General features: G+C 54.7%; 3 protein-coding genes and 2 long non-coding RNA genes across 8 annotated transcripts in view; 1 reads left to right on the top strand and 4 right to left on the bottom strand.

Moving 5' to 3' along the window:
• The window catches only part of PCK1 (phosphoenolpyruvate carboxykinase 1), a 5,459-nt gene extending 3,517 nt beyond the window's left edge, over positions 1 to 1,942 (bottom strand). Inside the window, exons 1-4 of the mRNA XM_014831923.3 lie at positions 1,720 to 1,942; positions 1,279 to 1,543; positions 614 to 795; positions 1 to 175 (exon numbers count right to left, since the gene is read on the bottom strand). The exon at positions 1 to 175 is cut by the window's left edge and continues 29 nt beyond it. Coding sequence (XP_014687409.2) covers positions 1 to 175; positions 614 to 795; positions 1,279 to 1,502 — 581 coding nt within the window. The 5' untranslated portion in view covers positions 1,503 to 1,543; positions 1,720 to 1,942. The remainder of the gene's footprint in view (positions 176 to 613; positions 796 to 1,278; positions 1,544 to 1,719) is intronic.
• Positions 1,943 to 30,788: 28,846 nt separating this feature from the next.
• Positions 30,789 to 55,220, top strand: CTCFL (CCCTC-binding factor like). Of its 3 annotated transcripts, none has more exons than XM_070486168.1 (10): positions 30,789 to 32,266; positions 32,702 to 32,921; positions 36,625 to 36,795; positions 37,073 to 37,206; positions 39,419 to 39,539; positions 40,220 to 40,369; positions 42,392 to 42,552; positions 44,194 to 44,376; positions 51,012 to 51,135; positions 53,198 to 55,220. In XM_070486168.1, exons 1-10 carry the CDS (start codon positions 31,715 to 31,717, stop codon positions 53,347 to 53,349), a joined length of 1,968 nt encoding a protein of 655 aa, XP_070342269.1. In that variant the 5' UTR covers positions 30,789 to 31,714; the 3' UTR covers positions 53,350 to 55,220. The 3 variants fall into 3 exon arrangements, with proteins under 3 accessions (XP_070342269.1, XP_070342268.1, XP_070342271.1); XM_070486167.1 differs by having other exon boundaries at positions 32,696 to 32,921; XM_070486170.1 differs by lacking the exons at positions 51,012 to 51,135; positions 53,198 to 55,220 and adding an exon at positions 44,887 to 45,211 and having other exon boundaries at positions 32,696 to 32,921; positions 44,194 to 44,377.
• Positions 55,221 to 78,317: 23,097 nt separating this feature from the next.
• Positions 78,318 to 106,229, bottom strand: LOC139040345 (uncharacterized). The gene is made up of 4 exons (XR_011494699.1): positions 100,339 to 106,229; positions 99,078 to 100,140; positions 80,024 to 80,153; positions 78,318 to 79,835 (listed from the first exon to the last, which is right to left on the bottom strand). It is a non-coding gene; the product is annotated as an uncharacterized lncRNA (long non-coding RNA).
• LOC106825251 (uncharacterized) lies at positions 88,109 to 99,062 on the bottom strand. 2 transcript variants are annotated; one of them, XR_006514221.2, is made up of 3 exons: positions 94,363 to 99,062; positions 92,514 to 92,601; positions 88,109 to 88,837 (listed from the first exon to the last, which is right to left on the bottom strand). It is a non-coding gene; the product is annotated as an uncharacterized lncRNA (long non-coding RNA). The 2 variants fall into 2 exon arrangements; XR_011494700.1 differs by lacking the exon at positions 94,363 to 99,062 and having other exon boundaries at positions 92,514 to 94,347.
• A 16,338-nt stretch (positions 106,230 to 122,567) lies between the features above and the next one.
• Positions 122,568 to 138,565, bottom strand: RBM38 (RNA binding motif protein 38). The gene is made up of 4 exons (XM_014831950.3): positions 138,133 to 138,565; positions 137,209 to 137,332; positions 136,724 to 136,778; positions 122,568 to 124,161 (listed from the first exon to the last, which is right to left on the bottom strand). The coding sequence occupies exons 1-4, from the start codon at positions 138,367 to 138,369 to the stop codon at positions 123,858 to 123,860; spliced, it is 720 nt and encodes a 239-aa protein (XP_014687436.3). The 5' UTR covers positions 138,370 to 138,565; the 3' UTR covers positions 122,568 to 123,857.
• Positions 138,566 to 139,401: the final 836 nt, after the last annotated feature.

Here is a 139,401-nt window from a genome sequence, read left to right as displayed (position 1 = left end):
TGGAGACACTTGACAAACTCCCCATCGCCCAGTGCCTCCAGCACGGGCGTGCCCATCCGCGTCATGATGCGCATGCTGGCCACCACGTAGGGCGAGTCCGTCAGCTGGATGCCGATCTTTGAGAGAGGGGAGCCGAGGGGCCCCATGCTGAATGGGATGACATACATGGTGCGACCTGTGGGGCCAGTCAGAGGGAACTGCTGAGAAATGACTCTGGACTCACAAACAACTAACGTCATTTTCCTAGGTGGACTCGTTCTAACGGTCTCCCACTAACAACGTCGCGCTCTGTTTGCCCCAGCCCCCTGATTTAGAAGAGTCCACTGGAAAGTGAGCGAATGGTGAAATGGGTTTCCTTAAATATGCAGTTGGGTTCCACCAAGCCATCTCAAATCTGCATGCACAGAAATCGTTTTCATGTTCGTATAAGACAATCTGTAAAACCAGAACTGAGATGTACATTTTTAATACATTGCCAATTTCACGTATGGAATTTAAAGGTCCTGAGGCCATATGAGTTTCCTTTACTCTTACTATTAGGATGGACATAATAAGCAAAGGCTTGCTCTTGCTTTTATTTGGTTTTGCCCAATCAAATAAGTGTTTTATTCACCTTTCATGCACCCTGGGAACCGGGCGTTGAACGCTTTCTCAAAGTCCTCCTCGGACATCCAGCGCCCCAGCTGGCTGAGGCCGGTTTTGGGGATAGGCACTGCGTCTCTCTGCTCCTGGGTGATAATGACCGTCTTGCTCTCAATTCTGGCCACATCTCTGGGGTCAGTGAGAGCCAACCAGCTGCAAAAATAAAAAATACACATATGAGGAATGGAGAAGGAGCGCTTCTGTTCTGCATGGCACCTGCGGGCCGGCTTGCCCCGGCCCGGCCCCATGTAGGATTGGCCCACTTTCCTCACTATCACCTTCTTCCTACACCCGGGGGTGCTGAGCACACTGAGTTGTTCCCTGAATGTGGACACCCACACCCACTGGGACCCCGTCAGACAGGGTCCCCCACCAGGAGCTGGTCTCTAGGACAGGGCCTCTCTGACTTTCATTTTTCTCAGAGACCCGGTTTGCAGAGAGCGTTTGTCTGTGCCATCTCAGGGGAGACTTGGGCTGCTCTATGGATGTCACTAAATTAAAGTCTGTACGGTTCTGGCTGTTATTAAGTTGTCCGAGAGTTTGCAACCCTCCCGAGGGCTCTTCGTCCCCGTCTTTCCAGCAGCGCTAAGCGGGTGGAGGGGAAGGCATGGGCGCCGGGCCAGAGGCTGCGCTTACCAGTTGTCATACTTCTTCAGCCTCTTGATCACCCCCTGCTCCTCCATGTGTTCCAGCAGCTGCCGGTTCTCCTCCTCAGAGCCATCGCAGATGTGGATCTGGTCAGGCTGGCACAACTTGGCGCTGCTCTCCACAAACTCCCTCGCTGCCTGGGGCAGGCTGTCCAGGGTGCCCTGGACAACTTTGGCTGAAAAGTTGAGGCCCTTTTGGTGCTGGGGAGGCATTTCTGCAGGGTTGTGTTAAGGGGCACAGACGTCAAGGTTCCCTGAAATGGAAAGCACAGGCATCCTGAACAAAAGCGACAATAGATGCCCTCAAACCAACTCCACGTGCTTTGTTTGGGTTGCACCCCTCCAGACAGTCACAGCTCCAGGGAAAAAAGAAACTGAGATTGTGTTATCGCTGTAATTTGTACAAATGTAGGTGAAAGGCTGTACCTACCTCTCCTCTTGTTGGATGATCTCAATGAGAGATCCGAGGGTTTCTTTCGGGATTCTTCCCGCTGGCGAGCGCGCATTCCCAGGAGGATGGCCTTGCTTGTGTTGGTGGCCAGCCGAGCCTCCTGGCCTTAAATCCTGAGGAGGAGAAAGGCCCTGCCCTCGGCTGCGCCCAGGGAGGCTTGTCTCTGACGTCAGGGGCTGGTCTTTGGCTCACAGCCACTGCCAGTTGTGCTTTGGACGGGTCCACCGCCATAAATCCCCGGGAGATAATCATTGAACACGTCGTTGTTAATGAACGCCGGGAGGCCTCTGACCCCGAGGCCAGCCATAGCAAGTCCTTATGCAACCGTTGATTGGCTAAACTTTGACCCAGCTCCCTGCTGATGCAAAACACATCGCCCTTCCATTGACAGGCCGGTGGGATCAAGCCCAGGCCGGTGGGACAACTCCTGGACGTCAAGGGTTGCTGGCAGCACGTACTGATGGCTGCTGGTCATCAAAACACTATAGTGGTGAGGTGTCACCGCACAGTCAAAGGTCAGGGGGAATGCACCTGAATGGGGGCCAACGCATGGCTTCTTAGCAGAGCCCTGACCTACTTGGGGGCTAATAACCTTACTGAGTGTCCACTGCATGCCCCCACCCCCACCCCAAATGTAAACTCCGTGAGGGCAGAGATTGCAGTGTGTTTCGTTCATCTTTGTGTGTACAGGGCCTGGCAGAGAGCAGGCGCCGAACGAGTGGATGCTGACAACAGTTCTAAGCACTTTGCATCATGGCCGCCCTCTGAGGGGGAGCCCACGAACAACCCTGTATGCAGACAAGGAGACTGAGGCACAGAGAGGGCGGGTGGCTACTCCCAGCTACCTGGCTGGTGGGCAGCAGAGGGAGCGTTGGCACAGGAGCACCACACCAGACTGTCCCTTGTGAGGAGTCTTTTCTGGAACCTTCTGTGGGTTCTCCAAGTAGTTTGGGCCTGCTGCAGTTACTCCCGGAGTCTAATACCACTTTCTGTTGCCCTTGCAAGTCTGAGCGTATGCGGAGGGGAGGGGACCTGGCGGTTTTCTAGATTCCACTTGAGCAATGAGACCTTTCTAACAGCTGTAAAGAATGTGCTTTGCAAGCTGCTTGCTGGCATTTCGAGATCACTGGGTGAGAAGTCAGGAGAATGGGGTCAGTCCCAGGCTCCCCACAGCCAGCCCAACGGCTCAGGGGGAGCCCTCTCCTTCCGATGAGGATGCGTGGGGGCTTGCCTGCTGCTGAGATGCTTCCGTGACTGTGTCTGTAAGGAGCTGTGGCAAATACAAGGCACTGGGAATGGCAGTCTCAGACCACGGGTATTTAGAGGGGTACCTTTGTCCCCACCGTGTGAGGTGTGCACATGTCACCAACTGCCACCAAGATGCTCGGCCCACTGCTGTGTCTCATTCATTCAGATTCCTCTTCAACCAATTCAATGTTTTGGTGCAAACATGATGGGAGGTTTTTGTTTAGTTTTAAATTATTTCCTTTTTAGGTCCCTGGAATTCATGTCATGGTGCGGTCAGCCACATCCCAGTTTGTGTGGTGTCTAAATTCAACCACGACGGAACACTCATTGCTGAGGGACACTTTCTCAGCATCTGATATCAGTGAAATGAGCCATTCAAATGCACAACGACAAACGCGTAACCCACACACTGACGCCAGAGCAGTTCACCTCACCAGAGGGGTAGAGATGCCCACTTTGCTGATAAAACTGCGATGGTTTGATGCCCTCAAAGAACACACAGATTGGAAACAAAAATGAGAAACCAGAACTTATTTGCAGTTCTAAATGCTACCTATAAATTCAAGGTGTTTATGTTCGGAGTCTTCCGGGAGAGAAACAAACAGCTGTTAAAATGTAGGCACAGTGAGTCAGCATTGCCCTGCACCCAGCCATTTAATTACCCGCACCTACCCGGGCAAGGACGGAATTAGGCCTTTGCAACTGCGCCTGTTAAAATGTTAGAAAGCAAACATGGGGCTGCAGATTTACCTTAAAGTGCCGAATTCTCTAGAAGAAACGCGTGATACAGAGAGAAGCTAGTGTTTTGATAACGCAGACTAGGATGGACAAAGTTCCCTTATCCCTCTGTTGAGCACACCCTAGGGCCCCGGTCTGGCCCTGTCCTAAGAGACTTCCTGCCCCAGAGGGGACTCATTGAGCAACTCTTTCAAGCGGTTGGCCAGAGACGTTGGCGTCTTCCCCATCTACCCACGGGCTTGGTTGCAAGGAAGCCTCAAAACTAAGTACGAACCCACCACTTACCCACCCACCGTTGGTTTCCCCGGGGAGCTGAAGGGAAAGCCAAACTGCCACCTGCCGGTGAAAGCCCCGAAGACCCACAGTCAAACCCCCCATGGGTTTTCAACACGGTCCAAGGGTGGCTGGAGAGGTTGGGTGGCTCCCTCCGGCCGGCCCACACTGCGAGTTGCATTTGTCACTTCTGGGACCCCCCCCCTCACTTCTCAGGGGCTACTTAAGCACATAGGTCCTAAGGTGCAAGGCTGCTCCTCTTAGAAAACATAAAAAGTTGAGCCCAGAGACAAAGCTGCTCTGTTGAAAGAAGGAGAAAAAAAGACCAGACACTGAAAAAACAGTTTCAAACCCAAAAGTAACTTCCTTGCTACACCTCCCTGAGGTCCCACACATCTTATTGTTGCTAAGCTGCGGGCTGGCTGTCCTCGGGGCTCCAAGGAGTGAGCGAACAGCTCTAAAAGCCTTCAGATGCCTGTGCAGGATGGAGCCGTCAAGAAGGTGGGTGGGGCAGGAACACAGGCAGAGCCTGCTAAGACTCCGAAGGTGTGAGCAGGGGTGGGGAGGGGTGGGGAACGGCTGTGTCCCAGGGAGCCGTGAAAACAAAGCCATGAAGCTGGGCGGGGTCTCACAGTGGATCCTGAGGACAGGCTGATTGTGACAAACATGGGTGTTTCCTGTTTATTGGAGGCCAATAAAACAGCAGAAGTTCCAAAGACCATCAACACCAGGGGTCCGAGTTCCTGTAGAGCCCAGACCAGTGGTTTCCCACGCGCTGCGAGGGATTTGCGAGGAGTCCTCTGAGCCTCGCCCTACGGGAGGGGGAAGGCCAGGCGAGGTGTGCTCAGAGCCTGCCCACGCACAGCGCCTCTGACTTCACCTGTGCTGCCCATTAGGCTTCCATGTTGGATCTTTGTTTGAACAAGGAATTCCACAGCCAGGACGATGGGGACCCCCAGTCACAACCAGCTCTTTCATTGGAGAGGTGAAACGGCTGAGACCCAGGGAGGGCAGACAGGACGTTTTCCCAAGCTGAGGCTCTTATCTGCAACATCACGACCTCCCTACCTTCCCCCATCACTGAGAGGGGTGACGGGACAGGCTCATTCCACCCAGAGGGTGACCCCAAACATGCCCCTCCATTCAGAATCTGCATTCATAGGAAAGTATGACCCTTACCTGGTAAAGAAAAAAAGGACAGTAGTTTCTAGAAGGTGATAAGAAACTAACAGTGTAAATTCCATGTCTTGTCCTGGAGCCAAAGGCGTGTGTGCACACCTCCTCTGGGGCTCCATTGCCAGGATGCTGCTCTGCGGGCACCTGGCCTGTGCAGCTGTGGAAGTTTCCAATGGCAGGAAAACACTGTTCACGTGTGCAATGATCTGGTACGGGGTCATTTGCCCAGGGCAACCCTGGTTGTCCACCCTAATTGTGTTTGCGAGGGACAAATATTTAGATGTTCTACATTCATGGGGCGAACTCAGTGTTTCTGCAGTCTGGAGAGTTCTCGCACTTTCACAGAGCTGGATGAGTCGAGCTCCTGTTAGGGAGCCATAGAATCATATAATTGAAAGGGTCCTTAAAAGATGATGTTAATCCAGCTTAATGGGTAGGGGTTCTCCTCTGGGGGTGATGAGAATGTTCCGGAACAGGACAGAGGCAGTGGTTGCATAACGTCGTGACTGCACTAAATGCCTCTGAATTGCGCACTTTACAATGGCTAATTTTATGTTATGGGAATTTTACCTCAATTAAAAAACTAAGAAGATTATGCAGTCCAGTCTTTTATTTGGAAGATGTGGGAACAATGGCCAGGTGGGGGGCAGGTATATTGGGGGCTTATCTAAAGCCCCACAGGACGCAGGCAGATCTCTAGCACGCTCCGCCTGCCCACCTAATCCTTCCACTTTTCTCAGCAGCCTCGTAACGTCTTAATGTCCTAAGACCATAATCTCGGGTGGAAGGGACACTCCCCCGGCCGAGACGACAATTTGTACCATTACGGAATCTTCCCCGGGGAGAGTCATGATTTTGTTTGCCTGCATATTCTTTCCACAATGAGGAAATAAAAATGAATCTAGAGGTAAACCCCTTCGCCGCGTGCGCATTAACAAAGCGTGATTTCAGCTGCAAAGATGTGCACGTAAGACATGTTAGCCAAATGCTGGTGACCAGTGTCTGAGGCTTTTTAGGGAGCTGGTTATCCCCCGTCTCTACCGTTAGTGACCTGTGGAAATAGCGAATCTGCACACTCTTGTTTATCTTCTTTGGCTGCTCCTCCGTCAGGTTCGTGGAGAGGCACAAAGCAACTCGGGCTGTGCAGAAGTGATGCAGGAGTTGGAATTCGACACGGCACGCCGCCTCTGTCCTGTGAATGAGCTCACCCTTCACAGAGCGGTGTCACCTCTGTGGGGGCTGACAGTTAGTTTGTATGGAGCCCGTGGCACAGGGTGAGGACGAGAGAATCACCCTCAGAGTCACAACAAGCGGGTTCCAGAACCGCCCGCCGCATTCCATGCCTAGCATTGCTCCCCTCCGGGCGATGTGAGACCACAGCTCCCGTTGTCCAGCTGTTTGGAGTTAGGTGGACTGTCGTTTGCAGACAAAAACATCCTCATGGACACAAGATCCCATACCCCGCCTACACAGAACCCAGTCTCAGGAGACCTGGCTCGACTCTGGTCCCAACTGCCCCAGAAACCTGACCGGGTCTCACTCTTTTCCCTGGACAGCAAGGAAGCGAGTGAGATATGCTCCAAGGCCGTCTCCGCCCGGGCAGGCCCGCTGGCTTATCGCTGCACACATTCCCTGCCATGGATTCTGCGATCCCCGGTGGGCTTGGGTTTGGTCTTTTTTTCCTCTCATCTGCTTTGGAAGACTGGCAACCGTGTGTTTGCTAAGCATCTGTTCTTGTTGGAGGCTGGGGAGGTCTTTGTTTCTGCTGTGCATACTAAAGTGCGAGGTCAAAGTGACACGGCAGCTAACGCAGGTGTGCGACTACGTTGGACGGAAAGGGACAGTGAGTCAGGAGAAGACAAAACAAAATTTAAAAATCACGTTTATTCTTATTTTTCACAACCCTGCCTCAGTTCTATCAGTTTGCTTGCTGTAGACAGAGCGTACCCAGATTTTGGCCCAAATCACTAATTTTCATATGACCATTCATATGACTTCTTTCCATGCATGATATGACTTTTGATGTTGAGGGCACTGGCTGCGCGGTACAGCTCCACTGTGGTCTTTGAAAATGCTCGTGCCTTTTGTATTCTCATTCTCTAGACCAACCAACATAAGAAAGGGCAGAGGAACAGGTGGCCCTGTGCTGGCGTTGCTCAGCACCATGTCCCTGGGTGGGTCACTTATCCCCTATGGTCTCGGTTTCCTCATCTCTAAACTGAGACGGCCCTTGTGACTCAGGTGCCTTGGACTCCAGACGCTGCAGAGGAAGCAGGTCCATTTTCTGGAAGAGCTCACAGCAGAGTGAGAACAGATCTGCCGCTGCGTACCCTTCCAAGCACACTCGCAGAGAAAAGACAGCGCCAGGCGAAGCACGGGGCAAAAAGAACTAATTGCCTAGTTACCACAAAAACAATCCAATGCGCTTATTTTGCAGCGAGAAAATGGATCCACTTTGCAGTGCGGTTAACTCTACTGGAAATGACGATAATTGCTCGGGAACCGAGCGCTGCCAGGTAACCATGCAAGTTCTTCCACTCGTCTGAATACTGCGGCTCCGAACAAACACGTCTTTCCTGATCCAGGCTGAGGACAAGTCCTGAGACTCAGTAAATCTAACTCACACTTCTCAGCTCCTCTCCCAAGGGGGGAAGAATTCACGCCAAGACTTGGGGACACATCGCCCAGGGTGGGGGCCCAGCTGGCACATCTCTTCAGGGGCTTCTAACTTAGCTGTGGAATCCTGAAACACGTGCAAGTTAAACCAGAGTGTAAGTGGAGCCCCTCAGGACCCTCATACCCAGGGACAGAAGAAAAGCTCGTCTTCACGCACACAGAAAACCTTGTTTGCCTGAACAACAACACAGAGTCTGATGACAAAAGATGCCAGCCCACAAGCCGCCTCCCCCAAACCAGCCTGCATTGCCTTGAAGAGGCAACCAAGTAAGATAAATGGTAAAGGGGGAAAGAAACTTTCATTTGGGCCTTTTGGACATTTGAAGAAACGGTAAAATTGTTGAAGGGGAGAAAGCTGCTAAGGATGCTAGCATGAACAGGGAGCGGGCATCTTGTTGGCAAGTTGGCATTTCAGACGGGCAGGTGGGAAGCAGGGATCGGAGCCTCTGTGCTCCAACAGGTGGTCAACTCCATGATTCTTTCATTTTCAAGCAGGTTGATCTCCATCCGATGGCTTTTCTGCTGAAAGCCAGCTGAGATTATGCAAGTTTTCCTTCCCTGGCTTGGTGCCAGGAAGTGGTGATGCCAGAGGCCTCTTTCTGACTCCTTCTCTGCCGCGCCTGGAGTTGCCCCAGCCAGGACCTGCAGGATCCAGGGCACGGACGCCTGTCTTGGGGGCCGGCCTCAGCTCGCAGGCCCCGTTGGCGCTCTCTCTCTGAGTAGCAGCACCAGCTGCCCCAGGGCTGGAGAGTGGGGAACGGTCCGGGCATTCAGATGTCAACTCTGCACACAGGCTGATCAGCCTCACGGAGCCATTGTCCTATGTGGACATTAAGGCCATCAGAAACAGGGATGGGCTCAACGTTTCCATCTGCAGGCAGGGCCCACAGTGTTCTCTGGGGAGACAGTGCAGTAGCCAGCGGCACAGATGCCGGAGGCCGACGCTTCCATTCATTTCTTGACCACGTGGCCTTCCTCAGTTTCCTCATCTGTTGATTGAGGATAATTACAGCACTTGCTTCATAGGGTGGTGGTTCTGAGGATCAGATTTGGCAACCCAAATGTATACACTCAAAATAGCGCCTGGAACAGTTGAGCAAACGCTCATATAGCTAGAAGGAAAAAGAGCACATTCTTTATGGTGCAAATTCTTGTATTCATTTAACAGTTGGCTCATCTGAGGAGCTGGGCACAGGAGGGAGGGGATGAAATCGCAAAGGCGAAGTTCCCGACTTGTCAGAGTCTGCATTCTCATCCTCTCAGCATCCTGGTGCCTCGACGCAGGCCTGGCACAGAAGAGGCACGCAGAAAAGGTCCCTGAACAGCTCAGCTGGGAAGACAGGCTCCAGGAACAGAGGAGCGGAACCGCACAAGGGCACGTGTGACTAAGCACCATGGCATGGCACGGGCCGTCCACACGCCCGATAAACACGCCAGCTCCCTACAGATCCCTGCCCACGGCAAGGGGTGGGAGCGCCTCGGGCTTCTGTTAGCCTTTTTCCATGTGCTCTCCTGTCTCCTCGTCCTCTCTCTCGTTTCCTTGAATCTGATTGAGGTTATTATGTGTGTGCAATGAGTGGCTCATTTTTCATCCTGACGCCTCCGGCCCCTCGCTCCACCAGGCCCCTAGAGCATGCACTGCCCCGGCTTTCTGGAAGCCGGGCAGGCATCTTTCTGAGCCACGTGGTTTTCTTTTCCAGAAGTCCCACCGTGCATTCTCATAATTGTGAGCATCAGGGGCCGAGAGACGTATGCACATTCAATGAAACAGGGGCACTAAATTACCCAAGTCACTTTAAAGTCCTGTAGTACGGCCGAACGGGCCCTATTAGCACAACGTGGAGCTCCTTGTGAATACTGGTCAACACTTGGGGGAGAGGCTCGTCTCAACAGCTCTGACAAATGGCTGGATTCATCCCACCTGGCTCCACCTGCTCCGGCTGCAAGGGGTTGAAATACCCTTTCTTCGCTTACCCTTTGCTGAGGACTGAGGCACGAATGGATGTCCATTCCCGAGGTGGTACATAATTTTTATTAATAATATCTTCACTCTATCAACCACTGCTAACTAACAGGGACATTTGAAGAAGTTAATTTAGACCTGGAGAGAAGAAACACGGCAGCCCACCTCAGCCCCCTGAGTCCCGGGGCACGAATGTGCAGTGACTCAGGCTGGCCGGACCCCATTTTCCCCCACAGAGGACGGCCTCTCCCTCAGAGACGCCATTTCCTGTGCCGGGGGCTGTGCCAGCAAAGGTTTCTTAATTGCTCCCCGACACCCCACCTCATTCCCCAGAAGCACTGGGGGCGCCATAGCCCGTTAGGTGCAGGGGCCAGGGCTGGGCCAGGGGCGAGAGCGAGCTGCCCAGGAATCTGGCTCACCCCGAGGAGAGGGCCTCTACATTTGCGACGAGGATGGAGAGCGAAGGAGGAGGAAGCTGCAGTGGCGGGAAAGGCCGAGTTCCAGGCACAGGAGCAGGCTCTTCTCTCCCTCGTGTCCCTGGGAAGCCTCCCCGTAGACTCGCTACACCAGCCCAACTGAACATCACAGTGCAAAAACCCAGCAGCCTCCTCCCCGGGGCCCGTAGCCTCTTGGGAACAACACGGCTGGCCACGGACTGGCCCTCGGGGGCTCACGTTCACTTCAACTCAGCAAACTGCAGCTTCCAGGGTAGAAGTTTAAAAAGCTGCACAGGCCTTCTGAACGTTGAGCGCTTCTTAAGAAAACGTGATGAGCCGCAGAACAGGCAAGATCGGAGTCTCAGTGAGCCGGCCCATGGAGGTAAATGAAGTTCATTTGCTTTGGGTCAAAACCTGTTTTTAAAATACGTGTATTCGGAGATTTATGTGAAGTCCTTCTGCGTTCAGACATTTCTGCACGCACTGGGAGCGTGTGAAACCCACATGAGTTAAGGCTGCGTCTTTTCCCCTTCAGGTGGGAATCCCAGGGGTCCTCTCTGTTAGAGGGGGTCTGCACAGCCTCCATTTGCAGAGAGAGGGAGAGAAATTAAATAATTGCATTCAGTAGGCAACCACGTATAAAGTAGCTCATGTGAATTATTAACGGGAAACTCTTTTGGAAAAAAACTTGGACTTTCTTTGTTGTACTTTTAAGAACTGAATGGGATGCTCGTCAGACATCTGCTTGCGAGGTGCAGTATTATTTAAATGAGAGCATATCTGACATTTCCAGATGAGCGTGCTCGCTGAGTTCCGAGAAGGGAATGTTCTCCGAGCCGCTTTGATGGGCCCCACTCGGGCTTTTCAAAACAACGGTTTCGAGCACTTTCCTCTTGGAACGACTCGCCATAGTTCAACACAGAGATTTAAAATACTCTCGACTACTTTGTAGGAGAAGAGTGGAAAAGTTCTGTGCTTCGCTACAAACAGACGAACGCTCCACAAGTGACATTTGAAAGGCACTGATGGTGGATAATAACCGCTCAAAATACACTTAGAAACCCTCAGCTCTTCCCTGTGCTTTATGTATCTAATTATTCCAGGGGTTGTCATCTCAAAAAAAGTTCCATGCAACATATGCTGTTCCTTTAAAAAGAGAGTCCAAGGGAGAGAGGAAATCTCACTCTCCAGGGAAAATTGAGGCCTGGACGGGTCCTCTCCCGCAAGCACAGAGACTTCATTACCCCCAGCTGCCGGCGCCCGCATTTTAACACCAAGGCATTTGTTTGTGGCAAGTCTGCCCACTGCTGCTCCATGCCACTCTCTGCAGCCCCTGGGACCCTTATTGACATGGGTCTGAGTCAATCTGCAAGCCAGACACTGTGCTGACTGCTGCGAGGGGTGAGGGGCGCGTGGGAAGGCACACGCCGCAGCCAGACGGTTGTCTTTATAACTTGTTCCATCTGCTAACACCACCTTCCATATCCGATTGCGGTCGGTCCTGGGGAGCTACAAGGGTCCCCCCAGCACTTCAAACTCAGCTTCCCTTTTGTGAGTTGAACTTGGAGACATCCGGGTTGCTCACATCGTTGGGTTAAGGGTGGAAGCTTGGCGTCATAGCCCTGGGCTATGGAGCAAACGGGCCCCCTCCATGCATCGGGGGACGGCCCTGGGGCCTCACCCAGGCCTAACTCCTGCCACTGTTGTATCTCGTTTGGACTTCTAAGCAGATCGTCGAGAAGGTTCCGGGTTTTATTTGTATGAGATGCTTTACCTCTCTTCTCTCCTGAGACCCCAGAGCCTATTGTATAAAAATTCTTCATTTAGAAAACAAAACACAAAAGCAGCAAACAAATGTCTGGCCAGGAATAAACAAGAGCACTCCATTAGACAGTGCGAGTCAGCCAAGTGGCCAACCAAGAGGCACGGTGGGCCTCCAGCTCCCTCCACACGTGGCATCTGGGAGAGCCTGGCAGGATCTGACTTTCCAGAACACGTTCTCCACCAGGGCAGAGCCGCCCCCCGCCTGCCATCCGGCTGCCTTCGGAAATATGTGCAGCTTCTGGGGTTGTCACAAAAACAGGGAAGCACAAGTGGCCTTCAGTAGGCGGGAGCCAGGGACACTCTGCAGCCGCAAAGTGCGGATGGGGCCCCGCGCCTGTCCTGCCAGGACGCCAGAGCGCCCTGTTGGGAATCTCCGCCTGGAGGGGACACGAGGGTGGACTCCGCCCGCCCGGGAGGCATCCTGCATCCGGGGAGAACACAGTGACCTCCACAGGTGCGCAAACCTCTCCCCAGCTCCATCTCTCTGAGAACGAGGTACCGTGTCCCGAGTCCCCTGGGACGTAAAGTGTGAAGCGAAAGTACACCTTATACTGGTGATTCCTTTATGGTTTTGAAAGTAAACAATAATTTGCCTCATGCTCTGCTTGTTTACATAACTGTGCCAGTGAAAACTCTCATGAGTCAGGAAGGAGAGAGCTGGGGCTGGAGGTGCGACCTTAAGTTCATCTTGTAACATAAGAGAGTCGCCTTTCCCCGGGGGCCTGCTGAGCACCCCAAGCCCAGACTGCTTTGCTGGGACCTTCTTTGGTCAGTAGTAATTAATTCATTCATTTAGTCATTAAACCTTTCAGGGCAATTGACCATCTGAAAAGAGAGATGATGGCAGAAATCTAGATTTGTTGCAGAAATTCAACAAATAAGACGAAGCCACTTTGGAAAATATTCAAACTTTTTCAATAGTGAAAGTATAAAAATTAAGGGAAAAAAAAGCAACGTTTGTGCTGGTAAATTATAATACATTAATATGTAAGAAATGCAATTACATATTCATCCCTTGCAGTAAAATGGTTATTGTAACCGTATGGTGTCATAAAAATGATAGAGTTATTGTAAAATAATAGAAATCCCTCTTACCTTTTTTTGCATTAAGATGTGATAAAATTACACTCTGAAAACAAATTCTACCTTCTGTTATCCTCAGGAAACATGAGCTGGGAACGTTTTTGGTTCTACTGCATGTTTCTTTTAGTGAGAATCTGCCCAGAAACTGCCCCTCCACGGGCATTGCCCGAGGTCTGGCTTCAGGACAGACAGGAAGGCAAGCGCTGGGATCTGAGCCTGTTCTGACGTGAGGAAGCACAGAGGCCCACGCTCTGAGTACACTGGCTCAGAAGCTGGTATCACTTTCAAAGTCAGCATTTATTTTTTTCATTTGGTCACGACATTTGAGAACTGGAGAGAACCTTCTAGAAGGAGATTGGATTCTTCCTCAGTCTGCAGAAGCAAGTGTGGCTGAGCGTGGCCGCGTGGCTTGGCGTGGGGCTCAAGAGCACGTGGGAGGGAGGAGCTCCACCTCCCTAGACCCCATGCTTTCCGGGAGCCAGAGCTGAGCTGCTCCATGACCCTGAAGCTCTCTGAGCTCCAAGTCTTTGCCAGACCGGCCAGCTGGCCAGGCACGGCCGGTGTCCAAGTGTGGCGGGGTTCTTTGTGCAGCTTGTCCCCACCACACATTGAGGGGCACTCTTTGCAAGGCCTGATTTTGACTGAGAGCGTGATGGTGCCATTGCCAACAGACAGAAGGAAAGGCAACCAAACGCCAGAGAAGGCGGCGCGTTCAGAGTGACCCCACCCATTTCCTTTTTGGTGACATGAAAAATGAGATCAAGGTTGTCCAAGTCTAGGGGGTCCATGAAGACCCCTCCGTGGGGCTGCAAACCGCCGTCTGGCCCTCACCGGGAGAAGCAGGGCAAGCCACTTACACAGTGGCTTCAGAAGATGCCTGGGGAGGGACGCAGCGGGGGGTTAGAAGCACAGGGTCCTCGCTGTGTGCCATCAAGCAAGCCATCTGGTGTCCTCGTCTGAAATAGAGGGAGAGAAACACTGCCTCCTGCAGAGGACCCCAAAGAGAACCAGTCAGAGGAGCCATGCAGCCCAAGGCCGGGCGCACAGAGCCCCTCCATCAAGTCAGCTGTCTTTATCTCTGCCTGTGCCTCTCTTTCCGGACGAAGCATCAGGGAGCTCCAGCAGAACCCCAAACGTGGCCTCGGCCCTGCGCTTCGTTGACACCTGCAAACTTTGGCGAGTGAGTCAGAGCGGGCAGCCCCCAGGACCTGACAGCACGCCGCGCCACCCCCAGGAGTGCCGACCTCAGTCTGATCATGTTTCCCAAGGAAAGTACACTTATAATTTGTCTGGCTTCTTAATTTCTCCTAAGACAAAGTGACAGACTCCTCTGCTCTCCCTCTGTGTTGGCTTTTATTATTTCTTCCTTTATTTCTCCATCTCGCCCACTCTTCTCCGTCGCTCAGTCCCCCACTGTATTCAATTGTCACTTCAGGATGAGCCCACCGTCTGCCTGGCAACCCACTATTATGTACTTATTTTATTACTTGGTTTCCTACCCTGCTCTGTGACTCATCTCTAACCTTTGCTGTCTGTAACATACCTCCTTTGTCGTTCTTTCTCTCCTCCGTATCAGCCTCCTCAACCTGCAGCTTTCAGATGCCACTTTCAGTTAGAGCCGGTGTCGTCACCGCCCTGGGACAGAGTCTTATCTGCAGTTCCAAGCTGACAGTCTTGTCTTCCACTCAGAGCAATCAGTTTAATCAAGTGAAGGACTGTCTTAATGTTTTCAAGTCCCTCTGAACGAGATCAAGAGAGATAAACAGGAATCAAGAATGAAAATAAGGTGATAAATTGTTCCCACCAGCAGGTATTGGGCCCAAGACACTCCTCTTTTTAACATGAACCTGCCTGATGGTGTAACCTGAAGGTCACAGAAACAAAGGGCGACGGTCACTATCCCAACGATCCCAGCACAGGGTTTCTGAGTATTCAAGAATCACGTGGGATAGTTTAAGAAAAATATGAACTTCTTCTTCTGAGGATGCTCTGCTCAAAGGAAACCTGCTATATAAACCATCCAAAGTTATGTAACACAGTTCTCTCTGTGTCAGTACTGGCACGGTGATACCAGGGTAGAATTTTCTGGGGTGATGCTTCGGAAGAAAGAAGATGGAAGAGAATCTTGGAAATTGTAGGGAATTTGGAGCTGGAAAGGAACACATGACTCATTTTCTCTAATTCCCTAATGTTTAGATGAGGAAGCTGAGGCCCCGGGAGGTTAAGACTCCTGCCGACAGCAAGAGCCAGGTCTCTTGACTCGGAAACCCAAACTCTTTCCAGCAACTCAGGATCGGGAAGCAGAGTTTTTATCAACAGAAATAATGATTTTTTAAAATCTTATCTTAAGTTTTTATGATCATAACCTCCTAACATACTCACTCTCTTCTCTTTCTTTCATTTCTTTGTCTGTGGGGTACCTCTCTCTCTCTCTCAGATATAATTCACACCCCCTAAAACTCATCCTTTAAAAGTATACAATTCACTGTTTTTTAATATATTCACTGAATTGTGCAACCATCATCCCCATCACTTTTAGAACATTTCATCACCCCAAAAAGAAACCGCTTACCATTAGCAGTCACTTCCCATTCCCATCACTCCCCGCCCCTTGGCAACCACCACTCTACTTTTCATCTCTATGGATCTGCCTATTCTGGACATTTCATATAAATGGAATCATACAAATATTTGGTCTTTTGTGACTAGGTTCTTTCACTTAGCGTAATGCTTTCCAGGTTCATCTGTGTCATAGCGTGTGTCAGTGCTTTATTCCTTTTTATGGCTGAATAGTATTCCACTGTATGTATGTGTCACATTTTCGTTATCCATTCCTCTGTTGCTGGACGCTTGGGTTTTTTCCATTTGGGGCTACTGTGAATAATGCTGCTGGCCCCTCTGTTTTACCTTTTAACAATAAAAATATAAACTTACTTGTAACGGAGGCTGGTCCATCCTTCTCCTAATCTTGCCTGTCTTGCTAAGTCAGGGCATAACCAGAGACCAAATATGCTGGGCCAGCCCCCCATCCTCCGTAACAGGGCTTGGATCCCCTGCCTTAAACTTGACATTATCTTCAAATGGCAACATGTTTTGTGAAAAGTCCCTCATGACCTTTCTGCTTTTCTCTACATCTCCCTTTCTCTACACTCTCTTAAAGATCTTTCTAGAATTCTGATATACCAACCCATCGTTTTTCATTTTGCAGATCTGAGAGAACCTGTTGACAGGTTTTTGTATGAAACGTGTCTGCTTCTCGTCTTAAGACCCCCTTGCTTCCCAAATTCAATCTTCACAACTCTGAGAGCTAGGAAAATTGAAGATTATTCAAAAATAATGAAACTGAATACTGAAGAAATTAACATAGCTTGTTAGAGACAAAACCAGAATGTGGCTCAGATCTTCCGATGCCTCGTCCTGCGAGCTTTCCAGACCTCACGGCAATGACCCAACTTGCTAAAGAAAGGGAGCTACTTCGTGTGAACAGGAATTAAAATTTCCTTTTAAAATGAGTTCACTTCCAATGAAAAATAAACAGGCAAAACAGGACACACTTAAAATTAGGTGCTCAACTTGAATGATGTGAGGCCTCTGTAAAAAGAGTGTCATGGTATGAACATGACATGTCTCAGAAATGTAGAGTGAGAATCCTAGAAAGTAAGGCAAAGCGGAAGCAAGCTACGTAAACCTCATCCATTCTATACCTCTAACAGGAATTCTGACAGAGGCCAGGTTAAAGTTTACCTTTTAAGATTTTTTAAGAAAGGTTTTGCTAAGCAAATTAACAGTGTCAACAAGATTTCCAGGACTGTAGAGATTAAATGCACCAGCTATCATCTAACCCGTTAAGCAGAGCAAGGATTGTATCTGCCCTTATCTCTCAGGGTGACTGTATTTGGACATAAAATGAATGATCGACGTAGAGTTTACAAGGTGAAGTTCTGAGTCATTCTTATTTGTTTACTTAATATTTCCCTAAAGAATTTTATGAAGTCATAGCTTCCTCTCCCACTTCTTGCTTGGTTTGGAAGTAATAAAATATCTCTTCTTAATTGGAAAATAATTTGAATGTTTACTCATTCAGCCGGGCTTTCTCAGACATTAGTCCAAATTACAATGGGACCAACTATTCTGGTCGTGATGTACAGACTCACGAAACACTGAGTTCTGCCAGTGAGGAACATTTTAAATTGGACAGTAATGCAGACAAATATAGGCACTGGGATAATGAACAAAAATCTGAAGCTTAGACACATTAAGTTAAGCTCTGTCCTTAAAAACCACTTTGTGGTAAATGTCGAGGTCAGTTGAGGCGCCTCTGCCGTTGAGGAGAAGGTTATCATTGGAAAGGAGAGAAAAGAGCTAAGACCCCTCAGAAGCTCAGTTAAGCCCCTTGCCAGCACCACTTGGGGAATAGATCATTGTCCCCATTTTGCACAAGAATCTGCGATCTGGCTTGGTTAATGCACGTCCCCAAGGTTATAACGTCGTGGGCACCTGCACAAGGAAAATGAGCTCTCACAGGAGGTCCTTCCATGCAGAGAAGGTTCGTCCCTGCAGGACCGAGAGGTGTCCCGTTCCAGGCTGCCCTGAGGTCCAGAGGGCTGTGATTCAGTCACCGTGTTGTGACCCAGGTGAGCAAGGAGCGCTGACAGAAGGGTATGAAGGTAGAAGGCCTGTGGGAGACTGAGGACACTGAGCCTTGTTCCCCAATAGATTATCCGCAGGTATTGGTTCATAACAGCCACTCGGTATGCGTCATCGAATGAATAACAGCAAAGATCAAGTCTAACGAGGGAGAATCAAGGCAAGACTCTGGGCTGGTCGGAGTTTGTTCGGGGCGGGCAGTGGAGCATGCCGCGAGGACCGCAGTTCTTCGTGCTCTGGGTGAAGAGGCCCCTTCGACCAGTGCTTCACGACCAGGGGATCCTGCCCTCTCCCTGGGGACGTTCGGCCATGTCCAGAGACATCTTTGGCTGTCGCAGCTGGGCGGTGCTACTGGCACCTGGTGGATGGAGGTGAGGGACGCTGCTAAGCACAGGACAGCCCCACAGAAGGCCTTCCAGCCCGACATGTCAGCTGTGCTGGCTTTGAGAAGCTCTTCCCTAGACAGGCCACCCCTTCATCGGGTTTTGTGCTCGCTGAGCGACCTCACCTGCTGGTTGCTCTGCTTTTGTTGCCCCAACAGCTGCTACTGCTTCTACCGCCACCACCCCTAATCCTCCCAACGACGTCGACGGCTCCCGTGCCTTTGAGCCCGTACAGTGGCAGGCATCCTGACCACCCCGCGGCACGCTGCCCTGTGGTGCCTCACTCAGTGAACGAGTCTGTGCGTCAGCTAACGTTCTGATCCCAATTAGTAGATGAGGAAATGGAATCTCGGAAATAGGAAGTAACCTATTTCAGGTGACCACAGCTGTGATAGGCGTCCACACACTGACCCCAAAGTCTATACTCTTAAGCACTGCATCAGTCTCATTAAAATCATTCAGGGCTTCTTCTTGGACCCAGCAATCTGCTCCTTGAATCTTCCCAACTATGCTGGGATCAGGAGTCAGGATGGCTGTCTGACAAATGAGGAAACTGAGGCTCAGAAAGGTCCAGGCTTGTCCCAGGTCGTCAGTGGAGCAGGGACTCTTTCCACCAGCTCTGTGCTCCCACCCTATCACAGTCGTCTCTAACCACAGCAGCTGCAAGGAATGGGGCACACTGGATGGCAGGCCTGGGTAGTGTTTTGGTTGTAAATTAAGAAATTGTCACTCTAGTTGATACAACAGTGCCTTCCGAGCCTGGTTAGTTTCACCGTGGAGTCTGGACACAATCAAATCTCTGCGCCTTCAAGGCTGCAAAGCAGGCCCTGAGCCCAAGTGACTCCCAGGCCTTCTGTGACATGGGTCACCCTGTGACATCAACCCATGACAAAATGCAACAATTAACAAAGCAGAATGTCACATAAAGAATTGCAGAAAAAAATACACAAGGCACCTTATAAATATTAGTGTGTATAAGTTAGACATTTTTGCAGACAGCAATTGTACAGAAAAACTTCCACTTGCAGATGAAAGTTCCCGTGGGAAATGCCCCAGCGATATCTTTAGGAGTTATTATCTAGCATAGGCATCAATAGCTATTACATCCTTAACGTTTGTACTGACAATTCAGACTCAGAAGTGCTCCATCAAATGAAGATGAACATTGCGATACTGCTAAGAACACAGACGTCCTTGAAGCGTGTGCCTTTCCTCGGTTCTGCTAGCTTAACTTCCACGGCTGGCCTTGTTTGAACTCCATTCTCAAGCAGCCAAACTACCCAGCACTGTCCCCACATTAGCAAAAGCAGCAGAAAGCTAATTGGTTTTTAAGCTGCTGATTCCCTGCATCCATCACCGAGACACAACCACCAGCTCCTGCCGGAGCGGGGCCCGTTCGTGCCAAGGCAAAGACTCAGCAGTCTTTTGTCTCAGTTTATTTGATGACTGCTGGTAATTGGAAAATTACCTCTAAATTCATCTTTCAAAAACAACTAAGGTCCACGCTAATTGCTGAAGGATAGCTCACTCTGTAACTTCGCGACAGATTGCTGGAAAGAGGCCAGAGAATATTCTCAGGAAGAAAGCATGATATGATGTTAAGGCAAAGAGAAGGATAGAAGGCACGTTGACACACATGAATGACAGGGCCCTGAGCCCTCCACTCAGCGTCTGTGCCATGGAGGTTCTGGAATACTCCACACCACAGAGAGTCCATTTGCAAAAGCTAAATGCTTGCTCCCGGGCAACGACTGAGAAGGTTGAGCTTGGTGAGTTATATGTGCTGTGTCTGCTGTTGTCAGGTCAAGAGCATCAGCAGTGCCTTTGCTCCAGTTCACTGCAGGAGCTTGAGACTTAAAAGGACACTGACATTTGTACCCTTCAGGCTCATTCAGCAGATAAATGCCAGGCATTGTTCAGGGCTCTGTGAGAAGGAGGAGAGCAAGGCAGCCCCGCTCTCCGGGAGCTACAGCCGGAGAGAAGAGAAACAATGAACACATATAAACAAGAATTTGGATAAAAGAGATAATAAAACATGGAACTGTGATGGGAAGCGTGTGTGTGGGGGGGGAGCATTCCAGATACCAGTTACATGCGAGAAAGTACGGAGTTGGTGAGAAGGAGCAGGCCATGTTTACACCTGCGGGAGGAGCCCCCAAAGTGGCCATGAGTTCGGCGTTTATGAGGAAGGATGAGGCTGGAGGTTGGCCCGTGGGGACGGTGCGCATGGAGACGGAGGTGGTGTGAAATCAGAGAAGCCCCTGGCAGGAGCTGGATCGGCTAGACACTGCCAGGCAGGTAAAGCATTGCAATCTGAAAAGAAGGAGCCAACATCTTGGCCTCCTTCTAGATCAAATTTTCAAAGTCAACAGACTAAGTTCCTTATGCTTCAGCCAGGCTGTTTAAAACAATAAAGACAAACAGGCCCTGAATGAGCACCTCCACGGAGGGTAACCTGGTAAGAAAAACGTTTCGGCTGTAATGATATCCGTGTCATAAAGGGAGAGAGATGAGCATAAGCTGGGTCATGTTTGTGACCTTTGTAGCATAGGAAAATAATTACGGCTTTCTCAGAATTCTGCATGGAGCTGGTGGCTTCTCTCCCCCCATTTAGTCATTCCAGCCATTGCCTCAACAGATGACACCTTTATCACCCAGCTCTCCTCCATGTGATCCACCACATCAACAAGATGAAGAATAAAAACCACAGGATCATCTCAATAGATGCAGAGAAAGCATTTGGCAAGATCCAGCATCCATTTATGATAAAAATGCTGAATAAAATGTGTGTAGAAGGAAAGTACCGCAACACAATAAAGGCCATATATCACAAACCCACAGCTAACATCATTCCCAATGGAGAAAACCGGAAGCTATCCCTTTAAGAACAGAACCAGACAAGGATGCCCATTTTCACCACTCTTATTTAACATAGTATTGGAAGTCCTAGCCAGAGCAATCAGGCAAGAAAAAGGAATGAAAGTGTTCCAAACTGGCAAGGAAGAAGTGAAACTATCGCTGTTTGCAGAGGACATGATTTTACAGGGAGAGAACGCTAAAGAATCCAGCAAAAAACTGTTGGAAATAATAAATGAATATAATCAAGTCACAGGATACAAAACCAACATAGAAAAATCAGCTGTGTTTCTATATACTAATAATGAAATAACAGAAAGAGAAATTAAGAATACAATCCCATTTACAATCACAACAAGAAGAATAAAATATCCAGGAATAAATTTAACCAAAGAAGTGAAAGACTTGTACACTGAAGACTACGCACAACACCCATGCACACCACACACACACAAGTGCACACACACCACACAGACACACTACACACATACCACACTCACATATACACACACACGCCCCCGCACCACGCCTCCAAGGCCTTTGTGCACAGCAGAGCTCGCTGAGGGTTAGCAGGAGATACACACAACTCGTAGTTTAATAAGATATACTGATAAGCAATATTTTAGCCACTTTGCAGTATTGTTTGGCCATTCCTTTTTCTCCCTTTCCTGTCTGCTCTTTTCCTTCCATGGCCCCTCCTTCAAAAACAAACAAATAAGCAAACAAAAGTAAAAGCAAGAAAGGCATGAATTCTCCATTTCCAATGCCGAGCAGTTCCATTATCCCGTCCGGTGTCTTGATCAGGGTCTCCCCTCCCCGCCACAGGGAACTTATCGAGGTGATTTCCCAAATCAGGACAATCCTGCTCTTAAGCGAAATGCAGAGGCAAGCTGCTCTACATAAAGCGCTCTCCCCTGGGGTGGCCCCAGGTTCGGAGAGCGCACATCTGGCCTGAACAGCAGCCTCCGAGAGGCCTGGTTTGTCTGCCCAGCCCCCCACTCACTCATCCAGGCCTTCTAGTCTGCTTTTTAAACTGCTCCCTTCCTTCCACAATTATCTGGTTGCCCCCTCCCTAGCACAACCCTGAGGACCCAAAATTGAAGAGAAGACGGTTCGCCCTGCAGAGCAGCATCTGGGCAGGTAGCCCATAAAAGCAGAGGGCACAGCAAGCTCTCCCGAGTCTGCTGTCGTCCTGAATGAAGCCCTTGTTCGGAATGAAAACTCTCCCTTCCCCTTCCCAGGGTAGCGACTCTGAATTTCAATTCTGTAGAAAAGATACTTTAGAACACGTGTCAATAAAAAGCCAGACGCACCTTAGGCAGTAGAGGTAAACTATGAATACACTTTCAGGGTTCTATTTTGTCTTGCTTTGTCATGGTGTACAGCCTTTATAATTTCTACCAACAGAGAAGTTAAAGAAAAGTGAGATGCGTACCACATTTAATATAGACAGCTAAGCTTAAAGGTAAACCGAACCACTACGCATTTGTTTTGAACACTCAGATCATAGAAGCAGGTGAAATTATTGCATAAAATGATTACACAACCATTCGTTCGGGTTCATCCATTCAAGAGACTTTGTGGAGTGCCTCACACGTGGCAGGTATTGATCTAACACCAGGGAGGGAACAAGGAGCAGAAGGAAACATGGGAAGCACCTCGCCCTAGAGGAGCATGCATTGTTGTTACATTTCCTGCTGGCAGAGCACGAGTATTCAGCTTTTGGAAGGGATGCCAGCAACTTTTAAACGCTGTGGAAAATTAAGCTGACGAGGAATTTGGGTTTCAGTTTTTTGTTTTTTGTTTTTTTGAGGAAGATTAGCCCTGAGCTAACTACTGCCAATCCTCCTCTTTTTGCCGAGGAAGACTGGCCCTGAGCTAACATCCGTGCCCATCTTCCTCTACTTCATATGTGGCACGCCTACCACAACATGGCGTGCCAAGCAGTGCCATGTCCGCGCCCAAGATCTGAACCGGCGAACCCCAGGCCGCCGAGAAGCGGAACGTGCAAACTCAATCACTGCACCACTGGGCCGGCCCCTGGGTTTCAGTTTTAACTAGGGAGGTCAGGAAGGCCTCAGTTTCCTTGAACAGAGATTTGCAGGCCGTGAAAGAACAGCCATTCTACTGTGTGAGGCAAGAACATTCTGGAGGGAGACAACACCAAGTTGTAAGGGAGGCAACGGTTTTACCGTGCCCTCTTAGAGTCTCCAGCTGGGCCCAAGAATTAAATTGCTCTAAAACAGATTAACAGGCGAAATGCATACAGATTGCTACATGTACAGGGCCCCCACGGGAAAATGAGTAAACACTCAGGCCTGAGTGTTCATATGCCAGGTTGAACAAAGAGAGACAATCGTGGAAAAGTAACTAAAATATATGCCGAGGCTAAAGGCAGATAAGAATTATTTTAACAAGGTCTGTTCGTACAGACTTCCCTCTGCCTGGATGCCCCACCTCTGGTGATAGGAATGCTCCCTCCTCTGGGCACAGGGAGGGCATCACTCACGCAGGGCTCTCATCTTCTGCTTTCAGGAAGAAAAGGGGAGGTCAGAGCCCTTCTTGCACCTGCTGTTTCTCAAGGGCCTTTCATTTGTGGAAATTAATAAAAGAAGCCTCAACTAAACGGGAGTTGGGAAGGCCTGTGGGGGAGCTCTCACCCCCATCGCACACCATCAGTTATACCAAAGCAAGAGGCAAGGCTGGCACATTCACAGGAGGTACCACTACTTTACTACTGCAGGGAGATTTCTCTCCCCACCCAGCAACACCCCAGCCAATGAGAAACACCACAGCCCAGCCAATGAGAAACGCCACAGCCCAGCCAATGAGAAAGCCACAGCTCAGCCAATGAGAAACGCCACAGCTTAGCCAATAAGAAAGCCACAGCTCAACCAATGAGAAAGCCACAGCTCAGCCAATGAGAAACACCACAGCCCAGCCAATGAGCAACACCACAGCCCTGCCAATAAGAAAGCCACAGCTCAGCCAATGAGAAAGCAACAGCTCAGCCAATGAGAAACACCACAGCCCAGCCAATGAGAAGCCTTGCCACCTTGATCTGTTACTCCCCCCCCCACACACACACTTTCCTTTAGAACAGCCCCTCCCACTCCCTCTTCTCTGTAAAAGCAGCTCCCTGCTTTGTTCCCTGGATTTGCCTGTGGTTCCCCGTAGCAGGCACATCCCAAATTGCAATTCTTTTGGCTATTCCTGAATAAACTCATTTTGAGGGTAAAATAACAGGCAAATTGGCTTTTTTTCCCTTTCAGTTGAAAAGCTCAAAATAATCCTTCTGCCAAAGTGGAACATTCAGCCACCCTTCAAAGTGCAAAGTCTCCGAGGCAGCAGCCTGTTCGGGTGTGTGAGCAGCAGCAGGGGGCCGCGTGGCAGGCACAGGGTGGAAGAGATCTGTGTGAAGTCTGGGAAGAGAAGGGGGGTGGGGACACCGGCTCTCGTGGTGCCTGGAGGGCTCTGTGCCAGGCATGGGGGTGTTTCCAGTGCAGGTGTGATATGATGGTGGCCTGGATTGAGGGGGAGCAGGGGAGAGGACGGTTGGTTGGATTCTGAGTATATTTTGAGGTAGAGCCAACAGGATTTGCCGATGAATGGATGCAGTGTGGGAAAGGGGAACCTCTTGGCTGGAGCATCTAGAAGGACCGTCGTTAACTGCAGTGGAAAGACTAGGTGAAACAGGATTTGGGGTGAAGGGGGTCAAGAGTTCTGCTTTGGACAAGTTATGTTTGCCCATCAGGTGTCTGACAGAGACAGAGAGTAGGCAGACCGGTAAAGGAGTCTCTCGTCTGGAGATGGACATGTGGGAGCCATCACGTGGCGCACTGAAAACATCAAGACTGGATGAGACCCACAAGGGAGCAGATGTAGAGAGACGAAAGGTCCGAGGACCGTGCCCTGGGACCGCCAACTCTTGCTGAGAGGTCAGGAGGAGGAGAAAGAAGCAGCCCAGGAGACTGCATCCTAGTGTAAGAGGAGAGGACCAGAGGTGGGGGGTGTCCTGGGTGCAAGTTGTATCAGTTCCTTGTTACTACTGTAACAAATTGCCACAAGCAGAGTGGCTTAAAGCAACAATGTACTTATTTTCTTATGGTTCCAGAAGTCAGAAGTCTAAAACGACTTGGCCGAGCTGCATTCTTTCTTAAGGCTCTGGGGAGAATCCATTCCTTTGCAGTTTCCAGCTTCTAGAGGCTGCCTGCATTCATTGGCTTGTGGTCCCATCCTCCATCTCCAAAGCTAGCAGTGTAGCAACTTCCAATCTCTCTCTCTGCTTCGGTCACCACATTACCCTCTTCTGACTCTGCCTCTCCTGCCCCCCTCTTATAAAGATCCTTGTGATCACATTGGACCCACCTGGATCATCCAGGAACATCGCCCCATCTCAACATCCTTACCTTAATCACATCTGCAAAGTCCCCTTTGCCATGGAACCTAACACGTTTGCAGGTTCCAGGGGTCAGAATGCAGACTTCTTTGGGGGCCATTATTCGGCCTACTGCACAAGTGAAGAGAGTAAATGAAGAGGAATGAGCGGCCAACAGCGTCAAATGCCCCTGAAACGTCAAATAAGGTGCACACTGAGAACTGGGCACGGACCCATCAATGTGGGGTTACCGTTGACCTTGACAAGAGCAAGAACGGAGCTCTGCAAAAAGCAGGATGTCCCCAAAGTGTTCTCAGTACCGGACAGTATCGAGTGTCACCTCTCTTAGGTTTTTAGAGCAGAATTATCAGCACCTAATTAGGTATGATGTAACCATGCCACCAAATTTAGATCTTTTTCTAACGCTAACCCTACTTGAGAAATATAAAAATGTAAAATTATATCTCTTTATCTGTTTTATGCCAGAGGATTTAGGGATGTCATTTTTTAAAAAGAAGATTTAATTTTAAAACTAGCAAAAGAAATCTAAAAAGTGAAGTTCAGAAAACTTGCAGAATTCCAATGACATTAAATAATTTTATTATATGTAACAATTGTTGGATAAATGAGTGAAAATACTAATAAAATGGCTAACATTTATTTTGCATCTGCTATATCCCAAGCACTGTTATTTTTAAGCACTTGATGTGGGTTATTTCACTTATTCTTCACAATAATAAAATTAGGAAGGTACTACTGTTAGGCTCAAGTTAGAGATGAGAAAGTAGAGACTCAGAGAGGGTGAGAAACCCCTTGAAGGCCACACAGCTGGGAAGCTGTGTGCCACTTTTACTGCCACGACACGCTGCCTCCTGGTGCTGAACGGCAGCTGAAGCTCAGGATGGAGAGACGAATGGCACAGAGCCCATGAACCCTTGAAATGCATTTTAGACTTTTGATCCTCCAAGATTTTTTTCCAACAACAAAAAAGTAGATCACTCTTTTTTGCACTAGTTTTGTGTACTATTTAATGAAATTATGCAGAGGGAGATAAAGTAGCCCTTCTTACGGCCCCTGCTGCACCCTAGTACCCAAATTAACTACCATTAATGGGTTGGAGCACACATTTCCAGATTTTTCCCCCAACATATTTGTTTTCAGATTCCATTTAATCAGACTAAATGTAATAAAGCTTTTATTATTTATTTATCTATTTATTTACCAAATGCTTCTTTATGTATAAGCAGGACAAGGGAGAGGTTATGACAATAAAGTTCCAGAGAGTTCTGGAACACCTGCAACACTTTTGCATAACAGTCCAGGTTCCATGCTTGCACTCCGCCTCTTCCCTTCCCACGGTCATTCCAAGTGGACTCAAGAACTCTCTCCTGTGCCTCATCTGTCCTCAAGCTCCTCACCGCGTGGCCACCTCCAGGAGCAATGCTGAATTGCGTGTTAAATAACAGTACGATCTCCGTGTTCGTACCAAAGTTCAAAGTATAATGATCTGTATAAAAACAATGTTTGCCCAACCGGTTAACTGGTGTGTTGGAAAATGGACACTCCTTTGTAGCCCATTGGTTGAAATCAGAGTGACAGCAATTAACATTTTAGGCAAAAGAGCGAGGCTGTTTACGTACTTTTTTGGTATGGAGTGTCTTTATGACACTTAGAAGAGCCAAACAGTGGGTAAGAGCAAAGAGTCAGGCTTCAGAGCAATGATAAACAAACGCAGAAACCACCAGGCATGCAGAAGGAGAACCTGGCGTCTACTCTCTAATTCTCAATTCCACAAAGTAGGAACTCGCTTTCTGGCTCTCTTTCCTTAGAATTGAGCTGATTATAGTAACACCCGCCGTGGGGGCAGTACTCATAGATCTTAGTACGAGGGCTGCCTCCTAGCCTATTACGCTGGGAAATGGCACATCCGGTATCAAAGTTAGAAATTCTGGGCACCAGATCACCATTCGGAAAGGCCCTCCGAGTGCCCCACTTCCCAGTAATGGACATCTCCAACTTAATTATAAATACCTACGGGAATGAACAACTGTTGAATGAAGTAAAAAGTTCCGGAAATGTCTCTTAAAACGAAGAGGTCAGAGACGTCATTCAGTTGTTCAGGTAAATGTGACCTCAGTGCAGCAAGAGAAAACTACCACGACATTTGTTGACGTAAGGCTCTAGGATATCAAAATCCAATGCGCACTCCTATATGCTAGAGGGGCGGCAAAACAGAATGGTGTAAGGGCTAATGGACTCCACCGTCCAGCTCTCCCACCAAGAGTTGTCGAGGGCCTTCTCTGTCCCGGGCACTTTGGATACAATGGTCAGCAAAACTGACAAAGGTCCCCGCCCTTGTGCTTTCTTGCCATAGATAGATACACAGATGGATACATAGATAGACAGACAGATGACAGGTCATTCCCCCATTGGTCACTAAACAATAAACCAATAAACCAATAGCCAAGTATACAGTATTCCAGATAGAGATGCTGTCAATCACCCTTCCCACCACTCGAGCAAGTTTCTTAACCTTTCTACTTCTTTCACCATGAAAACGGGACTATGATACTGCCCCCTCATAATATTGTCCCCCCCTCCACTTTATGAAATAGGGTCCCTTCCGAGGCTCCAAAGTGACACCTCCTTCAATGGGAGGCTCCCCAGTGGGTTCCAAGATGGCGGCCCCTCAATGACCCCCAGGGATGTCTGCGAAAAGCAAAGAAAACAAGTCCAATCTTTGCTGCAACTTCCCACTTCGGCAGCAAAGTCTCGAAGACTTCAGGCTCGTCTTCCCTGTTCTGTCTCCTTCTCGTTCCTTCATCCATGTCACCTTCTCTCCCCCTCAAGGCAGCTCTCCTGCTCACTGCCCCCATCTCTCCCTCTCTCCTCTCCAAGCCCCTACTTTTTACCCTCCAAGAACACCTCGGTTTCCCCTTTCCATGTTCCTCCCCCCACCAGCCTTAAATCTCCTTAAAAAATGTGGTTTTAATCAGTAGTGGAAATTTCTAAACACGAATTTATAATATAAATACTGGCAAAACTCTCTAGCTGTGTGAATGTTAGTGCAATAATGCAAAACTACCCAAGATGCACTAAATAGGTGGTGGTTATTCAAACAAAAAACCTCATTTAAATGATTTAAAAGAGGTTATTATAAGACTATTTTCCCAGTGACCTTCAAATATGTATCTTCTCCATAGAGTACACATACTGTAACAGAAACCCCAGACAGTGTTATAACTAGTGAGCCCAGAATCTAACACATGCGTTACTGCTGGTGCGTGAGTTTCTTTTAACAGTGAATTTAGTTCTATCCTCTGTACTATAGAAAATGAAAAAGAATTTGAGTGTGTATTAAGCATATGAATGTGAAATAAAATACAGAAAGTTACAAGAAGGGTCTACGGAGAATGAATGGGCAAACTTATAGAAAGGACTTTTATGGATATGAGAGGCCTCTGGTTAGGAATGGGAGGAACATCTGCCACAGGCTTTCCGAAGAGACTCTCAAATAAACGCAGGCCACGAGAAAGCGATTTCTCCATCGAGGTTTGGGAGGCCCCTCCCAACCTCTTCCCCAAGACCCCACTTTGTCCTCTGAGTTGTTTAGGGTTTTGTTCTCCAGCCTCCAAATATATTTATTCCCAATCAGCAAACAAGAAAATTCCATTAAAATTTTATTAAATTTCTGAAAAAAATTAAAAAGTAAAAACAAAATGAAATGATTTCCTGGAATGTTGCAAACCACGCCTTGGAAAAAGTATCAGTGAATTGCAAATGATTTTAATCCTCAGTTGGCTCCAAACTTGCACTTTTTGTATCTAGTTGGAGATGCGAACCTTACTTCTTCTGGAGACCACCAAAATTATTAATGTCTGTTAAAAAGAATGTATTGAGGTGTCATTCACACAACAGAAAAGTAACCTCTTCAAAGCGAACAATTCGGTGACTGCATTTGCAACGCTGTGGCTCCGCTGAGTTTTAGCTCTCTCCCCACCTTCTCTGTTTCTCCTTCATTTCCCTGTCTCTCGCCTTCCCACCTACCTTAGAGGAGATGTTTTGCAAAGAATTTTCTAAGATCTAAAGAGCTGGGAAAGACTGACAGCTGTGTGAGTGGTCCAGCCCCTCCAGCCAACTGCCTCCGGCTCCTTCCTCCCTCTCTGCTTCTATCTGCCCCATTTCTTCCTCCTAGCCTCCCCACTTCTCCTCCACAAGGCGCCCTTCCTACCACCCAAATTCTATTATTCCATCGACTTCCACTCAGCCCCACCCCCACCCCCGCCCCTAGTCTTGGTCCCTCCCATTCTCCATCATGCCCACCATATTGCCCCTCTCCGCCATGTCTCCTCCCCCATCTGCCTCCTGCTCAGGTCTCCGGAGCTTTCTACAGGTTCCCTCCTCCCCCTTCCACTTTCCATCCACCTGCCCCACTCCATGTTTTGAAACTCCTTCAGTTCTCTCCCCTCCACTCCCCAACCTTGTCCATCGTCCCACCCCAAGTCTCTGGGGGCGCCCCCTGTAGGTCCTTCCTTCCCCCTCTGTTTCCCTCCTCATCCATCTCCCTCCAGGTCTCTCAGCGCCCCCTGCAGGTCCACCTCCACTTCCCTCCATATCCATCCTCCCTCAGGTCTCAGCGCCCCCCCCCCAGGTCCCTGCTTCCCCCTCCACTCCCTTCCTCATCCATCCCCTCCAGAGGTTTCGTGCCCCCTGCAGGTTCCCCCACTGCCCTCCTCATCCATCTCCCCCTGGGTCTCAGCGCCCCCTGTGGGTCCCCCTCTATTTCCCCATGTCTATCCCCGCCCCCATCTCAACGCCCCCTGCAGGTTCCCCCACTGCCCTCCTCATCCATCTCCCCCAGGTCTCAGCGCCCCCTGTGGGTCCCCATCTATTTCCCCATGTCTATCCCCGCCCCCATCTCAACGCCCCCTGCAGGTTCCCCCACTGCCCTCCTCATCCATCTCCCCCAGGTCTCAGCGCCCCCTGTGGGTCCCCATCTATTTCCCCATGTCTATCTCCTCCTCCCCCGTCTCAGCGCCCCCTATGGGTCCACCCTCACTCCCCTCTTCATCCATCTCCCCCAGGTCTCAGTGCCCCCTGCGCGTCTCCGTCTATTTCCCCACATCTATCCCCTCCCCATCAGGTCTCAGCACCCCCTGCAGGTCCCCCCAACCCCGCCTCCCCCGTGGTCGTCGTCCATCTCCCCCTCCCCCCTGGCCCCGCCCCTTGCTCACTGTCCCTTTCCCGCCCTGCGGCTGCGCACTGCCATCCTGGACCCTCGCGCCCGGGCGGCTGGCGGCGAGCAGCGGCTTGCAGCACGCGGAGGCTCAAGGCGGAGCCCAGCGGGCTGGGGCGGGCCAGGCGCTCAGGCTCCGCCTCCAGGGTGAGGGGCTGCCCGGGGGGCCAGCCTGCGGTGGCTCAGAGCACAGGCTGCTCGGGCGTGGGTGTGGGCGGCGGGGGAGGGCCCGGCTGGCGGCCGCGTGGGCGGGAGGCCCAGGCTGCGCGGCCAGGAGGGTGGGGGCGCCCCAGGCCCAGAGGGTGTGCGTGCGTGCGCGTGAGGCCTGCTTGGCCAAGGCTGGCGGGCTAGAGGTTCTAGGCTCAAAACCTGCGGGCCACAGATGGTGCTCCGTCTGAATTATGCAATGGTGGAAAGCTTGCTCAGGCCTCACCTGGCTAGGCTTAGAATGTGCACTAACCCAAACCCTGCTCAGGCCCCTGCTTGCTAGGCCTGGAACGTGCATTTGCTGGAAGCCTGCTCAGGCCCAAGCTTTCTAGGCCTAGAATGTGCGCTAACCCAAACCCTGCTCAGGCCCCTCCTTGCTAGGCCTGGAATGTGCATTTGGTGGAAGCCTGCTCAGGCCCAAGCTTTCTAGGCCTAGAATGTGCACTAACCCAAACCCTCCTCAGGCCCCTCCTTGCTAGGCCTGGAATGTGCATTTGCTGGAAGCCTGCTCAGGCCCAAGCTTTCTAGGCCTAGAATGTGCGCTAACCCAAACCCTGCTCAGGCCCCTCCTTGCTAGGCCTGGAACGTGCATTTGCTGGAAGCCTGCTCAGGGCCAGATCTTTTGGTTTTAGAATCTTCTGGACAAACACCTGCTTAAGCCTAAACCCTGCTTAGGCTCAGCCCCTCCTAGGCCTAGGCTGAGCCAACTTAATCCTGGCCCCTACAAGGCCCAAAGCGTTTTGAGGCGAGAACCTCATCAGGCCTGGATGTCCCCGAAGCCTGCTAGGTCCAGACCCCACTGTGCCTTACCAAGACCACTCGCTGCTTTCTCCAACAGGCCCAGCCACCATGGCAGAGACTGAGATCTCAGTCCCTTCTGAGCAGTTCACCAAAATCAAAGAACTGGAGTTGATGCCAGAAGTCCTGGAGGAGAAGGCCGAGGAAGATGGCGTGTGCAGAGTGAAGGAGGGCCCGAGACCTGGCGAGTTGGAGGCCCAGTGCACCTATGAGGCCCTCCAGGCGAAGATGCTGGAGGGAGGGCAGGAGCTGGTGCTGGTCCCCACAGAGGAGAGCCAGAAGCAAATTCTGACCCTGCAGACGGTGCACTTCGTCTCTGAAGATGTGGAGCTGCAGGACATCAGCTGGCTGGCCCCTGAGCACCAAGAAGGGGTGCAGGTGGTGGTGCAGCAGGCCGGCAGCGGGCTCCAGCCGCTGCTGTGGCTTGAAGAGGGGTCCCTGCAGAGCCTGCACCAGTGCCTGGCCGTCAGTGGCCAAGAAGAGGTGTACGCCCTGCAAGAGATGCAGGCGGCGCAGGTGCACGTTCTGGAGGGGAACACGGCCGCAGCCGCCGGGGACAGTGAGTTTGTGGTGAGCCTGGCTGAAAACACTGGCCTGATTAAGGTAGGGCTGGTTTCAACAAACGAACCCCTTACGCAGGGAAAGAAACCCAGAAAACTACTTTTTTAAGTTGCTCTTTGTGCAGTGTTATGTGTGGACAAGCAGTTTAAAGTTAAACACAGTGAAAATAATGCCCAGGAAAATCCTGGGAGACCTCCTGTTCTTTTTTAAGAGTTAAAAAAGTTGCACTAATTAGAATACTATAAGGTACATTGTGTTTAAAAAAGAAAAAAGCTTATGTTTCACCCTCAAAGCTCTTGATGCTTAATAATTACAGCTTAAGCATTTCAGTTGCAATGGACAGTCTTTTGCGCTGCTTTCTTTCGTTTTTGTTTTTCTTTATGTATTCTGTGGTTACATCAAGGCAAGGAGTTTAATCAGATTGTAATTAATAGTATCGTATTTGTTTGAATACTTATTTTTGCTCGTTAGCTTGAGAAAGGTCTGGAGGAAGCCCAGCTGGTGGCTGAAGGAGGGTTCAGCGGCGGAAGAGAAGAGCAGCTCTTTCTCTTGGAAGCTGGGCCGGGCGATGAAGGAAGAGAAGAAATTATTCTGACGATGTCACGCTTAAACATGGAGGAACAAGAAGATAAACCTGCATCTGATCCAGCGTGTGTTGAAAAAGCCACCTCTCCAAAAGATCACAAAAAGGCAAAGGGTAGGCCGGTTCCTGGGGTAGGAGAGGCTGCCGGGAACGGGGCGGCTCTTCCTTCCGTGGAAGGAGGTGGTAGTTGACATTTGAAGTGGTTGACTCTCGGTTGCTTTCAGAATGTCAGGAAATGGGAGAAATTTTAAACTAATGTTCTGTATTGTGAATCAAATCCAAAAGAGTTTTGTGTTTTGCACACAAACGTTTTAAAAACACGGTAAAGATTGGGGCTGGCCCCGTGGCCGAGTGGTTAAGTTCGCGCGCTCCGCTGCAGGCGGCCCAGTGTTTCGTTAGTTCGAATCCTGGGCGCGGACATGGCACTGCTCATCAGACCACGCTGAGGCAGCGTCCCACATGCCACAACTAGAAGAACCCACAACGAAGAATACACAACTATGTACCGGGGGGCTTTGGGGAGAAAAAGGAAAAAATAAAATCTTTAAAAAAAAAAAAAAAAAAAAAAAAACACGGTAAAGATGTTCCAGCGAAGCACTGTGCACGTAGAGAGAAGGGGGGCCTGACCTGCGCCCTAGTTTTCAGCCCCGTGGGGGTGGGGCTGGTGGAGAGGAGAGCCGGTGCTGCAGGGCTGGGAGTGATGTCCGAAGGCAGCAGAGGTGCCATCCAGGGAAGAGGATGTCTGGGTGAGGCCAGGAGGGGGGACTCAGAAACCATTAAGACTGGGATCAGCGTTCCTGGCAGCAGGAGTGGCCTGTGGGTGTGGCTGCAGAGTGTGTGGCTTCTGATGAGGGTGGACGGCTCTATTGTGCCGGGAGAGCCACACAGATGGGTGCTCGGAGAGGAAGATCAGGCGAGGTGACGAAATTACATCATTAAAACTGAGACCGCATCACGACAGCCCACAGGGTGAATTTGACCCTCAAAAATTATTTGTTTGGCTTTTAAAAAAAATACTAGTTTCCTGGGGCCGGCCCAGTGGTGTAGTGGTTAAGTTCACACACTCCACTTCATCCGCCTGGGGTTTGCGGGTTCGGATATCCCAGGTGTGGACCTACCCACTGCTCATCATGCCATGCTGTGGCGGCATCCCACACACAAAATGGAGGAAGATTGCCACAGATGTTTGCTCAGGGACAATCTTCCTCGAGCAAAAAGAGGAAGATTGGCAGCAGATGTTAGCTCAGAACCACTCTTCCTCACCAAAAACAAAGAAAAAAAACAACGCTAGTCTCTCACTTATTTAAATGAAGAGAGTTCACCCCTAAAATCTCCATTTCTAGCTCATTTTTAAAAAGTCATTTCTGGCAACACTCAGCTCTGTTTCCTTCCTCCAGGAACAGGTGGCGGGGCTGGGAAGTGACTTGGTTTAGAAAGCCGCATTGCCACCGCCGTCCCTCCTTCCTACCTGTGGTTAGAGTCGTTTAGTTCGGTGTATTGCCTCTGCTTCAGTAGGTGGCAGAGTTTGCGACCTTTGCTATATATTAGCTTCTCAGATTTTTAAACCAAGAGATTATACCCCCAAATCCCCAATTCCTACCTCATTTTCAGCTTTTTAGTATATTCACAATTTTGTACAACCATTGCCACTAATTCCAAAATACCTTCATCATCCCCAAAAGAAACCTCAGCTATTAAGCAGTCACTTCCCACCCCACGCGCTCCCCAGCCACTGGCCACCACCATTCTACTTTTTGTCTCTGTGGCTTTGCCTGTTCTGGACGTTTCTTCTACTTGGAATCAGGCACATACAATATATGGCCTTTCGTGTATGGATTCTTTCGCGTAGCACGTGTTTTCAAGGTTCTTCTGTGTCGTGTCAGCGCTTCACTCGTCGTTGCTGAACAGTGTCCCATTGTGTGTATCCACCGTGTTTTGTTCATCCGTTCATCCACCGAGCAACTTTTAGGCTCTTTCTGCCTTTTGGCTGTTGAGGGTGATGCCGCTGTCAGCATTCACGTACAAGTGCGCGTTGGAACACCTGTTTTCACTTCTTTGGGGTGTGTACCTGGGAGCGGAACTGCTGGGTCCTCTGGTTACTCCATTTCCCTTTTTGAGGAGCTGCCAAGCTGCTTCCCACGGCAGCTGCGCTGGTTTACATTCCCGCCACAGTGCATGAGGGTTCCAGTTTCTCCACACCCTCACCAGCCCATTCTCCATTTTTAAAAAATTACAGCCATCCTAGTGAGTGTGAAGAGGGATATCACTGTGGTTTTGATTTGCGTTTCTCAAATGACTAATGATGTTGAGCGGCTTTGCGTATGCATGTTGGCCGTTCTTGGGTCTTCTTTGGAGAAATGTCTGTTCAAGTCCTTTGCCCATTTTTTAATTGGTGCCTGTATTCGTTTCCCGGTGGCTGCTGGAACAAAACACCGCAAACGAGTGACTTACAACAACAGAAGTGTGTCCTCTCACGGTTCTGGAGGCTGGAAGTCTGCAGTCACGGTGTTGGCACAGCCACCCCCTCTTGGAAGGCTGTGGGAGAAAATCTGTTCTGTGCTTTTCCGTTAGCTTCTGGAGTTGCCAGCAATCCTGGCAGTCCCCGGCTTGTAGATGCGTCAGTCCAGCCTCTGCCTCTGTTGTCACATAAACTGTCCCTGTGTGTCTTCCTTTTCTTATCAGGACACCAGTCATTGGATTAGGACCCACCCTCACCCAGTAGGACCACCTGAACTTGAGCACATCTGCAAAGCCCCTACTTGCAAATAAGGTCACATTCACAGATATTTGCCGTTAGGACCTCAGCATATCTCTTGGGAACATAATTCAATCCATAAACCTTTGTTCCAAGTTTGTTGAGTGTTTCATCGTGGAAGGATGTTGGAATTTGTGAAATGCTTTTTCTGCATCTATGGAGACGATCGTTTTTGTTAATATGGTGCGTTACCTGGATTGATTTTCGTATTTCATATGGAACCACTCTTGCATTCCTGCGATAAATGCCACTTGGTCGTGGTGCACAATCCTTTGCCGCCCTCCTGGATTTGGTTTGTTGCTGTTGTGTTGAAGTTTTCACATCCGTGTTCGTAAGGGATATGGGTCTGTTGTTTTTTCTTTTGGTGTCAGAGTAACACTGGCCTCACAGAATGAGTTCGGAAGTGTTTCCTGTTCTTCTAAGTTCGAGAAAGATTGATGTTCATTTTTCTTTTAGCATTTGATAGAATTCTGCAGTGAAGCCGCCTGGTCCTGTGGCTTTCTTTGTCAAGAGGCTTTGATTAATGACTCGATCTCTTTATTTGTTGCAGGTCTGTTTAGATTTGTTACAGGCCTGTTGGGATGTTCTTCTCCAGTCGGTTTTTGTAGTTTGTGCGTTTCTAGGAATTTCTCCATTCCGTCTAGGTTATCTAGTCGGTTGGCACACACCTGTCCACTGTATTCGCTTATTATCCTTTTTGTTTCTGTGTGGTTGGTAGTAACATCTCCACTTTTCTTTCTGATTTTAGTTATTTGAATTTTCTCTGTTTTTTCTTGTTTACAAGTCCAGATAAAGGTTTGTCAGTGTTGATCTTTTAAAAAAACCCACTTTTGGTCCAGTGGTCCTCTGTCGTTTTCTGTTCCCTGTCTCATGTATCTCCTCATAACTCTTGATTATTTCCTTCCTCTGCTCGCTTGGGGTGCAGGTTTCTCTCTTTTGTCTGGTTCTTCAAGATGTAAAGTTAGGTTACTGGTCTGAGCTTCCTTTGATGTGTTTAATGGAATTGGGACATCTAAAGAAAGATTTTTACAAATGTATAAACGCTGTGTCTTCTTCTTGCAGGAGGAGAACGAACCTTCCAGTGTGACGTCTGTGGGTTCACCTCTTCTAGAATCTCGAGTTTTAACCGTCACAAGAAAACTCACAGCAATGAGAAGCCCCACACGTGCCACCTGTGCCTGAAGGCCTTCCGCACTGTGACCCTTCTACGGAACCACGTCAACACCCACACGGGTAAGACCACCGAGAAGCGAGTCCCCGTGGCTGGTCCACCCATTTCTACTTTAAAATAATGTGTTGTTTTAGACTTTCGTTTTGTCTTTTCTTCTTCAATTTTGGTTAAAAATGTTGAAAGTCACAGAGATTTTCTCACATCTGTTTGGGTTATTTATGGTTTAAAGAGCCTCTTAATTTTTAAAACATTTGCGACTGAGTATAATTTATGTTATAAACTCCTATGAAATCTATGGTTAAATCTTATTTTAATAGGAAAAACTGTGTGATTTTACAGGAACCAGGCCCTACAAGTGTGGCGACTGTGACATGGCGTTTGTCACCAGTGGAGAGCTTGTCCGACACAGACGTTATAAACACACTCACGAGAAACCCTTTAAATGCTCCATGTGCAAGTACGCCAGCGTGGAAGTAAGTGCACTCTTGTCCCTGAAGCTTTGTGGCGTCTTCTCAGAAGCGGCCGTGAAGGTCGTTCAGTTAAACTCACGGCAGAATCTCTTACAAAATAGGTTTTCCTAAAGATGTCATTCACACCAAATCTAGGCAGGAAATAATAGGCGTTCCATCTTCTAAATTTAAAGTAGAAAATTGGGTTTCTTTTTTTCTTTGATTATTGAAAAGTGAAAGCAATAGGTAAAGGGGTACAAATTACAATTAAAGTGACTTGTGATGCTTGAGAGCTAACTCTCAAATTTGTCACAAAGTTCCCCCCAGCATCTTCTGTAATTCTCGGTTCCACAAGAGCAAGGTGTGTGCTCCAACCTAGAAAGCAGGTCAGTCTGAAGCTTTGCTGGAAGTTTTCACTTTACCTCCACGGCACGTGGGCAGATACAGAGCAACTTGCCTGAAGATCTAACCAGCCATTTCCACTGCTTGTCACAGAGACCACCCATTTCAGACTTCAGTCACGTGTTGTGGTCACTTCAACAGACTGTCTTATTTGTACCTTCTCGCAGATTTAGCGGGTCTCTGGGTGAAACAGCAGCAGAACACGATGCCTGCTTTCCCGTCTCAGTTTCCCGCGATTGATGTTAAGGGCCGCCCTGTCTGGGAGGGTGATACACTTGAACAGAACTGAGTGAAAGGGGACAGCTCGAGTTTAAATATAGGAATGAGGCAACTGTGTTTCATAAACTAGGAAATTCCATGCACAGGGTCACACTTCGATTCCAAGAATTTTTTTCTGCTATTATGGTTTTTAAGAACTACTTTTCCTCTGAGTTAAAGGTTATGCCTGTAGTATGAAAGCATGAAATGAGGGTATCAAAGAACGAAACCATCTGAGATCCTGAGCCTGGGGTGGACTTCTTGCTGGTGTCCTGTTCTCAGTGCAGATGCCCAGGCCCCCTGACACCCTTCCCGGGTGGGTGGTCTGCACGCAGCCCGCGGAGTGGTCGGCCTCGGCCTGTACACCCTCTGCTGCTGCCTTGACCCCTGTTTTTGCAGTTTCTAAGTCTTGCCAGGCTGGTCTGCTTTAAGGGAGCGTAGCCTGAGCCCCTCTCTGCACCACACCACCCTTCCACGTACGCCAGCAGGACTGTACGGGAGCTGTGGGGTCGGCTGCACCAGCTCCGAAAGCCTCCCTTTCGAAGCTGTCCAGAGAAGGTGCATCCACAGCCTTCTTTGATCCTTCACACCGCTCATCCTACCAAACCCTTCATGCTATCATTTTAAAAATTCTCTTTATTTCGCTTTCTGATGTACTTGAAGCCATCTACTTTTCTTCTGAAAATCTAAATTTTTCCGTTTGGATCTTGGTTTCCATTCTAAGTCTTCTTTTGTTCTTGAACGTTCTTCAGGCTTGTGTGTGCCTGTCGATTTGGGGGAGCCAGACGGAGTAGCCTTCCCGGGGTCACGAGCAGGGCTGGCGCGGGCCTTCCCACGTCCGTAGCCTGGGTGTGGCTGCTGGTCCTCTGAGCCCCGAGGCAGAGAAGGGCCTGCAGAATTCAGGCGAATTCAGAGTAAGACAGTCCAGGAGGTGATGGAACAGTCAGGCAAAAAGTAGTCAAATGGGAGGTAATTTGTTTGCCTTTTAACTAATTGCCTGGGATATTAACTAATCAAATTAGAGTTAATTTTCTTCAACTTAAAAATTGCTTCTTATGAGAAACTCCTGACACGTGGCAGCCATCCCTAGTGGGGAGGAAGGCCGTCCTCCATTCACGTGCCCTTTAGGGTCCACGGAACTCGGAGCCGTGACGGTCCACTGACAAGCTGATGTTCCAAGGTTCCCACTTTATGTGCAAACAGAAATCTTCTGGCTCTGCACAGTCCGCGTGATCTAAACTTTCCAGCTCTTGAGCGTATGTTCGTTAGGAATGAAAATAAAACCACGGATGGCCCTGAGTGGCTAGGTTTCAGTTTCTCCCTGGTAAAGTGCAGTTGAGCTGAGTCTCTTGAAACGACCCCTCTGGATCCCCCGAGGGTCTCACACACGCGTCACAGGAAGAGAATCCTCTGCAGCAGAAAATAAAAAGTTGCGGCGGGTTCAAGTTCTCGTGTGTGAAATAGGCATTGATTTTAAAATGGGATGAGTTTGGACGTCTTGTACGATGCTGGTTGTTTGAAGACTCCGCAAGTGTGGAGCTTCCATCGTGGTAAATCCCTCTCGTTTGTCCTCCAGGCGAGCAAGCTGAAGCGGCACATCCGCTCGCACACGGGGGAGCGGCCCTTCCAGTGCGGCCTCTGCAGCTACGCCAGCAAGGACACCTACAAGCTGAAGCGGCACATGCGGACGCACTCAGGTACCGGGCCCGGGGCTTGCAGCCCTCTGGGGAGCGTGTGGTCCGCTGTTAAAGTGGGCGCGTGGAAGTTACCCTTTGGTGGCAGAATTAAAGCTCACGAGTCAAAGTGAATTTCCCGCTGCCTTTGGGATGTGGGGCTTTTGATCTGTACCTTTGTGTTTATTTAGCATCAAGGGAGCCCCGTAAATCCTGTGCTGACCCACCGTGAGGAGTAGAACTTCAAGTATTTGCTTCCACACGTGTTGCAGGGGATTAAAAGTCAGCTCCTTAGTTCATCCTTCAACTCTAAGGCAAAATATAAAGCCAAATGTGCTGGTTTCAGAATAGGCTTCCTCTGCATTTTGTTGTGTAGAGCATTACGTGTGCATCTCTGTTCCTTATGTAACCCCACGGGGAGGAACTGGCTGGCTGTCTTGAACCCACAAGTAGCCACCAGCTGTAAGGGGAGTCGCCCGTCTGGACTGCTGTCACACGGCTGTACTCAACATACAGTTGTCTGGGCTGGATTTAGGAATCTTATAGGAATATTACTAATTGGGGGGTTAAACATATAACAAAGGGGCTGAAAAGGGGGCTTGGGACAGAAAGAAAAGCTTTGGGCTCCGGTGTCCTTTGGCCAGGATCTGGGCTTGTGGGGTGAAGCCACTCTGCAGGGGTCACCTTTGTCATCCACATCACAGGCGAGAAGCCCTACGAATGCCACGTCTGCCACGCACGCTTCACCCAGAGTGGCACCATGAAGATACACGTCCTGCAGAAGCACAGCGAGAATGTCCCCAAATACCAGTGCCCGCACTGTGCCACCATCATTGCAAGGAAGAGCGACCTGCGTGAGTGTCGGCTTAGCACACTGCCTCTGACTCCAGCGTCCGTGGGCTCCTTGGGGTCCCGCCCTGGGCCAGATTCCGGGGACTTCGAGGATCTGCAGCCCAGCCTGGGGATCTGCGCCAGGAAGACTTTTCTTCCGCAGGTCCTGTGGTGCCATCTGGTGGCGGGATGGCATCAGTGCACTGTCACAGCTTGTTCTCAGGGGCGCGCGCAGGACACGCGATGAGTTCTCATGGCATTTCAGCTCATAGAGCACTTCCAGGGCTGTTATTTTATTCCTATCTTGAGCCTGTTTTTACAGATGATGGAGCTGGGGCTCAGAGACCCGGGGTGAACTGCCCCGGAGTCCTGTGACAGGGTGCCAGGGGGTGGCCTGGCTGCGGGTTCTGTTCTCTGTGACATTCAGCAAAGTGCTCTCCAGCCCTTGCTGGGATCCTAAGTGGCGCTGGAAGCTGAGGGTCTGAAAGTAAGAGCCTGGACAGTTCTCTCCGTAAAACTCACTTTGTGTCATGCCTGTGACACGAGATCCACGCTGTGACATGTCCGCCCTCCTAGTGGAGCAGGAGCGGGCCTCACTGTGTGCGACTCTGATGCCAGACGCTGGAGCCTGGGCTCCGTCCGCCTGCAGCGAAAGCAGCCGGGATTTAGCCGTGGGCAGCAAGGGGGGAAGTGAGTGAACCGGCCTCTCTCCTTTGTTTCAGGGTCGCTGGCCTTCTGTTTTCCATGATCTTTTTTTCTCTTCAAAATACATAACCCTGTATTGCTCAAAATATGTTAGCAAAAATACAGAGTGACCAGTTTGCCCAGAGAAATTCTGGAGATGAGATGCTCTGTTTTGAAAACATCTCTGAAAGGGTGAAGATGAAGCCTGAGCTTTATTTTTCATCTGGAGCATTCTGTCAGTGTTACTATAGCTACAAGCGTGCCGCACACACAGCGTCTGTAGGGCACGAGGGGCAGAGCCTATGGCTCAGGAGGGAAACGAGACTTTTGTGACACTGTAGCGAAGAGATACAGGTCATCTCCCACCCAGTGCGTGGCACTGCGTGTGCCCCAGTCTGGTGCTTTGTGAACAAGCCTGTCGTCACCAGGTGAGAAGTCAGGCTCTGTAAATGACTGAGGCAGCGTGTCCAGGGCCCACCCCCACCAGCAGTTGTCAGTTTTCATTTAGCCTCTTAACACAGAGGATCTCAAAACTGCCATGCAGAGCCTGGCCCCATGGCATAGTGGGTAAGTCCACGTGCTCCACTTTGGCAGCCTGGGGTTCGCAGGTTCAGATCCCTGGTGCAGACCTCCACCTCATCAAGCCATGCTGTGGAGGCATCCCACATACAAAATAGAGGAAGATTGGCACAGATGTTAGCTCAGGGACAATCTTCCTCACCAAAAAAAAAAAACCCTGCCATGCTTTACACTCAGTTGAGCAGAAATTATCCTAGAGCAGATCCAGTCAGACCTTACTGCATGTCTCAGGTCAGTTATGATGTAGGAAAAAACAGGGCATTGACTTCTAACATCTGGACTTTTTTAAAAGTTAAAATACAGAAGTTATATCTTTTTATGTAAAAGCAGCTTAACAATATCCTAACAATCCACCCACACCATGATAAGGCTCTCAGAGTGCTTTGTTAGGTGACCGTGTCAGGTCCAATCGGCCCTGCCTTACGTAACCGTTAACTCCATATGGCAAGGGCGTTAGGATGGGGGTCAGTGTGCTCTTCGTTTGGAGCAGTGGTTCTCAACTAGGAATGGCGTTACCCCCGGAGACGTGTGGCCATGTCTGGAGGCATTTGGTTGTCAGAACTAGGGAGGAAAGGGCGCTATTGGCCGCTGGCGGGTGGAGGCCAGAGATGCGCTAAACCTCCCCCAGTGCACGGGAGAGCCCACCCTGCTCTGCCCAAGAAGGAGTCAGCGGGCCCGTGTTAACAGTGCCGAGGTTGAGAAACGCTGACCTAGAGGGTGGGGGCCTCGGCTTCACAGGAAATCACCCTCTTCCCGCATGTGACGTGCTGTGGCTGTTTCAGGGGTCCACCTGCGCAACCTGCACGCTTACAAAGCCACGGAGATGAAGTGCCGCCACTGTTCTGCCGTCTTCCACGAACGCTACGCCCTCATTCAGCACCAGAAGACCCACAAGAACGAGAAGAGGTTCCAGTGCGAGCACTGCAGTTACTCCTGCAAGCAGGTGCCGTCCTGGGTCCATGTGGGGAGGCGGGAGGCAGCGGAATACGGAAGAAGGGAGGGTGGTGGCGGGATTTTCTGTTGCTTTGAAAACACTGGGAAGAAGCCATGCTTTAATAAAAGAGACTGTTCGGAAGAGCCAGAAGGCAGTGTGAGCCAATGGTTTACAACCACCCTTCCTAAAGGATGGTTCACAGAGCCCTCAAGACCAGTCAGGGCAATAGGGTCAGAACGGCTGTCATAATAAGGCTGAGGCATCACTTGCTCTTTGTGCTGTTAGTGTTGGCGCCAACGGTGCAGAGGCCGCAGGGATGCCTCAGTGCAGTCAAAGCAGTGACACCAAACAGGATGGTCACCATGTCACCTTAGTGCACTGGCAGCAAAAATAAGGGGCAGTTTTACTTTAGGATGTCCTTGATGAGGCCGGCCCAGTAGCATAGTTTGTAGGTTCACGCGCTCTGCTTCAGCAGCCCGAGGTTCATGGGTTCGGATCCTGGGCATGGACCTAGCACCACTCGTCAGGCTGTGCTGTGGCGACATCCCACATAAAGTAGAGGAAGCTGGGCACGGATGTTAGCTCAGGGCCAGTCTTCCTCACACACGCACACAAAATGTCCCTCATGAAGCATCAAAAGTTATTAAATTTATTCAGTCTTGACCCTGAAAACTCGTCTTTCTAAGATTCTGCGTGATGAGCTGGGAAGCTGGCGTCGAGCCCGCTGCGGTCTGCCAGGCCCCCGGTTCTCTGGAGGAAAGTGGGGGTTTGAGTTACCAGCTCAACTAGCTGCTTTCTTGTGAACCACCATCTTTACTTGAAAGAACAAGAGACAGACAACCTCTGCCTTTCAGTTGTTGTGTGTGTGGCAGACCTTTTCCTGAAAGTAAGTGAAGTGACCCTGTCACTTCCAGGAAAACATGTGTTGCTGTGGGTACAATTTCAGCTTTCAAGAGGAGGTGAGAATTAGAATTTTGGAAAACTTCTGTCTCCCACTGCGAGCTTGGCGGCTTCCTGGTACTTGAAGACTTTTCTAACGAGATTGGAGTGATTCTAAGACAGTGGTTTTTTCTGAAGAATGATGAAATGTGTCAACACTTAGAAACTCTGTAACTCAGTAAACTGATGGTTTCCAAATGATCGATTGATTATTTTACAAAATCATGCTTGGGTAAAAGACCCATTCAAAGGAAAAGATAAATCAACAGATTTTAATGTAACAGAGTACAAAAAGTTCATTGTTGTGGTTTCAGATTTATATTTTAACCAATTTTTAAGAAATTACCACTTGTTGAGTTTTGGTGTGATATCAGAGAAGAATGTCCACAATTATTTGAAAAAATCATTAAAATTCTGCTCCCTTTTCCAACCACATATCTTTGAGAGCAGATTTTCTTCATCTGTTTCAACCACAGCGACATCCCCAGCAGACTGAAGGCAGAAGCTGGGATGAGAACCCAGCCGTGTACGAGTTTGTCTGTAGACGGCCAGTCCGTGCTGCTGCCCTAGCAGTGGGTGTTTGCTATGAATTTTCTTAATTGCATGCTCATCTTTGGAGAGGGAGAAAAAATAGCATACAAAAATAATGTCTAATACTGAAAACTTCCCATAAATAGCTAAGCTGTTTGTTTTCTTCCCCTTCCCTCCTAGGAACGGCACCTGACGGTTCACACGCGCATCCACACTGGAGAGAAGCCGTTTGCCTGCCTTTCCTGCAATAAGTGTTTCCGACAGAAGCAGCTTCTAAACGTTCACTTCAAGAAGCACCATGACACAGATTTCATCCCAACTGTCTACGAATGCCCCAAGTGTGGCAGAGGCTTTTCTCGCTGGGTAAGCTCACTTCTGTCACGTGATGGCTCCTGGAGGAGGTCCCTCTGTCTCCCGGTGTCGCCCTCGGGAGTCTAAACCTGATGATAGGAGCTCGCCAGGACTTCACGTGCCAGAGGGAAGGGAAAGTGGTTATTAGTTTTTTGGAGTCACAAAACTCTTGAGAATCTTGTAAAAGTGTGGTCTCCCCTTCTGTGCAAAAAGACAATCCTACAACCAAAATCTTGCCAATAGTTTTGGGATGTCTCAGACTCCCCGAATTCTAGAGAACCCCTGCTTTCAGTGTAACATTTCAAAATTGTCCCCGTGAGTTAGATTGAGGCTCCTTCACAGAGAGAACGCAATTGTCAGAACATTTTCTGGACGTTTTTAGAAAGTGCTGTTGGTACTGTGCTGAGAAATACGTTTCCTCTTCAATTTTGTTCTTTTTGGGGTGTTAGTTACTGTTTGCTGCGTAACAAATTACCTCAAAACTTAGCGGCTTAAAACAACCAACACTTATTGTCTCACGTTTTCTGTGGGTCAGGAACGTGGCTGTGGCTCGGCTGGGCAGCCCCGGCTCAGCGTCTCTCCTGAGGTGCAGTCAGGGCATCGCCACGGCTGCATCACTGAGGGCTTGACTAGGGCAGGAGGACCCATTTCCAAGATGGCGCCCTCACATGGCAGTGGGCAGGGGCCCCAGTTCCTCACCACATGGACCTCTGTGTTGGGTTGCTCCCGTGTCCTCGTAACCCAGAGCAAGTAAGAGAGAGCAAGGAGCAAGCCACGGTGCCTTTTGTCACCTCGTCTTAAAAATGACACAACATTACTTCTATCCATTAGAAACGAATCCCAAAGTCCAGCCCACACTCAAGGGCTTTCTTTTGAAAGGAAAAGTGTCAGAGAATTTGTGGACGTTTTCCAACCCCCACAGATGGTCAGCCAGATCCCGGACAGTGTGGGCTCCGGTCTGACTTGATAAGAGTTTTGAATGATCTGAGGTTGACTACTTTTGTGGAAAAAACTACCTTTTCTCTGAAAAGGAAATAGTAGGGTAATTGTGTTTTTCTGGGTAGCAGAGTGGAATAATTCTGGAGTGTTAATGCTATTAGTTCAAAATACCAAATAGGAGTGGTGGCAACACTCCAGAAACAGTGTCAGTCACGCTGAGTTAAAGTTGTGAAGAAACTGCTCTTCGGCGTGAGAAACAAGAAAGCAGAGGAAAGAGCGGGTCAGCTCAGAGATTCCCTCGGAGCGTAAAATCAGAAGTTTTGAAACTTTTTCTTCCATTCAAGAAAGCATATTTGGACTTGCACCTAGAATATATAAAGAACTCCTACAACTCAATAGTGAAAAGACATAGACCCACTTAAAGACAGGCAAAGGATCTGAGTAGGCATTTCTCCAAAGAAGATAAACCAGTGGCCAAGAGGCTTATGAAAGGATGCTCGGCGTCATCAGTCACTAGGGACGTCAGCATCAAAACCACAGAGAGATAGGACGTGAGGGCATCTGGCTGCAACAGCTGTCTCCCCGTTGATCGCCCGGGCTGGTTTGGCTGATCTGTCTGGCCAGGCGGGTGTCCTTTCCACCGCCCTGTGTGCTTCCTTCCCGAAGCTGCACGCTTGGTCCAAGAGGACGACCTTCCCCAACAGGAGGACCGTTCTTCGCTCAAGGGTATAAGTCGCTGCGCTGCCCTGCTAGAACCTCCAAACAAGCTCTCAGGGTCCATTAGTAGGAGAACGTAGGGGACAAACTTCCAAGACTCCAGACGCGTCCAGATGGGGCGCTGCATGGGGCAGTCTGCCTTTCTTCAAAAAAAAAATCACAGTGAGCTGCCTGTGGGACCAGCCATGAGGATGGCTGCAACCCAAGAAGACAGATAATAAAAGGTGTGGAAAAATTAGCACCCTCCGCCTTTGCTGGTGGTGTGTTAAAATAGTGAAGCCGCCTTGGAAGACAGTCTGGCAGGTCCTCAAAAAGTTCAGCATAAAGTTACCATGTGACCCAGCGGTTCTGCTCCGAGGCACGTACCCCAAAGGGCTGAAAACATAGAACCACACAAAAACTTATACACAAACATTCACAGCAGCATCCTTCCTAACAGCCAAAAAGTGGAAACCACCCAGTGTCCATCAACTGATGAACAGATCAGATATGGGAAATCCATTCAGTGGGATGTTAGCCAGAAAAGAGAGCGAAGTGCAGGCATGTGCCGCACCATGGGCGAGCCCTGAGGGAGCCGGGCGGCCGCGTAGCATCTGACTCCATTTGTGTGAAATGTCCAGAGTAGGCAATTCAGGGAGACCGAGAGTAGACAGTGGTTGCCAGGAGCCAGAGGAGGGGGCCATGCAGAGTGACTGTTAAGGGTATAGGATTTCTCTTTGAAATATTCTAAAATTGATTGTGATGATGGTTGCATAATTCTTTGAAGAAACTAGAAACCACTAAATTATAAACTTAAATGGACAAATCACATGGTGTGTGAATTGTATCTCAATAAAGCTGTCTAAAAAATAAATGAAAGGAACTCCCCGGTTCCGGTTCTGCTTGTAAGGAGCCCGGAAGTCCTCGCTCCATCCTAACAAGTAAAAAGCTGGACAGAATGAGAAATCAATTGCTCTTCTAGGATCTGTAAGAGAGGGGAGGGTACAGGGCAAACCATGCCCCCAGGGTTGGAGAGACAGACAGGCGAATACAGGGCATCACGACTTGCCTGGGCAGGCACTCACAGCAGAAAAACTGCGCCAGTGGGAAAACCTGGCCTGTAATTGATGAATTGCTGGAGGCTCAGAGTGGACACCTACAGAGAGTTGAAAACTAGAGAGGGATCTGCGTAGGGGGCCCCCCGACAATGTTATGTTTTACCACCAGGAGTTCAACCAGGTTCCCACAGTGAATGTCTAAAAAAATCCCCTTCCGCGTGGGGAGGGGGAAGAGAACCGTTCTGAGACCCCCCCCGGAGCCCTCTATTCTGAACAAGGCTGCACACTCCTTAACCAGAGCCTACGCTGATCATCAGAGCCTAACTGAGCCGGGAAGGGAAATAGCCCACTCCAGCCCACTCCAGCCTTCCTGTCCCACCTAAGGGGGGAGGAAAAAGAAACTGAGGAACATGGTGAAGCTCATAGTGCAGAGGCGCGGACTGATTACAACCCTGAGACCTTCTCACAGGGCTGCAGAGTGCTCCCCTCCCCCACCTCACCACCGCGTCACTAGAGGCCCCGCACAGCAGTTCCTTTCACCTCGTCCATCGTGTCCAGGTATCAGGAAAAAATAACAAGGCAACCCAAAAGGCGAAAACCACAATTGGAAGAGACAGAGCAAGCCTCAGAACCAGACATGGCAGGGATGTTGGAATTATCAGACCTGGAATTTAAAATGGCCATGATTAGTGTGCTAAGGGCCCTAATGGGTAAAGCAGACAGATAAAGACGCAAGAGCAGACGGGCAATGTCAGGAGAGATGGAGATCTTAAGAAAGAACCAAAAGAAATGCTAGAGATAAAAAACACTGTGACAGAAGTCAAGAGTGCTCTGATGAACAAAATCAAAGAAGATCTAAATAAACGGAGAGAGATTCCGCGTTCGTGGGTGAGAATACTCAATACCATCACGATGTCAGCTCTCCCCAGCTTGATCTGTAGATTCAGCGCGGTCCCTGTCAGATTTCAGCAAGCTGTTTTGTGGACGTCGATCGACACACTGATTCTGAAGTTCGTATAGAGAGGCAGAAGACCCAGAGTAGCCGACACGACGTGGAAGGAGAACAAAGTTGGAGAACTGACAGCACTCAGTGTCAAGGCTTACTGTAAGCCTCTAGTGATCAAGACGGTGTGCTATTGGTGAAAGAACGAATAGTTCAGTAGAACAGGATAGAAAGCCCAGAGGTAACCCCCGTCAATATAGTTAGCTGATCTTTGACAAAGCAGCAAAGGCAACACAATGGAAAAAAGAGACTCTTTTTAACAGCTGGCGCTGGAACCATTGGACATCCAAAGAAAAAGAAAAAAAAGGAGCTAGACACAGACCTTACACCCTTCAAAAAACCTAGCTCAAAATGGATCACAGACCTAAGGGTAAAATTCAAAGCTGTAGAACTCCTACAAGCTAAACAGGAGGAAACCTAGATGGCCTTGGGCATGGTGGTGCCTTTTTAGATAAAACATCAAAGACGGGATCCATGGAAGAAATAATTGATAAGCTGAGCCTCATTAAAATTACGGGCTTCTGCTCTGTGAAAGACAGTGTCAACAGAATGAGAAGAAAAACCACAGACTGGGAGAAAATATTTGCAAAAGCCACGTCTGATAAAGAACTGTTATCCAAAAAATACAAAGACCTGTTAAAACGCAACAATAAGAAGACGGCCCGATTAAAAAATGGGCCAAAGACTTTACCAGACACCTCAGCCAACAAGATATATAGATGGCAAATAAACATGAAAAATTGTTCCATATTGTCTGTCGCCAGGGAAACGCAAACTGAAACAACAGTGCGGTACCACCACACTCCTATTGGGATGGTCAAAATGCAGCACGCTGACGCCGCTACGTGCTGGCGGGGATGTGGAGCAACAGGTGCTCTCGTTCCGTGCTGCTGGGGATGCGAAATGGCGCAGCCGCTCGAAAACACAGTTTGGCAGTTTCTTATTAAGCTGAATAGACTCTTAGCATCCAGTGCAGCGATCAAGCTCTTTGGTGTTTACCCAAAGGTGCTGAAAGCTCACGTCCACACAGAAACCTGCCCACGGATACTTATGGCAGCTTTATTTGTAACTGCCAAAACTTGGAAGCGAGCAAGATGTCCTTCAGTAGATGGGTGGAGATTGTGATACACCTAGACAATGAAATATTATTCAGCACTGAAAAGAAAGGAGCTGTCAAGTCACGAAAAGACGTGGAGGAACCTTAAATGCATATCACTAAGTGGAAGACACGGATCTGAAAGGCCACGTGCTGTATGGTTCCAACTGAATGGCATTCTGGGAAAAGCAAAACTAAGGGGATGGTAAAAAGGTCAGTGGTTGCCAGGGGCTGGGGTGGGGAGAAGGATGACTAGGCTGTGGTGGGGATGTTGATAGTGGGGGAGGCTGCGCCTGTGGGGGCAGGGGCTTGTGGGAAATCTCTACCTCCCTCTCAATTTTGCTGTGAACCTAAAACTTGTCTTAAAAAGTCTTTAAAAATAAAGAAAGAAAGAAATAGATGAAAGCATATCTGGATATTTGAATCCAATTTAACTTTTAAAAGGTAGATTATTCACAAACTTCCGCTCTTTAACACTCGGTCGTCACAGTGTGTCTCCGTATGGGAATGTCACAAGTCAGGCCCTGTTCGCTCCAGGAAGGACCCTGCTCCGTGTTCAGAATGTTGGCTTCCTCCTCTCTTGAGAAACGTTTCTCTGACACAAAAGTTTGTCATATTACTTTGCCCTATGGGTCCTAAATAGCTGAAATGTCCTGTAAGTTTTCTTAAAACCTTAATCCTCTTTTATAGGCCGGACATGGTTTTGTTTGTTTTGTTCCAAAACTGTCATCCATTGTCGTCAACCGTGAGGCTCGTGAAGTTATAGGTAGATGTGTGTGTGTGTAGACGTATACACAATTTGCTGGGGAAGGAACCGTTGCTTTTATCATATTTACAAAGGAATTCTTGACCCCAAAAGGCTTGGTTCATCCACAACCATCATATAAACCAGGGGCTGGCAAACTCTTCCTATAAAGGGCCAGATAGTATTTCAGCTTCACTGGCTGGAGAGTTTCTGCCCGAGCTGCTCAAGTCCGTCTCAAAAGCTGACTTAGACGCAGAATTCGTGCATGATGTGGCCGTGTTCCCAAAAACTTGCTTTACAAAAACAATGGGCAGGCCAGCTCTGGCCCTCAGGCCACAGTCCGCCAGCCCTTGTGGATGAGCATAAAATGGAAGAAATTTAAATAACCCGAGAGATTTCCCCTCCACTTAAACGTGAATCCTTCCCCCTTTCTCCGTAAGCAGGACGGTCCTGCTGACACCACACTTGAGTCGAAATGGAAACTGGGTGGCATGTTTTACATAATCAGCCAATTTAATGACATGTCACAGCATCTTACTTTTGCCTATGAACTTTTCGATTAGTGAAAATGTTCTAACTTATTTTAATAAGTTTAAAAAATAGGCCAAGACTTTAACAGACCTCTCAGCAATGTATCTTCCATGGGAATGTATCGCTGGTAGGCTTGCCTGGGAAATCGCGGGCTTCTCTTTGAATTCTGAATGTTGTGTGCAGTTTTAATAACTGTGCATAGTAGGTCAGCAGAGAAACCGGCCAGGCAGTAAAATCTGTGTGGTATGTTACTGATTTCCGTAAAATCGACTGGTATATTGAATTTCTGTTTTAACATCAGTTCTCACTTTAGAGAGTAGATGCATTCTAGGAAAATAGCTTTGGTCTTCTCGTTGGCTTCTATTATTATAAAACAGGGTTTAAAATAAACTAGCTTTTGGCTAGACCCAAACACAACAGAGGGGCTCACCTTTAAACAGTTCTCTTTGTTGTACGGGATGGTAAAGGTCCGCGCTGTCCGTGTCCCGGCACCCACCTCCGCTCCGTGCGCTTTAAATAGCGTTCCTCCCACGATGCCAACTTGGACTTTCACCGTGTGCTCTCTCCTCTCCTCGACAGACTAACATGCGAAAACACTCGGAGAAGTGTGAACCGGGGCAAGAAAAGTCGGCCACCTCGGGAGAAGGACGAAGAATGAGAAGGAGGAAGCCGGCCGTCCCGAAGGAGGCGGGAAAGGAAGACGGTACCTCTTTTTAAACGAACTGGGTTTTAATTTGACAGTGATTTTCTTGTTATGACTTTGCCGGGGTGCTGAGCATTACTGTGCAGGGGATGCGCCCAGAGCCCCTAAGTGCCAGACCCCAAAGGTGCCTGATCCCCACAGCTCTGCTGCGCTTCCTGCCACTGTGGGCATGTCTCGAGCTTCCTTTCGCCCGGTTTGGTTATCAGTGACATGGGTGGTGACTCACCCACCACTCAGAGGCCCCCCCCCATCACACGGGTTTGGCGGGGCCAAGTGACCGACATGCATGCTCCTGACCCCCTCGCCCTGGAGGCGCTCCTCAGTCATGCTGGTGGGCTGTGGCCGGAGCCTGGTGGGACGCTGGGCGCCGAGTTCATGTCCTAGGGCTGCTGCAGCAGACGAGCACAAACTGAGTGGTTTAGAACAACATGGGTTTATTCTCTCACAGCTCTGGAGGCTGGAATTCCTAAATCAAGGCATGGGCCCTCTCTGCTGGCTCTAAGGGAGGGTCCTTCCTGGCCTCTCCCAGCTTCTGGTGGCTCCATGCGTCCCTTGGCTTGTGGCTGCGTCACCCCAGTCTGTGTGTCCATGGTCACATGGCTTCTCCGTGGTGTCTGTGTCTCTCCTCTTCTGTCTCTTAGACAGACACTTGTCATTGGAGTTAGGGCCTGCCTGGAAAATCCAGGGTGATCTCATCTCGAGATCCTTAACTTAACTATGGCTTCAAAGACCCTTGTGTCAAATGAGGTCACAGTCACAGGCTCGGGGCGTTAGGATATGGACATATCTTTTTAGGGGCCACTGTTCAACCCACTGCAGGCATCGCTGCTTTCTCCTCTGGCCTCAGGGGGCCCCTGGCAGAGCTGCCGGCATGAAGTCCACGTGCCAGAAGGGCACAGACATGAAAGCTCTTGTAGGTTTAAAAGTCAGTGATGATGAGGCTGGACGTATTAAAACATTTCCCATATTTTAGATGGTCGGCTCTTGCACCCTAAGTGAAGTGTGAACTGAGACAAGTAACCGGCTTATGTTAGCGAAAAATACAACTTAATTTGCCTTTCAGGGTTTTTTTTAAGCTGTATTATCCAGATAGTTGTCTCACTTCTGCTTGTGCCGTGCTGGGGGTTCAGCGCATGTGCCCTGCCCGTTCACTGGCAGATACAGCCCTGCACTTCCCATCCAGCTCGTTTCCTTTCATCCCTGAGAACTGGGTCTTAGTGCCGTCCCCTCTCCCCCGCAAAACGTGCTTCAAGGAACCACCAGCAGAAATATCTTCAGGCAACTTTGAACTAACGAGGGGTAAAAGCATCCTTAAGTGGGCCCGTCGTCTCCCATCCCAGTGGGCAGGCAGTCAAGTTCCGTGCTGGGCTTGGGAGGTAATTTGGAAAATGAGCAGGGGGTTGAATGTGGGTAGATCTCCCGTGATCTTCCGTTTTTAACCTCCCGGAGTTGGGCTGACTGTTTTGAAGCTGCTGGGGCCGTGGGCACGGATGCTTTTGGATCTGGGTGTGGCTCACGGGACCCAGGACAAGGCTTGACCCGAACTGACTCCATGTATGTGGATCGGCCCAAGGGACAGATCCCCTGTGAGCAGCTGTTTTCATTTCATCGGGGTCATTCCGTGGGCGCTGAAACAAGACTTGTGTGAGCATCCCCACTCTCTACAGTCTGTAGGATCCACATTTGCTCTACAGCTGTGGTTCTAAACCCGGGGGCAGTTTGGCCCCCCAGGGACATGTGGCAATGTCTGGAGACATTTTTTGTCGTCACAGCTGAGGAGGAGCTTCTACTGGCATCCGGCGGGTGGAGGCTGAGGCTGAACATCCTCCAGTGCTCGAGACGACCCAGCCACAGAGCGCGCAGCCCTAAGTCTGCAGAGCTGAGCTCAGGAAACTCTGACTTAGAGCAGAGAGTTGAGAGCAGCATATTTGTCCTATAAATGGAAAGGTCGTTTTTTAAAATGTTCGCTGCTGTGTTAAAAATTGTGGTTGTTTCCGAAATATCTTTGCACTGACTTCTTGGCTTTGTTTTAAATCTGCCAACCCTGTGCCTTTCCCCCAAGAAGCTGCTGCTGAGGAGGCTTCCGCTGCGAAGGGAGGACAGTCCCCAGGAGAGGCGGCTCCCGTCGAGCCCGGAGAAACCATGGCGGGAACCGAGGACCTGGACGAAGACGTGACCTGCGAGATGATCCTGGACATGATGGACAAGCTGTAGAGATGCAAGTTTCGTTTTGATGGCGCTTAACTCTTAATGCAGGTTAGAAGTTTCAGCATCTTCTTTGAATTGTTTCTTTGAAACAATTAGGTTCATGACAAGGGATGGTCACAATTTTTCCAAAGTTCGAGGGAATGCCTAGAATTATTTGCCTATTTTTTGACTGAATATTTCAAAAAACATTGCAAGTATTTTACAAAAGGCCCAAATCTTGAATTGGAGGATAAAACCTCAAACCTATGAATTTGTTCCCCTGCTGTTGGCAAGATGGCCCCCAATAACCAGCAGTGATTTTTGGATCATAGTTATCTCGATTGTGGTGTACACTATTTAGTGCTTCAGCAAACAGGCAAAGCCAGGAACCTTTTTAGTGAATTGTACACACCCATGATTTTTCTAATATTGTGATTTTAAAACATTAAAGACTAATTTCATATCCTTTTGTATACAAATGAATTTTCCATAAAATTTAAAGCTATCATAATACTTTTAATTACAGTGGTTCTAAATTCAACAAAAAAAGAAATTAATGCTATTTTAAAAAACTGAGTAGAAAAATGAAAAACTCTAGATTAGACTAGAAAATGACACCCAATATATTTTACTTTGGTATATGAGCAAGGTCCACTTTGAGATTTCACCTTCTGTCTTCGCTGTTCCTCGGCAGGCGTGAGCCCCCCGGTTGCATTACATTATTGCTGCAATCGGTTCATCACCTGTTGCTTTGCTCAAACTGCTTTGTTTATATATTTTAAATAATTGGCAGAGTGAGAAAAACATAAAAACCTGATAATGAAAGTGTAAAGAATTTATACTTTTTTATAATACCCCATAATGAGTATTTCCCTTTTCCAGTTGGAGAGCATTTTCCTGCCTTCAAGAAGCACATGAAATGTCCCTTTGGTACTGAAAATGAACTAGTGCCTGTCTTTGTAATGAGTCCAATTTTTTTCTTAGCTCAGCAGCTGCTTTTTCTGTGAACTTTTCTCCCCATATTTTAAAATCATTCATAGGTCCTAAATCCAAATTCTTTTTTTTCAGCTTCATTGAGGTATAGTAGACAAATAACATTGTAAGATATTTGAAGCGTCCATTGTGATGATTTCACATATATGTTGTGAAAGGATTCCTCCATCTAGTTAACTGATTTCAAACTCTTAAAATGCTGATGTGTTGTTAAGATAACCCAAGTCCAGAAGCCCTGTGTTAGGTAAACGTGTGCAAGCCGCTTCCCAGCAGGCAGGGCGTTCTGTGCTTTTCATGAGAGCAAATTAATTGAATTCACATGATAAGACTTAAATTCTGTGGTCTCTGGTCTGCTGTCATTGTGACTATTTGCATTTTTGTAATAGTTTCTTATTCTTTGACTTGTTTAAAGATGTTTACCTCAATAAAATGAAATGACTTAAAATGGCTCGCTTTGTTAGACATGAATATGGTTCTGAAAAACGTCCTCTTCGCCTGTGAGCGTGTGGGGAAACTGGAACCCTTGTGCCTGTGGGTGGGAATGGAAAATGGTGCAGCTGCTGCAGACAACAGTATGGCGGTTCTTCAAACAATTACAAATAGACTGACTGTTTGGTGTGGCAATTTGGTTATATACCCCAAAGAACTGAAAGCAGGTCTCAAAGAGAGAGCTTATATCCATGTTCATATCAGCATTGTTCATAGTGGCCAAAATGGAAGCAACCCAAGTGTCCACTGATGGATGAGTGGGTAAACAAAATGTGTTTAGACCTACATGGGAATATTATTCAGCCTTAAAAAAGGAAGGAAATTCTGACACATGCTACAACATGGATGAACTTCAAGGGTATTACGCTAAGTGAAATAAGCCAGTCACAACAGGATAGATTCTGTATGATCCCACTGATACCAGGTCCCGAGAGCAGTCAGATTCCTAGAGCCAGAGAGCAAAAGGGGGGTTGGATGAGGGAGCGAATGGAGAGTTAGTGTTTAATGGGGACTGAGTTTCAGTTTGGGAAGATGAAAAGAGTTCTGGAGAATATACTTCACACTGCTGATTTGTATACTTAAAAATGATTAAGATGGCAAATTTTATATTATGCATTTTCCTACGATTAAAAATTAAAGTGGAGGGGTCAGCCCCATGGCCGAGTGGTTGAGTTCTCACACTCTGCTTCAGTGGCCCAGGGTTTCGCTGGTTTGGATCCTGGGTACAGACGTGGCACCGCTCATCAGGCCAGGCTGAGGCAGCGTCCCACGTGGCAGAGCGAGAGGCGCTCACAACTAGAATACGCAACTATATACTGGGGGGCTTTGGGGAGAAGAAGAAAAAAATAGTTTAAAAAAAAATTAAGGCAGGGGGGTGGCCCAGTGGCACAGTGGTTAAGTTCCTGTACTTCTCTTCGGTGGCCCGGGGTTCACCAGTTCAGATCCCAGGTGTGGACATATGCACCGCTTGACATGCCACGCTGTGGCAGGTGTCCCACATATAAAGTAGAGGAAGATGGGCATGGATGTTAGCTCAGGGCTAATCTTCCTCAAAAAAAAAAAAATTAAGGAGCCAGCACAGTGGCGTGGTGGTTGGGTTCTTGTACTCCGCTTTGGTGGCCCAGGGTTTGAGGGTTCAGATCCAAGATGTGGCCTGTCAAACCGTGCTGTGGCGGCATCCCACATACAAAATAGAGGAAGATTGGCACAGATGTTAGCTCAGGAACAATCTTCCTCACCAAAAAGGAAAAAAAATTGAAAAAAACGTGTTTGAAAATGCAAGCCCAGTTGGTATCTAAACACCGTCAAAAACTCCTCAGAAAGTCTTTTGTAAGTAATTTGCAGCGTTTTGCATGTACCGTGTCGGGTGAGATATCGTGTAGAGCTACGTTGAGCTGGTCGGCTTTGATTCAATTATGAGCCCAGACGCCTGGACCGCAGGGGAGCCTCGGCTGTTCCCAGAGCGCATGATTCCTGTGGTAGCAGTGGCGCTAGTCACCACGAGGGGGCAGTCGTCTCTGTCTTTTCCAACAGGGAGACGGCCTTCAGCTCCTCGAGACTGATGAGAAGGAAGCTACAACAGTCTTGGCGATTCATTTAATCAGTTTGAACCGTGCAGAACGGTAAATAAAAAGTGGTTTGTCTTTAACAGCAGCAGGAGGATTTCTCGCCCTTGAGGCTGCTGAGTAAGAAGGAGGCCTTTGCAAACCTGGCGGTGAGGACGCTGCCTGGCTCCGGGGTTTGCAGCCGGGGGCGGGCGCCGCCTTGGGTCACTTTAGCTTACAACAGTTCTGAGATCCAGCAGGAAACCGTTCTGGAATGCACACCTCTTGCACAACCTAACGTCTTTGTTTTGGGGGAAGGGTGTTTAAACTACAACATTGTTTGACAACAGTTTTACTATGTAAAGGATGCTTTTTAAACAAGCCCACGACCGGGCAGAGGCCGTTGTTGGAGGTCAGCCACGGAGAGGGTCGGCTGCTGCGGGGGCCGTGGTCCTGAGGACACGTGGGCAGGCTCTGCCTACCTTTGAGGATGGCAAGAGTGTCTTCTTTTCCAGATATTATTTCCGGTATAAATGTTATATTTTTGATACCTGTTGATAACCTTACTGAATAGGAATACATTTATCCCTGTGCATGTATTCTTTGTGACTGTCAGGCATTGACGGGCGGTGTTATTGATGCTTAAACATGTTCAATTAAAACCTTAGCCCATTTGGCTTAACTTACCCACTATGTCTACATTCCCCATCTTTTTATCACAGTTTACTTTCAGCTGAGTGTATCAGATAAAACACAGATTTTGGGCGGCAGCCTCACTTGCGATGCTCCCTCAGCAGCTTCTGTATCCTTTCCAAAGCATAGTTGTGATCACGAACCGCGTCTCTATAAACCATTGTCTTTTGTGGTATGTGCAGCTGGGGACTTCCGAAGACACAGATGCTCATTTTTATGAACAGTTTCGGATAGAGTGCCACACAGGACACTCATCGTGCTTGTGGAGACAAAAAATGCACTTAAAAAAAAAAAAAAAACCTCCCGATTGAGCCACCATGGCTGGAAGCCGGCCACAGGGACCTGTAGGAAGACTGTGGGCAGCTCTGGGGGTGGACGTTCCTCTTAGGAGCAGCCGAGGGAGCTGGAGCACCTCGTGGCTGCCGTCTCCTGTGAGTGAAGTGTGAGCGCTTGTGTCTGAGTCCAAAGGTTGCCGATTAAAAGACTCATCCTGATCATTATTGTAATCACAGCCCAAGGCCTGAGCTATCAGAATCAGGAAAGCAATAATGGAAAACAGCGAGCCAGACCATGAATTACGTTACTTGAAATCAATCACTACATTGACAGAAAAAGCTGTGTTTAACCTCTTCCGAGGGTGCCCTGTCCCTTAATCACCGTTCAGAAACTTTAAACACCTGCTTGTTTGTGGACAGAAGCTCATGTGGCATTTCAAAGCCTGAGAACCGCTTTCCCCTCTAAAAACGAGTCACATGCTCGTAGCATTGACATTCTCTGTGAATACTGACGAAACAATTTTTAAACGGATTCTAAGATTTCTCTATTGGATAAAAACAGCCGTTTTGTCAGTTAAATAATTTGTCTTCAGCAGGAAAAAAAAAAGGTTTCATTACACAGCGGGCCCCGGTTGGCTACTGGCAGAGGATTTACATACAACTGCCTCCTGGGAGTTCAGAACTCGGTTGTAAATGGAAGACAGGAGCAAATATGCTTTTTCTGTCCCCGTCACAGCGTGTCGTTAACTAGCCTGCTGTCCTCATGCCAATGCCCTAGCAAAAAGCTAATGTGTGAAAGTAGGCGTCTTTCAGAGGGGTGGGAACGTTGGACTTCAACGATGGATGTGCCTAACTTAGCGGTGAGGTCCTTGAAGATTTCCCTCCAGGACAGATGCTGGGACCGCAGCATCACCCGAGTGACTTCAAAGCTGAGCCGTCTGTCCCCCTAGAAGCGGCCGCAACTGCTGACCTCACGCTTCTTTGACTTTGTGTGCCTGGGTTTTAGAGCATGCTCCCAAAGATGTTGAGTTCAATACCCTATGAGGGAACCGTGTTATACCTGATACCGGATGTCGAATTCGCTCGGAAGCGCCAAAACTCAATGTAAGTAATTTTTAAGAAGTTGTGCGGATAGCACTCGTGCTTGGCAGCTGCCGGCTGAGGTGCGGGGCCGTTGCCGGAGGAGGGGAGAGCAGGGCGGAAAGTCTGCAGTGACAGGACCTGGTTGCTAGACCTGCTGTCAGGCGGTGTGGACAGAGGGATGGTCCAACCTGCAGCCACAGCCGGTGGGCGGCATTTCTACGTGTCCACCAGCGACAGCCCAGTCCCCTGGGGGTGCTTCCTGCTCCCGTGGCAGCCTGTGCAGAGCACCCAGGTTCTGTCACTTGGGCACACACTTCTCACTGTGCCAGCCACCTGGTCACTCCATCTGCCCCGGCCAGAACGGTTCCTCCTGCAGCCTGGCTCTGCGAACGTCCCGCCCTACCAGGCACCTGACCTTCCTCCCATGCCCTCATCCCGGGGGGGAATTCCAGCTTCTCTGAGGCCCTCAACAGTGACGGTTCAGAAGTCTCTCTGGGCATTATGATGATCTGGGCGGCTTGTGAAAAGCAGATTTCTGGACTGGAGCCTGCAGGCCCGTGGGGGGCACCCCAGAATCTGCAGTTCCACAGCCAGTGTTGTTGCAAAACCTGTTCTGGGGACCACCCGCACTCCAGGCTGGGTTTCTTCCTGCCTTTCATAGATGTTGGAAAAACCGAAGATGCTTTCAGCAGCCAGGCCCTAAGCATTTCATCCTGGTGGTTCTACCGGAAAGAGCGACTCAGCATCTCTCTGGGGGCCTAACTAGTTTTTGTTCAGAGGGAATGGAAGAAGCAGAGCCTCTGGAAGCGACATGTGACCTGTGTTCTGGAATTTGCTGGGCCCCCTCCATGGTTTGGCACTGAGATCCCATACTCAGGTGAACTGGGAGCGAACGCGACAGCTGATTTACAGTGGGAGAGCATAACCCGAGGGAAGGAGGGGCAGCGAGAAGATTCGGATCTGCCCGCTGTGCAGGAAGTGCTATTCAGGCTGACGGTGGACGTGTCACGTAGAGCACGGACAGGGTTAATTCGCAGTTTGAAAATACATCTGCCTGACCTTGCAAACTTGTTGTGTCCTACGTCAGGGTGATAGCCACTTGGAGTGACATAGACCCATTTCAGAATCAGAACAGCTGATTCTTCCCGTTTATTATGATGGGTAGGTATCTCAGCGTGGATGGGTGCATACAGATAGATACTTGCTCATATTTTTATAAAATTTTGTTTTAAAAACTTCCATGAAGAACCAGACATTGGTCATGGGAATGTGGGGTCTTCAAATGTTGGCCAAATGGAGATTACTAATCACAGCTTCTTATCTAAGTGAAACGGGTATTAGACTTCTTCTTAGTGCTATTTTCCAACAACGCATCTTTTTTCTTTTTCTTACATATTTTTAATTTTTTTGAGGTGTAACTTACAGTAAAATTCCTGCTTTTGAGTGTCCAATTCTACACGTTTCGACAAATGAATGGTCGTGTAGCCATCCCCACAATCAAGACACAGAGCGTCTCCATCATCCCCCAAATCCCATTGCCATTCTTTGTAGCCAGCACTGCCACCCTGCTCCTGGCCCCTAGCAACCACTGACGTCTTTAGGTCCCCGTGGTTGTCATTTCCAGAGGGTCCTACAGATGGAACCACACTCTACGTACGTATGGATCTGAGTCTGGCTTCTTTCATTCAACGTAATGACTTTGAGACTCATTCCTGCTGTTTCATAGATCACTTGTTCATTTCTTTTCATCGTAAAGTAATATTCCAATGTACGGATATTCCACAATTTGTTTTTCTGTCTTCCCATTCAAGGACGTTGGAGTTGTTCCCACTTTGGGAGGATTATGAATAAAGCTGTTATAAACTTGGATACAGGTTTTGTGCAAAATACGTTTTCATTTCTCTTAAGGTGAGATTTTTGGGTCATAAGATAGATATGTGTTTAACTTTATAAGAAACTACCAAACCATTTCCCAAAGTGGCTGTAGCAGTCTCCACTCCCGCCAGCCAGGAATGAGCATCCCACTTGCCCTACCTCTCACCATCCCTTGGCATTGTCAGAGTTTGTTTTTAGCCATCCTAGAAGGTACGTAGTGATAGCTCATTGTAGTTTTAATTTGCATTTCACTAATAGCTAGTGATTTTGAAAAACTTTCCATGGGCTTATTTGCCACCCGCATATTTTCTTTGGTGAAATGTCTGGTAAAATCTTTTAACTATTTTTTAAATTGGGTTGTTTGAGAAATTTTCATATATTCTGAACACAAGTTCTTTATCTGACATACGTTTTGCAAAGATTTTCTCCCACTCTATCTTCTCTTTTCATTCTCTTAACAGTGTCTTCCAAAGAACAGATTTTTTTTAAAGTTTTGATGAAGCCTAATTTATCTTTTCTTTAATGAATCATTTTTTTCTTGTCATATCTAAGAAATCTTTGCATAATTCAAGGTCACCCAGTTCTTTTCCTAGGTTGACTTGTAGAAGTTTTACAATTTTCTGTTTTGCATTTAAATCTGTGATCCATTTTGAGTCAAATTTTGTTTGTGCTGCAGGTGTGGTTTGCAGTTCATTTTTTCACATACAGAAGGGCAGTTGTTCCAGGACCATTTATTGGAAAAGCTATTCTCTGTCCATCCATTCCCTTTGCAGTTGTGTTGAAAGTAAATTGGCCACACATGCGGGGATGCATTTCTGGACTCCGTTCTGTTCCGTGATGCAGGGTTTCCTCAGCCCCACGCTGTCTAGGTTACTGTAGCTTCACCGTCAGCATCAACAACGGAAATGCGAGTCCTTGGGGTCGGGGATGAATTTTCAGATCAGTTTGGGGAAGAATTTATCATTTTAACAATACTGAGTCTTCCATCCGTGAATACGGTGTATCTCTCCATTTACTTACATCTTCTTTGATTCCCTTCATCGTTTTGTAGTTTTCAGCACATAGATCTTGCACAGATGTTGGTTTTTTACCAAAGTTTTTATGGGATTTTTTTTCGTACTACAGTAAATTGTACTGTTTCTAAAATTTTGATTTCCTGTTGTTCACTGCCAGTGTAGAGAAACACAGTGGAGTTTTGTGTAGTGACCTTGTATCCCGCGTGCTTCCTCAACTCCCTCATTACTAGTTCCAGTAGTTTGTAGATTCCTTGGTGTTTTCTGTGTAGACAATCGTGCTGTCTGCAAATAGAGACAACTTTATTTTTTTCCTCTTCAATCTGTACGTTTTCATTTTCTTGACACATTGCACTAGCTGGGGCCTCCAGTGTGATATTGAATAGGAGTGGACAGAGGACATCTTTGCCTTGTTCCCAGTTTAGGGGAAGAGCATTGAGTCCTTTGGCATTTAGCGTGATGTTAGCTGTAGGTTTTTTGTAGATACGCTTTATTGCATTGAGGGCATTTCTTTCTATTACCAGTTTGCTGAGAATTCATCATGAATGGATGTTGAATTTTGTCAAATGCTTTTTCTACATTAATTAAGATGATTACATGCTTTTTCTGCATCTGCTGATGTGATGGATTACATTGACTGGTTTTCTGGTGTTGAACCAGCCTTGCATTCCAGGATAAACCTCCCTTGGTCAACATGTATTATCCTTTTTATATTTTGCTGGATTTGATTTGACAATATTTTATTGAGGTTTCTTTCATTTGTGTTCACCAGAATACTGGTCTGTGTTTTCTTTTCTTGTAATGTCTTTGGTATTAGGGTAATGCTAGCCTCATAAAATGAGTTGCGAAGTGTCCCCACCTCTTGTTTTTTCTAAGAGTTTGTGTAGAATTAGGATTATTTCTTCCTTGAATGGTAATATTTACCGGTGAAGCCACCTGATCTGGAGGGTTTTTTTGTCAGAAAGGTTTCAACTGTGAACTCCATGTCTTTAATAACCATGGGATTCTTCAGATTAACTGTTTATTCTCGAGTGGCTCATGTCCCTCAGGCATTTATCCAATTCATCTAAGTTGTCTAATTTTAGAACATAAAGTTGTTTGTAATATTCTTTTATTATCCTCTTCACGTCCATAGAGTCTCTAGCAATGCTCCCTCTTTCATTCCTAATACTGTTAATTTTTGTCTTCTCTTTTTACGTCATAGTCAGTCTGGCTAGAGGTTTATCAGTTTTGTTGATCTTTTCAAATAACCAGCTTTTTGTTTCACTAGTTTTCTCTCTCATTTTCCTGATTTTAATTTCATTGTTTTCTGCTATTATCTTTATAATTTCATTGTTTCAGGTTAAATTTGCCATTCTTTTTCTAGTTTCTTAAGGTAGAAGCTTGGGTAATTTATATGAGACCTTTCTTATTTTCTGACATGAGCACTTGATGTTGTAAATTCCCTTTTAGCTCTGCTTTAGTTGCATTTTACACATCTTGAGATGTTGTATTTTTATTTTTACTTAGTTCAAAATATTTTCTACCTTCCCTTGAGATTTCCACTTTGACCAGTGGGTTATTTAGAAGTGTGTTTAACTTTCAAATATTTGGGAATTTTCCAGGTACCTTTCTGTTAGTGATTTCTAGTTGTATTACATTTTGGTCAGAAAAGGGACTTTGTCTGATATCATTTCTCTTAAATTTGTTAGGGTTTGTTTTACTGCCCAGAGTATGGTCTGTCTTGGGGAATGTTCCATGGGACTTGAGAACAACGTGTATCCTGTTGTTGGGTGGAGTGTTCCAAAATGTCAGTTAAGTCGTCGATAATGCTGTCCAGGTTTTTTATATCCTTCCTAACTTTCTATTTGTTCTCTCAATTACTTAGAGAAGAGTATTGAGGTCTTCAGCTATAATTGTGGACCTGTCTGTTTACCCTTTCACTTTCTGCTTCAGGTATTTTGAAAAGGCACACTTACCTCGACTTGGGACCCCGTGTTTTGAAGTGCTGTGCCCATGCACTTGCCAGAATCATCTTGCAAAGTTGCAAGCTGCTAAGAAATTCATGCTGGAAACAGAGGCCTTGAACCTCAGGAGTGCTGGAGGGGCAGCCTCTCCTTCACTGCAGGCGGCGGAGCGTCTTGGCCCAGCTACCCACAGGCCTTGCAGTCAGGGAGCTGTCAGAGACCTCTGCCAAAAGAGCTGGTCCCAACGTGGGCCACAGGATCTGCAGTAAAATAAAAGCTGTGCTCAGGTCCCTAGCCCACCTCTAGGTGACCTCAGGCAAAGCCCTTGACTTCTTGGACCCTGCTTTCCTGGAGTCAATCAGTGCACAATACTTGAATGCCCTGCTAGATGCTGGGGAACCAGGAGAGAGAGAGTGTGCTTCTTGCCCTGAAGATGCTTCCGCTCTCTCCTCCCCGTTACTTGGGGTTCCTGAGGAGCAGACGCACCCCTGCGTGTGTTCCCAGGCCTCCTTTCAGAGGCGTGCTCGTAAATGTTTAACAACAGCTTTGGGGGAGGAGCCCGATTTACAGCATTTGCCGGTTTCCGTGGCATAGATCTTCCCACCGTGGCCGGTTTCAAAGAGCCAGCAGGACTCAGTGTGTGTGGAGCTGGGAGGAGAACACAATGCACGCCACCGAACAGTGTTTTCGCTGCACAGAGGCAATAGGGGCAGGAAACCCCAAAGCATGGATAACAGCAAAGCGTCGTGAAATCATGAGGCAGTGGTATGTTCTGAGCACTTCTCACCTTTTTAAAAATATAATTCATTTAAGTTTATATAATTTAATTTTAGTGTTGGCTGTGTTTAACAACCCATATGCAAAATTCCTGATAATTCAGCCATCAGTTTTTGTGATCTGTCGATGGGCTGCCTCCTTTGCTTGCAGAGATCCATTCCCAGCTCAAATAAACCTCACACAAGCTCAGCCAACAGGGAATGAATCGGTTCTTGTGATGGAAGCTTCCACAGTAGCTCTTCAGGGTCTTGGGCTCTCCATTTCCCACAATGTCCACAGTCATCTCCCTGCTAGTGGCCAAACCCAGCCTGACAAACCAGGGGTATGGAGTGCTCCTATTGGCCATCCCTGGCCACGCCCCTCCCTGGGGTTGGAGGAGGAGTCAGCATCCAGAGGACCAGAGTGGGGAGCAACAGCGTCCCCAGGAACATCTGAGCGGCATTAGGGAAGAGATGGGGTTGGGGTCCGGTTGTCAGACACAGGGAGGGTCCCCTATACACAACCTCAGAAGGGCTTGGCTACGTGAAATCCCATATAAGCGTTCGATTTGAGGCTTTTCGATCTTGAGATATATTTAAACGTTTTAGTGCTCAAGGTTTTCAAATTTCAGAAGTAATACACCCTTGTTTTAAACAGTAAATATAAAGCTTTGATCAGGGCAGAGCTACTCATCTCCCCAGCCTCCAACTCCACCCCCTAACCCGACCTGACCCCCATTCCCATTGTGTGCAGCCTGTCGCGGCCCCTCCCACGCCCCTGCCCCGGCTCTGCAGGCCCGGACGCTCACGTGTGGAGAGGTTTGCTTGGCTTTTGTAGAAGGAGACCCATACACGTGATTCTGCAACTTGCTTTTTCTCACTGCTCAGTAAGTCTTGGGCTTCCCTACCGGTCAGCGGACAGTCCTGCAAACCTCAGGGTTGGCTCTGGCTAGACTGGCCGCTGGGGGCCTTTTTATTCACAGCTCCTACCGAGGACATGGAAGTGCAAAGACCTCTTGAGATTTCTAAATTTGGGCAGAGTGGACAGGGCTGTGCAGGGTGCCCGTGTGCTAAAAATACCAGCCCGGGTCTGGCTGGAAGCTGCACGCACAGAGCAGGCTAGATGCGGAACCAGGACTGGCAGTGCACCGGCATCCTCGACAAAGCCTCTTCAATCTCCTCCAGAGAGCCTCGGCGTCTACACTCGTGCCCCCACCCCAGGCCCCGTGCGGAGGGGTGCCAGTCTCCAGGTGACCACGGTTCTGTTACAGAAGCCGCCCCTAATTGAGTTCCCTGCCACCTGTGTTCGTGGTCGTTCAGTATCACTCAGAATCTGGGCCATATCTGGGTCCCACTGCACTGCTGTTTACTTATTTCCAACTCACTTTTAAAAATCAAATACATTTATTTTTAAATAAAATATCAGAACGCTACAGTAAATGGAAAACCAATGTCGCTTGTCATACTAGCAATGATACATAGATGAATGGATAATATATATCATGCCGGTAAGTGATATTATTATTGCTGTTATTCACATTTTTGAGTGTTTGCTCTGTGCCAGGCACTCTTCTGATCTTCTATGGTGTTAACTCATTTAATTCCTGCAGCAGCCCCCCGAGCGCAGTGCCCCCTTCCTGCTGTGGGCCCTGTTTCATAGAGGAGGAAAGAGTCTCTCGGGACAGCGGCTCCTTGACACAAACACGTCACTACTAAAACCAAAGACAGGGGCCCCTCCTCCCTCCCGGCTCCCGTGGGCGGGGAAGCTCAGGCCGCCCTGGACTTGGAATCTGACTGTGCATCATTTGTTCACTCATTCACTTATCCAACAAGTGTTCCCTGAGCGCCAGTGCATGCCCCACTCTGGGGAGGCAGAGCGGGTGGCGTTCAGTCCAGCCGTGGAGGTGCTCCATCTGGTCATGGAGAAGGGTGCCTGTGGACACGCACATGGTGGGGGCTTCAGAGCTACAATGGTGGGGAGAAAAGAGGCGTTCACCGGCCTAGGCCGGGGGTCGGGGTGGGGGGTGATGCCGGACCTACTGCCTAAACTTCTAAGGGTGAATAGAAGCTAGGTGAGATAAGGGACCACGGGAGGAGGAGAGGGCATGTCAGGTGCATTAAAAAGACGGACTAACATAAGCTTCCTGTCTTCATCCGACGCTCCTATTGTTAACGCACTGAAAGAAGGATTTCCTCTCAGCTTCCTCATCCGGAAAATGGGAATAATGGTACCTAGAGTAACATCCTCAGAGAGTGACATCCATGAGGATGAGGGTGTCACACCGTTCGTAAAGCATTCCGGTAGTTTCTGCCACAGAGTAAATGCTCAAAATGTCACTAATAATAACGGTGATGGTGATTACTGTTTTGAGCAAGTGACAGTGTTTTCCATTTACTATAGCAGGGTTTTTAAAAATTTATTTCACCTTTTTTTTTTTTAATTGAGTTCATATTAGTTTACATCATTGTGAAATTTCAGTTGTACATATTTCTTTTTTTTTTTCTTGAGGGAGATTGGCCCTGAGCTAACATTCCCTGCCAATCTTCCTCTTTTAGCTGAGGAAGACCAGCCCTGAATTAATGTCCGTGCCCACCTTCCCCTACTTTATATGTGGGACTCCTGCCACAGACAAGCAGTACCACGTCCACACCCAGGATCCAAACCAGTGAACCCGGGGCCTCTGAAGTGGACTATGCAATCTTAACCGCTGTGCCACCAGGCAGGCCCCAGTTGTTGTACACATTTCTTGTCTGTCACCAGACAAGTGCTCCCCTTCACCCCTGTTTGATCTTTAAAGTGAATTAAAAAGGGGCGTGTTTACAGAGAGGTTAAGTTCACATCCATGTTATCACGTTTGTCCTCATTTGCAAATGTCCCAGAATTTTACAAGCACACACACAAAATGAGCCTGTCACTTCTGTGTGTCCCCTCTGTCTCCCCCAGGCTTTATTTAGAAAGAAGGGGAAATCCAAGACGCTTCCTTTAAACTGATAGCAATTCATTTCCTTGATGGGAGATTCAATTCCTCACCAAATGGTGAAAGTAGCCTAATAATGAGCAATATTTCTAAGTAGCACAACTCGCGGCAGGGGGCTTCCTAAAGCTGGTTTAGACGGGCAGACGCCTCATCTTTCCCCGAAGGTTCTCTCTGCAAACGAGGTGGTAACCGAGCCTCAGCTGGGAGAAGTGGCATTTTTCCTCGTCTCTCCCCTCCTCCAAACGTGTTCAGTGCCGTGTCAGTGAGGAAGCTGGTGTTTGGGGGGAAATTAAAGATCTGGAACTGTTTAACAGGATGACAGAAGAAAGAGCATGGCCTTTGAGTGAGACCAACCGGGCCTCAGATTCTGGCTACCATGTCCCATTTGTGAAAGATGCCAAACTAGTCCCCGCCTCTGAGCTTCATTTCCTCATCTGAGAGGTGGGTTACTTAACCTCTCTGTGCCTCAGTTTCCCTCTCTGTAAGACAGGCCACCTCTTGGACTTTTGAGATGGTGAAATGAGGCAATACAGAGAAATCTGCTTGGTACAGACCCTGGGACTCAGTAAGTGCCAAGCGGGTGTTTTCTGCTATTATTACTGCTGGTGGACGGTGGATAATCCCGGCACAGCGGCAGCGGGGTGAGGATTACCAGGGATAACACGGGACGGCATCTGCCATTCAGAAGCAGCTCTAGAAATTCAAATTGAGCCACGCACCACCAGGCACCCACAGGGCTACGAGGGCGGTGAACTCCAGGGCAGCGTCATCTCACAGGGACCGAGAAAGGGAGAGAGAGTCCGAAGAGAAGAGTCGAGGTTGCTGCTTTTCAGAACTTGTCTTCACAGGAAGTGCAAACCTAGGAGAAACCAGTGCCCCCCTCCCTGCCCCCCACCTCCCATCCCCACCGCTGCACACACATGTGGCCCGAATGGAGCCCACGGCTTAGGCAGGATGCCCCCGAGCCCGCAGCTGGAGTGTGAGCGCAGGGCCCCGAGTGCTGACAGCAATGAGAGGACCCAGAGCCCGCGGTCTGTTCAGGCTCTCCCTGGTACAAGCGGTTTGCACTGATTCTCTCTTTTAATCTTCACAATCATCCCTTGGGGGACTTGCCATCATTTTCCACCTTTTACAAAAGAGGCAAGCGTGACACAGAGAAGTTAAGAAACATGCCCTGGGCCACACAGCTCAAAGGTGGAGCCAAGATTTGAACCCAGGCAGTGTGACTCTGGAACGCATGTGCTCAACCCCTGTGACCTGCTTCTCCAGCCACCTTCAGAGCTGGGGTGCTGATGTGGGCACCCCTTGGCTCCAGGCCTCAGTGGAGGACCACCTTGGTCATTTGGTTATTAACCCCAGACCCCAAGCTGTCCACTGGTGGGATGGGGACCAGAGTGAGACAAACTGCCTTGGGGACACATTTAAGGGGTGTGTTGGGTGCGAGGGAAGGTGTCTCAGAAGGTGTGTCAGAAAGAGTGAGCTGCTGGCCTTGGCGAGCTGGGTGGACAGGTAGGAGCAAGCCAGGGAGTCAGGGCCCCCCGAGGCCTGAAGTAACAGGGCCGCATCCAGGACGTCTGGGAGGGTTCCGGCTGGGGCAGTGGGGGATTGGCGCCGTGGTCCGTGGCTCCCCCCGGGATCCCTTGCTGCCCAGCTGACCTGCTCGATCTGCACTGGCAACTTAAAACATTCAGGCCTTACTCAGCTTGGAGCATCATTCCTAAACAAGGATTCTGCTTCTAGAAACAAACCCAAATGTTGCCTAATATTCACCCAGGGAGTCGTTCCTGCGGTGGGCAGAATATCACCCTCCGAACGTTTCAGTCCTGCGGCGACGTGGAACCGAATTCTGCGCCCAGCCCAAATGAGCAGGAAAGGGGCTCCCCCGGCGAGTCTCCAGGAGGGACCCAGTCCCACCGACACCCGGACTTTAGCCCGGGGGGGCCTGGCCGGACTTCTGACCTCCAGAACCGTGAGAGACCACGTTTCTGTGGTTTGAGCCACTCAGTTCGTGGCCATTGCTACGGCGGCAATGGGGAACAAACGCAATTCCTATTTGATTTTGTTGACAAAAAGTTAATAATTTGCTGGTGGAGCTGGCGTCGGCAAATGGTGTGCTGGGTGCTTTAAAGGCCTTTGGTCCAAAACCTGCACCTGAGTCTGGCCAGGCGGGGTACCCAGCTCTCGGCAGGTGAGGACGGTTCCACGGCCCCTCAGGACCCGAAGCCTGGTCAGGCTGACCACTCCTGGCAGTGTCTGCACTTTCTGTGCATATCCTGACATAGTCTTTGCCTAAAAATGAGACAGTTCTCAGACCCAGAGAAGGATTCTGCTGGAAGAGACACTACAGCCCATTTTATCCCACTTTAGTTATTTTGAAGACGAGCAAAAAGAGGCCCAGAGGTTACGTGGCTTGTTCAAGGCCACACAGCCAATCGGCTTAAATGGAACGATGCTGTTACCTCAAGCTCCCACCCAGCGTCAGGGATCCGAGTCCAAGCAGAGACTGTGGCTTGTCCCCATATCCCTTCTCTTCTTTCACCTCAGTTATAGGATCCACACTTTATGGCCAGCCGCACGTCCACCCAGGACAAAGATTACATTTCCCTTGCAGTGAGGTGTGGCCGTGTGACACAGGGGTGTGAAAAATGTCCTTAAAAGGAGCAGGGGACTCCTGTCCCTGCTCCTTCCTTCTGCTTTCTGGCTGGAAAGAAGTGATGGCTGGAGCTCAAGCAACAATTTTGACCATGAGAGTGACAGAGCCATAACTTAGAAGGGTCCTGAGACCCTGCAGCCTTAGTGAAGACTTTCTAGCCCAATCTAATTTACTCATAAGGGGAAAAATGCAACTAGCAGGCTTTCCAGGAGAGGAAAACACGATGTTTCAAAGACAGCTTTGGGAAAGGCCTCCCACACCCTCCCAAGCCTATTGCTGACCCTTCTAAATTCCCACCCAGCCACTACTCCCCTTGCCTGAGGAGGTACCCTGTCCACATGGTCCAGGATGGCTTAGTCCCAGCTCAGCCCACCCCTCGCCTCCAAAAGCACCTTCCCTGGGTCTTCGCCCATCACGTGACCACATCAAACCACCAGGAAGATTGTTCCAGGCAGCCCTCTGCTCACAATGGGGGGTCTGTTACTGTGGGGAGAAAGGATGTTGGGGGACACCTAAGAGATCTTGCCACATGGGGACTTGCCGGCTACCGGGTAAAAATGAATTCGATAAGCAAACCTCCTTCTTGTCCTAGAGGCAAAGGGCTGCATCTCCCCAAACACAGGCTGGGGAACCTCCTAGACAGAGACAAACGTTGAAATCAGGGTTGTCCCAGAAAACCCAGGCTCTCGGGCGAGTCCACACTTTCAGATTCAGCGAGAACTATCCAGGAGTGCAAGACCCCAGCTGATCCCAGACGCCTCCACACAGGGCTCGGGGGTCAGCATAAAATGCATCACTGGCCCTCAGGAACCAGCCCCCACTCCCAAGCCCCCCAGGCTGGGTGTCTCATGATGCTGGCAGCAGTCCCACCTCTGCGGGCTGCTGGGGACGGGCATGTCTGGTCCAGGGCCTCTAGCTAGGAAGGCAGACTCCTGATGGGGGGCTCTTCCCCATCGGCCTCAGAATCCTGGACAGACAGCTTCAGTGCAGCGGCCCGAGAATGCCCGGAGCCCACCCCCCATCCACCCGCCACGCAAGCATCCCTCTGGAGATGGAGCGGAGACCCTGCCGTGTGGCCCGCACAGCCCCATCTTCACTGGCAGCCCTGCTGCCTCTGACTCATCTGTTAAAGGAAATGGTGAGTGAGATCAGCCCAGAAATGTGAGTCCCCTTAACCAGCTCCGCCACACCTGCAGGTCAGACTCCAGGGTCAGAAGAGCTAAATGACAGCCACTCCAAACCCTGCATTGGGTCCCTGGCCAGCTGGGACTGCCCTGGAGATGAGGGGGGTGGATGGGAAAGGGATTGGAGGGGGGAGGGAGGAGGACGGAGAGGGAGAGAAATGAGAGAGAAGGGGAGGAAGGAAGGAAGGAGGGAGAGAGACAGGGAGGGAGGGAAAGCCAGCACATCTCTCTCCACCTCCCCAGGGGGTGTGGCTCCCCTCCTGCCCTTGATGGGGGGCCCCTAACCCAGCCCCCTGGAAGGACCCCAGTGGCTGCAGCCTCCCTTCCAGAGCAGGTGGCAGGAATGGTGCTGCCGCGTGGGGCCCTGGGAGGCTGAGTAGCTCCTTTGCATATGCAAAGAGGCTCCGTGTGCAGATGGGGGCGGGGCAGGCTAGGGTCTGGCAGATGTCAGGGGAGCGGTTTCAGGGATTCCCAGACCCCACCCCTCCCCCAGAGAGCACCCCCCCCACACCCCCACCCCCACTGAGCATTTGTCCTCACTCTCGCCCGGCCCTGATGAGGCTGCTTGGCCTTGAAGCCCGGCCTGCCAAAAACACTCATCCTACTTGGCTTCAGAGAACCTAACCGAGGAGAGAAGGCAGAAGAGGGAGGGAGGGAGGGGAAGGAAGGAAGGAAGGAAGGAAAGGAGGTCGTGGCTGCAGGATTGCATTGCTCTTCGGGAGAGCAAAATAATAATAAAACAACCCAAACGGTGTGCAGGATGGCTGCCAAGCCGAGAGTGCAGCCGGGACATCAGCTCCTTTAACCCAGCTCTGCGCTCAACCCGCCCCGGGGAAAACCTGCTGGAATCCACACAGCCACTGTGAGCTGGGTCACCACCCCCATTTTACAGATGGGGAAACTGAGGCTCACTAGAACGAAGGTGAACCCAGGAGGTGGATACCAGCGCCTCTGCACGCCCGGCCAGCAAAGCAGAGAACCCCTTGGAAAACTGCTGCTGCCAGCTCGTGCCTCGCAAGGCAGGGGCGGCAGCTGGATGACGTCTGCGTTGACAGACTGGTTGTTCCTCCTGATTCTTCCAGGCCACACGACAGCTGCATATTAAACTCAGGTGAGGCAGGAAGGGCCATGCAAAACGGAGCACAGCTGAGCGGTTGTGGCCTGGTTACAGCACTCCGTTTACAAAAACGCCCTTGAATTTGCTTCTCACATTATATTTTAATGGAGAAAAAGAGAGACTTTGAGAGACTAAGATAATTGGAGGGGAAAGACCCTCCTCCAGCAGCTAGGCTCCCAGAAGGGATCAAGTCCTCCCAGGGCCACAAGATAAGCGCCTTCTGGGCCAGGCAGGCAACGAAAATGGGCAAGTTGCTCAGAGGGTGGGCAAGAGGGAGAGGTGGGGACACATTTTCAAGTGAACATTCCCCATTATTCTTCTGTATTGGCTGCTAATTTGCAATTTTTAGAAACATTGCCATTTCCTGGAAAATGCCGTCTGCAGCTGGATTTGCCTCCATCTCCCCTCTCAGCTGCTCTGGGTTCCCTCTCGCCCTCCCTCAGGACGGTGTGTCCCGGTGGCTTTCCAGGACCCAAAATAGCTGGAAGCAGGCTATCTTTACAGGACTGTGATGGCAGAGGTCTGAGGAGCCAGCCAGGTTGGGACCCCTTATCCTCCTTAATCATCCAGCATGGAGCCCTTGGACTCGGGGTGGCTGGAGGCATTCAGGCAGCCCAGGAGCGCTCCCACTGGGACTGTCTGGGGAGAGCCAGTGGCCCTTGGTGACTACAAGTAAAACATCTCCTGCACGTGGGAGCCCAGCCAGCAGGCGGCTGCAGGGGGAGAGCAGGCCTCTGCTCCAGGCACACCCCTCCTCCTCACCTCTCCCAGAGCCTGAGGGCCCCATTTCCCTGACATTTGCATGGCCGTTCCATGGTCCTCAGTCAAAATGTATGCAAATCCCCTTTCTGTGCCCCAGCGTTCACCCTGGATGGGCGGGGCTCCCGGGAGAGCCCTGCACCAGGATGCCGAGGGAGAGAGGGGGCTGGGGTGCTTTGAACCCCAAAGGCATCCTAAGCACCTACGGTGTGCAGCAGTGTGCTAGGGGCTGGGGTACCAGGGAGAACAGGACAGCCTGGGCCCCGTGGGGCTTCCGGGCTCATGGGGGAGATGGCAATCAGAGCGGTTAGCTGCTGACGTGATCACCGCCAATGTAAAGGCCAGGGCGAAAGTTAAAGCAGGAGCAAGAATGTTCTTAGCAGCTTGGTTTGTAACAGCTCCAGACTAGAAACAACCTAATGCCCATCAACAGGGGATGGGGAAACAAATGGTGGCATATCCAATGGCGGAATATTCCAGATCTCTGAGAACAGATGAGGCACCAGCCACACGGATGCATCTCCATACACAGTGTCGAGAGAAAGAAGCCAGACCACAAGAACACACTGTGTACTTCCGTGCACAGAGGGCTCAAAAGCAGGAATGCCAATGTGCGGAGAAGGAGATAAGGACAGCGGCCCCCCTTGGGTGGGGGAGTCAGGGCCGGAGGGGCACGAGGGAGCTTCCAGGGTCACATTCTCTTTCTCGATCTGGATGCAGGTTACCCGGTGTGTTCACACTGAAGATGCAAGCATCTGATCACTCATTTGTGCCCTTTTCTGTACGTATATTTTACACCCTAATAGAAAGTTTGCATAAATAATAAAGTAGAGAAAGGGGAGAGGAGGGGAGGTGGTCCAGGAAGTAGGGTTGCAGATAAAAAGCAGGACACCAGGTTCAATTTGAATTTCAGATAAGCATGAATCTCTTCTTAGCATAAGTGTGTCCTGAATATTGCCAACCCACCAGGTGTGTCACTGGGAGCCGAGGTCACAGGGACTGGGCTCCATCCATCCCATCTCATGGCCCGCGGGTGGAGGTTTGTAAGCAGCTGCTCCCCAGAGGGGCCATATTGGGGTGCTGCCCAAGCCGTGAGCCCCAGGGATCTGGAGACCCCCCGGGGCAGCCCAGCTCTGCACCAAGACCTGGAACTTGGGGTCAGGGAGCAAGAGAACACCAGCAAATTGCCCACGGGACTTCCCTGGGTCCAGACGAAAACACAAAATGGGAACGACACGGGAGCTGGCATGACGTCGCTGGAGCCTGACGGATAACCGCCGCCACAGGTTTCCTGAGTGCCCAGCAAATATCATGTGCTTCCCTATGATCAGCAGCAGCACTTATTAAATGTCGACTGCGTGCGAGCACCTGTGTATGTGATTCCAGCACGAAGCCCAGAGGAGATGCTTTGTAAACAATTAGCTGACGGAATGAGCTATTCCGTTGATGCAGTCACCCTGCCCAGGGGCTGGAGCGGACCCACCACACACCCCTTGGGAGTTGGCTTTGGGAGCCTCCCCCATTAAGGCTCAGTTTCCTTTGATGCAAAATGGAGCTAATGGTGGTGACTGGCTCCCCGGGCAGGGTTCTCAGACTCAGCGCTGCTGCCCTTGCGGTTGTATAATTCTTTGCTGTGGGACTGTCCTACATTTAGGGCGTTTAGCCGCATCCCTGGTCTCTACCTGCACCCCCTCCCAGTTGTGACAATCAAAACATCTCCAGACATTGCCCACTGACCCCCTAGGGGACAAATTGCTGGTTGAGACCTCTGGGTTGTTAGGAAGAGCAATGGGACTATGTCTGCGAAGGACTTAGCAGAACCCCCAGCACTTCATAATCACAGTCAAAATGAATAGCCGAAAAGTGCCAGGACGAGGATCTGAACTCATGACCATCTGGCCGCAAAGCCTGGGTCACTCCAGCACTTCTAAGCCTAACCGTGCCCATGGACACCTGGGGGTCCTGCTGAAGGGCAGATCTGATGTGACAGGGCGGGGGTTGGCCTGGGGTGTGGCCCTCCTACAGAGTGTGTGTCCCCTTGCACTCAGCGGTCACCTGGGCTGCCCGGCCCTCCAGCTGCTTGTGGTCCAGAGCAAGAGATAAAAAGGATACACCACAGGTTTTATTGGCTACATCCTTTCACCTTTTCTGCATGCTGAGACGTTTACATAATAAAAATTAGGGGCCAGGAGAGAAGCAGCACACACACGAAGCTGTGGGTTTGAAAATTCAAGCCGTGTGCTTTTGGGAAGAACGTTGTCGCCCTGGGTGGATTCAGGGCCGGGGAGCAAGGCCGCGGTCACTCTGTGTTGACATTTTCAAATTTTGTACAGTGTGGATTGTTTTGCTCTAATTTTGATTTTTAAAAAATATAGCACTACAACAGCATGTATCTTGCTGACGGCATTTTCTGTGCCTGTGGGAGATCCTCACTTGCCTCTGCCCAGCCCCACCCTGCCAGAAGCGCGCCAGGAAGGGCTCCGTGTGGCCAAGTGGAACAGAGGCCGGCTCAGAAATGACACTGCCCTGCATCCACACTCCACTCTGTCCACTCCTGGCTGTGCAGCTTTGGGAGGCAGCTCTGGGGGCCTTAGTGTCTCCCCCGTGAACGAGGCCAGGAATGCTCACACCACCCCCGGCAGGGATACTGTGCGAATTAAATTTAGATAATATTCGCAGACACTTTTGGGAGGGCTTAAAAATACCAGTTATTGTCAACCAGAGGCCACGCCAAGTCCACGTCCACAGCGTGGAGGCCGAGAAGACCCAGGGAAGAGCTGGGTCAGCAAGGGGCTGAGTGGAGCCCCTGCAGGGACTCTGGAAACGGGTCTGGAGACAGAAGGACGGACCAAGAAAACCCATGAGACGCTCAGGTGAAGGCGCCTCGGAGTGCAGGCTGAGAGGAGGGAATTCTCCGGGCAGCAGGCAGGCGGCCAGCGCAGGGGTGGCCGGGGCTCGGAAGGCCTGGCCGGGGAGCTGTGTGTCTGCAGTCAGCTTCAGAGGTCCGTTCTTGCTGTGTCCCAGCCTGGTGTGGACAGCGGCGGAGAGCTGTCACCAGGCCAGAAGCAACCTTCCCATGTGCCAGGCCCTCAGCAAGCAGGGAGGGACTTGTGCGCACAATCTCCTTTGCAACTGACCCCGCGCAGGACCAGGGAGGCCTGGAGGCAGGAAACCAAATTGCGGATGTAAAGCAGAGGATTTGGCGTTGGGTGTTGGGGAGACAAGGGCCAGTGGCGGCCCACCTTGGAAACTTCAGCTTCTGACGTGCTAAGTTTCAAGAACCACGGGGACCCCATCGGGCTCTGGCGGTCAGCAGGATGGAGACGGGTTCCGCCAAGTGGTTCTCGGGACTGGAAAGAAGCAGGGCCCTCCAGGAGAGGCAGAGACTGGTCTGGGTGATTGTCCCCCAAACTCCCCCAAAGGCGGTCCCAGGAGGCACCCCTAGCAGGTCACAGAGTAGGCGCGTCCTAGGATGCACTAACTTGGGGTGCCTTCGCTTCATGCCCAGAGCGATGGGGTGTGCCACCCTGGGGGCACCAACACACAGAGTGCCGTGGAACGCCAGCTTTGTCTCCTCGACCTGTGTTGTCAGGACATTACCACCCCCTCTTGTGGATGAGCAAGAGCGAGGCTCGGAGAGGTGATGTAACTTGCACAGTGGTCAACAGCTAGTGCACGGTGTGGGGGGGGGGGGGTTCATGCCCTGCTCTGTCCCGTTCTAGAATAAATGCTTTCTTCCTCACTGGCGTCTCCCTTAAGGACTCACTTTTAGCCAAATTCCTCTCAAAAGACACTAAATATTCTCCTGTACCCTCCAATTTCTCTGTCTATGGGAACTGGAGGCTGTCCCTAGGGAAGTCCTCAGGACTGAGAGTTTCTTGGAATCTGAAGAAACTGCTTCCCCCAGGACAAGGCACCCAAGTGTTCTGCCCGTGTGTCCACCTGCACCTGTTGTCTTTCCAAAGGGTCTGTGGGGGAGGTGCAGCCTCCGGGAAGTCAGGACAGCCATGACAAAGTCTGGCCCTTGCTGATTGCAGCAAGGAAATTGGCCAAGTCAGATTGCAGTATGTCAGAGAAGGTTCCTCAAAAATCAGGCAGTGAGGGAGGGAGAAAAGAGGGCATCACACCCTCCAGGGGTGTGGCACCCTGAAGGCCTCAGGGAGAAGATGACCATAAATGCAAGAAGTTGCTCTCTGTCATGCATCTACAGCCATGTGGAATCTGCACACAACCCAAGTGGGCTGCCCTCAGTCCACATGGGGATGTGAATTTTGGTTGGGCGACAGGTGGAGTAATAATGATCATCACGGCTGTTTGTGGCGTCTGCACAAGTTTCCCGTGTCTGCTGGAAGAGTGTCCCTGTGCCCTGGGCCGCTTAAAACAACACAAATTTCTTCTCTCCGTTCTGGAGGCTGGAAGTCCACAGCAGGGCTGTGCTCCCTCCAAAGGCTCCGGGAGAGGATCCGTTTCTTGCCTCTTCCATCTTCTGGTGGCCCCAAGTGTCCTGGGCTTGTGGCCACATCACTCCAGTCTCCGCCTCTGTCTTCACATGGCCTCCTCCTGTGTGCGTCCTCTCCCTTCTCTTCTCTTCTCAGGACACTTGTCAGCGGATTTGGGGCCCAGGCTAATCCAGGATGGTTTCATTTCAAGACCCTTAATTACACCCACAAAGACCCTTTTCCCAAGTAAGTTTACGTTCACAGTTCCCAGGTGGACATACCTTTTTCGGGGCCACCATTCAACCCACTACTGTGCCCTTCGCGTGTGCCAGGCATGAGCGAGCAAGGGAGGGCTGTGGGAGCGCCATCTCGTCGGCACTGGCTATTTTGGAGGGGAGAACACCAGCTTCCGACGGGCCAGGAACGCTGAGTTGGCTGCGAAGTTGCACTTCCATCGGCCACAGTCACTTCCCGGGTTTCCTCTCACAAGTAAGAGGGGCAGTTTGCAAAGCGCACATCCAGCTCCTCTCAGGGCGTTTTGCAGGGGGAGGGGTGCACGAGTACCGCACGCACATACAGACATGCACAAAAGTTTGAAAGCCAACCATCTGGCTCATTTTACAGATGGGGAAACTGAGGCTCAGAGGGATGGAAGCAGGATGATTTGCTCAGGGTCCCAGGGTCAAGCAGCCTGTCAGTGGCAGACAAAGGATCAGACTGAGGGCCTCCGACTCTGAGCGCACAGTTTCCACCTGGCTGACCCCAGGGGAGGTCAGCTGACCCCAGGAGGTGGTTCAACCTGCCTTGAGCCTGGTCCCGAAAGCGTGTCTTCAGACACTTCTCAGAACTTAGGATGTGAGGCTTCTGGGAGGAAGCTCTGGGCTCACATGCCGGGGCGGCACCTGCACAAAGTCGCGTCAGAGCAGATCCAGACCCGCTGCTCACAGCAGAGCCGAGGCGGGTGCTGTTTGTGCTCTCCTGGGACACGCTTACCCTACAGAGAGCAAATCCGCTCTCAGCCCTGAGCCAAAGTCTGCAGAAAGATATTTCTTACTGCCTCGCTGGCCTTCCAGAGCCCTGTGGGAGACAGAGGCCGTTACCGTTTCTTCTGATGGGCCCATACCCTCCAGACCGAACAGCCACATCGTACGAAACAGGGTGCACCAGAGGCGGCACGGAGAAAAACCATTTTATTCCAGTGGACAGTTTGGCATCTCCACTTCCAGGTTAAAATTCTGCTCCTGTTTCAGACCGAGGAGCAAAGGCGATTTTCATTCATTAGCTCATTTGTTCATTCATCCAACAGATATTTATTGAGCACCTGCTTAGGGTCTGCTGCTTTCTTAGCGCTGGGCCCTCATCAGCTCCCCATCGAGAGGAAGGTGGACATTAATCTGATAATCCCTCAAATGACCACATAATCACAGCATAGGAGCTTCGAAGGACAGACACAGGGGGCTGCAGGAGCTTGCACAGGCAGACCTGGCGGATCTCACTGGGCAGGACATGCTTCTCAGAGGAAATGGCACTTGAAATGGAACTTTAAGGATAAGTAGGACTTGGGGGAAGTGGACCTGGGGAGGAGGGGAGCCATCCCAGCAGAGGAAGAGCACGTGCAAAGGCCCTGAGGTGGGAGGACACAGGGTTAGGAGGTAAGCAGGCCAGGGTGAGTGGGTGGGGATCACAGGTGAGTGCTGGGGTGGGCCGGGCCAGAGGGTGGAGGGGCTTGGGGGCTGCAGTAGGAGTGTGGATTTAATTCTGTGCACAAGCAGAAGCCTTTGGAGCACTTATTTTAAATTTATTTTTTTATTTTGAGATAATTGTAGACTTGCATGCAGTTGTAAGAAATAACGCAGAGACCCCACGCACCTTTACCTGGTCCCCTCAGTGGTGACAGTTTGCAAAACTGTAGAGCAGTATCAGCCAGGATATTGCCATGGATACAACCCACTCACTTCATTCAGATTTCCCCAGTTGGCTTGCACTTGTGTGTGTTTATGTGCGTGTGTGCGTGTGCACGTGTGTGTTTAGAGCGATGTGGTTTATCCCGTGTGCAGGCTCGTGTATCCAGCCCAGAGTCCCGTGGAGCATTTGCAGCAGGAAAGAGCCACGGGACCTGACTGATCATCGGGGAGGTGCGGAGACAGTGTGAGAGGCCCCAGAGCACGCGAAGATGGGTGAGGAGGCAGACGTGGTCCTCCAGGAAGGAGACGGAGGTGGACCGGGGGTTGCGACATCCATGGGAGAACCGGGCTTGAGAAGTTTTGGGCAAGAATCCAAGAGCAGACGCATAGACTTGAGGAGGGAGAGGGGCTCCAAGGACCCACCCAGGTTTCTGGTTTTTCCTGGGAGGCCCCGAGTCATGCTGGGATGGAAGAAGATGCTTACAAATGAGGCTTCAACCAGCTTGAGTGGTGGCCACATGATGTGGTCAGTCTGACAAGGGCCCACGAGCTGAAAGGGGCCCCTCACCTCCTGTCCACAGAGGTCCAGGGTGAGTCTGTCCCCAGAATGCAACCAAGGAGACAGGAAGCCCCCGTCGACCCACTCCCACCCCAGCCCACTGGACAACGGCCTTGTGCTTGAAATGGGAGCAGAGTCAGTCCACACCCGAAACCCCGAGATGCCGTGGGGTCGCGCCATCCAGACTCTGGGGCCTCTTCTGTGTCTGTGCGTGTGTCCTGGAGCCGGTATGCAGCTGGTCACATTTTCAACTACTAGTTAAAAGAGAAAGCAAATAGTTCCTAAAAATGAAAGTGTGAGAGATAGGGCTCAAGTTCCTGCTGACCACCCCGTTACTGGTCCCCGTCGCCCGCCCCACAGGTAACCTCGGAGATGCCTCTGGTGTGGGGACTCTGCGGCTCCGAGAGACAGAGACACCTCCACACTCAGGGCTGAGACTCACCCATCCCGTAGGAAACGTGCCGTCGTGTTATTCTTCTGGAACGGCTTCAAAGTAACGACAGTGCCGTGTGGGTATCACAGAGCCCCTGACAGCATGTGACAGGCAGGGCACTTCACCTCCGGTCCTCCTTCTGAAAACCCAAACCCTGGTCTGATCACGAGAAAAACATCAGGCAAACCCAGATCGGAGGGCGTTTCACAAAACCCCTGAGCTGTATCCCCAGATGGTCCAGATCACCAAAAATAAGAAATGGTGGAGAAACTGTCAGAAACCAGAGGACCAAGGAAGCGTGAGGACTGAATGCAAGGAGGGCATCCTGGAGGGCATCCTGGAGGGGGAAACTGGGGAGCTCTAATAAGTCTAGAATCTACCGAATAAGAATGCACCAGTGTGCGTTTCTCACTTTGGACAAGCGTCCCCCGGTCATGCAGAATGATAACATTATGGGAAATTCAAACCGGGCGAGGGATGTGCCGGCGCTCTCCGTGCTGTCTTTGCAGCTCACCTTCAGAGTTCAGGGGCGCCCCTTGAAGTGCCCAAGGAGCCCCGGGGAGCGATACACACGGACGTAGCCAAAGGAAAACATTCAAATTTCCTTTCCAGCTCTTCTGCCCCAAACCCGCTCCTCAGTAGCTAGAATGTGATGCGATTTTTCCTCATCTTTGGGAGTTCTTTTAAAAGAATATTGAAATGCCTTATGACTCATCCTTGTGGAGGGGTCCTAAACGAGGGGTCTCTAGAAAGATTGACACTTGGTCATATTTCAAATAACATAAACCCACACGGTCTGAGCTTCTGCCAGGTGCCAGGCCCTCAGCCTCCTCACGCCACCCCGGGGAGCAGGAACTGTCAATAGCCCCACTTTCAAGAGGAGGAAAATGAGGCCCTGAGTCACAGCCTGCAGGGGTGGAGCTGGCGTTCGTGCCTAGGACCCTGGTGGCTAAGCCCACGCCAGTCACCACCACGTAGCGACAGCCCTGGGCTTCTCTTCCACTGGGGTACCTGAGTACATGCCCTTCTCTCTCTCTCCCTCTCTCCCTCCTCTTTCTCTATCCGTGGACCAGCAGCATCAGCATCACCTGGGAGCTGGCTGGAAAGGCAGGACCACAGGCCCGGAGCTGCCAGGCCAGAATGTGCATTGCAAGGAGCACCGGTGGCAGCTGGTGGCTCACAGCCTGAGAAATCTGCTTAGACATTCTCCCCTCATAAGGGACTCCAGTGAGGGGTCCCCAGGGCCATTTGACTCCAGAAGACGGGCTGGGCTGGGACAGAGACTCGAAGAGCCTCCGTGATGGGGCTCAAGATATTTGGGTCTCCCTCCTTCCAGCCCAGGAAGTGGCTTTGCAAAGCTTCCTCAGAACCCAGCCCTGGGAACTCTGGCATGGCCAGTCCCTCACATCCCTGGGGAGGCCACTCTGCCAAGCCAGGCGAGGCCGGGGGAGGACGTATGTAGTCGTCCACACTGGCTCCTGGTACTAACCACATGTGGTCCCCATCGAGGAGTCCCATGGGTGGCCAACCCCCATCCCAGCGATGCAGCCACAGACCCAAACACTTGGAGATTTAACCTATCTCCAGCATGAAGCAAGCGCTGGGCCAGGGGTCCTGCAAAGTGGAGGGTGTGCACGCAGGCCCTCAGTGGGAACCTCTGCCGTGTGTGGGTGGGGAAGCTTCTGGTGAGGATGTGGCCCCTGCAGCCTGGATTCAGGTCCTTTTCCGTCACTCACCCCGCTGTGGCCTTGGTACTCTGCCACACCAGTCTCCCAGCCCCCACTTCCCCATCTGTAAAATAGAACGCACTGTGATCATTTCCATCTCACGGGGAGTGGTGAGGATGAAATGAGATGCTGCCTGGGGAGAGATCATCCTAGCTCCCAGCTCAGACTCCATGAACGTTAGCCAGAGAAAGGTCGAAAGTGGAAGGACAAGCTGGAGAAGCAAAACTGGGGCATGGCGGAGCGCGGCGAGGGGCTCGAAGGCGGCTCTGAGGGGCCCTCAACGGGAAGGAGGGGGCCGCCCCCAGCGGTGCCATGCCAAGGGGACACCACCCAGGAGGAAGCAGACACTCCCAATGTTTGTGGAAAACAAGCTCTCGGCCCATGGGTGGCAAGGCAACCTCAGGGCCGGGACCAGCCCCATAATCCCAAGGCAGACAATCGACAATCCCAGTGAGAAATGAAAATCAGGGCCCTTGTTCAAAAGTTGAGAATTTCAAGACCAGGACACAGAGCTTTAAATCAAGGGTAGGGTCCTTTGGAGCATGGGGCCCTGTGTGCCCACCCAGGTGACATGCCCATGAAGCCAGCCTTGCTCAGGGACCTGTCTGCCTTCAGAGAGTGAAACCGGAAACCACTGTTAACAGATGCCTTTATCCAAACAGCCTGGCCCCTCCATCCTCCCCCCGTGGCTCCCTGTTGGTCAAAGTGCAAATCGATCTAGAGGTCAGAGTGGCCCACACCATTATCAAGAGGGGCAGTGGGAGGAGGGGAGTGGGCTCTGGGAAAAGTCAAATTGTCACCAGGCAGCTACAGGAGATAAGCCAATCAGTGGCCGACAGCCAGCATGCTAGCAGACATTTGCCATAATGCCAGAAATGGTGCTTCTCTGCTTCCTGTGGTACTGGAAGAAAACCAGCGCACGCACAGGGGACGTCCGTGCTGTTCCTGGCAGCAGGCAGGCACTCTGAGCCTTCCACACTCACCCTAGGCACACTGCAGGATGGAGCCCAGCATGAGGTAGGACACCACGTGGCACCAGGGCACCTTCCCGGGATGTCCCTGGGATGCCTCTGGCCAATAACCGCCAGGAGGACAGGCTCTGAGCCTACAGACTCAGGACACACACTGGGGACGGTTCCATGGAGGCGCACAGAGGGCAGGGGGATAGAGGCGGACCCCTCAGAACAAAGCGAAGAGACCCTGGTGTGGCTGACAGCAAGGAGGCAGCCAGGGGCCCGTGGGTGGGGAGGCCGGATGGGAGGAGGACCGCGGGAGCACAGGGCAGGATTAACTCCTCATCTGACAGCCAAGGCAGCGCCAGCAGAGGTGGCTGCAGACAGAGACCAGACCCCATCCGCAGGGTGTCCAGACTCCGGGACGAGCACAGATGGACAGCGCCCCCTGCCAAGTCCCCCCAACGCTGTGCAAAAGTTCTCCTAACACACGTGGTGACCAGCCACAGACCCCAGCCCCGGGCCCACGCCCGATGCTGCTCCCCGGGGGCTCTACGAACCTGTGATGTGACACTATCAATGCCTACATCCTTCAGAGGAGGAGCCTGAGGGTCAGAGAGGAACCATCTCCCTAGGTCACACAGCCGATCAATGGTAAAAGCAATATTTAACCCAGATTCGGGTCACATCCAGGTTCTTCCAGCTTTGAAATGAGGCTTTGGGCCCAGCACGTCCGTCCCTCTCCTGCTCGCACAGGGGAGCAGACTCTGTCTTTCTTCTTCCTGCTGCCCAGAGAGGGCAGGGGTCCAGGGAGATCCCTGGGTGACAGGGACACAGTGGGGGTGGCGGGGGACAGGAGTGATCACTGGACTCAGTTCTTCTAAGTCAACTGAAATTTGACTTCTGGAGGGAAATGCTGGGCTCCCTTTGCCACCGCAGGGTGGGGTCACAGGGGCTGGAGCTCAGAAGGGTTGCGCTCGGTTTAGCACTCCGCCGTTGCTGCCCTGAAACTCTGCATGGCTTCTGGACAGAGGCCTGCATCTTCGCTTTGCACCATTGCAATCTGCTGCCCGCCACCCCCCATCCCCCGACAGACCATGAAAAGCCAGAGGCCCGCCCCCGGGGAACTTTCCAGGGCCGCAGGTCTGTCCACACTGCTCCGTTGATGCGCTCGTTGTCAGAGCCCGCACGGCCCTAAACGGGGCCCATTGCAGCCCCTGGAGAACTCGGCTCCCTCTGGAGCCCCCAAGACCGGGGTGGGGCCTTGCCAGGTACCCCAAGGAGACAGTCCCCATGAGGGTCTGCCGTCTACCTGGCACTTCCAGGAATCTGCCAGGCCCCCTCCCACTCCCCATCTCGGGACGTCTCCCTCTCCAGGGCGTGGTGCTCCCCCTTTGCCCCCAAGGTCTTCCTTCTGTCCACCTACGTGGGGGAGGCCCTGACCCCCCACCCCACACACACACCCCCTACCTGGGGGAAGCCCTGACCCCCCACCCCACACACACACTGGCTTTAGGAGGCTTCTCACCCCAGGGTAGCATGGGATGGGGAGGTGTTCACACCACTCCGCTGGGGTCACCAAACGCGGAGACAACTGCCATCTTTGCCACCACTCTCTGCACCCCTCCCATCTCCCCGAGAGCGTTCCCGCATCTTCTGGAAACAGCACTTAGAATTTTCTTGCAGGATCCCCCACCCTACTTGAATCCCTGTGGTCTGGGCAGGGAAACCCCACTCCTAGCATCCAAGGGTGGACACGTGACTGAGGCCTGGCCGGTCAGCTTATTCCGTCCTCCAGGCCTCAGCGACTGGTTCAGGGATGAGAACACGACCCACATTGGTACCATCTGAGTTAATTCCGTGAAACTGTTGAGAAGAAAGGATCTGACTTTCTGCTGGAAGGGGAGGAGGGAAGATGCAAACCTGGAGCTGCCAGGGGCTGACTGGAGAGGAAGACAGGGCCAGAGATGGAGAGAAATCAGGTCCTGATGACAACATTTGAGCCCCTGGATCCAGCTGTGCCTGAACCCAGACCCAGAGCATTTCTGTTACGTAAAAATTGTTTTCTTAAATCAGTTGAGTCAAGTTTTGTGTCACTTGTGACAGAAAGAGCCACAAGCAGTATGTTGTCTCCTGCTGAGAAAGACAGAGCTGCATGGGAGCAGAAGCCACACTTTGCTCCCAAACATGGTGCCCAGGACTTGGAGAAATTCTCAAAGCTGGCCAAAGCGAGGATTTGGAAAAGAGCCTGTGCTTCTCACTGACGTTTCTTTCTAAGGCAGTTTGGCCAGGAGTCCTCCCAGAGTGCTCTTACCATCCCCCAGAGCACAGAGGCCCCCTGCATAATTCCCTTATCTTGAATGTGGGCAGGACTGTGGATACGGCGGAATATCATTCCCACGGATAAGTTCCAAATTAGCTGACTTGGAGTTCACCAAAAGGGAGATTGCCCTGGGTGGGCCTGACCAAATCAGGTGAGCTTTTAAAAGGTACCAGGCCCTCCTGAAATCAGTGACTGCAAGTGTGAGAGGCCTAAGGAGGGGCTCACGTGGTGAGGACCCGCGAGAGGCCTCTAGAAGCTGAGAGCAGTTCCTGGCCACCAGTTATTGGGACAACGGGGTCTCAGCTCAGAATTTCCCAGCAACTGGAGGGAGCTTGGAGGCAGTTCTTTCCTCAGTTGAGCCTGGGGAGGAGAACGCAGCCCAGCCGACACCTTGCCTGCAGCCTGCTCAGACCCAGAGCAGGGAACTCAGCTAAAACATGCCAACTCTTGACCTGGGGTCACCCGCCATAATAAGAGGGTATTGCTTAAGCCACTAAGATTGTGGTAACGCATTACGCAATATTGAAACGAATACACTCCCTCTGCCCGGCTGGCTCGTCTCCGCTCCGGTCTCCGCTCCGGTCTCTGCTCCAATGTTGCCTCCCCAGAGGCCTTCCGTGTCCACCCTGACTGGGGAGGCTCCCATCCCACCAGCCTGCGGCTCCCACCTGCTCTGATGGTCTCTAGCCCCTCTGCCTGCCCCGCGGTATACACCACATCCCAGCGGGTCTATCACCAACCTCCCCTTCTGTCCTGTCTGTCTACACCGTGCGCTGGGGTGGACCCTGGAGCATGAGGAGACACCGGCTGAACAAATGAACAAATGAGCGAGTGAGTGACGAATGAACGAATGAATCAACAAGCAGGTGACGAAGCAGCACCCGCTTTAATTGCCCTGAGGGCTGCCAGCTGCAGCTCTTGCGGGGGGCAGATAGGAGTGTGGTTTCCGAAGTTCCGGTTCCTCCCGAGAGAGCAGCGAGCGGCGGAGCCCGCCCCGCGACCTCGGCGACCTCGGCGACCTCGGCGACCTCTGCGGGGCGCCACATCCCCTCCGGGCGCGTGCGAAGAGGGCCGGCGGGCGGCACCAGCACAGACCCCGGCCCTGGGCTCCCGCCTCCCCCGCTGGTCTAGAGACGCCGCGGGCGTGCCCGGCTGGCTCCGACCGTTTGGGGTTCGAGCTCAGACGGGTCCTCAGCACGTGTTCTCCGGAAACAAGCTCTGGAGCAGGGTGGTCTTCCATCGAGACGCCCTCCCCCCCCCCCCTTCCTGGGTCGAGCTGCCGGGTAGAGTGGGCCCCGTCGGGGGCGTGGCCAAGCCGGAGCAGGTGGCACCTGGCGACCCAGGGCCGCGGGCGGGCGGAGGGCGGTGTCAGCGGTCCAGGGGGCGTTTTGCACGGTGATGCTGCACCGCTGGGGGTGCCCGGGAGGAACCGCGGGCCCCCCTCCCTGCCCCGAGCAGACCCTGAGTCTCCCCACCCCCACCGCCGGCCGCACTGTGGAGGAAGCAGAAAGAGCCTAACGCGGGCCACCCCGCAGGGGACACGCAGCCCTATGAGCAGGCCAGAGCCAGGGCGAGGGGCCAGCGCCGGGGCTGCGGTGGGGGGGCCCCGGGCTGGCTGGCTGGGGGGTCCTGGGGAAGGCACACCCCTGCCAGGCCCATCGCTGGGCTCGTGTCCACAGGCCAGGCATGGCCCAGGGGCCACGACGTCGCGCCGGGACGGAGAGGGGCCGGAGTCTTGCTCGCCATCGTGAAAGCGCCAGCCGCGGTCCCATCCGGGCGGCTCCCGCCCGGCCCTGCGCGCCGCCGCCGCCTTCCTCCTGCACGGGGGCGCGCACAGCGGGTGTCCGGGCAGCGCGGTCTTATCTCGCCCCCGGCCGCCCGGCCTGGCTGCTGGCGCCTTTCGTCACCTGCCCCCGGGCCGCGGAAGCCGCGCGCGCCGCCCTCGGAGGAGAAAATCCCAACCCACGTGCCAGCAAACTGGCCGCAGCCAAGGAAAACTTAAGCTCCGGCGGTGCTCAGTGATGCCCAGGCGAGGGACTGGACCGGTGACGCGCTCCTCCGGGGAGCCCGCGCCCTCGGCCCACCCGGCCTGCCTGCCTCGCTCTAACCCGTTTGTCACCCAGGGGAGACCATCCCCACTCTGGATGGAGCAGGGTTGATGGACAAGAGCCGTCCGTTTCCACTGACCTCCAGATGTTGGCCGGTCATAAGTCAGCCCTAACGCCATGAGGGCAGCTGCACGGTGCAAGCGGTTCATTGGCGGCAGCCAGAGAGTGAAGAAATGGGGGCGAGGAAGGCACGGGTGTCACCCGCAGATGCTGGGCCTCGGTTTCACAAAGTTAGCAGAGTGCCCCCCCGACGCCCCCCCCCCCCTTAGGTAGCTCTCTGACTCTCTGACTCTGCTGGAGGAAGGCACCTCCTCAGCCCAACCCAGGAATCACCTGGGGAGCCTTAAAAATGCAGGTGCCTGGGCCCAGTCCAGAGATTCTGAAGCAAGTGGTCTGGGGGCATGGCCTAGGCATTAGGATTATAAAAGCTTTGGATGACTCTAAGGGCAGTCAAGGTTGAGAACGCAGGTTCCAAGGTTCCAGGTTCAGGAACAGAGCCATGGCCCATGGGCCTAAAGTCTGGACTCTACCCAACTGCAAGGACCACAGAGTTTGAGGTGTGAGCTGAGGCCTGGAGTCCACAACCAGTTGTGCAGTGCACAACCTGTGCAACTGGACACAGTAGCCCTGATAGTGGCAGGGGAGGAACTGAGCATCCAGCCCCCTTCGTTGATAAATAAGGACACAGAGGTGCAGGTTCAAACTCTGGTCCTGCTGTTTGTTCAGGGAATTTGTACTCAGTCCCTCCAACCCCCTGGTCTTGGGAAGGACACAGACAGAAAACAGAGAATCTCACAAATGAATATATAATGTCATTTGATAAGTGCGTGTGATGGAAAAGATCAAAAAAGCAAGCGTGGAAAGCAGAATAACAGTCCGCCAAAGATGTCCACGCCCCGGTCCCCAGAACCTGGGACCGTGTTGGTTACACGGCTCAGAGGCCTTAGGCAGCAGCTCGAGTCGAGGTTAGTAAACAGCTGACCTTTGGTTTCCACAGATCACACTAGATTTTATTTTTTTTCCTAATTTTAAACATTAGGAAAGTTGGTATACGTGACAGTTTCATATGCATGGATTGGAGGGTCGTAGGGCTGTGGCATCACGTGGGCAGGAAAGAAGATAAAGAAACCCGTGAGAAATCATAGAATAAGTGAAATGCAAAGCAAATTGGAGTGACCCACTTTTAAGGAACATTTAAAGATGGTGGGGTTTTTTTTCGATTTCTACTCATTTGATGTTTCGAGTGTTTTTTTCCTTCTTCTTCTTCTCTCCCCAAAGGCCCCCAGTGCATAGTTGTAAATTTTAGTTGCAGGTCCTTCTAGTTGTGGACGTTTCAGTTTTTATCGAGGAAATCTTTGTTTATTTTGACTGATCCATTCCTTATTTCCATTGAGGTATAACTGACACCTGACGTTGTGTTAGTTTCAGGTGTGGGACATCACGGTTCGCTGCTTGTGTGCGCTGTGAAGCGATCACCACAGTAAGTCTGAAAGCTGACATCCCTCACGGACACGGTTATAACACGTTCTGCTTTTTCCCTGTGGTGAGGACTTCAGGCTCTGCCCTCAGCTGCTTTTCCACATGCGCTGCGGTGCTGTTCCCTGCAGCCACCGCGCTGGGCGTGACGCCCGGGACTCAGCGACCCAAGCAGCTGACCTCATGGAGAGAGCACCCCGGACTCTCCAGGTGGGGCCAGTGTCATCAGAAAGAGCCTGAAAAGCGGAAGAGGACGCATATCTGATGTTACCCGTCGGTCACACCTCAGGAGGAAAAGCGGACGAGAACGGAGAGAGCCAGCGAGATGAAGACAGCCGGGTGACAAGGGAGGCCAGGGGCCCCGGGCCGCGTGCTGCGCTCTCAACAACCCCAGTGAGCAGGAGTCGGTGCCCCGGAGCCTTGGGACGGGAGTGCAGCCTGTGGCACCTCGGGCTAAGCTTTCGGGGACCCTGAGCAGAGAGGTGCCGAGCCCCCCGCACCTCCCACCCTTGGAAACTGTGCTGATAGCTGGCTGCCATGTTAGTACCACATTGTGCTTGTTACACAGCAGCACGTTACAGCGGCAGATGGAAAGCCCACAGCCAGTTCCCCAGGGCCAGTGGAGTCTGGTCTGGGTCACAGTGGGCTTCCTGCAAAAGCAGCCTTTGAGGTGAGACCCGCAGGATGAACCTCGCCGACTTGGCAAAGGGCAGAGGCAGAGGGAACAGAAGGTGCAAGGGCCCTGAGGCAGGAGGAAATCAGCTCAAGTGAGAAAAGGAAGGAAGCCCAGTGCGACTGGGAGGCAGACGCCGGGCACGTCGCTGCGCTCTCTGAGCCTCAGTTTCGTCCCCTGCGAGGTGGGATTATAGGAGCTTTCCCTCACTATGAGGGTGAGACGGGCCTGCAAGCTGTGTAGCAAAGCAGCTGGAGACGTGGGCCCCACAGCCAGCCCAGACCGGGGCTCGAGCTCCAGGTCTTCTGCTTACTGCCTGGGTGACCGTGGGAGGCTGCATCCCCTCTCTGAGCCTCAGTTTCCCCATCTGCCAGGCTGCTGTCAGTCTTAGATAAGAGCGTGTCAGTGGTGCTCAACAAATGCTGGCTATCATTGTCATCGTTTTCGTTAGGAGACGGGGACCCAAAGTCGAACAGGAACGTGCTCAGGGTCCCCCAGAGACTGGTGGCCGCACTGGGTAGAAACGAGTCTCCCGATCCGGCCGTGGACCCCCCAGCTTCTCCGTCTGAAGGCCGCACCAACCGAGGCGGCGGGACTCAGCCAGGAAGGCTGTGTGCGTGCACACACGTGCATGCAAGAGCGTGAGGGGGAGCCAGAGTGTGTGTGTAAAGGTACATGTGTGAGTGTGCTTGGTGGTGTTGATGAGACAACATGGCCTGGGGGACAGACGGACGGTCATCAGTGAGTCCTTGTGCCTGGTCAGCCCGGCCCCCGGGGAGGGGGGGACAATACTCACCAAGAGGCTCCTGGCCCTGGGGGCTCCTTACAGCCACAGGCCGTCATTTCAGACAGTGTCTGTCCAGGGAGCAGCTGACCCTCTGGGGCGCGTTTCACGGGGATGGCGGGGCGGGGCAGGAAGTGACCCTTCTCCTCAGGGAGTCTCGACCCGGCTCTGTGCTCGTGGCTTCACGTCAGCACAACAGCCGTATTATTCACATTACAAATGAGGAAACTGAGGCTCTGGGAGCCCGGGAGACCCCAGTTCTGCATCTCCGCTGTGCTCAGAGCCCTTGCAGCATTGGCTGCGGCTGCAGCCATCAACAGGCCGTGTGCCCCTCCCACCTCTTGGATCTGAGCTGGTCCTGTAATTCGCTTTGGCCAACAGAATTGCCGGCAGCAATGTTGTGCCAAATCTAAGCTCATGCCCCTGACAGCCTTGCGTGCTTCTGCCCTCTCTCGGACTCCTGTCCCCATCAGGAGAACAAGCCTGGCAGAGAAGGAGCGACAGGTCACCCAGCCGTGCCCTCACCTAGATGATCGTTAGCCATGCCCCAGAACAGAGCCTCCAGCTGGCCCAGCAGGCAACTGCAGAGCGTGAGGGACCCCAGCTCAGACCAGAAGAACCATCGAGCTGATGGTTCAGGCTAAATTAACTCACTGAATCATGTTGTTTTAAACTTTGGGGTCATTTGTCACCCGGTGGTAGCTAACTGATACCCATAATCATACAGCTGTTGAGTAGAGTAAGTTTCAAACCCAGGTTTGTCTGACTCCAGAATTCATGCTCAACCCTATATTCTGCCATCCCCCAGCGGGGAAATGAGCATGAGGGTCCAAAGCCGCTGATGGTCCCGCTCTGGCCTCACACGCTTCAGTCTTCGTCTTCGGGGAGCACGCCCAGTGCCTGCTCTCTCCACCTGGGAGCTCCTGCCTGGCTCGGGCCCTTTCACCCCCTTCTCTTACCACAGTCCAGGCAGGGACCGAGCGCCGGCCGCAGCCTCGGGTGCCCCCAGCCTCCACCTAGATCAGCACTGTCCCCCCTCATTTGCGAAGTCCATGCAGAGAGCTGGCAGAACGAACGCACGGTTTCGACACGTACACATCAGCGGCCACGATAAAAACCAGCTGGAAGGTTTAAAAATAGCCTCCCAGGCTGCCGGAGATGCCAGGTCCCTGGCCGGGAGGAGCAGCAGCCCCGCGGCGGGGGCACCATCTGCGGGGCAACAGCCGCCGCCGCACGCCCAGGAGACTCCCGGCCGGGCCCAAGACGCCCGAGAGCGTGGCCGAGCCTGAGCCCCTGGGAGCACAAGCCCCCAGACAGGGGAGGACGGAGAGGAAGATGACGCTGGGCCCAGGAGGAGGTGCTTCGTCCTCCCCCTTGTCAAACCTCTCTCTCCTTTCCCTCCTATCCCCCATCTCTCTCCTTCATCACCCCTGTAATTAAAGCTCGGGCTGTGGAGCGACAGGACCCACGCCCTACCCTCCCAGGCTGTGCGATCTTAAGCAGGTGACTCCACCCCATGAGCCTCAGTTTCCTCATCTGTCAGATGGGGCCCCTGCCTTGCTGGATGGTGCTGTGTCCGCAGGACAGCGCCAGTGAAGAGTTCAGCGGAGCCACCAGCAAGTCCGCGAGAGCCCCGTCTCCCCTCTTCCAAGAAGGCTGACGGTGATGGTGAGGACCCCCCGCCAGCCCCACGCTCGTCCTCTCCCTGGCCCCTCTCCCTGCTTCTGGCCCTAGGCCTCTCCTTCCCCCCTCAGGCCCCAACCTGGCCCCCGCAGGCTGAAGACAGACGATGAGCTGGGGCCTGTTGCGCTGAATTCCACCTCGGCGCAGCCTGCTGCCCTGCTCCAGCCGCACCTGGCTCGCAGAGGGAGCCTGGCCGGGCACCCTCCCGCTCCCCAGTCAACCCCTCACCCGCGGGCTTCCGGTTCACGCTGCATCCCAGCACCAAGCCTGGCGCGTCACACAGTGCTGCTCGATGAGCATCGCTGAGGGACTGAAGGAACGAGCGGGACTCCTGTTGTTCCCATTTTACAGATGAGAAACTGAGGTGGGCCGGCATGTGGCAGAATACAACCCTTGCAGGTTGAGAGAAGCCAGGCTTGGGGGAGTGACAGGTCCCACCAAGGTCCCAGTGGTGGGATTTGAACCATTTCACTGGCATCGAAGCCTGAGTCTTAACCACCAGCGACGCCTCATTCTCACATCTCTTCTAGCCGACTTCCACAGTCAGCATCCTTGCAGGTCAAAGCCTGTCATGCATGTGCTGTGTGGCCTTAGGCAACTCACATAACCTCTCTGAGCCTTGGTTTCTGCACTGGTAAAACAAAAAACAGACCTCAGGCAGAATTTCCCTCAGCTCATTTTTCCTCTGCTTTCTCAGCATCTAGCGCTGGCTCTGGCATGCAGTCTGTGCCAAATAAATCTGTTGATTAATTAATCAAAAGGACAAGTTTACCTTAGAGCATTGAAGTCTGCCCAGGAGCTCTCCAGTTGGGTGTCTCTGGGAACATATTCCTTCTCTCCCCACTTTAAAGAAACAGAAACTGCAAAAGGCAAGAGATGTACTGGGCATGTGGTTCATGCAAGAGAGACCAGGGAAGCCCATCGCAGACTCCCAGGCCCTCGGAGAAAAGACCTTTTTCCCACATCGAAACATGGGCGGGCGGACGTGCATCACCAGGCTGCCCGTTAATACGCAGCGCCGAAGCCAGACGGTGCACTGGTTGCCATCTTGGCAGCTCCAGCAGAGGCATCTGGCGACACGGACGCGTGGTCTGATGGCATCGGCTGGACGTGTCCATTTTCTCCAGCCCCATAGGAAGGCTGTGTGTCCCTGCTGTGCCGGCGCTGTGCCAGGCTCTGGGAGACCCCTCCGCGTGAGCCAGGCCCACCCCACCCTGAGGGCGCTCAGAGCTCGGGACCAGGTGGGGTCCCCAAGCTTCGGACCCAGTCCCTGAGGTTCCAGCAGAACAGCCCCAAGTTCCCGCGGGCACGTTCCCACGCCTGGGTGGGTGCTTCTGGAGACCGCAGAGAACTTTCCAGCAGAGTGCACCCCTGGGGCCAGGGTCCAAGGCCGCAGCTGTCGGGGGAGCCCCAAGCCCCTTGCAGGAACCCCAGGGGGCAGCCTCCTGTTCCTGCCCCGAGGAGAGGCCCTGGGGCCCTCGGCCGTCCTGCCATCCACCCCCAGGCTCCCCAGCTCTGCCCAGGCCCCCCGCCCACAGCGTCCTGCCAGGCTGGCTAAAAGCAGGCGCTGCGCCAGCTTGCCAGCCTCCGGTCCGCAGGGACAACCCTGACCCTGGGCTTCAACAGAGAGGCTGGGAGACACTTGCCTTAGGCTGTTTGTCCTGTCCCCACGTGGCTCCCGGCTGCTCCCAAGATGGGAACCAGGGTGTCTCTTTCATAGACTTTCCAGACCCTTCCTGCAGGTCCTACCACCGCTGCGGGCTGGAGTGTCCATGGGCCCGGCCAGGTCACACACACCCCCACGCCCCAGGGAGCGGGAAGGGCCCGGGGGCTCGCACTGGGCCCCCACACTCAGGAGGCCCCAACCTCGGTTTAATGCCCTGCTGTGGCCGTCTTCACAGTCTTGGTACGTTTTGAACGTGGGGTCACACATTCCCCTTTTGCACGGGGGCCCTAATTCTGCCCCACCCCTGAGATCCTAGAACTCCTGAAAAGCCTTCAGAAACGGGCAGCAGCAGAAACCGCAAATAGCCCCACGTCCCGACACCCACACCAGGGCCCGGGCACTCACTCCTGCACGTGCTCACCGAGCACGGCTGTGCTCACGGGGCCTCACGGGTGCCCCTGCACATGCACACACATGCATGTTTACATGTATGACAGCTGTCACCCTGGCCACAAGCTTCCTGCTGTGCGGGTGGCTCGGGAGACCTCGAAATGCCACCCCAGCACCGCTAGGCTGAGGAGAAAGCAGGGAGGGCCGAGAAAAGCCTGGAGGGGGTGTTGGGGCCAAGGGAGCACCCCTACCTCCCCCAGTCTCCCTGGAAACCAGGGGTGCCCCCCTCGCCCAGGATCCCGCTTAGTCCTCCCATAGCTCTCTGCAGGGCCCTCCGCACTGTACCCGCGGGGTCCCCGCAGCTGTCCCCGAGCTCAGGTCTGTGTTACGCCTATTTTAAGGATGGCAAAACTGAGGCTCCAGGAAGCAAAGTCGCCCGCTGGAACCAAGGCACGAAGGCAGGCAGACCCAGGAGCTCCAAGCCCCTCAGAGGCTCCTGACATGTGACAAGCCTCAGCCCACCTCACCCTGGCCCCCCGTGGGCTTGCCCCCTCCTGTTCCTCACCTGCAGGGGTTTGCTCCCCAGGTGGGGCTCCAGCTGGTTCAGAGGGGCACGTCCTCCCTCCAGGGCTCACACTGGCCCTCACAGGGACAGGTGGGGACAGGTCACTGGCCAGGGGTCCCCAGTGATCTCGAGAGCCCAGGGCCCCTCCCTCGGCCAGCCTTGCCCTCGACCCCACAGCCCAGGCGCTGGCAAGGGTCTGACCAGTGTGCCTGGGACCTGCCAACGGAGTCCAAGAGCAGACCCCCCCGGGGCATGGGGACTGGGGTGGGTGTGCTCACAGCGGGGATGGATGCGGCTGGTGCCCTGGGGCTGGCTGGGGCTCCCGTGGGGCTGTGGGAGTTCCCGGAATCTGTCTGCACCTGGCCTTCTCTCAAGATTGTAGATGGAGCCTTCTGAAGGTTCCAAATGGAACATTCCAGAAGTTCTAAACGGAGGCTCCTCTCCTGGGGGTGCTTCTCAGGGGGACTCCCCTTCGAGCCACAGGGCCAGCGTCCAGGCGGCTGGCTGGGCTGGGAGGAGGGGAGGCCGCAGGCCCGTGGGCCAGGCCTTATTTGGTCAGAGCCCGCGCCCGCTGCCTGGCCGGAGCTCCTGGGACCGGGAGGCCCACGCCGCCGAGCCCCCGCCACCCGCAGCTCGCCTGTCCCCAGCCTCCTCGCCAGCCCTGCCCTACGGCCAAGGCTGCGGCCCCAGGGAGCCCGAGATGCCGGGTTGGCCGAGGTGGCGGCAGCCCTGATCGCCACCGGGCTGCAGGGTCCCGGCTCCTGTCCATATATGGCCGAGGAGAGGCGGTGGCCACCCGCCCGCCCTCCTGGAGGGGTTGTCCCCAGCGGGGGGCTGGGCACTGGCGCTGAGGCCCCGCGTTCCTGTAGGAGCCTGGCAGGGGCCTATCTGACGGTGCTGAGAGTGTGCTGGAGCCTCCAGTGCGGGGAGTCACCCACCCGCCCTCCCCCGGGGCACGTGACTGGCAGCTCTGCGGGAGCGAGCGGAGGGCGCGCGGGCACTGGGCCTGGGAGAGGGACGCAGGTCCGGGTCTGAAGCTCGGGCTGACCGGGCTGGGACCGCCCCTCCCGGGCCTCGGCTTCCTGATCTGGTACCCACCACACCCAGGGGGGGCCCGAGGGTGCAGGGAGGACGAGGGGCGTGGAGGGGCGCCCAGGAGGGGTCACCATCGGCAGGGCCGCCAGTCTCCGAGTCCTGCTAGTGTCCTGACTCATCTGTCTTTGTCACTTCATCCAACCTCACAAACACCAACCTACTTGGGTCTGCCTGGGCCTCTCCTGGTTTTAGCCCCGAGGGTCCTGCCTCTGGGCGACCAGGACAGTTAGTGGCTCGCCCTGCAGGTGGCCCAGCGCCACCAGGAGCTGGGAGAGGGGAGTGGCTGGCCGGAGCCCTTCCTTGACCCATACCCCCTCCACCCCACCCAGGAGAGGCCGGTGGGGAAAGCACAGGGCAGCCCCCTCTGTCACGGCCAATGACCGCTGGCAGGACCGAGGGAGGGTGGGGCTGCCGCTGGGGGGTGGGGCAAGGGAGCGGCCAGACCTGCCCTCCAATCCGGAGACCTGTGACCTCGAGCATCTTCTGGGCCCCAGTCACCCCGCCTCCTAAATGGGAGAGCCACGATAGGCAGCCATAGTCCAGCTTCGCGGAGGCCAGGCTCTGTTCAGAGCTGTGCACCCTCGGCAGGAAGGGCTGCTCACTCTGTGCAGACAAGGAGCAGAGCCCAGAGAGTTTGAGACAGCTGCCCCAGGTCACACAGCTGGGAACTGTAGAGCAAGGATTTGAGCCCAGAACCACCTGCTTCAGGCCCATGCGTAACACAGGAGACAGCGCCCTGCGGGGGTGGCATGCAAGAGCTCTGGGGTCAGCCCCTGAGGGCCCAACTCTAGGCTCCCTGGCCTGAAGGTCCCTTGGCCCTGGGCAAGTTGCCGGACCTGTCTGGGTCTGTTCTGCACCTACCACGTGGGGATAACAACAGTACCCCCCTCGCAGGTTGGTCGTTTACCTAAGAAATTTCTGTTAGGCTCCTACACTGGGCAGACACTGATCTAGACGCTGAAGATACGGCAGAGAACAGAACCCACAGAAATCCCTGCCTGGAGTCTATATTCTGGGTGGGAGCACGAAGACCCAAAACATAGCCCTCTGTTGGGGGAGGGAACAGAGCGTGAGGGGGGCGGTCCCCTTTAACGAGGAGGGAGCCTGCTGCCTTCGAGGAGAGGGCATTTGAGCAGAACCCGAATGAAAAGAGGGAGCAAGCTGTTCTGATTTCAGGGAGAAGAGCACTTTTGGCCCGAGGGAACAGCCTGTTCGAGGGAACAGCCAGTGCAAAGGCCCTGAGGCAGGATGAGGTTGGAGAGGCTGGAGCAGAAGAAGTGGTAGGAGGCAGGCATGCAGAGGTGGGCAGGGCTCCGGTTGTGCAGGGGATGAGAAGCCGCTGGAGGGTTTCAAGCAGAGTGAGGACAGGATCGCACTGAAGTTTTTAAAGGATCTGTCTCACTGTGTGAGAGAGGACGCAATGATCCGACAGGAGGCGAGCGTGGCTGGGCCCAGGCTGGGAGCAGGGCAGGAGGGGGAAGGTCTGATTCTGGAGATATTTTCCAAGTCAAGCTGACGGATGGGATATGGCGGGGGCAGAGGGGGAAGGGAGCGGGGAGTTGGAGAGGGTTCTGGGCTCTTGCGAGCACTAAGCGAGTTCACACCCCAGGAGTTCTTCCCCAGGGCCCGGACGGGGTGACTCCCGGTGACCATGACACTGGCTCCCTAAGCCACATCCCACAGTCGTCATGGCGACTGAAGGATGACGCACGGCGAGTTCAGCCCAGTGCCTGGCCGGCTGGCAAGGACCATCGTCACCGCAGGGTCATCCTCTCACCCCTGGCTCCCTGCTAAGCTCCAGACAGAGGGACGGGTCCCCTCGCCTGTCCTCAAATCCCGCAGTGTTGGCTCGTCTGGCCAGTCCTGGGACCTGGGCCCCCGTGAGGACACGGGATCCCTGCAGGAGGGAGGCGTGTCTGGTGGCTCCCGCCTCGGCCCAGGCATGGAGACAGGTCTCTGCCGCCAGAGGCCTGGCTTGGATGGTTTCCTGGAGTCTCCGAGATCTGGGGTTAGGCTCCATCATCCGGAGCTTCCTTTGTGAAGCCATTCGGGGCGCGGGCAGCCCCCTCAGAGGACTCAGGACCACCATCCGAGTCACTTCTCTTGGACACACAAATCCTCTCATGCTACCTGCCTTGGCCCCAAACTCTTCAATGGCTCCCCATTGCCCTTGAGATACAAACAACCCTAGGATGGTCCGTGAGGCCCCGTGGGGCCTGGCCTCCAGCCTCTCCACCACCATGATTCCCTCACACTCTGCTCTCCAACCTCTCTGGCCCCTGTCACACTCACTCTGGGCTGCCCTCTCGAAAGCCACTCCCCATTTCTTCCTTGCTAGCAAAACATCAGTTTGGTTGGACCAGCAACATCCCCTGCACCTGGGGACAAATCACGACTGGTCTAGTCACAGCCGCCCCATTGCCCTCTGCCAGATTCTTGCCTTCTCAGCCTCCTTTGCAGCTAGTAGCAGCCACGTGACCCAGTTCTAGTCAATGAGATGTAAGCTTTCTCCCTGCTGTCCTGCTTGTGCTGCTGCTGTGAGGTCAAGAGGCTGGAGCAGTGGCAGCCATTTTGTGATCAGGAAGCAACTGGTAAAAAGGACTAAAAACTAACACACTAAGGTGACTGAACAGAAGCATGGGGGGACCAGGGTCCTTCGTGAACACAAAAAAGAGTTATAGTCAGGGGACAGGAGCATGGCTTCCGTGGTCTCCAACTCCTGTCCAGCCACGCCAAAATGACCCCCAGAATGACAGAGATGCCGGGCTCCCTGCAGGAGAGTGTTGTCAGGAGGGCCTAGGCGGAGCTGACAAACGCCGACCTGAGACTGAAAGTGCATGCAGTCAGACCACGGGGATCGGGGGGAAGCAGGCTGTGTCCAGGGGAGAGCCCTGGCCAGGACGACGGGAGCCAGACCCCCAGAGGGAAGCAGGAAGGCACCCTGCACCTGCTCAGGAGGCCTCCTTCGGGGGGCCCTGGAGAATTACGAGGAAGGCCAGGACCCACAGGCCCCATGGGAGGCCTCTGTCTAGTTCCCTTTCCTGTCACCATCTCAGCAAGCAATCTAACACTCACTGAATGAATGAAAAACCTCCTAGCACTTGTGTGCCAGTCACTACCGTATTTAACCTCCCACTGACCCTGGGAGGCAGTGACTGCTGCAGAGAGAGTCTGAAGAGTGCCTTCTCGAGACAGCCTGTGGGGAAACTGAGGCTCAAAGGGCTTTGGTGACTCACTGTGGCCAGGCCATACGGGCTTTGCAACCAGAAGAGCTGGGTTTCAGTCCCAACTTTGGCACTTGCTGGCTGTGTGACCTGGGACAAGAGACCCTCTCTGAGCCTCAGCCCGCTCCCCGGTGGCACAGAGAAGAAGATAACGGTCTGCCGCAGAGGGCTCCTGAGGGGTGAGCAGTGGTGTCCACCAAGGCCGACCACAGAGAACATGGTCTACACCAGGGGTCGGCAAACTAGCGCCAAACCCGCCCAACACCTGAATTCGTAAATGAAGCTTCGTGGGTGCCCAGCCGTGTGTGTACGGTTGAGGGCTGCTTCGGTGCCACGACCACAGAGCTGAGTCATTTCAACAGAGACGGGATGGCCCACAAAACTGAGGGTACTTACCGTGTGTCCAGACAGAAAGTTTCGTCTACACCCCGACCGATCCGAGCATGAGATCCTGGCAGTGTCAGCACCGTGGGTTGGAGATGCAGGACCTCAGGCCCCCTGACTGGCACCAGAGACTGCATTTTAACCAGACGGCCCCGGCGGGGAAGATCTGGCTGGAGAACGACAGGTCTGCGCCACTGGGCAGGGTCGGGGGGCAGCCAAGTTGACGGGGAGAGGGACGAACGAGTTTGAGGGAGGAGGCTGCAGGCCAGGTTCCCGCCCCGACGCTCACCGGAGTCACCCAGGGAGCCCTCAGACGCACCGGTGCCTGCCAGGCCGGTCGGCGAGGCTCATTTCATTGGCCGGGTGGGGTCAGCCAGGGCACCTTGTGGAAACTGGTGCATTGATTGGATGAACGAAGGAGAGGAGAACGGGGGCAGTGAGAGCTGACACCCGGGGCACCCCCCCTCCCCAAAAGGAAGCCCTCAGACCAAGAGGGCAGCCGAAGGGTTGCGCTGGATCTGTAGGATGCTTCCGGACGTGACTTGGGGACACGGAGAAGGAGGGAAGAAGAGAGAGAGGGGAGGAAGGGGAGAGGAGGCCAAAGGTCCCAGAGACTAAGAATCAGCTACCGGGACGTGGGGACAGAGGAGCACCGGGCGAGGGGCTGGTGAGACCCGCACCTCCGGGCGTTTGCCTGTCCAGCCCGTCTTGCCAGGGACCCAGGAAGGCCCTTGTCTGCGAATCCCAAACTCCAGACCCTCGGGGGCCACCTCTATGACTCCGACCATCTCCATCCATCTACCATTTGCTTCATATTTTTATTCAAAATGACTCACCTTATTTTTTTTTACTTAAGTTTATTTTAAAAGAAAATTCTCTGTGATCCATGTAAACGGAAAAGGAGTGTCACTGCCACCAAGAGAAGACCACTCTGAAAATGAGCATGTGGGAGGCAAGCCATGCAGTAAACGCCGCTGCCTGCCCGCGGCTCGGAGCCGGAGCCCTGCCCTCGCTCTGCTAAGCAGGGGCTGAGCAGCTGGGGGATCGGCCGTAAAGACGCAGGCACCAGGCTAAACTGAGAAGAGGAGAAAAATTGTCAAAGAGGAAGGGCCTTCTCCCCGTGCCCCGTGCCGAGCCTCCTGTGGGCCACAGAGTCTGGGTCCCGCATTTCCCACACCCCCATCCCACAAACCCCTTCTTCAGAGATGGGGAGCCAGGGCCCCAAGCACAGAAGCCACCGTTCCCTCAGAGCTCGTGACACGTCGACACTCACACCAGCCTCGGACGTGCCACCAGGATGTGTCCCCTCCCGTCCCCTTCTCAGGAGGCAGAGGATCTGCAAGCTCGGCCCCACGCCAAGAGCATCTCCACAGTCTCAGCCTCCTTGAAGCCGCAGCTGCCTGGAGCTGTCGCCATCCTTCCAGCACTTCCACCCTCGAGGCCACCGGCGCTTCTGCCCAGAGCGGACACTGGGGTTCCGGGCGTCACTTCAACTGCTCAGCGTCCATCGAGGCGGCGTGAAGGGCTGAGCTCCTTCCTCGGGCACACACAGAGCGTGGGCGGCTGGGTCTGCGGGCCGGACCTGGCCGCCTCGAGACCAGCCACCAGTGGCCGGTCGTCAGGATGGTGGCTCGCCCACATTCCAGAGCCGCAGGCTGGGGCATGCCTGCCGGGCAGTGGCTGGTGTTTACCGCCAGGCAGAAGCACAAAGCAGCCCTTTTGTCTCCAGGCCACACCCTGGTGACCGCACACCCCACGGAGCTGCAGGTCACCCTCTCTCTGGTGGGCAATTCTGCCTTCATGTTACCGAGCAACTGCGTGGGGCGGAGACCCCCCACTGCCATCGAGTTTGAGGTGGTGCCGCCTGGGTTCAGCCCTCAGCCCTGCCGCTCACCTCCTGAGGGACCTCGGGGGAAGGGCCGACTCAGGGCCTCATAAACACACAGCTGCAGAGCGGCTGTAAGGATTAAAGAGTAATCACGTTCAGCATTTCAAACAGTGTGAGCGCTCCACAAATGTTAGCACAGGACATCTGAGTTTTTCTTTTTTTGTTTTTTCCATCTCCCACTTTCAAATAACTCCACTATGCATGTTTCTGTCCCTGAGGACAAAAATGTTTTGCCAAAAGATGAAACGCTGGGTTGGAGGGTACATGCAGTGTCACAGCCCTTGTTTCACACAGACGCAGTGATCTTCAGCATCTGAATCTGTTTACAGCGAAGCTGATGTGTCATTTTCCCCACATCCCTGCCAGCACTGGGTTTTATCATTTTATACTTGTTTTCTAACTTCATCGGCCTGTAGAGCAGCTCTCGTGTGCACCTGTTGCTCTGCCTGCCAGACTGTGCATTCTCCCAGGTAACAGTTAACTGTCGACGTTTCCTCAGGGATAAACGTTTTGTTCAGCTCCTTTGAAGGTTTCTCAGACGGCATCTGCAACAGTTCCTGGCAGGTGCATGCTGGAAGCATCTTCCAAGCAGGAAGGGGGGACGAGAGAGGCTGCAGCTTGGGAAGGCAGTGACAGTCTCTGCCCCCACCCCCCATTGCCTGCCTTCCATTCCCCTGAGCGTCCTCAGAGCACCCCCCATGGAGGAAACCCTTCCGGGGCTGGGGTTGCAGGCACCGAGGCGGGGGGAGGAAGAACGGAGGGACCAGAGGAATGGGCTGCATTTCCTGGAGCAAGAAGCCAGCCAGTGAGGCCGAGGTGCAGCAGGTGCAGTCCTGCAGCAACTCTCCCCGGAGCCCTGGGGGCCAGGAACCTCTCCTTCCAAACTGACGGGTCAGAATAAACGCCTCCACAAGTTAGGATTCCAGGCGACGGTCCCTCCTTGCTCCTTCCTCACTGAGGCTCCCAGGCGCTGTGTCGGCAAGATGCCAGCACCTCTTTCTCAGGTCGTCCCTCACCTGGAAGCTGCGAGGACCCCAAAGTCGTCCTCAACCACAGGGGGAGGGCCGGTTCCCAACCAAACATCCCTGCCGCTGTGGGGTCTTGCCACCACACGGGCTTGCTGTGGAAGACGGGTCTGGAACAGCCTAGCAGACAGGAGTTCACTGTGCAGCGGCGCCCCGGCTGGCCGAACTGGCCACCCGCATCTTGAATGTCGCCCACACTTCGAACTTGAGTTTACAGCTCTCGAGGGTCACTCAACACTCAGAACAGAATGGCAAGTCACTTCCCCATCCAACACACCTCCTGGGTCCCCACCCCCAGCACAGAAGCCCCCTGGGCAGCCCAGAGATGGTGGCACTGCCCCTACTTTGACAGAGAGGCACCTGGAGCCTCAAAGAGTAACATTTCCGGAGTCACGCGGCCAGAGTCACCACCCTGGGCACTGAAGGGTGTTTAGCAGCATCCCTGGTCCCCACCCACGGGACTCCAGGAGCATCCCCACCCCAGCTGTGACAACCAAAAATGTCCCCGGACATTGCCCAGTGTCCCCCAGGGGCAGACTCGCCCCCACTGGAGAACCACTGCTTTGGACGTAGCTGAACACATCTGCTGTCTGGGGACTAGTGTCCAGCAGCTTCTCCTGATCTTTGGGATCCACACCATCTCGGTGGCCTGTGGGGGCCCTGTAGGACCTCACCACCACTCTCCAGCTTGCCCTGATGCGGTCGCCTGCTGTTTCCTCTGCCCTCAGCTCTCTCTGTGTTTCTGGTCCCCTTCCAGGCCCTTCCACGCCCTCAGGGGCCAGCAGAGGCAGGCCCTGACCACACTCCCTGAGCGCCCCCGCTTCACCATCCCCCTCCAGCCATCCCCCTGATTTAGTGTCCTTACAGCCTTTTCTTAAATTGCCCTGTTTCTGTATCTCCTTATTGACGTGTTTGTTTCCGTCTCAGCTCCACGGGGCTCGTCCATCCCGTTCTCTGCTGTCCCCAGAGCACAGCAGAGCACACGGCGCACGGAACATGCTCAGGACGCTCCACGAATGAGCCAGGGAGACGGGCGGGCTCCTTGGGTCCTAGAAATGGACCTCATCCGCCCCCAGGCCGTGGAGGTGGGCAGAGCCTGCCAGGCCGCCTCGCCCGAGCACCCCCAAGCGTGCCCACCACCCCTTGGGCTCCTCGGGGCTCTTGGGAAACAGCGCGGCAAGCCCCCTCCACCCTCCCCGGGGCCAGAAGCCACCGCCGGCCCAGCCCGGCCGCCGGCCAGCACAGGAGGCAGCGGCTCTAATTATAGAAGGCAGGTTGTGAGGGGCCCGGCTCCTCTCTGGTGACAGGAAGTGGCTGCTCTGATTAACACCCTGGGGTGTGTTCACCCCTCGTTGAGACAGTTCCCCGGGGAGAGGAAATGTGGCTGAAGGAAAAGTGGTGCAATGAATTCAGCCGTCCGGCCAGGCGGCGGCACCAGGATGGAGCCTCTGGCTCCCGGCCGTGGGGATGGCCCAGAACCTGGCTCTGCGTCCCCCGGGCCGTGTCTGCTGAGCTGCCGGAACCCGTCTGCACCTCGGTGGTAAAAGAAAGGAGCTTGGACCGGATTCGATTTTCACAGTGGGTGTCATGTGGTGGTTCAGCAAGGGCTCCCAAGCCAGGAGCTCTCTGAGCCTCAGTTTCCCCACCTGCAGAAAGCTGATGGGAGCGGGCCTCTCACAGAGCCTTTTGGAAGATTCCTCGAGACGGTTCATGCAGACGGCTGGCCTAGCCCATGGCCTGGCACAGGCGAGGGCTCGGTAGTGTCCACGTTGTCAGAACCGCTACACGGTTGGTGTGGCCGAGGGCAAAAGGAAAACGCTGGGCCCCGTTAAGAATTTCCAGCCGGAGACAGCAGAGGATCACATGTGCTGGGGCAACTGCCCGGCCGCACCAGGAGGTGGTGGACGCACAGGGGTGGGCGGGGGACAGGGGCTCCACCTACAAGGATAGATCCCTGTCCACGACTGCCATCAGCGATCCTAAACGTTGTCACCAGAAAACACACAATCAGAGCCGTTCACACAGGATGAGGCGCTCACCTGTGAGGTGTCGACAAGGCCGCAGACTGACCCTGCCCATGCGTACAGAGGGGGACCCCAGGGCGGGAGGCGGCGCCCCACCCACCGAGCTTGGCTCTGGGGGAGGTGGGAGTTACACCAGAATTTAGCTGCATCTGTAACACCTTATTTCTTAAAGCAAGAAAGGATCAGCGGCCAATGTGACTGACTCTGAATGTCTCGTTCTGGGTAACAGTTAATTCTGGGCAGTGGCAGGAGAGGGTCATTGTATTATTCTATGAAGTTTTCTAATTTCATTGCTAAAACGTAGACTTGATTGCTTTAAAAAGCTAGAAAGCATTGGATTAGAGAGCGCTGTTTTTTGGCTGACACCCAGTGAGTAAGGTGTCTTGGAAACTCATGAGCATTAATTGAGCACCAACTAAGTGCCTGGTTCAGGGCTGGTTCCAGGGAAATAAAAATTAGCATTTTCCCCCCAGGAGCCCAGAGTCCAGCAAGGGAGACAGAAAACAGACCTGCATGTCCTGTGCCGGGCTCCCTGGGAAGCAGCCCCAGTCCCGGCGTGGGGCTGCTGCTTTGCTCTTTTCACAGCAAAGCGGGCTCTTGGTGTCTCCCTTCCTGCGGGACGCTGGGAGCCTTGCAAGTTGGCGGCCAGCACTGAGGGCTGCAGTGTCAGGGGTCGGGGCATCAGCGGATGTGTTGGGGCACAGTCATGGGTGGAGGGGAGCCCCCGGGCTGCCCCGGCCACCGCTGGGCCCTTTAGACGAGCAACGAGAGGCATTGCCCTGAATTTTCCACAGCCGCTACTGGCAGGCCCCGGGGTTCGTGGCCGTGGAGCCGGAGATGTCACCCTCCCCAGGGGCTCCAGGAGCCTCTTTGGCAGTAGCGGGCAGAGGGCTGGATCCTGCTGGGGCCTGGGCAGCTTTTCCACCCCCGGGTCACTCTCTTGTCGTTTCTGTCTCCTGTGTTTGTTTGTTTAACTTTGTATTTTGAAATAATTTTAGACTTACAGAAAATGTGCAAAGATAGTATGAGTTCTCGCATCTCTCACCCAGCTTCCCCTAATATCAATCGTACATGACAGTAATTCATCAAAACTAAGAAATTCACTTCGGTGCAAGACCACGAACTAAACTACAGACTTGGTTCATTCGTTCCCCAATGTCCTTTTTCTGTTCGGGGACCCACATGGCCCTCGGTCATCTTGGTCTCCTGCAACCCGGGCAGTCCTCCCGCCTTCCCCAGCCTGGCCGGATTCGAGGAGCATGAGTCACCGGGTTTGCAGAGCGGGCATCAACTTGGGTTTGTCTGACGACCTCTCAGGTTTTAAAATGCAACGTAATCCGCGTTGCATGAATGCACCCGTGTAAAGCGTGCAATTCCGCGGCCTTCAGTCCAGAGTTGTGCAACCATCACCACCATCTAACACCAGACATTCCTGTCACCCCAGAGGGAAGCCCAGCCTGGCCCGCTGTGTCCACCTCCAGGCCACTTTCTCCTGCCCTCTCCCTCCCCTCCTCCGGCGCCCTGCGGCTCCACTCTCGTTTTCCTTTCAGTTTCTGTTTGTGTCCCTCTGAGTCACTGCTCTGTTTCTCTCTCTGTCAGTCTCGCTCTCCCTCTGACTCTCTCCCTCTGTTTCCTCCCTTCGCGTTCTACTTTGCTGCATCTCTCTTCCTCTTTTACTCTGAATAGAACAGGGGAAAAACCTGAGGAAACAAGTAAAATGCCCCAAGGACACAAGCTCAGAGCTCTGGAGGCTGACAGGCTGGGGAAGGAGAGTACCTGAGGGCTGCAGCTCGATGGGGCAGCCAGGGGCCTCTCTGAGGAGGTGATGGGGAAGCCAAGGCGCTGGAAGAAAAGCGGCCAGCCTGGAAGAGATGTCCAGGCAGGAGGGCAGCACTCGCAAAGGCCCTGGGGCAGGAAAGAAGTCCCGGAGTGAGCCGGGGAGAGAGGAGGAGCTAGACAGGGCCTCACTCTGCACCAGACTCGCCTAGAGGGGGCCCTGAACGCCTCCTCAGGTGGGCTCGTGGCTCTGAGGCAGGAGCCCCAGCCAGCTTAGGGCGAGGCTTGTGAATAAGTCATGGCTGAACCTCAGAGAACTTTCCAGCACACCCACTGGGAGCCAGGCCACGTGCTCAGCACTAGGGACACTGAGCTGCAGGTGCCCCCACCCTTGCCAAGGAAGGAGCCTGTAGCAGAGAAGCACAAGCCGGGCCCAAGACAAGTTTGTGAATTGACTGATCCAGTTATTTACTCCAGAAACACTTACCGAGCACCTGCTGCATACCAGGACACAGACGGGCATGGGCAGCACACTGGCCTCCGGGGCGCAGAGTCCAGAAAGAGAAGCAGCCGCCCACTCGCCCGGCCCGTGCAGGGGAGAGAAGCTCGAGCTCAGACGGCCATTTATTTGTCCAGCACACAGCTATGCGTGCCCCTGCGTGGTGGACAAACACGGATGGCCTCAGGGGGCAGCCCATAGTCACAGCGCAGCTTCTAGAGCAGAATGACATGGGCTCAAGTCCCAGCTCTGCTGGGCATTAGCTGAGCGGCCTCAGGCATGTCACTCACCCTCTCTGAGCCTCAGTTTCCTCCTCTGCAAGGCGGGCACTGTGAGAGCTAAAGGAGAGACCGTCAAGGGCTGAGCCCCCACAGTCAGAGAGCCCCCTTGACCGGAGCAGTTTATTAGCCACACGACTGTCGTTCTTCCCGGCTGTGGGGCGAGCTGGCCGGGTCAAGAGCACGCCACAGGCTGGGGACCCAGGCACCCTCCCCAGGGGCACAGTCCAGGCAGCTGGGGGAGGGGCCGCATGTACAGCAACTGGAAAATGGCTCGTGTCCTCAAGTCACCGAGGGCAGCACCAGGCTGGCTGGCCCCAGCCCAAAAGCCAGGCCGAGCCTCGTTTGTGATGCAAACGGCTGGCAGTGGCTGCGGGCCAGGCCCCAGTCCCTGGCCAGGGCCCAGAGGGAGGGACGGCTGGGATCCTCCCAGCCAGCCTCGGGGGACCTTTCTGGGTGGGTGGGGGTGAGCAGGGCCCCCAGGCAGGGGAGACACATTCCTGGAGGCCGACGGGGAGCGCTGGGGCTGGTCCCCCGCTTGGCCAGCGGCACAAGTGGGAAAGTGTCGGCTGGCATAGGGGTTGGTCCTGCTGGAACCAGAGGTCATCTCTCAGAGCTTCTCCCTGTGATCCAGCAGAAATCAGGGCCCCCCGTGTCACCGCCCGTCATGTCCTGGCCGGTCCCCACTGGCTCTCCAGCCCCTCCTGGACCCCCTGCAAAGCTGCAGCTGCACAGATCTCTCCTTCTTCCCCTGCTCCCGGCCACCTCCAGGCTGGTTCACAAGCTGTTCCCCCTGCCTGGGACGCCCTTCCTGTCACCAAGGCCCGTCTCTATTTGCGTCTTTGGCCTTAACTCTGTACACGTAACTGCAGATTCTTTTTCTTAAAGATGGTGCCCAGAACTATATACACTTTGGGCCCCACCAAACCTGTGTCAGCCCCCAGTGGCCGGAAGATGTCCCCTGACACCCTCCTCCCCAACCCCTGAATGGCTGAGGAGGTCACGTCCTGTGTTGAACAGGACAGACAGAAGTGCCTGCCCTACAGACTTCCCTTCCACTGGGCTACAGGTACTCGACAGACAGATAAGTGCCATTCCAGGAATAACAATCACTGCTCGAGATAAATGCAGGTCTGAGGTGCGAAAGAGCTACAGAGACAAATGAAGCGGGTCAGGGAGGGGGGCTCGGGCTGGGGCGGGGGCTGCGATTTTGAATGGAGCAAAGTAAGAGGTAAGGCGTGTGGATACCTGGGCAATGAGTTGTCCAGGGAACGGGAACAGCACATGCAAAGGCCCTGAGGCAGAGGCACGCCTGGGAGGGCTCCGCACTTCCTTGTGGAATTTATCAGACTGGAATCAAATAATTATTCCGGGGAGGACTAAGTATTTTCTGTCCTCACTACTAGGACCTTGTATGTGGTAGTTGTTCAATAAGTAACCGGAGAATTTGTTTGTTTGTTCATTTGGAGCAAGGGAGGGACAGAGGGGTTGGGGCTGGTGAGGTTGTAATGGAGCCCCTCACCCCGTGGCTCTCAGGCAGCTCACAGGCTGGAGGTCTGTGGGCACCTGCAGGCAGACACCTGGGCCTGGCACCAGGGACCGCAGATGGGGGCACCGGGCAGCTTCCCTAGGGCCCTGGGTGAGGATGGGGCATCAGCAGCTGAGAGGGAAGCCGGAAGAGGACCGGGCGATGCCCGATGACCTCCGAGCTCGGTCTGAGGCATACGTGACCCCTTTAGATTAGGACTCCCCAGAAAGAACTGTGAAACCCTGTCAGGGGCGAGTTCCTGCCGGGTCACTGATGTTGGAACAAGAATCAGTGAAGCGTGGCCTTAGGCCCGGAATAGTGACCTGGGCTGCGCCTCCGGCAGGGCCAGGGCCGTGGAGGGGCACAGGGTGGGACCCCAGCACGCCGTGGGGCCCTCCGACGGACGGACGAGGGCAGCCGCAGCGCACTGCACGGGGGCCTTGCCCCGGGTGACTTCGTGTTCGTCCCCACCGCCGGCCACGCCTCCGCCTCCGCCCGGCCGCGCAGAGCACGCCCCGCCCCGCCCCCCACCCGCGGGATCCCGCGCGGCCGGCGCCCAGGCGGGGGCACCTGCGCGGACCGGGTGGGAAACCTTCAGGACGCACCTGCGGGGAGGGAGCCGGGCGCCGGGCGGAGCGGAGGCAGCGCGCAGACCGGCACGTGTGCGAGGTGCCGCGTGTGGCAGACGCGGCCGGGCCCAGGGCGGCGGGGGGTGGGGGGACCCCACGACGAGCCCCGCGGCCACGTCGGAAGAGGGAAGATGCGCCCTGTCAAGCGGCTGGGGGGCGGCTGCCGGCGGGAGGTGGGGCGCGCAGGAGGCGGGGCGCCGGGCTCACCTCCAGGGAGCCTGTCCCTCCGGCTCGCTTCTCACGAGCATCCCGGCGCCCCGTCTCCACCGCAGAACCAGGGCGCGTCCCTGTGCGGAGAGGAGGGCGGCAGGGGAAACCTCAACGAGGTGCCAAACGCTGTTCTGGGAGGCCCGGCGGAAGCAGGGGCGGAAGTCACGCCGGCGACCGTCTCTGGCTGAACTCCTGCAGACGCTGAGGGGTTGGGGGCGGGGAGAAGGGTGCCAGGGAGCGCCCCCCACCAGGCCCCGTGCTCCACCCCCCAGGGAGCTGCCAGTCCAAAGCCAAGCCAGTGTGTGCTTTGCAGGGGGTGGTGGGTGGGTGCATTCATCCCCACCCGGTTCCTTGTCCACTCTGGCGGCCTCCACCTCCTCTCCCTGCCCACACTTTTGCTTTCCTGGCCCACCTGCCGCTTCTCAACCTGGCGGAGCACACCCAACCTCAGGACATTTGCACATGCCATGACGTCCTCTGCAATGCTCTTCCCACTGCTGCTTCCTTATACGGCTTCTCCCCAGTGAGGCTTTTGCTGGACCCACCTCCCACTTGGACCTGCTCGTTCTTCTCCATCACCTCACCTGCTTGTTCCTTCACACATTTGTGGCTCGATGATTTCTTTGCTTGTGTTCCTGAACAGCGAGCTCCTGGCAGGGCAGGGGCCACAGCCACCTTTTTCCCCACTGCAGCCCGGTGCCTGGCACAGAGGAGAAGCTCAGGCATTTGTAGAAGGTACAAAAGGAGAATCGTTGGGGTGCAATGTGCTGTCAGTTAGGGGGAAAATATTCAGTGGTTCTGAGGCTGATCTAAGGGAGAGCCAGCGTCTAACCCGGGTGGGGAATTTTAGAGGAAAAACTTCAACTGCCTGCATGATAGAGGAGGCTGACTTTGTGATGGGTTAGGGCCCAGCGGGAGGGAGGCACATCTTCTCTCCTGTGGAATAACCTGGATGTGGGAGCCAGGGCCGCCCCCTGGACCCAGAGCATGAAAGCAACATAGACTGAGAAATGGAGAGAACCTGAGCCCTTACGCCAGTGCTTCAGCTACTAGATCCAGCCATTCCTGAATCCAGCAGAAATTTTCAGCTGCATGAGCCAATCATGTCCAACTAACCTTTCACTAGAAGGAGGGCAAATCAATCAAGATTCTTTCCTTTGCAAATGACAGAAGACCCAAGTCAGACTGCTGCAGTGGGCAGAGCAATGTCTCTGCCCCCGAGACATTTATGTTCTAATGCCCAGAATTGGTGCCTGTGTTAAATCACACGGCAAAAGGCACTTTGCAGATGTGACTCAGGGAAGGGACCTTAGAACAGGGTGATGATCCTGGCTCCTCCACGTGAGTTCAGTCTAATCGCATGAGCCCTCGAGAGGAGAGGACTTCCTCCAGATGAAGGCAGAGAGAGGCAGCAGAAGGGGAAGCTGGAGACATTAGAAGCGTGAGAGCGACTCGACCCACGGTTGCTGGAGGGGCCACGTGGCAGGCAAGAGAAGGAACTGGGGCAGCCTCGAGGAGCACAGACCTGCCCCCAGCCGTCAGCCATCGGGGAATGGGGACCACGGTCCTACAGCCACAAGGAGCTGAATTCAGCCAGCAACCGGGACAAGGCTGGAAGCAGATTCTTCCCCGGAGCCTCCAGTAAGAATCACAGCCCTGCGGATCCTTGATTTCCGCCACTCCAAGCCGAGGACCCATCTGGATCCCAGTGTATCTGGAGAACTGACCTACAAAAGTAGGACATAATGCATGAATGTTATTTTAAGCCACGAAATTTTTCATGATTTGGTACTACAGCAATAGACAACTAAGACGCTGGCTTAAGAATCAAGAGAATTGACTGGCTCTCACAGCCAGGCTTCAGGAATGGCAGGATCCAGCAGTTTAAACACTGTCTGTCATCAGGACTAGATTTCTTTGCTTCCTCCATCCTGCTGCCTCCTAAGCTGGTTTCATGTTCAGGCTCCGTGGGGTCGTCCTGGCAGCTTCAGGCTCTTACCCCCAGGTTAAACCCACGGGAACGGGGGCCTGCCTCTCTGCCAGCTGGCCCAGCGTAAGCATCACTGTATCTCGTTGGCAGGAACTGGATCTTGTGCCCATTCCTGTACCGATCACTAAGGCCGGTGGGGTGCAATGTTCTTGTTGGCCAGGTTTGGGTCACATGCCCACCCCCTGACCGTGGGACTAGGGGTGGATCTGGAGCCCCCTGAGCCCCAGGGACAGGAGGAGGGAAGGGCTGGGTCCCCAGGGGAACACTGGGCACAGTTACGGGGAGTCAGTCAGCAAAGGGCCGCGGAAGCCCAGGCACAAGGGGGCAGTGGGCAGTCTGAGGTCCTGGAGAATCTGCTTTATTCTACTTTCTGGGGACGAAGCCCTGGGCAGGGGGGCCGGGCGGGGAGCCCCGAGCGTCTGCAGCCAGTGTGACTCCAAACCTCCAGAAAACTCCCGCGGCCACCAGGGAAGTGCCCGTTACTCGGGGCGGCTCTACCGCAACACAGAGTAAATAAGCCGGGTATTTACACCACAGCCCACAGGCTGGCCGCTGGCTCTGAGGCAAATATGGTCAGAACTGAATTCTGCGGCCCTTGCCGGAGAGCGCGGCTGTCCCAAGAGGGGCTGCAGGCGGCATCCCCAGCCACACGCCCACGGGCGTCCTCAGTGATCCCAGAGGACCCGGCCACTCACTTCTGCTCAGCCTGGGCACTCAGAGGACGCGCCCTCTTTCCCAGGGCCTGGACTCCTGGGGGCTTTCCCAGCTCAGCTCCTGGCGTCCAGGGTCCCCAGCCCACCCCCACGCCTTCTCTCAAGAAGACTTATTTTAAGTCCCCCTACTATGTGCCTGGCCCTGGGCATAGCGGCTGGGTGCTCATGGGTGGGTCTGACACACTCCCGCCCCCTCCCAGCTCACAGTCCGGGATGGAAGACAGATGGGAAATGAGCGAACACATAAATGCACTGAGGAGAGCAACCCTGACCAGTGCTCCAAAGGAGGCAGGCGGGCCAGGTGCCGAGCGAGGGAGGGTGACAGGGAATCAGCCAAGGATGGGCACGGCTGGTGTGAACATCTGCAGGGAGGGCAGGCCAGGCAGAGGGAACGCTCATGCAAAGGCCCTGTGGTCACCTGCTGAGCTCTGTCCTGCCTCCCCCAACCCCCGCTCCTATGGGTTCTGTAATTGTCTAGGTTGTTTCCTTGTTTCTTGTCCCTGTCTCCCTGTAAACGGAAAGCCCCACTAGGGCAGGAATTTGTCTGCTTTCTGTCCTGCTCTATCGCAGGGCTGGACCAGCCTGTACACGCTGGTGCTAATATGTATTAGCAGAGTTCACTGAATGCACAGACGACCAGTGGGCCGTGAGCCACGCAGGCAAGTGCAAAAGCTAGGTGAGGGCCCATCACGAACTGTTGGTGCCCAGGCCGCGCCGGCGCTGGAGGGAAATCTGGAGGAGCACAGACGTCCTGTCGCGCGTAGGCCTGGAGGGCGTGTCCCTGTGCCTACGACAGAAGGCTGTAGCCTTCCAGCGTTTTCCTGCGATTGTACTTCTTTTTAATCTTTCTCGTTTTTCACAATTACAGAAGCGATACACCTTGGGGGTGCCGCGTTCAAACAAAGAGAGTATGAAGGAAAAAGTGTGATCCACATCCGCCAGCCACACCGCTCCACCGCCCTCGATTCCCTGAAACCCTCTCACCGGGGGCCCTGCCCCGGGGCCACTCGATGGTGGGGGAGGAGTTCGTCCCACAGCCACGTGCCCCCACGGGCCACAGAGCCAGAGGCCCAGGGTGAGGGAGCCTGGTGGATGGCCGGTTCCCCGGCCCCCAGCCCCTGGCAACCACTGTCTACCTCCTGTCTCCATGGATTCGTGTATTCTGGACATTTCATTTGATGAATCGTACGAGACGTGGTCTTGGTGACTGGCTCCCTCACTCAGCATCATGGTGTCATGTGTTGTGGCCTAGATCAGAATTACATTCCTTTTTATGGCCCAATAATATTCATTGAACGGATACACCATCGTTTGTCTATCCATTTTTCAATCGATGGACAGTTAGGAGGCTTCCGCTCTGTGGCCACAGTGAACAGGGCCGCTGAGAACATTCATGGACAAGCTTTCGTGTGGATGGACGTTTCCATTTGTCTCGGGCACATTCCTAGGAGCGGAACTTCTGGGTCACACGACAGCTCTGTGTTTCATCCTCGGAGGAACCACCGGGCTGCCCCGCGTCCTCGCATCCTGCTCCGTGTGCGGTGCGCAGGGCGCCCCCCTTTCTGCTCGGATGTGCGTCTGTGCCACCCTTTGAACCCAGTCTCGGGTCTAACGGGCGTAGCCCGCGCTGCCCTCTGGAGGGTCTCGGAGCCTCGCGAAGGGAAGCGATGCCCCTCCCCTGCTCTCCGCGCCGCCCTCCAAGGTCAACAAAACTATCTTTTAAGCTGAACCATGCAAACCCCAGAAAGAAACGAACCTGACTTCTTCATCCAGCTACAGATGGCAGAGGCTTTTTTGACCTCTGAAGAAAGTAAAGAGAAAAACGAAGGGAAAATGCATAGGTGGAAACATAAATTAAAAATTTAAAGGAAGAAAAAATTAAAAGGAACTAAGCACAGTGGTCCTTAGGCCAAGCTTCACATTAGAATCATCTAGAAACTCTTTAAAAAGTGCGCCTGCCCAGGCCCTTCTCTCAGGCCTGGGGTTCAGCTGGTCCCCGGCGCGGGGCCTCCTGGAAGCTCCTCAGAGGCGGGCTCTGAGGGCCGCAGGGCCGATGGGGAGCCCTGCTGGCAGGGACAGCCTGGGCGTGCTGCGGGGACCCTGTAGTTCACAGCAGACCGTCTGTGTGTTGGGCGGTTTATACCTGGCTGGCTGGGGTTCGAGCTGGTGCTACCAGTATTGGCAGTGGTCCACTGAGATCCCGAGATCCTCAGAACTGGTGGGGCAGGGAGTCTCCTCAGGGACTGACCCGCCTTCTCAGGACAGGGCAGCACTGGCCGTAATAAAGGGCTGGCGCTCCTTGAGCCCCTCCCTCAAATGTGTCCCTAAGCGCTCTTCCCACCTGCGTCCTTTAAGGCTCTATGAAGTGTTATTACCCTTTTTTTTACTGATGAGGAAACTGAGGATCAGAGAGGGTGGGAGAATTGCCTAAGGTCACATCACTTATAAAGAAAGGAACCCAGATTCAAACTGAAGTCTGTCTGATTCCAAACCCTTGAATTATTAACCCTTGCACTGGACCATCTCCTGAGGCAAAGCTGACTTTGCTGCGGTGGGGATGGGGCCTGGTGGTCTATCCATCCCTCCATCCACCCCTCTATCCCTTCATCCGTCTCTCCAGCCATCCCTCCCTCCATCCATCCCTTCATCTGTCTGTCTCTCCATCCATCCCTCCATCCTTCCATCCCTCCATCCCTCCATCCTTCCATCCCTCCATCCTTCCATCCCTCCATCCTTCCATCCCTCCATCCGTCTGTCTCTCCATCCATCCCTCCAGCCCTCCCTCCATCCACCTCTCCCTCTATCCTTCGTTCATATCCTTCCATCCTTCCAGGCATCTCTCTACCCTCCATCCACCAGTCCTTCCTTCCGTCCCTCCCTCCATCCCTCTCTCTGTCTGTCCATGCATCCTTTCTTCTCCTCTTCCACCCCTCCCTCCACCCCTCCCTCCGCTCCAGGCTTACCTGAATGAATGTCCTCTAGTCAGACGTCGAGGGGGATAAAACCTATGTGTATCTGATGCGGCCGCTGCTCTTCCTGCCCCCCTTGACTGTCCCCCGTGACTCCTAACTGGCAGTAAAATCCCCATCAGGGCTTGGTGAGAGGCACAGCAAGGACTGGTGGGGACTGTGGCAGACGGGAGAGCACATTTAGTCATTGCTGTGATAGAACGTGGGCCCGGTGTTGCCAGCACAGCTTCTGCCTGTGGCTGCTTTTTCCTTTCCACGCTACTCCATGAACATCTCTCCACACTGATGAACATCCTTCTCCCTCACGGTTCTTCCTGGCGGCACCATATTTCCTGCCACCATTCCCTCAGTGGAGAGCCCAGCAGCAGGTTAGGGGGCCAGCTTTGGCGCCAGACTCTCTGGGGTTTAACCTCAGCTCTGCCAGCTACTTGCTGTGTGACCTTGGGCAAGCTCCTGAACTACTCTGGGCCTCAGTTTCTGCATCTGTAAAATGGGGACAGTGTGCACATCCCTCACACAAGGGTGTCATGTGGATTCGATGAGCCAACAGAGCGAGAGGTGGCACAGGGCCGGGCCCAGTGAGCAGCTCCGTAAGTATAGGCTGCTGTCCTGCGGGCCCCTGAGGAGGAGCAGCTGCCCCAGCCCTCGTGACCCTGCAGCTTTCATTAAACCTCAGCTCAAGCTTCAGGACTGTGGCCTTTGCAGGCCGTTCTCTCAACCCGGGCCTCCGGGAGCCGAGTGGCTTCTTGCAGCATCCACTCTCCCTGGGCCAGGAGAGTGCATGCGTGCAAACCGGGTGGATGGCGTCCACACCTGCCCTGGGGTGGACTGTCCCGGGCATGCTGACCGCTGGTGGGCAGGGATGCTGGGAGCCCCAATGTCAGGCAGGGGCGCGGCCTCCCCTCCAGAAGCGGGGTTGTCAGGTGGGTGCAGCTCCAAGGAGGAGGGGGAGGAGGAAGAGGCAGCCCCCACTCACACCGACGAGGTCCTGAGGCCCGGCCCAGGCCCTCGTCCCAGATGATGGCGACGGAGAGAGACAGCTGGTCAGAAAGAAAAGAAAAATCGGAGAACACCAGGGTGGGGGTAGGGGAAGCAGTTTAGACGAGGGGGTTCAGGGATGCATCTGGGAGGTGGGGGGGTGAGGTGACATCTGAGCTGAGAACTGGTAACTTTTGAGCTGGGGGTAGGGGACAAGAAGGAGCCAGCACAGGACGTCTGTGGGGAGAGGGGCTCTTGCGAGAGGCATCTGCGGGGCGGCAGGACCAGGTCACACTGGCCATGGAAGGAGCTGGGAGTTTGCTCCGGGGCACTGGGGAGCCACAGAGGCTTCTATGCCAGGAACCAGCACGTCCTGAGTTTGCTTTTTAGAAGATCAAGTGGGTTACCGTAGACAGGAGAGGGGAAGCAGTGAGAACAGCGGCAGGACCCCACGCAGCTCAGGCTCAGACACCCAGACCCACACGGGCAAGCCGGCGGATGCAGACATCCCCCAGCCTGTAGTGTGTGGAGTGTGTGTACACAAATGTGACAACCAAATGCCAAGCTCTGTCTTCCAATTCTTGCTGCTCAGCTGTACACAACAGAGGTCTCTGTTAAGGAAAAAGCAAAACTCTCCTGTGGTCCCACCACCGTTAACATCTGGTCTGCTTCCTTCCTCCCGTTTTTATACATATATGCAGGTTATTTTAATAAATCTCCTTTATGTTAGAATTTTTTTCCCAACAAGTGTTAATTTTCTAACTTAGAAAAAAACCCTGATTTTTAATTTCTCTAAAAGTGCCCCCGCTGCAGGGCTGGGGCAGCCAGCAGGCGGCACTGGGGACTCGAGTCGTCTCTGATGCACCAAGTGGGGCTGTCAGATAGGCCGAGCTGGGCTTGGGGTCTCCGGGGCTCAGGGGCGCACCCCATCGTTGATCTCCAGGCCGCTGTGCACCCCAGTGTGGACACACGCTTGGGGCAGGGCGGGTGGGGAGGGGCTGATAAGCAGAGCCGGGCACTTATCAGCTCCAGCAGGAGGCCCGGGAGGGAGTGGAGCCAGGTGCCAGCCCAGCCGTGCCCCGTGCAGACACCCAGCCCTGGGGTCGCTGCCCCTGTTATTCTCGCTGTATCTGGACGGTCCGCAACCTCAGACGGCTCCCGGCTTGGTGTTTACGTCTCTGGGGCACAAACACGAGTGTGACTCAGCAGGCGGGGCAGGCACATGATGGGGCACGCCTGGCTGGCTTTGAGGTGAGGAAGGTGGAGGAGCAAACAGCGGGGGTGGGGGGACCAGAGCCCGGGCCTCAAAGCAGGGCGGCCTGTGGCCTCCAGATTCCAGATTCTCGGCTGCAGTCCGCTCGGCCACACACAGCTCTCTGGCCTTGAGCTGACGGCTGTACGCCCCCAGCTCTCGTTGTCCCGTCTGCGACCTGGGCCCAGCGGGCTTCCACAGCGAGACAGAAACTGCAAGCGTCCTGCATGATGGACCTCCTGCCTTCATCCATGGAACAGAAGGCTTTCTGTATTCCAGGGAGCTACACACCCATAGAGCCCACCCTCTCTCACAGTTAGGGACAGCCATGTGACTAAGTTCTGGCCACTGAGATGGAAAGAGAATGTGGTGTAATTTCTGAGAAGTCTCCTTGGGAAGTCTCAGCTGATGGTACTCTTTTTGCCTTCCCCCTTCTTCCTTCTGCTGCCTGGAACTCAGACATGATGGCTGGAGCTCCAGCAGCCATCTTGTTTCATGAGATGGTCTTGGGGAAGTAAGCCATGCAATAAAATAGTGCAATGGGAAGTTAGAGGGAGCCTGAGATCCTGACAACCGTGGAGCTCTCATTCAAGCCCTGGACTGCCTGCTTTGGATTTCTTTTACATGAAAAAAAAAATTAATTCATAACTAGCTAAGAACCACTGTTATTTTGAGTTTTCTATCGTACGTTATTTGACTTAATTCTAAGTAAAGTAGGTGCTTTGAGACTGTATATATCCAGAGTCTTGGTTGCAAGGGATAGAAAAAAACAAATTAAATAGGCTTATGCAAAAAGGAGAATTTATTAGCTCTTGTAATGGAAAAGTCCAGGGTCTGGCTCAGGCATAGCTGGATCAAGGGGCCCCAAAGGTGTCACCAAGACCCTATCTCTTCCCTACGCCTCAGCTCTACTTCCCCTGGTGCCGCTTCCTTCTTGGGCTGTCTCTCCATAAGCACAAACGGTCCCCCCCCAGAAGCTCTAGGCTCGTCTGCTGCCAGGTGGCCTCCCCAGCAGAAAGCCAGCCTCCTTCCCTAAGAGTTCCAGAAGAAGGCCAGGACTGACACGAACTGACCCGAACTGGGCCACACGCCTATCCCTGAGCCAGTCACTGGGGCCTGGGGAGCAGAACAGCAGACTGTCGGAGCAGAGGAGCCGGGGGGGTGGCCCGAGGGTGCAGCAGGTGGCTCCCCTGAGGAAAACCCAGGTGCCGTCCTAGAGGAAGAGGGTGGACGCAGCAGGCAGGACCTGCAGGTGCCACCCAGGGATCACCTCATCCGTGCAAGAAAGAGACTGAGGCTCCATGAGGACCGGGCTGGACGTGCCCCCCAGGTCGGGGGCAAGCAGGCCTGGGAGCAGCGGCACGCGGGTGACATCATGTGGCCCCCTCTCGTGGGCTGGCGTGGCCGCGGCTCCCACACCCACCCCAGCCCAGTCCCTTCACAATTCCACCCCCAGGGGGGAGTGCCAACCCAGTGGCCTCAGAGCAGCCCCTTGTCTCTGGGCCTCGGTTTGCTCGTCTGGAAAGTGGGATGGTAATGAGGCTCCAACCAGCAAGCGAGGCGGCTCCGTGCGGGCTTCTCACCTGCCAGTGCCCCCCAGGGTGGGAGTCCCCAGTCAATGCCAGGGGCACGGGGACGAGGTCTCTGGCCCCTCTGGGCCCTGCATGCCTCCCCCGAGCTGGACACCAGGAGGACTGACGCCCCGCATCCACGGCCACAGCCCAGGCTGCTGGGACCAGGCGGGGGCAGCCACCGCCCCCCCCCCTTCTTCCCTCTGCGAGGCTGGGTGGGACCCGCCCCCTCACAGGCTGTCACACCTCGCAGCTCGGCCCCTGCCGCCCCCTCACCCCACCGGCCACCTCCAGCTCCCACCCAAACCCTCCCTGGCCACCCGGTGGCTCACGTCCCCCCACTTTCTCCCCACAGTGGGTCAAAGCAATGACCTTTTTGAAACCAGGGCTCCTGCTGACACACGAGGCCCTCACTGAGCACAGAGCCCAGAGCAGCGGCACTCTGGGCTTGTCACTTACCACACGTGTGAGCGAACGTGTTGCGGGAGTGTGTATGTATGTGTCTGGGGTGAATATATTTGCGTGCATCTGTGTGTACACATATGGGTGTGTGTGCACATGTATTTCTGCGTCTGTGTCTCCGCACGTATGCATGTGTGTGTCTGGTATATTAAATGTAATGTGTGTGTCTGTGTGCACACACACCGTATGTGAGTCTGGGTGTGTATATGGACACGTCTGTGCCCCTGTGCATGGGGCCGTGTTTCTGTGTGTGTTCTTGTATACACATGGATGAGTGTCCACGCATAGAATACAGGCGTATGTGGGTGTGTGTGTCCGTGTGTGGGTGCATTTCTGTGTGTGTCTATGCATCTGTGAGTGCGTGCATGAGGGTGAGTGTGCATGTTTCCATGTGTCTCTCTGCCTCCATGAGTATGTGTGTGTCTGTGTGTGTGCATGTGCGTGTGCCTGGCTCCCTGGGTGTGTGGGACCGAGGCTCACAGATGGACCAGGGACGAGGGGACTGATGACATGGGAAGGAGCTGGTGGCCCCCTGGTCCCCTCCCTGCGCAATCTCACTGAGCTGGCTCTAGGGACCTTTTGGAGAAGGCATGGGAAGTCCTCGCCCTCAGAGGACGGTCACAGCCCCGTCACAGCGAGGCTCAGGGTGGTGGCGGCTAGCCAAGCTCACCCTCCTGGCTGGGTGGGATGTCCCTGCATCAGGCCATGCCCTCACCTCTGTGGCAGGCCACCTCCCCCCGCCTCTCCCCGGGGCCCAGGCAACGGTGGCCCCAGTCCTCAGCGTCTTGGTTTCCCCATCTGTGCGGTGGGGACACTGAATGGGCACCTCATGGGTACAGAGACCACCCCTGAGGAGCGGGGTCAGCAGCCCGGACGTCAGCAGTTGTGGTCATTATTGTCACTTGCACTTACTGCTGCTGTGACCGGGAGCTGCCTCCTGTGTGCAGGGACGCCGGCCCTGCGTCCCCGGCTGCCCCTGAGCTCCACGCGGCCCGGCGACTTGGGAAACCCTCTCCCGGGTCTGCCACCATCCAGAGCCCTCAACACTGGGACCCAGGAGGATGTTTATGAGGCCATAGGCCTGTCCCAGAGGCTGCCACCAGCCGATAGTGACAGGAAGCGGGCTGGCCGCCAGTGGCCCTGCAGATAACCCCGCCAGCGCCCGCACCCCCCAGCCCCGGCCGTTATCAGCTGCGCGAACGTCGCCTCCGCACTGGGAGCCCCATGCTGACCTCACGGACCCTCGCCACTGTTTGCATACAAAGATCCAGCGGAGGGGGCGGGTGGGGGTCCCAGTAAGAAAGGCCACCCCTGCCCCTGCCCTGGCCAGGAACCCCGATCCCTCCCTGTGCAGAGGCCGGGGGTCCAGACCACAGAAAGGGGGCCTGTAAATCCCAAAGCCAGAGCGACTGGGACAGGCCTGAGGAGCCCCCCTGGGGACCCCTGGGGGCGGTGCAGGGAAGGTGGCCCCAGGTCCACCCTGAGCCCCCTCGCCCCATCAGGGTGACCCCATCTCACTGCAAAGTCAAGGCTGACCACGTGGAGCAGTCGGTGGACGCTGGGTCAGACCCCGCTGCCCAGCTCTGCACAGCTGCTCAGCTTCCCCACGCCCTCCTGCCCTGCTCCACCGGATGCTACAGGGACCGGCCTGTCCCCTCTCTGTTCCCCCAGCCCAGTCCTCCCGGCTCAGCCTGCCCAGCACACTCCAAGCTGGACGGATGATCCCCACCCCCACTGGGTCCTCTGCCAGAAATCTCTGATGTTCATTCGCCGTCAGTGGAATCAGGCTCAGACTGCGTGCTGGCCTCAGTTTCCCTGCCATTCCTGGCACAGCACCAGCTGCAGGGGACACCACAGGAGAAAGGCAAGAAGCCCCTGCCTCCTGGAGTCGGTGTGGGCGTGGGACAGGGACAGACGAGGATGCAGATGCAGGGGGACATGGTTCTGCCTGCGACCAGGGTCAGAGGAGGCTTCTGGGACAAAGAAGGTTTTGAGCTGAGTGCTAAAGGAGGAGCTCAGCCTGGAAAAGCTAGAGGCTTCAACAGCGAGGCAAAGGCCCTGGGGTGGGCTCTGCCCAAGGAACATTGAGGAGGCCAGTGTGCATCGGGGACAACAAGGCCAGGGCCTCATAGGCCAGAGTGAGAACTTTGGCTTTTCCTTTGAGGACGATGGGGAGCCATGGAGGGCTCTGAGCTGGGGGACGTGACCTCACTTATGGTGAAGAGGACCCCTCTGGTTGTGTGTGGAGCATGGACTGTAGTAGAACAAGCGGCCACTGCGAGGGTACAGGAGACCAGGCTGGTGCCCAGACGGTGGTTGGGAGCAGAGAACAGGGTGAAGAAGGGGCAGATCCCAGACAGGCTTGGCAGGTGGAACCTTCCGGACCTGCCAAGTTGGACGTGAGGGTGAGGGAGAGGCGTCCAGAGCCACCTGGACCTGCATGTCTGGCTCGGCAGCTGTGTGGGAGGGGAGGGCGGGAGGAAGGGACAGACCGCGTGTGTGGGGCCAAGCCCTGCTCTGCAGGTCAGGGGAGGACGGGCGGGCGCCTGGAGAGCCACGGCCTCCAAGCCTTTGCTCAGACTGGCCTCCCCACCAGGAGCGCCGGTTCCAGCCCCTCCTCTGGTCACTAGGAGCCCTTCCGTCCGTCTGCCACTCGGTGCCTCCTTCCCCTGGTGGTGTCCTCTCCTCCCCTGGGGCAGGGGCCTCCCCCATGACAGCATGAGTCACACTGTGCTGAGCTTGCTGGGCGGTGTCTGGGTACCGCTCTCCCTCTGCAGCCTGCACTCCCAGCAGGATCATCCTCTGGGTCTCTGCTGTCTCCCCAGCTCCAGCCCTGTCACCTCCCTAAGCTCATCTGCCACCTACTTCCCCCTCACTGTCCCTTCTCCAGCCACACTGGCCTTCTTGTCCCATGCCCCCCGCCTCAGGGCCTTTGCACTTGCTGTTCCCTCTGCCTGAACCCAGTCATTCTCATCACCCTGTAGTACTTCCTTCACAGTGCTGATCGGTATCTGAAATTACAGTGTCTCCCTGACCAGACCATACACCCCAACGGGCAGGACCCTATCTGTTTGCTGATGACTATCCCCAGTGCTTTGCATGTGACCCGGCACACGACATCGCACAGGATGAACAAATGACTGAGCACCTGGAGGAATGAGTGAATTCAGACCTCTCCAGCCTTAACACCCCCTGTGTCAGGCCTCTGTGATGTCCCCAGTGCTGAGGAGTGGCTCCAGTTGAACTCTGGAGATGCTGGGACGATCCCCGGATTGCGGCCCCTCAGCCTCAAACCGAGACCTTCCTTCCTGTGACCCTGCGCCCCCAACAGCAGGGCACGCCCCCTGCCGCTCTGTGCTCTGGGTAGCGCCCGCGCAGGCTCTGCGGCAGCACCCCCTTCTCTTTGGGAGCTGCCCCCTTTCCACGGGGGCTGATGGAGCCGCCATCTCCCCGCCACGCCCTGCCCCGCGCGCATCCCGGGCCCACGCTGAGTTGCCATCCTGCGGGTTCTCAGCCCCGCTGGGGGGGACGCACCCAGGGCAGGATGTCCCTTCCTCCCTCCTTTGTGGCCGTCCACTCGACGCCCGAGGCGGCGCGGGCCGGCACTGGAGGAGCAGCTGTCCATCACCACTGGCTGCCCGCAGGAGGGCCCGAGGCTGGGTGACCGTGGTGCCCACCGTCCCTTTGAGAGAAAAACTACAGACGAACTGTTTCTTTAAAGAAAACAGGTTTTATTTTTATAATCAGAACATCCTAATAAAAATATTATTATAACATTAGCTACCTTTTTCTCCCGGGCCCTGAGCCTGTGCCAGGGGCACCGCCAGGCGCTCGCCGGGCTGCAGCCAGAGGCCCCGCTTCCCTGAGGTAGGTCTGGAGGGACAGCCCCAGTGCCCCGCTCCCGGCCAGGCCACCCCTCATCTCACCCTCCCTGCCTCCTCCAAGCAGGGCCGGCCCTCCTGGAGACTCCCCAGGCCCCACCACCCCCTCCCGGAGCCCCCGGCCTCGCCTCTCCACCGAGCCCCAGGTCTGGCAGCTCGGGGTGGCACCCAACAGGCGGCACCAAGACGGAGGGCAGCGCACCATCGTGCTCCGAGCCTCCCCACCCAGCTGGCCTGGACGCCGTGGTCCTGCCCACAGCTGCATCCCCTGGGGCCCCATGCCCTCCTGCCCTGGGAGGCGCCAGGTGGCGGAAAGAGGGGCGGGGACAAGCTTCCAAGACAACTTACTGTCGCTGAGCGGGACCTCCTGCTCTGTCCAGAGACGCCCACCCTCCCAGGGCGCCTGCAGGGAGCCAACAGATGTGTGAAATACAGAAACACTGTCACCGTCTCCTGGGGCAGAGCCGTCGACAAAAGGGGATTCCTCAAAGTCACAAATGGGCTCGGGATTCTTGATGGCGGCAATCTCCGTTGAAAAAATAGACTGAAATTCTGAAATCACCTTAGTAGCAAAACTGTGATGGTAAGAAAAGAGTTGCGGGGCTTCCCCGGCAGGCAAGGGCGTGGCGGGCTCCTCACGGTTCTGGGCCCTCGGGTCTGGGGGGCCGCCACGCAGAAATGACACACCTCCCGCCGCCTTCACAGCTTGTGTGGATGGAGCTACAATAAATAGGCAACTCCCTTCACTGGTCCTGGGTTCCCTGGAGTAAGGCATCGCTGAGGGGCAGTTTCTGAGCCACCCAAAGGGTGGCCGGGGTCAGTGGCGGTGGAGGAGGCCCCACCGGGCTGCGGGGGACAGGCCCGTGGGCAGCTCAGTGCAGGGATGGCCGGGAAGCTGGAGGAAGCAGGCTGGTGATGAGCACGAGCTGGGGTGCATCTTCAGGTAGCCCTCGGTCATTCCTTTCTCTCTAAGTCCACCCTCAAGTCACATCGGGTCCTGGACTCAAGGAGGCGCGGACTACAGGCTGTCCCCGGGGTGCAGCGGGGTCCCGCGGGGTCTCCAGAGGCACAGGTACGGGCACACCCAGAGCGCAGTGGCCGCGACGTGGGCCAGCGGCCTCACTGCATCCGGTCGGGCTGCAGCTGCGGGGGCTGGTACTGCACGAAGGCAGTGGCTGTGGGCGCGGCGGCCGACAGGGCCTGGGGCATGGCGGCCGGGTAGCTGTAGCCCACGAAGCTGGCGGCTGTGGCGGGGGATGCGGCGTACGGGTACTGGTCGTAGGCGGCCGGCGGGTACTGGGCGTAGGCGGGGCTGGCTGGTGTGTACTCGACGTAGGGCGAGGACAGTGGTGGCACCGGGGCGGCCGGGATCACCACGCTGGGCTGGACGATGGCTTGCGGGTAGATGTAGTGGGGGGTCAGCCTGTGGGGCAAGCAGAGGGTCAGGGTCGGCAGGCAGAATGGGGCACTTGCGGGCTGCAGGCTGGAGGGGAGCGGCAGGAAGCCAGGCGAGGCCACGCCCCATCCCCAGTCTCCATTCCTCATCTGCAAAATGGGGGCAAGAACGCAACCAGGCTCCCACGCGCACCCGACGGGCCCCTGCGTGCACCAGACCGGCTCCTGCACACAGCACACACACCAGCGGGGCTCCTGCATGCACCACACACACCAACGGGGCTCCTGCATGCACCAGCCGGGCCCCCACGCGGCCTCTGCTCTGGCTGGTCCGCCACCCACAGGGCTCCCTCCTCCCCTCCTTCTAGTCTGTCCTGAAAGGTCTCCTCCGGGAGAGCCGGCCCCACATCCATCCACCCACCTCGGGCCGGCTCCATGATCTGCGGCCCACGTTTGAAACAATTAAGCATTTTAAGACGGCGAGAGTGGAGTAGCACACCCAGCAGGGCCCACCAAGCACGGTCCGTGGAGGCTGCCCAGGCCGTGGGGCCGGGAGGCCCGTATGTCGTCCCCACCCCCCCACCATCCCCACATCTGCCACCCACCAAGTGACACCCTACGTGCTTTCTCATCCAGCGTCTGTCTCCCCAGCCAGAGCCCCGGCCTCTCACCACCGCCCAGCGCGCAGCCGCAGCTCCATGGCTGCGAGGGCCCGGGAAGCAGGTGGCCACGAGGCCAGGCCCGAGCCACGGGAGGGATGCCTTCCGCGTATGGATGGGTCCACGTGCCCTCAGGTCGGCCTTCGCGCTGTCATCACATCTCACAACAGAAAACAGGCTCAGGGGTCAGCAGCTTCCTCAAGGCCCCACAGCGACAAGGCAGCGGGCCTGGACTCCAGGACCTCTCTGCCCCCACGCTGGTCCCAGGCTGCAGACTAACGCGCAAAACCATCACGGAAGCACCGCTTACAGTGCACCGGCCCTCCACAGTGGGGATGGACGCCCCCATGTCAAAGATGGGGAAACTGAGGCTCAGGAAGGCAGTATTGGTGTGTGTCTGCTCTGCTAACCAACTGCTGGGTGGCCCCGGGCAAGTGGCTGAGCCTCTCGGAGCCTCACGCCCGTCTATAACAGCAGCGCCCACGGCACAGAAGACACTGCTCAGTGTCGGGCCCAGAGCACCGTCCTCGGGCAGACGCCACACCCGTCAGCACCAGCATCGCTTCCTCCTCCCCTTCTCCCACCAGCACGAGTCGCACAGGACGGGGCTGCCTGGGGGCGACATGGAGACCCCGCTTCCTTCTGCCCCTAGAAGATGGGCCCAAGCTCCTGGCCCTGCCCCTGCTCCCAAGAGAAGCTGCTTTGAAAGAAAAAGGCAAGCTCTCCGTCCAGGCTCCCCTACACTGGCAGGGGCAGAAGCTGGGGCAGCTTTGGGGAGCAACTGGGCAGCCAGCTGGCCACTGGGAGTGTGTGCTCACTTCCCCCAGCCAGGTCCCCTTAGCATGCGAGGAGCCCTCGCTCCGGAACAGAGACAGACGAGCTCAGGGGACCACAGCAGCACCTATAGGAACGGTGAAAAACCAGACACCTCGAGCGCCATCCACAGGGGACAGGGCAGCATCCAGTGTCCCTCCAGACCGGGCCACCCCCGGCAGCGAGCAGGGGAGGCCCGAGCTCAGCCCCAAGCTTCTCCCCTCCACACCAACAGGGGAGAAAACCCAGAGGAACGGAGATGCTGTTATGCAGAATTGAGATATTTATGGGAAATGGTGATACGGCTTATGCTAAAAAAACCAAATGTGTTACGCCCATGCTAGGGATGCGTGGAGCTGAATTGTGTGAAACTGCCATTTTCAGGTCTGAGAGTCAACTCACGGCAAGTTCACAGCATGCGCTGTTCTGGATGCACAGAAAAGGCAGAGGGGGCGGAGGGAGCACCACACGTGGGGCTGAACATCTTTGCCAGGCAAATGGGTTCATGCGCATAATCAGGAAGGAAGAGCACTATTTGCAACAGCCGAGAGTTCACACAACCCAAGTGTCCCTCCACTGAGGAATGGAAGAACCAAGTGTGGTGTGTCCACACTTGGGAATATTACGCAGCCACGAAAAGGGATGAGGCTCTGACATCAACATGGACGAACCAGGAGGACATCACGCTGCGTGGAAGAAGCAGAAAGGGCCACACAAGGGATGCTCCCCTGATACGAAACATCTGCAGGAGGCAGATCCAGGAGGCAGCAAGTGGTTAGCCCATCGGGGCTTCCGGGAGGGGAAGGACAGTGAGTGCTGGCGGGTCTCCTTTGGGGGCGATGAAAAGGTTCTGAACTAGATGGCGGGGATGGCTGCACAACTTCGTGAATATACTTAAGGCCTTAAAATGGTAGGTTTTAGGTTATGTGCACTTTACCACAACAAAAGCATACACATAAGGAACACCTCCTGAGCTGGGGGAACCCCCATGGGGCAGAGCCGGCCAGACAACTGGCACTGCGGCCCCAGGGATCTGGCAGCAAACCCCTGGGGTGTGAGAATCTGGGGCACACCAGGCCCCGTGCCTGAGGGGTCCTGGTTCCCCAGACCGCATCCCCCTGACCACAGCTGGCGGCTGGCCCTCCTAGACAGCACAGCCCAGCAGTTGCCATGACAACACACCCACGCTGGCCACAGGCGGCGCCCCACACCCACACGGCTGACCTTTCGCCTGTCTGTCAGGAGGTCCAGGCGGCTTCCGCCAGGGACCCCATGCCCTGGCTTGGCCACAGAACCCTCGCTCCTGCTCCCCCTCCAGGAGCCCCTGCTGTCCAGCTGTCCCCTCCCCCCCCCACCGTGGGAACAGGGCCTTGAACAGAGCCAGGCCTGGGATGAATCCCGCTCGGCCCCCCATGCTGTGACAGCCTTCTCAGCTGCCGGCAGGTCTCAGAGCCAGGAGACCACACAACCCCTGGCCTCCCAGAGCCTGGATTCTAGGAGAGGGACAGGCACCCAAACACACCAACCCAGAGCCAGAGCCGGGACTCCTGGGGGGGGGAGGGGCAAGGAATCAGGGGAGGGGGCTGCCCGGAGGAGGTGGCAACTTGATGGAGCTGGAGTTCCCGGCCGTCTCCCCTGCTGGATCTCCCGTGAGCGGGGAGGGCTCTGCTCTGACGCCCACGCCTCGCCCACGGCCTGGCTGTGGAAGGTGCTGGGCACAGGGCCCTCGCAGAAAGATGAGGGCCTTCCCCGCCGGGACGCAAGTTAGGAGACACGATGAAGCACGCATGCATGCCTTGGTGCAGCGTCCACAATGCCACGGCGTCACCGGGCCCCGCGAGCCACACTCGGCTCCTGCAACCTCAGCAACAGTCCTTATTTGGAGACCACGGGCAGGGCGGCCTGCCTGAGATGCCCCGACATATCCGCTAACGATGTGGGGCCCCGCAGACGCATGTCAGCCGGTCCGGGACCCGTGTGACAGGCCCCGGGTCCTGACACGCCCGCACTCGAGAGCCCTGGCCAGGCCGGGGCCCCGCTGTCCACGGCAGGACCTGCGCTTTACAAACGACCCGCTTGAGGCCCCGCCAGGCAGCCAGCGCTCCCCAGGCCAGGTCAGGACCACCTGGAGCCGCCCTGCTTGGACGTCGGACACAGCAAGGGCGAATACTTTGTCAGTTGGGGAGGAAGGGGGACTCCCCTGTCCCCTGACCTGTGGGGACACTGTGTCTACATCTATCCACCTGTCACCGAGGGCTCTGACCCCCATTCTGTGTGTGGAAAGCCCGGAAGAACTTAGGGAGCTTTCCACAGCCCAAAACAGGGGCTGTTGTTACCCTGTTTCCCAGAGAGAGAAACTGAGGCTCAGAGAGGCCCAAGGGACTTGCACCATCACACAGCCAGGGAGTGGCAAAGCAGAGTCTGACCCCTGTCCATCTGCCGCCCGGGACCTGTGGCCACAAGGACTGGCTGCGGGCTGGGGCCTGTGACCCCAGGCCCAACTCAGGGTCAGCGTGGGCCCCCAGGAGGCCGCCCAGATGGCAGAGTGGCCCCCGTACCATGCGCACCCGTCCAAGAGCCAGCAGCCCCCCGTGATTCCGCCCCCACCAAGGGACCCAGTGCGTGTACAGAGACCAGCCCCAGACAGGTGCGCGCCCAGACCTGGGTCAGGACGGAAGGAAGGGGCGGCGGACGCTGGGTTCTGCCACACGTGAGGCCCGAGGACAGGGGAGGGGAAGGAAGTCAGGGCCCCGGCAGGCGGGGGACCGAGCCCCAGGCAGTTGCCCCCGTCCGCCCCTCCGCTCTGCACTCAGACGGTGACAGAGCCCCTGCGTCTCAGTCCCCTCGGCTGCACATGGGTCTCGCAGAGGCTGACCGCCGGCTTGCTGTGAGAACTGAAACCCTGCACCGGAACAGCCTTCTCAGCCGGGGCGGCTGTGCCCCCAGGGGACCCTGGGCCACGTCTTGGGCACTTCCGGTTGTCCCACTGGGGGCGGGGTGGGGAGTGCCACTGGCTCGGGGGGTGGAGGGCAGGGACCCCGCTCACATCCTCCTTCTCACAGGCCGGCCCCCTGGGGAGCACCGTCCAGCACCGTGCTGAAGCCCAGACCCCACCTCAAACCCCCAGGAGACGGGCAAGGACGAGGACTTCTCACTGCTCTTGTGACCGCAGAGCTGGGGGCGTGCACACACACACACACGTGCACACACACATCACACACGGGAACCCGCTGAGCTCCTCGGTGAGAAAGCAAACCAAGCCAAACCCCGGCAGCCCCTCGCCCCGCCCACCGCCAGCCCCACTTCCTCCTCCCAGCCCCAAACCGCCCTGTCACTTCCCTTCTGCTCTGCTGTCCTCCCTCCGAGGACGTAAGCCCCACGAGGGCAGGGACCTGGCCTTGACCGCTGGGTCCCGAGGGCCCAGCACAGCATCAGTCGAGTGCCGAGGGCCTCGGGCAGGCCCCAGCCTTGCCAGCACCTGGTGGCAAAGGAGCCCCCCCAGGGTCACCGCTGCTTCCTGGGCCAGGAGTCGCAGCCCCTCAGAAGGCGGAGGAAGAGGCCCAGCCTGGAATGGCCGATGCCCGGCACAGCTCTGCTCGGCAGGGCACAGCTGGGACCCCTGGAGGCAGAACCTGCCGGCCTCAGTCCAAGGCTGGCTCTGCTGCCTGCTAGGTGCCTGGCAGCCTCGCACTGCCGCGTGGGCCGGGACCACCCGGGGGGCTGCCGTGTGGATTTAATGCTCGGCACACTCCAGAGAACTTGGCAGCACCAGTGACCCCGTCCTGGGGCCCGAGGGAGGGGAAGCACAGCTCCCCCACTGCCAGGACAGACGGAAGGCCGTGCCTCTCATCGGGCCCTCAGCCCCAGCCCCAGGGAGGGCAGCCCGGGAGCCCGGGAGGGAAAACGGACCAGCCAGCCGGACAGTCAGGTTCAGGGGTCGCAGCTCAGTGGCTGGGTGACCCAAGGCCCACCAGCGTGGCTCCTGCCTGGCCCGGCGTTGCTGGGACTTGCAGGGTTGGGGTCTCGCACCCTTGTCTCGGCATAGTCCCCCACAGGCCCATCTCTGCCCCGGGGACACAGAGCCGTGGCAACTGGACCCAGCGCCTCCCTCCTTTGCAGCGTCTCCAGAAGCCCCAGAGCCACAAGGGCCTGGTTTCCGTGCTTCCTGTCCCTCCTCAGAAAGCCTCCACCCCTCCGCTGGGACCCCAGGGCGTCCACACGAGATGCTCCTGTTTCCCAGAACTAACCCCACTGCACCGCAAAGCCCAGGCAGAGGGACGGAAGGAGGTGGAGCCAGGCAGACGGGCGCACAGGCCCGAGAGACGGCTCGGGGAGCAAAGCAAGCCCCAAGCCCCCAGATCATGGTGGGGGCTGCAGCTGGCCAGGCTAAAAGGGCCAGACCACCCCAGAGGGACATCAGCTCAGGCTGAGCCCACCTGGACCAGCTCCCGGGGGGCCAGGGCAGCCCAGGCCGCCGTCCAGCACCCTCTGCTCAAAGGGGAATGGGCCAACGTCTCTGCTCAGACCCCTCACCCCCAGGGTTAGCAAGGACACCCAGGGGCACCCCAACTGACATGCCCAAAGGAGACCAGGGGTCCAGGGCGAGAACCCAGAGTTCAGATCCTGGCCATGCCTGTCCACGTCCCTCAGCCCTCTCTGGCCTCAGTTTCCCCATCTGTAAATGAAGGATGCCATAGAGCCTGGAAGAGCCTCACTGGGTCCCTGGATGTCCCTTTGGAAGGCAGAGGTCTCAGGGCTCCGAGCAGCAGGGTCTACGAGCTCCCTGGCAGGCAAGGGGGTGCTGACAACAGCCAAGGGCAGCCGGCGTCCCAGAGACGGACGCCCGCACTCTGCACACTCGAAGCAGAACTCCCAGCGAGAAAGGAGTCAGCTGCCGCCCGGGAGGACTCGTTCTGAACGCAAGGCCACCCCCGAAAATAAAAATAAAAAAGGCAAATGAGCCCCTTTCACTTTTTCTCCTCTCTGGAGGTTTTGCCCACTGTGCTGCAGACGCCCATGGCTGATGGGGGCAGGACTTCAGGCCTCTCGGCTGGGGGAGGAGCCTGCACGTGGGCCACCAGCGCAGGCAGGAAACCAGGCCACCGCGGGCCTCCCGGGAATCCCCAGAGGCGGGGACATCCAGGCTCTGTGGGGCCATGAGCTAACAGGCAAGTGCGGGGCAGTGGGACGCAGCAGGTGAAACCTCTGCCGTGGGACGTGGATGAGGCCAGTCCTGGCCCAGAATCTCCACTGCAGCCTGTCCATGCCCCAACTGCTGCTCCTCCCCCAGGGCTGCACCCAACACTGGCCGCCCTCACCGCCAGGACCAGCCCGACCTTCCGCTGCGCAGGCCCAGAGCTCTGGAACCTTCTTGGACTCCTCTTTCTTTCAAACCTTCCTTAAGACATATTCAGAATCCCACCCTTCCTAGCACAGCGCTGGTCTCGGCAGCCACCACAGCCTTGCCCCAGATCACCTCTGGGTCCCCTCCTGGGGCCTCCATCCTGGCCTCAGTGGTCCAGGCCCACCCAGCAGGCAGACGATGCTCCAAAGGCACCAGTGACGGAGCCCTCCTCCACTCACAGCCCCACGTCACTCACAGTAACGTCCGAATGCCACCCGGGACCACCAGGCCCCACACGAGGCGAGGGCCCCTGCTGGGCCCTGACCCCCCCCATCTCCCACTTCCCCCCATCTCTCCTGTCGGCCTCCCCTGTGGCCAGCTCCTCTCCCTGCACAGCTCCTGCTGCCCTCTACGGCCTGATCGTTCCCTTTTTTGTTTGTCCCCTGCTGCTGCAGGATGCTCTGTAACTGTCAACTGGGACCGGGTCTCCCTTCATCCCCACAGCGTCCCCAGCTTGGCACAAAGCAAGCAAATATTTGTCAAACCAACTGACTGAATGAACGCACAGCTTCCTCCTTCCACCACGTGGGAGGGGCTGGGAAAGGATCCGGACGCCCCTCAGTGCTCTGCAGGGCACTCATCGCATCCATACAGCAGATGGGGAAACTGAGGCTCAATGAGGAAAGTCATGAGATAAAGGGGGCACAGAGACAATGCGCGAGAGGGGCCTCCAGACTCCTCCCCTGGTGCTCTCTCCACTGCAGCGTGAAGGGGGCCCAGCAGCCCGCATGCCCTGCTCCGCGTCCCCCAGGGGCTGATGGAGACACCGTGCCAGCCCCAGGTCAGGCCTCTCGCCTGCACCCAGGGCTTCCGGTCGAGGCTCTCCAGCCCAGCAGAAGGGCCCCTCCTGAGGGCCAGTAGCGACGGGGTGAGGAACTCGTCCTTGGGGAGGGACCCAAGACGCCCCAAGGGCTGGTTTCTGTCATACCAGACGAGGACAAACAACAGGTGTGCAAGGGCGCCTGCCGGGGCCACACGCCGGCCCCCGCCTCACTCCAGTGAGCTGCCAAACAGGAAGCTACGGTGTGGGGGCAGGCAGGGCCACCCCAGACAGCCTGAAAGTAAAAACAGGCCACGGCACGTGACACCACCGGGGGAGAGGGCACCAGCTTCCGCCCACCCCACAGCCTCTGCTCTGACCTCACTTCCTGCCGTGCACCCACGGTGCTGACCCCCTGACGGCACTGACTCCCCACGATGCTGACCTCCCCACCGTGCTGACTGCCCCCACAGCACTGATCTCCCCATAGCACTGACCCCTTGACAGTGCTGACCCCCCACGGCGCTGACCCCCCATGGTGCTGACCCCCTACGGTGCTGACCCCTCGACAGCACTGACCCCCCAAGACGCTGACCCCTCAAGGCACTGACCCCCCCCCAAGGCGCTGACCCCTCACTGACCTCCCTAAAGCTCCGACCGCCCCCATGATGCCAACTCCCCCCAGGGCACTGCAAATCCCCGGGCTTGATTTTTATTACTTCATGTCATGAAATAATGAGAAAAATTTCAGAAAGTTACAGCAACAGTAGAGAGGTCGTGTGCACCCTCCCGCAGCGCCGAGCACATCACCACAACCAGGAGCCTGACGCGCGGCACGTGGCGACCAATGAGGCACCAGGCCTTGTCAGATGTCCCCGTGCTTCACGCGGGCTAACTTGGGGACGCCCTGGCGCGTCCGTCTCCAACACTCTCACGCACAGACCATCTCCCCAGTGTTACGACCACAAGGCGCACCGCTCGGCCTCGGCCAGGACGCCATCACCACGGCGCCCCACGGTGCAGACCGCTCCTAATGGTGGGCTCCCCTGCCGGAAAGTGCCCTGAGGTGGGAGCCGACCGTGTCTTCCTTATTCCGAGTACCTTGGGCACAGGGCTGGCACACAGCAGGCGCTCAATAAATGCTCTATAGGTCCTGCCTGGCCTCGTGTGCTCCGCCCTTGCAGAACATGGACATCTTCCTGCCACTCCCTGTCCCCTCCTGCCCTGGTGTGACCCAGGGGCTCGGCTCAGACCCTCCGTGAGCACACGACCATGACCTGATGATGGCGAGGGTGGCAGGTCTCAACCTGGGCACCGAGGACCTTCCCACGGAGGGGACAGGGGTCCCGGAAGCTACAGGTCAAGCGGGGTGCACACATGCCCGGGAGGTGGTCCCATGGCCTTGTCAGTCCCGAGGGCTGGCTCTGATTTGCCCAGGAGCTGACCAGAGGGAGGGGCTGGGCCTCGTGAAGGAACCAGGGCGCCAGAGCCCCAGCTCAGGCCTCTGCCCCGCGCCGTGTGCGCTCAGGCAAGCTTCTCCTCCTCCGGGGCCACACAGGCAGCCACGCAACAGACCCCATCACGGGACTGCACAGACGCGTCACCGACAAATCCCGGGCCTTCCCGTGCGCCCGCCCCGACTGATGGGCTCCACATATGGCCACTCCCTCAGTGCGCATCAGCCCTGCGAGGGGCACCATCCCCGACACGGACCAGGGATGAGCCCAGAGAGGAGGGTCTGGGCCTGGCCTTGAGCCCAGCACAGAGGGTGGGGGCCACCCGGCAGCCCTGAGGACCCTGTCCTGTGGTCTGGGCCCACAGGGCCTGATCCCACGCCTGGCACGGAGCGGGCTCACAGCGAACAGGCATGGAGCCCAGACCAAGGCCCCCTTAAGAACATGGGAGGGCTATGCCCAGAGGAGCAGCTGGCCCTTCAAAAATAACCCAAGAAGTGGCTCCAAGTGCAGCCAGCCCCGGGATAAACCTTGGATCCTGGCAGGCCTCTGGCCCAGGCGAGGACAGACGCCCCCTGACGCCACGAGGCCCCTTCCAGGAGGCTCTGCCTGGACACGGGCCCTCTCCCCACGGCCGTGACCTTGCCTGCAGCCCACAGCGGCTGCCCGGCCCCCAGCTGGCAGAGAGCCGCTCAGCTGGGCGGCCTAGGCTGCAGCTGTCTTCCTACCGCGATGGAGCCGCTTGTCCCCTGGCCTCCCCAAACCCCAGGCCTCGGCCCACACACAGTTACATGACAGAAACACACAGGCCGAGGCAGGTCCTGCAAGACCCCGTCCAACTTAAAACAAGGACAACTGAGGGAAGAGGATCCAAGCAAGAAGCATAAGTGTGACAGTCCCCTACAAATCTTCCCACGCCAACGTCCACGACCCGGCGGGCAAGGGCTGCGCGGGGTCGCAACCAAAAGTGGAGTTGCCTAGGCGTACGAGGGCAGCGGCTCCAGGAGAGGGGCCGGGCAGGAGGGGGGCTAACGGGCTCCCAGACCCAGGCTGCCTGCCGCCACCGGCCTGACGTTCCGGGCGCTGAGTCAGGCCCGTGCCCTGGCTGATTGTTTGCAGAGACAAAAGGGACGCTGACGGCCCAGCTCTGTGGCCAGCAGCCTGGCCCGGGCCCCTCCGGGCAGGACCCCCAGGAGCCCCTCCCGTGCCTGGGCCCAGGCAGGCCTGTGGGGAGGGGGCGACTGGGAGCGGCCTCGGTGCCCTGGCCACGGAGACTTGAGCTGGCCAGCCCTCCCGACCCCACGGCCATCTGGGTCTCCACCCCCTGGCAACCAGCAGCCAGAGTGAGGCTCGTCCCAGGGATTAAACGCCAGCCGGCGGACTTAGTTACACAACATTGTCGCCTGAAGTCGGGAGCACACAGCTGTAAAATGTGTGACCAACTCTGACGACCCGCACATGGTGGCACTCTGGGGACCAGCAGGGGAAAGGCCGGGGTGCCCCTCCTGCCCACCTGCCCCAGGGAGCAGTGGCCGAGAGCCTGGGCTCTGGGGCCAGCCCACCCAGGTTCCAATCTCATCACCTCGGCCGCCCTGGACAGGGTGTTAATCTCTCTTTAACCTTTCTTTGCCTCAGTTTCCCCATCTGTGAAGCAAGGACAGTATCAGTCCTGACCCCTGAGGGCTGCCGGGAGGACAGAGAGAACGTGGAAAGCACAGAGCACCCAGCCCTGCACAGACCCTCGGTTAGGAAGTTATCAGTCCTATTTTCCAGGGGACGAAACCAGAGGCTCAGGAAGAGGATGTCACTTGCCAAACGGAACCAGCTGGTAAGCAGCAGAATCAGAACTCACACCCAGGCCCACAGGCTCCAGTGGCCAAGCACGGACAGTGACGCTGGCGTCCCAGAGGCAGCACCGCAGGTCAAACCGGGCCCAGCGGTGGGCAGGGAAGGTGCTGCCGCATTTTACGCCTGAAAGAGCCGCTGGCACTGGAGGCGGATGGCCCAACCTCTGTGCAGCTGGCCCCTGCCCCCGGCAGCTGGTGTAGACCCGAGGAACAGCGCCATGGCTACGAAAAACAAGGCTCACTCTCCTGGGGCGGCCTGAGTCCCAAAGAGGAAGAGCCTGGGGTGACGATTGGAGACCGGGGTATCCCCAAACACCTTCCAAGACAGCTCCAGACATCTCTGAAGCAGGTCCCAGGGCGAGAGGGAAACCCAGAACCACCTGCTCCCCGCGCCCTGGGGGCTCCCTCCCAGGTGGACAGACTGGGAGCTGAGCTCGCACATATCCACCAAGCCATGCGGAAGCCACTGTGCCGCCACAGACGCTGCCTGTCGGGCCAGCACCCGGGATGGCGGGCACACTGCAGCTCCTCGGTCACCTGGCCGACCAGCCCAGTCCACCCGAGCCCCGCTACCCACCCTGCTCCTGCCCCTGGTCCACGTGCCCCAGAAAGCGAGCTGCTCCTTAAACTGCGCCTCTCGAGGGCAGGTGCACACACACACACACACACACCTGCCACACAAAATCGAGGCCTGGGACTTGGTCTCTGCTAGCTTCAGAAGTGCTAACCTTCTACAAGAGGGGCCTGTTCCCTAACTGCCTCTCCACCCCCAGAACGACCTCTACCCCCATCAACCGCTCCTGCACTGGGGCACACAGCCGACGTCAGCCACGGGGCTGGGAAGCAGAGCGCACGCAGGCTCCCTGGGCCCCTGAAGCGTGTGTCTGTCCTTCCCAAGCAGCTGCCAGGCCTTATTAGATGTTAAAAAAATAAGAGGCGGGAGAGGAGGCCTTTTTCGGATGGGGAGAGTGGGACACGCTGCCCCAGAGCACGTCAGACAAAAGGCTGCAGGCCCCGCCCACTGGGGCCTGGGACATCTGGGCCTGATCTTGCCTCACCTGCTGCCCCTTTCACAGACATGGAACCCCGGTCAGCAGTGACCTGCTGCCGCCATCTGCCGGGCACCGGAGCAGGCCAGGGGGGGCGTCCCAAGAAGAGCCTAGGCCAGCTCTAAGAAGGTCGCAATCACTTCCAGAGTGCCCATCCTAAGACCTCCACTCCTAGAACTCCAGGAGCAGCAACCATCCCCATTTCACAGGGGAGGAACTGAGGCACAGTAAGCTGCTGGGGGTCACACAACTAGGAAGGGGAAGCTGGGATATGAACCCAGGCAGCAGGCCCCAGAGCTCAGGTTCCCCGTCTCTGCGGTGTGGCCTCTGCCAGGGGGAAAATGCGATCCTCCTTCCCCAGTCCTCTCAGCTTGCCCCCTGGCCACCCCTACAAGGCAATCACGTTTCTGGAAGCTTGGAGAACGTGCCGGTTCTCAGACATGGAAAGGTGGCTGCAGACAGCACAGCGAGGCTGCTGGGTTGGTTGGCGGTCCTGCAGTGAAGGACGCCCTCGCACCCATGGGTGCCCACAGTGGGAGACCCAGGAAGGTCACGGCCCGCTCGGCCTGGTCTGCCCCCACCCCCACCAGCCACGTCCACTCACCCGTACGTGCGCTGGACCAAGGTGGGGTGCAGCTGCTGGACGCCGATGGCAAAGCCTAAAACGAGAGACAGCGGGGGGCTCGGCCTCATTCAGGGAAGCGAAACCACCCATCCCCACACCTTGAATCAAAGAGAAGCAGCTTCCCCTCCCCTCCCAGACCACCCCCACGTGAACCCCAAGCTCAGCCGAAGCAGGCCAGGGGCCCCGGGTGTTCGTCCTCCGGGGGCCAACTTCCTCTCTCGAGGACAGCTGACAACTGCTCGAGGCACCCCCCACACCCTGTCCCACCAGCACACGCGGCTGGAAGAAGGGGTCCAGCCCCGAGCTGAGGGATGACTGCCCTGTGACGGCTCTGCGAGCACATGATAGCCGACTGCCACTCCTGGGCCAGGGCACGGGGGGAGCTTTTTCCACCCCACAGTCACCGAGATACCGACGCTGAATATAGCAACCGAGAAGAGCCAGGAAGGGAAACATAGACTCACCCGGCTGGAGGTTCCGCGGCTTGGCACCCAGATAGGCCAGGTTCACGTTGGCCTTGCGGCCGTCGATGTTGGGGTTGGGGTCTTTGCAAGCCCTCTCAGCTGCCGCCCTGTCGGCCATAGTCACCTGGAGGAACAAGGAGGCATCAGGGGCTTCCCTTGCGGGTAGGGGGAGCAGAGGGCGCTGCCCTGGGACAGGGTGCTCACTTCCCTCCACCGGGGGTGCCAGCTACCCAGGGCGCTGGGCCAAGGCCCCTCTGACCGGGCCTGGGGCCCTCCCACAAAGCTGCCACCGGGGTTCCAGCTCCCCCCTCCAAGTTGAAGCGCTGGGAAACCTTGCCTTCAAGGACAGACACAGTCCCCAGGGGAGAGGGGCACCCCAAAAGGGAGGCAGGGGCCCGAGCCGGGCCTGCCCGCCAGCGGGGCGTGCATTTCCTCATGGGAGGGGTTTGGGGACACCGTAGTTAGAAGGGAAGTAGGAGGCTGTCTTCGAGCCGCTTTTTACTTAAGTTGACGTTTATCTGGGGCGCCCGAGGGGGCTGCTGGAATATACGGGGCGGCTTGCTGAAGGGCTCCGAAGCGGCCTAGGGTGAAGCCTCCGCTCCTCGCCCTCTTGCTGCTCCAGGAAGTCCCGAGAGTAGTCACCTGTCCCCAAAGCCTCTCCACAAACTTAGGAGTCCTCCTTGAGCACAGCGGCTCCGCTTTTTAACCCGGCGCGGGGTGGGGGCAGGGAGGCAGGCCAGGGGAGGCGCGGGCGACACCGGCTGGAGCTCGAGCCGCCGCCCCGGAGCCGGAGCCCAAGAGGGGGCAGCAGGTGCCGGCGCGGCGGAGGCGCCCCGGGCGCTGGGCGTGCGCCCGCCGTTGACTCAGCGCCCCGGGCCGCGATAAGCGCGGGGCGGGTGCGCGCCCGGCCGCGGGGCCACTTACGAAGCCGTAGCCGCGGGACTTGCCCGTCTGGCGGTCGGTGATGACCACGGCCTCCTCGATGTCCCCGAAGCCCTCGAAGTACTTCCTGAGAGAGGCGTCGGTGGTGTGGTAGGGCAGGCCGCCCACGAAGATCTTGGTGAATGTGGTGTCCTTCTGCGAGCCGTGCATGGCGCCGGGGGCGGCCGGGGGCCGCGGGAAGCCCGCGCTCGGGGCGCACGGCGCGGGCTGCAGCAGCATGGGGGGCGCCCCGCCGCCTAGGGACCCGGGCCGCGCGGGGCTGCGCTCATGGGGGGCGGCGGGGAGCGAGCGGGCAGCAGGGGCGCCGGGCCAGCCGCCGGGCCCGCCCACTCGCGGGCCGCTCCCGCCGTGCGCACCGTGCGCTGCGCTGCGCTGCGCTGCGCTCCGGCCGGCGCTGCGGGCACTCTGCGCCCCGGCGTCCGCCCCCGGGCTTTGTAGCCGGCCCCACCCCCGGCCCGCCCCGGCCCCGCCCCCAGTCCGCTCGGCCCGCCCCGCCCCGCGCGCGGGGGCCGCCGGGAAGCGTAGTCCGGCCCGCGCGCCCCGGGGAGCCCGGCGGCTGGGCGCGAGCGCGGGTGGGGGCGCGTCCGGGCGGGTGGTCGCCGCTGCGCGAACGTTCTTTGCCGAGCAGCGACTCCGTGCCCAGCCGGTCCCCGGCGCCTGCCCTCGTGGAGCGCACAGTCTAGCGAATCAGGTGTAAACGATTCTTAACGTCGTAGTCATTGAGTCAACATTTGTCCGGGTGCTAGCTGGGGTACAGCAACACGTCATCCTAAGAGGTGAAATGATTTGGGTTTTATATATAAATATAATTCTTTCGACGAATATTTATAGGGCCTCTTACGCGCCAGGCCCTCCAGGGTGGGGGCTGCAGCGATGCGGAGAACACTCCCCAGCCCCCAGAGCTTCAGAGACAATTCAACGCACAGTTAAATGCACATTATACAATCAGGAAGGAAAGGAATCGGGTGCTGCCGTCCAGGAGGGCCCACGAACGGCCCAAGGCCCTTCTGAGGGGGGTGACTGGGCAAGGGGACTAGTTTTGGCCTTTTCAAAAGTCCATCTCTGTCAACGGCTGGTGTCAGGGTTCCCTCCATCTGCGTGGGCGACCCTTGGGGAAAAGCAAGCAGAGGGAGTCCGGTTCCCTCTGTCCTTGTCCCCACCCACAGAAACAGGCCCACCCCGGGGCCTCTGCAGACGTCACACCAGGCAAGACTGGCTGCAGAATTTTCAGGGCCCCTTGTTCAAATGTAT

The sequence above is a fragment of the Equus asinus genome, chromosome 15 (genome assembly GCF_041296235.1).
Source record: "Equus asinus isolate D_3611 breed Donkey chromosome 15, EquAss-T2T_v2, whole genome shotgun sequence".
Lineage (NCBI taxonomy): Eukaryota > Metazoa > Chordata > Mammalia > Perissodactyla > Equidae > Equus > Equus asinus.
This window is presented reverse-complemented; position numbering and strand designations above follow the sequence as displayed.

What these genes read in the sequence shown, in the direction of transcription:
- RBM38 (XM_014831950.3), bottom strand. Translation starts at nt 138,369, where the DNA reads ATGCTGCTGCAGCCCGCGCCGTGCGCCCCGAGCGCGGGCTTCCCGCGG. An exon ending in AGTCCCGCGGCTACGGCTTC is followed by an intron (nt 137,333 to 138,132) that starts GTAAGTGGCCCC and finishes TTGTTCCTCCAG; the next exon opens with GTGACTATGGCCGACAGGGC. An exon ending in GCCGCGGAACCTCCAGCCGG is followed by an intron (nt 136,779 to 137,208) that starts GTGAGTCTATGT and finishes CTCTCGTTTTAG; the next exon opens with GCTTTGCCATCGGCGTCCAG.
- CTCFL (XM_070486167.1), top strand. Translation starts at nt 31,715, where the DNA reads ATGGCAGAGACTGAGATCTCAGTCCCTTCTGAGCAGTTCACCAAAATC. An exon ending in CCACGTCAACACCCACACGG is followed by an intron (nt 36,796 to 37,072) that starts GTAAGACCACCG and finishes GTGATTTTACAG; the next exon opens with GAACCAGGCCCTACAAGTGT. An exon ending in GCACATGCGGACGCACTCAG is followed by an intron (nt 39,540 to 40,219) that starts GTACCGGGCCCG and finishes TCCACATCACAG; the next exon opens with GCGAGAAGCCCTACGAATGC.